The sequence below is a fragment of the Gymnoscopelus braueri genome (assembly GCF_963280865.1).
Source record: "Gymnoscopelus braueri genome assembly, chromosome: 12".
Taxonomy (NCBI): domain Eukaryota; kingdom Metazoa; phylum Chordata; class Actinopteri; order Myctophiformes; family Myctophidae; genus Gymnoscopelus; species Gymnoscopelus braueri.
In genome coordinates, this window is record NC_137614.1 from 45,914,549 (window position 1) to 46,058,727 (window position 144,179).

General features: G+C 42.2%; 5 protein-coding genes and 1 pseudogene across 6 annotated transcripts in view; 5 read left to right on the forward strand and 1 right to left on the reverse strand.

Annotated features, from left to right (window-relative positions):
- Positions 1–5,829: 5,829 nt before the first annotated feature.
- On the reverse strand, positions 5,830–56,074 carry LOC308097645 (transmembrane prolyl 4-hydroxylase-like). Its single transcript, XM_080445570.1, has 10 exons — positions 55,876–56,074; positions 53,765–54,235; positions 53,013–53,094; positions 36,362–36,564; positions 17,705–17,795; positions 16,776–16,938; positions 14,270–14,455; positions 12,456–12,546; positions 11,537–11,660; positions 5,830–7,898 (listed from the first exon to the last, which is right to left on the reverse strand). The coding sequence occupies exons 2-10, from the start codon at positions 54,203–54,205 to the stop codon at positions 7,681–7,683; spliced, it is 1,599 nt and encodes a 532-aa protein (XP_080301696.1). The 5' UTR covers positions 54,206–54,235; positions 55,876–56,074; the 3' UTR covers positions 5,830–7,680.
- Positions 22,366–24,877, forward strand: LOC308097649 (E3 ubiquitin-protein ligase TRIM39-like). Its single transcript, XM_080445573.1, has one exon. The coding sequence runs from the start codon at positions 22,574–22,576 to the stop codon at positions 23,984–23,986; it is 1,413 nt and encodes a 470-aa protein (XP_080301699.1). The 5' UTR covers positions 22,366–22,573; the 3' UTR covers positions 23,987–24,877.
- LOC308097392 (E3 ubiquitin-protein ligase TRIM35-like) lies at positions 28,859–30,302 on the forward strand (the record flags this gene model as incomplete). Its single annotated transcript, XM_080445148.1, has 1 exon — positions 28,859–30,302. One exon carries the CDS (start codon positions 28,859–28,861, stop codon positions 29,744–29,746), a length of 888 nt encoding a protein of 295 aa, XP_080301274.1. The 3' UTR covers positions 29,747–30,302.
- Positions 43,076–46,011, forward strand: LOC308097393 (secreted frizzled-related protein 5; the record flags this gene model as incomplete). Its single annotated transcript, XM_080445149.1, has 4 exons — positions 43,076–43,308; positions 44,312–44,487; positions 44,834–44,920; positions 45,689–46,011. Exons 1-4 carry the CDS (start codon positions 43,130–43,132, stop codon positions 46,009–46,011), a joined length of 765 nt encoding a protein of 254 aa, XP_080301275.1. The 5' UTR covers positions 43,076–43,129.
- A 5,786-nt stretch (positions 56,075–61,860) lies between the features above and the next one.
- LOC308096611 (cyclin-dependent kinase 17-like) lies at positions 61,861–101,872 on the forward strand (the record flags this gene model as incomplete). The annotated part of the gene is made up of 5 exons (XM_080444026.1): positions 61,861–62,247; positions 87,427–87,591; positions 95,842–96,027; positions 98,806–98,991; positions 101,856–101,872. The coding sequence occupies exons 2-5, from the start codon at positions 87,462–87,464 to the stop codon at positions 101,870–101,872; spliced, it is 519 nt and encodes a 172-aa protein (XP_080300152.1). The 5' UTR covers positions 61,861–62,247; positions 87,427–87,461.
- A 14,237-nt stretch (positions 101,873–116,109) lies between these two features.
- Positions 116,110–144,179, forward strand: part of LOC308097646 (cyclin-dependent kinase 16-like) — a 53,435-nt pseudogene continuing 25,365 nt past the window's right edge. Inside the window, exons 1-3 of the transcript XR_013935134.1 lie at positions 116,110–117,200; positions 128,517–128,650; positions 141,152–141,277. The product of XR_013935134.1 is annotated as a cyclin-dependent kinase 16-like (transcript). The remainder of the gene's footprint in view (positions 117,201–128,516; positions 128,651–141,151; positions 141,278–144,179) is intronic.

Here is a 144,179-nt window from a genome sequence, read left to right on the forward strand (position 1 = left end):
ATAAAAATCTTTTGAAAATAGCAGTTCTACATGCTCACAATCGATGCATTGTTAGATTGTAGATCGGTTATTTTCAAATGTCTGAAATGTTTATAGGGCTGAAGTGGGTAATGTATGTTATGTAATAATAATCCAAAACTACAAAGTAACTAGTAACTAAAGTTTTCAAATAATTGTAGTGTAGTAAAAAGTACAATATTTGTCTCTGAGATGTAGTGGAGTTGAAGTAAAGGTGCTGAAAATTGGAAATACTCTAGTAAAGTAAAAAATAGCTCAAAAGTGTACTTATAAGTCGGGTACTTGAGTAAATGTACTTAGTTACTTTCCACCACTAGTCAGGAGGTTTAGTTTCTCAATGAGAAAAAGGAAACATGAAATAGAAAATAAGGAAGTATAGAGAGCGGTTTCACAACAGTTTGAGTCAGACATTCACAAACTGACAAACATGAATTCATACAAAAGTAATAAATAAATAACTCTGTTTTTAGGGTAAACACACACACACACACACACACACACACACACACACACACACACACACACACACACACACACACACACACACACACACACACACACACACACTGTGGCATGATGGGGGGGGGGGTCATCTTGCACTCACCTTGACTTTCCTCCACCTCTGGAGACATTCTTGTGAGATAATGTAGCTTATTATAGGTTAAAATTATCTGTCTGTTTGGCAAATATTGAGATCTGTGTTGGTATTATGATGTCTAGCCAACAAGGTATTCTATTATAGGTCTCAGAGAGGTCAGAGGTGAATCTCCAATGCAGTTCCCCAGTAATAAGGACTTGTCCTGTTTCCCCCCGTTGGGTTTTTACTGGTTTGGTTTTGGTCGGATTCTTGATATTTTTCTAAAAAAAATATTAGTTTTGGTTTCACGTCGTTCGAACGTCGTTGGTGTTGTTGTGGGATATGGAAAACCCCCCCTCAGATCAGAGATGGAACGTCTAACAGATCAGATATTATTAACATCGACAGTCACAGACAGTCTAGAGACGTGGCTGAGAGCAGCGGGACGGGGGGATTCAGAAGCAGTCGACGAAGCACTTGAAGGTAAGCCTGAAGAATCTCATGGATGAAGAGTAAATGAAGAAGATGATAAAAAGCCGAGGAGGATGAGGAGGGTCGATGAGGAAGGTCTCGATCTTTTTTTTTTCCTTGATCGATAACCGTTTAGATTCAGAAGTCCAAAAAGAGAAGCTATATATATAAAGGGTTGGTTGGTATAGTCGTCAGTGTTCGAGGCTATACAGTTGCGCCTGTTAGGTCCTCTGAGCGGGCAGACGGAGAATGTGAGCCGCTTTTGGCTCTACTGGCTCTCTGACGGTTGGATGCTGGTTGGATGCCAGCCCCCTGCCCCCCCTCCTCCTCCTCCTCCTTCTCCTGCTTCTCCTCCTTTCGTTGGTCAAACGCAACCCAGCGACGCTATTGGCTGATCTGTGGCACAGCATCAGCAGCACACGCACGCGCGCGCGCGCGCGCGCGCACACACACACACACACACACACACACACACACACACACACACACACACACACACACACACACACACACACACGCAGTGTAGCAATGAATGATGACAAGAATGGGGTGAGGCTGGCACGTAGCAGGCGCTGAGCTGGATGCAGGCGTTTGTATTTTAATTTTAATGAATTGCATGAATGTATTTCACCCATTCAGACAAACACCGACTGCAGTGCAGAGGAAACCATGCAAGGCACCAACCTGCTCATCAAGAGCACGTTAGGGGTTAAAGCTTGATATTGTAATGTTTAGACTGGTGCTAGGTTCTTGGTTAGCCCTGAAACATGACTGTCATACCATGACAGTCATGGTGCCGAGTCCCCCTGGTCTAAAGTTGTGTTCGATTTTTTCACATTGCCATCTCTCACATAAACATAAACGTTCAGATTTCAAATATAAAGTGCTTACCACCGAGCCACGGATGTTACAAGGCGATGCGGACCGCGATGAGTACCCGTATCTCCCGTATTGTTCAATAAAAAGCATTTTAATCCCATCGCCGGCCATTTTCTTTTTTTGTTTTTTTTTGTTTTGTAATGTATCAGAGTGCAATACACCTCCCAACCATTAGTGTCGCATGGTTGAAAGTATCGGAGACAATTTTGAGAAAATGGCCGGCGATGGGATTAAAATGCTTTTTATTGAACAATACGGGAGATACGGGTACTCGTCGCGGTCCGCATCGCCTTGTAATATCCGTGGCTCGGTGGTAAGCACTTTATATTTGAAATCTGAACGTTTATGTTTATGTGAGAGATGGCAATGTGAAAAAATCGAACACAACTTTAGACCAGGGGGACTCGGCACCATGACGCTTGTATACAAGCGTCATGTGAACCATGGCTAGGTTCTTGGTTTACCTTTGACATGATTTTAGATTGAGATCCTGAGGCACTGTCTCTATGCATTTGGTGTATTACCTTGTGTTTACCTTGCTTACTGTGAATCGCTCTGGATTAAGAGCGTCTGCTAAATGCCTACATTTTATATCTTGCTCAAGGACACTTTGACATGCAGCTGGGATGGAGGAGGTGGGGATCAAACCCCGGAACTTACAAGATTGCAAGATAGCCGCTCTACCCCCTTAACAACTGACATCCTATATATGTCGCAGCGCGATACATTGTGAGTTTGTAGAGCTGCTATTTTCTGAAAAGATTGAGTGTAGAAAGGAATTGCTAGAAGAACGGGAGTTATGGCTATTTAAAGCCCAGCCAATAGGAACACAGAGGGGGGGGGGGGGGGCGGTTCATAAGCAATTACAGCCTGTCCCTATTGGCCGTCTAAGAGCACCTACCATGTTTGGGAAGTTTAGCATGCTGGAAACTGGAATTATGGCTGTTTAATGCCCAGCCAATAGGAACACAGAGGGGCGGGGCTTATGCAATTACAGCCTGTCCCTATTGGCAGTCGAAGAGCACCTACACAGAGGTGGGGGGGCTTAAAGGTTTCATGACGTTCAGTTTTACCACACATTAAAAGTCTTTGTCATGGTCCTTCAAACGTGTATAAAAAGTTTTTACAAAAAATTCCACTCCATTGATCCATGGCAGGTGTTTTTCTTTCACATTTCTAAAGCCTTTTCAACTGCAATGAAAAAATAAATCTTTGCCTGCGGGTGTCGTTGTTGAGGGATTTTGCCTGTCAATCATCGCCTCTGCTCCGCCCCCCCCAAAGGAAAGGATAGGGGAGGGGAGGGGCGAGGAGGAGAGTGGGCGGGATTAATGGGCTGTGACTTCACTGCCGAGGGGCCAAGTTCAGATTACTTTTCAGCCTAATTATTCAGAAAACCCCAGACCACAGAAAATCCACTGAATGTTCAAAGTTCAGATTTTTTGGGTGTAATTGAGGTCATAAAACCCCCCCAAAAACATACAAAATAAAAAAAGTGAAAATGAACGTCATAGAACCTTTAAGCAATTGCAGCTTGTGCCTATTGGTCGTTGAAGAGCACTAACCAAGTTTGGGAAGTTAAAGAGGTGGTGCCATGGTTTTGCACTTTTTCTGTTTTTCATGTGTCTATGAGGTTGATAGAACTTCATTAAGCCCCCCGGTGGTGTTTTTATGGTGTTTTATGTCTTCTCTGACTATTTGGAGTTTCTTCCTGGAGGCTGAAACCTTGAGGGTCAAAAGTGCCAATAGAGAAACAGGGGCATTGTGACATCACAATGCCATACCCTCCCCCTCATTATCATAACACAACAGGTGTGGGCATGAGGAGGAGGAGGGACTAGGACAGGTGGGTGGTGCTAAGGTGGTGGAGGAGGTGCTAAGGTGAGAACCAGGTATACTTAATGAACTGGAGGCGTGTCCACATAAAAACAACATTTTACACTTACTGTACACTTTTTTTTTTTTTGAAAAAAATCCTTACATAATAATAATACCTTATGATCAGGTTTTAAGGTTGAAAAATATCATGGCACTCCATCTTTAAGCATGCTGGGAACTGGAGTTATGGCTGTTAAAAACCCAGCCAATAGGAACACGGAGGGGGCGGCGCAATGGTGCGCCTGTGGCACCCACGTGGTCCCTGGTGTGGCTTTTGTGACGGCAGACCCCTGACCACTGTTGGTGCCAAATTTGGTGCGGATCGGAGCAACGGTGCGCCTCGCAGGTCTGCATGTTACGTTTGTGATGTCCACCCGCCCGCGCACCCGCCCGCCCTCTAGGCAATTTTAATATAGGATGCTTTAGACCCACCTTTTCACTGTAGAAGACTCCTAGGTTCACGTGTTGTTTTCTGTTTTGTGGGTTGTGTGTGTGTGTGTGTGTGTGTGTGTGTGTGTGTGTGTTTAGTTTCTACTCCCTCCTGTTGTGACTGACAGACAATGTGACTGAGTTCTTGATGTCCTAGTCCAGTCTTCTTTGTCTTGTCCTATGTTTTTCTTTTCTCTTTCTTCGGTCTGCGCCCCGGGCCACGGCGGGCCAGTGTAATAACTGGATGGGGGGGGCACTACAAATCCCCTAACCTATGAACCTGTGCACCTTTAAGGAACCAAGTGGAACCTGTGGCCCTAATGCATACCAAACCAGGGGTCCTTCAAATTAAAACAATGTTTGAGAAACATTGCCCTGGTCAATTAAGTAGGTTTATAATGACCAGGCCAGTGCCATGGGCAAGAGCAGTGTGTGTGTGTGTGTGTGTGTGTGTGTGTGTGTGTGTGTGTGTGTGTGTGTGTGTGTGTGTGTGTGTGTGTGTGTGTGTGTGTGTGTGTGTGTGTGAGAGACACGGAGAAAGAACTTTATAAATTACACACACAAAGTCCAGTTTTTTGAGTGTGGACTGTTTAATGTACCACAATGGAAACAAGCCTCTTTGTGTCATCCATTTGGTGTTTTTAAATCTTTGTACTGCCTGTATCTTAAAGAATCATCAATAAAGTATTTAATCAATCAAGCAACAGGACCTTGCTGTGTGGCACCTCTGCTAACTAACCACACTGACGGAGCCACTGTACCGTACCGTAACATCCATGTGCTGTTTATTATGTGATGATATACAGTATTATACACAACTTCAACTTCTAGTGTACTAGTCACATCAAAAGTTAAGGGATCTAAAAGAGAGAGGGTGAAATGATTTTCTGTGACAAGCTTCCACAAACTGGAACAGGAATAGTTACTTACTTACTTAATCCTCTTCGTCCCTAGTGGGGACTGATAGAGTTATTTTATCTCTTATCTGAATTATCATAATGTGTCTAGGGTCCTTAACCTGGTTAAAATGTCCTATTAATAATGCCATATGGGCCTGTACTTTGTCATGGTAAAAGTACTCTGTACTCACAGTCTCTGTGTCTGCAAGCCAAGGTCAAACGCATGCAGGCTTTCTCTGCGGCAATCTTTTGTTTTAAGAACACTGTATCTAGAATGCTCTTCTCTACAGCTGTCTCTTTTTTTCCCCCTTTTCTTTCTTCTGCTAGTAAGTAATCTCCATAGAAGAAGACTTTGTTATTGTATGCTGTGTTAATTGGGATAAACGAATATCTAGCCTTGGATTTATCTGCGAAAGATGACTTTGTTTAATATGATTATCTTATCTGTCCCAAAAGGTTATAATTAAAAAATACATGGTAAAGTTGAATGTGTTTTAGTTTGCATTGATCGCCACCTTGTGGACAATGTCTCCGTTTCGGCCCAGAGCTACAGCATAGTCAAACACAATATTCAATGTTGTACGTTTCCATTCATTAAAGAAATACCGAAATAAAACTTCTCATAACAGCAAGACGGATGATAAAACAATCTTTAATATATTTCTCATACCATAGAATACATAAACAAATATAATAAAATATGATAACAGATTGAGTGCAACATCAAGCAATAATAAATATGATATTCCATTAACTTAACTTATCAAATAGTTTTAATAAATAACACCCAAATAAATAAGACACAAAATATATATATATATACTGAGAGCAAATAACAGCACACCTTGAAACATGAATTACACCTGAAGGAATGGCTTCTCAAGCTTCAAGTTGTCAATCCACACCTACTTCGCGTAGTCAGGCCTTGGATAGTCTTGGATTTGCTTTAGCTCTGTCAAATCCACATTTCATGGAAGAGAAAACTCATAACATAACATAACTGAAAAACAAAAACAAACACAGAGGTAGACTACTCACACAGAAATATCCCATAGGAAGACATTCACAAATCATCACTGTGATATGGCTCATAATAGAAGGCTATTGTTCTGCCCAATAAAATATGTAGTAAGTATCGACTAAATACTATCAAAAGAGTGCTCTGTGGACAGATTGCATTCACCATTATCAGTACAAATTATTCAATATACACCGTCATATCTATACCTTGTTATTTAGAGATTTTAACCACATGAACCCTATCCTACGGTGAACATTCAAAAATAGCAGATCTATGTGCTAGATGTGCTATTTTCAGTATTTGGTATTTGGTGTACGGGGGAAAAGGAGGGGGGACTAGTATAGAACCCTGGGGGACTCCAGTCAATGAAGTACATAGGGTTTAAGTGGTTAAAGAAATTGTGCAGGGAAATTGGGATCTCCCCACCATCGCTTTCTGTTCAAGTCACAGCTACAGCCTACGTAGAAGAATGATTAAAATATTATTGGTCACAGTCAGAAATCCCTTCAGGGACAGGCAGATTATGACAAAGATTGAGTTGATGGAACAAGAGAAAAACAAAACCTCTAGGGTGGTGTTTTTAGTGCCTATGTGCAAAATCTTGGTATTCCCATCAATACACGGTCTCTGTAAACACCAGTTGGTTGTTTCAGAAACGCCCCACTGTAGCAGGATGATTAGTTTTACTTCCGTTTTAACATCAGATTTCCCTATAGCCTGGAATCCAGACTGACTCGCTACAGTCATTTTTTCACTTGGCTTCTCAGTCTGGGGACTCTTCCTACAGTATGTGAAAGGGGGTGGTTTCGGACGCAAGAGAGCCTAGGATTCTGATTGGTCTGTCGGCGGGGCAGGAAAAGAGCCTTCCCAAAGATGGTGGATATAGAAAGATAGGCCATCCCAATTGTAGCCACTAGAGGCGAAATGGTATAGACACACAAATGGCATACAGAGTGCCGTCTGACGGCAGACCTCACGAATGTCCTATGTTTACTGGTGCTAGATTCCGCGGGGGTGTGGTCCTGGGACAGCGAAAGGTCGATAACAAATTAGATTCTGAAAAAAGCCATTTTAGTGTCAAAACGTTTGGAAGATTGTGTGGCTTGTGGCGATTGGGTCCAATATTTAGTTCAGTGGACCGTGAGGTATAGAGACCCATTCAGAAGCTGTGCTCACGCTCACTTCTCCCATTGGAATGAATAGACTACCACCTAGACGGCCACCTACGTCACACAGATGCGGGCAGTAAACCCGAGACGGCACGTCTTTCTTTTTTTTCTTGGGCCCTCCAATGTAAAAATTCAAGTCACTTCCCTTCCTACTGTGATTTGTTAAGCGCTATCCAATCCGCAATGACATTCCAAACGTACCGTAACAGAAATCAGACTCAAATGGAATCCTCCCAGACTGAGAAGTGAAAAAAAAATAAAAAATGAATGTAGCGAATCAGTCTGTATTCTGGGCTAAAAGATTTACCACCGTTATCAAAATGTGTGCAGGCCCGTAGGTGGCTATAGGTCTTGGTGGAGGTCGCTGTGTGACATAGGGTGGTACTGCTGCTCTTCCATGCCAGGCTTAGCCTCCTGCCTGTGGGTCACAAGTCTCTGGTAGCGGGCCTGCCGCTGCTGGTCCGGGTCCACGTTCACCCAGCTGTTGGCCTCCCACTTCACCCCGCCGGCGACCGGGCAGCCTCCGTGGAGAGAGTACTCATCCAGCTCACCCATCCAGCCTGGGCACCCCACAGGAGAAAGGGGAGAAGACCAAGTCAGAAACACAAAATGATAAAAGAAATATGCAACATGTACACCAGTAGTTCTCAAATTGTTTTTGTGCCAATGACCCCCAACATTATATATATATTTGGCCGCTGAACCCCATCTGAAAATGTTCTGTGCCAGGGACTCCCAGAAGAGACGATTTATGTTAAAAGCATTCAAAATTATTCAAAATGTTCTTCCTCCCAGGAAGAGTCTTCCTCCCATTCTGTATGGAAGTGGTTTCGGGTTCTTTGCCTCGCATATATATATATAACTTCTGACGTTTGCGCAGGGGTCATCACCATGCCAGCTTGTGATGGACATTTCCATCAATATTTTATTTTTGCCACAGACATGCAAAACAAGTGATCAATAATATTACCAGAAACACATAGGCCTAGCCCTAAATGTTTACAGTAATAATGGACTCTTAATGTGCCATAGTGTCTACTCTATTCCACTGCACTACACATTTTAAAACTATTTTGGGGGGGAAAGCCGATCTACAAGCTCACAACACATCACAGCATGTTGTGAGCTTGTAGATCAGCAATTCTCTTTTATTTTTAGCCTACAATGGCATGCCCAAAATTGGGATGTCAGGGTTAAAGTGGTTAAGCTAGCCTATACTTTAGAAAACCTGGAGACTGGGAAGTTATCCACTGTATACTGGCAGGTGGCAGTCCTGAGACAAGCATTCAATGGGGCATGGTATATTCCATGCTTGGGATTTCAATAATTGGGTCTCATCAGTACAGACAGTGCTTCCATCTTACATTGCAGAAGCAAAAGAGCCACTTGGCTGCCAAGGTGAGTGGGTGCGTATTATACTTCATATGGTTATACAGTATATAGACAGGTGGCTTTTCCGAGGACAGTGTTACTTGAGGACAGGAGGAGACAGGAAGTTCCAGCTAAACTAGTTTTTTGTTTGTAAACGCTTCAACAGTTGTGGTTTCCATTAAGGTGAAAAGGTACGGTAGGCCTAGTCTATGTTGATGAGAAAGTATGTCGATCGATGAGTATGTCGATAAGTATGTACATGATGAGTGATTCATGAAGGGCATGACAGGATTTGAAGGAATGCAGTGTCACAATAGTTTGATGCAAAGGTGCCTAAGTTTGATCAGAGGTGAGAAGGAGGTCTGATGGTGAGGCTGTGGATCAAGGGGTTCCATGGATTATGCTTGTTGAGTGTTTTTATAATTTAGTTGTTATTGTTATTATTGGACACTTTGAAGTTCTGCCCTCCTTTGCCTTGGTGCTCCTTCTCAACAGATGACATGCCATGTTTTTGCTCTTTTCCACTGTGGTCATACCGTTGACTCACATACCGTACGTGGTACGTACAGGTATTGCGTACAAACGCATGTTCTAAGATTAGATTACCACTTTGAGAACCAATGATGTACACAAACAAAGAAGATAAAATACAACTAAAACCATCTTAACAGTACAGCATTAATACTAAACTGCCCACAAAAAGTTTGGAAAGTTAAGGTTGTTCGATAATTTCTCGCCTTTAATAATACCAATTGGCATTGTGTTTTATATATATTATATATTATATATTATAATAATTATATATATTTTTATCGCAGATTAGTCATCTTTACAATTAGGTATGGAGGAGGTAAGGATCGGGCATTCATGGAATGAGCAACACAGCAAAATGTGTGGGTATTCCAATTCTTTTGGCCAAAATCCCCTGCAATATTGTTCTGTTGGCATTGGCATTCACTCTCGTTTTGAGCTTCAAGTGCTGGCAGGTGTGTGCCAGTCACAGGTGTGTGCCAGACTAGTCACAGGTGTGTGCCAGACTAGTCACAGGTGTGTGCCAGTCACAGGTGTGTGCCTGGCACCTGAGCATGGGTCCTGGAACTTTATTGAGTTTTGTGTATGCTCCAAGCAGCAACACTGGTGGAAAGATGCCACGTTTGCCCTTCAGGATAAGGCCCGTGCAATAGGGCAACTGGAAGCTGGTGTTCCAGCATACAGAGTGACAGCATCCTTTGGTGTCAGCCCTGGTACCATTTCCAAACTTGGGACCGAGTTCCGTGAGACTGGTGAAGTCAAAGACAGACCGCCAAGTGGCCGTTACAGGAATTCGGGGGTGGAGAGGACGGAATGGCCTGCCGTGGGTCCAGACCTCAACCCGGTTGAACACTTGGTGGGATCAGCTTGGGGCGTGCTGTACGTGCTAGACTAGTGACCAACAGAAACACGTTGGCTGACTTGAGACCAATTCTGGTTGAGGAATGGGATGCCATCCCAAAGCAAAATGTGGCTAGGTTGGTGCCAGGCTGTTGTGGCTGTGTATGGATCTTCCACATGCTACTGAGGTCCCCGACACTGAGTGTAAAAATGGCCAATATGTGTTGTTTTTTTCCTTATTACTGTGGGCAGTAGTGGAAAGTAACTAAGTACATTTACTTAAGTACGATTTTGAGGTATTTGTACTTTACTTGGTTATTTCCCATTTCCAATACTTTTACTTCTACTCCACTACATCTCAGAGGCAAATATTGTACTTTTACTCCACTACATTTATTTGAAAACTTTATTTACTAGTTACTTTTCAGATATAAATCATGATATACTGAAACATTTAACCACTTTAACCCTATTTTATACATAGGCTATTTGAAAATAGCAGATCTACAAGCTCACAACGCGTCGCGACGCGTTGTGAGCTTGTAGATCTGCTATTTTCAAATATTTAGTACTTTTACTTTTGGTACTTTAAGTACATTTTGATGCCAATACTTTTGTACTTTTACTCAAGTAAATTTTTTATTCTGGACTTTTACTTGCAACAGAGTATTTTTATATTGCAGTATTGGTACTTTTACTTAAGTAAAGAATTTGAGTACTTTTTCCACCACTGACTGTGGGAGACTGCAATCAAAAAGTTTGAGAACGACTAATTTATGCTGTGTTCACACAGGCAGATACAAAGATAACAAAAATACACCGCATATTTGTCACTCTGTCGCTTTGTATCTGTGTTGCTCAACGCGGTCGTTGACGTCATCAAGCGCTGCGTCATCGGAGCTACAGTTTGTTAGTTTTGTATCTTTGCATCTGGAAGTTGAACCCAGCTCAACTTGAATTTGTATTTTTGTATCTTTTGTAGCAGCTCTACAAACGTCGGAGGTTGCTTTGCATCTTCATGTCGCTGGCTTCCATTGAAAATGAATGGTATCTTTGTATCTGCCCGTGTGAACGCAGCATGAGAAGGCATTTGTAGAATCGGGCCTCCTCAGGTCTTTAATGTGTTCCTTAAAGGAGGAGGTTCACCCAAAAAAATGACTTATTTTCTATCAATTGTACACCCTATGAAGCCTTGAATCCATGGATTCTTTTTTGTTTTTGTCGCATTCCTAAGCTAATAATTTGATTCCCGTCTCCTACCGGCTAATGTATCCGGTAGGAGACACAAAGTAGATTATTTGTGTCTCCTACCGGAAATACACACGGTCATCAAATTATTGTCTTAGGAATGACACAAAAACAAATCCATGAAATCAAGGCTTCATGGGGTGTGTAATTGATAGAAAATAAGTCATGTTTTGGGTGAACTCCTCCTTTAAGGCCTCCTCACGCTCACCTCTGCCATCAGACAGGTGGTTGTACCACAGCAGGGCCGTCCCTACGGTGGGCTTCACCCGCAGGTTCCCTCTGTCACATGTCTGCCGTGTGTCCGTCAGGTCCACACCATCCTGGACAAGTGCCTGGCGCGCGCGCACACACACACACACACACACACACACACACACACACACACACACACACACACACACACACACACACACACACACACACACACACACACACACACACACACACACACACACACACACACACAAATCAAAAAGACTGTCTAATCTTTTGTTATGAGACCTGATATTCCGTTTGGTATCAGATTCCTTGTCAAGGCTCAACAGTGTCTGCATGTTATCAGCAGCATTCAGGCACAAGGTCGTTTCACATCATTTCGTAGCAGTAACAGTAGCGAGACGTTTATTAGGCCTGGCTAGCAGTGGTGTAAAGTAACTAAGTATATGTACTCAAGTACTGTACAATTGTGAGGTATTTTTTACTTTACTAGAGTATTTCCAATTGTCTATACTTTTACTTCTACTCCACTACATCTCAGAGGCAAATATTGTACTTTTACTCCACTACAATTATTTGAAAACTTTGGCTACTAGTTACTTAGCAGATATAAATTATTACATTATAAAACATACATGAACCACTTTAGCCGTATTTTATACCTAGGCTATTTGAAAATAACCGATCTACTACAAGCTAACAACGCGTCATTTTGATACCAATACTTTTGTACTTTTACTCAAGTAATTTTTTTATTCCAGACTTTTACAGTACTTGTATCAGAGTACTTCTACATTGCAGTATTGATACTTTTAGTTAAGTAAAACATTTTCCACCACTGCTGGATGGTTAGCTGGTTCATAAGCAGCAGAGAGAGAGAGAGAGAGAGAGAGCACAGCACACACACCCACCTCTTCCTCAAAGGTACGGTTGTCGGCCACAGGAAAGGTGGAGTGTCCGCCGTCCTCCACAGAGTTTAGGTAGAACAACACGGTGATGTATCTGGGATGAGGAGTAAAAAACAGATAAGCTGGGTAAATGGATTAAGGCAAAATAAAATCTCACAACTGAAAATGTTTCTATGACCAAGTCTAAATGTGCGATTTGTGAAACATCATGAAAGGAACCTTTGCTTTTATATGAAATATCCAAGACTATTAGGATTTTATGGAAGATGCTTCTGAATATATTGATAGTTTGACCACTTTAAATGCTCTTACTGACTTGTCTATGTCCTAACACTTTTTTTATTTTTATTTTTTTAACGGAAAATATTGTCTTTTAACACATTCCATGCCAGAGTTTAATCTCATAATGTACTCACCAGTGCCAGCGTTTTATTGTTGTTTTTTTGTTTTTTTCATGTCGCCACAGACCTCGCTAAATAAGTTAAAAGTGCGCGTTCATTTGGTTCTAAACACACAGCGGATCTGTGAGAAACGGCCAGCGAAAATAGTTTCCAAATCCGTGCCGCCATCTTGAAGATACAGCCGATCAACGGTAAACAGTGATCAGCGAGGAGAAAAACAACAACCGAGAAAATCGAGTTTTAAACAGGATCCCAGACAGGAAGCGGATACGATCGAAAAAACCGGAACCCGAATAATTCTGTTTCCGACCGGAAACCGGAAACGGAAATGGATCAAAAAAATTCGGAAAGTGCACCTGGGGCGATTACAATGGGAATCGGCGGTTCGCGTAGATCTACGCGACTGGCACGCTGCGGCTTTAAATAGGTTCGCGTAGATCTACGCGATTGGCATTCAATGTGTTAATATTCACAATCTAATCTTAAAAAATCTGTTTGAATACTTTTGGTGACTCATAAAGTGTCGGCATGACATGCTCATTAATATGTGCAGGAGATTTGTGGTATTGTACGTGATACCTGTACCACGTACGTCGTACAGTATGTGAGTCAAGTCAACGGTATGACAACAGTGGAAAAGAGCAAAAACATGGCATCTGTTCAGAAGGAGCTATTTGCTACCAAGGCAAAGAAGGGCAGAACTGGACAAGTAAAGCTAATTTTCGTCAGTTGAGAGAAAGTGTTTCAAAGTGTCCAATAATAACAATAACAACTCAATTATAATAACACTCAACAAGCATAATCCATGGAAACCCTTGATCCACAGCCTCACCATCAGACCTCCTCCTCACCTCTGATCAAAGTTAGGCACCTTTGCATCAAACTATAGTGACACTGCATTCCTTTAAATCCTGCCATGCCCGTCATGAATCACTCATCATGTACATACCCTTTTCTATCGTTCCATCTGCATACTTTCTCAACATTTTTGAGTATGTTCACCGCATGGAAACCACAACTATACTGAAGCTACGTTGACAAACTATAAAACTAGTTTAGCTGGTAGAACTTCCTGTCACCTCCTGTCCTCAAGTAACACTGTCCTCATCTACGCGTAGATGTAGATCAGCTATATTCACTATTTACTATATTAAAATAAGGCGAGGCATAAGGCGAGTTTAGGCATAAAGATAGGGCCCAAAGACTCAAGCACCAGTACTTTGGATTGTTTAAATTACATCACACACACGCATGGAGATCACAGCGCACACCGATCACAAATATCACACACACAGACACACACACACACACACACACACACACACACAGAGAACATGGCACGAGGAGAGATTACAGACATTACAGCTGTAAAGCAGCACAGTCGTAAGACAAACATACAATTATAGCATCAGTTACCTGCATGAAATCTCTGTGAGCGCGGACGTGTTTCCTGCCAGTCGGGTGTGAGCGCAGGTGGTCTCCGAGTGGGTGGGGCTGCTGTGGTGGTGGGCGTTGCTGAAGCCCCCGTCCTCGTAGCGGATGACCTGGAGCGGCTCGCTCAGCTCCACCAGAGCGGACGGCAGACGGGTCACACGGGTCACTCTGAGAAACGGATGAACAACCCGGAAAAAGAGAAGCGGAAATAAACGATCATGAGTGTGTTGTTTTCATAAGAGCATGATAAAGGGCGACTTTGCCAATGACACATTCTACATAGGCTGCCAGTTTTCCCAGAGCCTTAGAGCAGTGGTTCTCAAACTGTGGGGTTATTTTGGGGGGTCCCCAGGTGATTAGCTTAATATGCAACATTGTTTTCTCACTCAACAGTAAACAAACCAACTTACAGTATAAGTGTATTATTACAGGGTATTTGCATTTGCATTTCTAAAGTGACAATTTAAGAACTTTTAAGACCATTTTAACATTTTTTTATTTTATTTTATTTATATTATATTTTAATGTTTTTATTGCGTCAGTAATCAACAAACTATACATAAAAATGGTCAAACATTGGCCAAATTGTCAAATATTACCTAAGATCGCTGATCTACAAGCTCACAACACCTCGCTATTTTCACAATATTTATCTGTGGGAACCGAGTCCAACAAAATGCAATGCCTCAACTCCTACAATTCCTAGTGCTTGTCAGGGTGGGGGGTCCCCAGTTCAAATATGATTATTTTGGGGGGTCCACAGTTCAAATATGATTATTTTGGGGGGTCCACAGTTCCAATATGATTATTTTGGGGGAGTCGCAGCCTGAAAAGGTTGAGAACCACTGCCTTAGAGCAGTGTTTCTCAAATGGGAGTACATGCACCCCTTAGTGGTACATGGAGGTACTACAAGCAAGGGGTACCTGAGACAAGGTGGAAATGGGAAGAATTTATTTTAAAACATGGACAATTTGTGTGTACCTGATCTGATCTGTAAAATGTTAAAACTAAATTAAATCAACATTTTAATAGCACTGTTATTGAATAGAAAGCAATACTTATTTCCACATCTGAACTGGACTTAATCAAATCTTATGGCAACAGTTAAAAAATAAATCTGCTCAGGGGTAATAATTGCAACTATTTCACTCCACTTGGTTTCCTCTACAGAAACAGGTCCTGTTTTTCTTTTTCTAGCAGAAAAACTGTTATTCAATCTGTCATAATGTCTGTGTTTGACTATGGTGATGTGCTGTACATGCATGCTTCAATCTCTACACTTAAGCCTCTTGAAGCAGTCTACCACAGTGCCCTACGTTTTATCACTGGTGATGACTATCACACCCATCACTGTATTTTATATGATAAAGTGGGTTGGTCATCTCTCGCAGTACGTAGAGAGCAACATTGTATTCTTTTTATTTATAAGGCCTTGTGTGGCAAGCTTCCTCTATACCTATCTTCGCTCTTAGAAAGGTTACTGGACATCCAACACGTTCACAAAAACACATTAGATATACCAGTCCATGTAAGAGCAGTGAACAAGGAAAGACTGCCTTGACTGCCTTCATGTATTATGCTCAACACAAATGGAACAAACTTCAGGACTCTCTGAAACTGGAGCGATTTGTCTCAATAGAGACATTTAGGGTACTTCTCGTGGACACATTTCATAGTAACTGCACCTGTTTCATGTAACACTGTTTGTTTGCTTCTGTGATGATTGTAATATGATTCAAATGTTTGTTATTGTTTTTCATTATGTATGTATTTTATATGTGTTATATGCTGTTATCAGGGCGTCCCTGAAAAAGAGAGCTTGCTCTCAGTGGGCGTCCCTGAATACATAAAGGAAAAAGAAAGAAAGACTTCCCTAAAATCTTTAAAAGGTTTTCAGAAGTCAGGGAAAGGTTGTTTTAAAGCCAAAAACGAGTGCATGGATTGATTGATTGAATACTTTATCAGTCAGAAATTAAAACAGCATGTGGTACCGTCAGACATTAACACATTGACTGCCAGAATTATTGCATATTTTTTTAGCCAGTGCCAGAGTTTTTCATTGGAAAAAAAAAAGTACTCAGGAGCCGAAATACAGCATTTTTAAGTTTTAAGTTAACAAGGAGGTGGATAGGAGTCTAGATCTTCAACTAATCATATCTCCTTGGTCTTTGGGTGAAATTGGAAAAAAAAAACTTTTTTTTTTTCGTTTTTTTTTCACTTCACGTAGATCTACGCGATTGGCACGTGGCGGCTTGAAAGCGGTTCGCGTAGATCTACGTGATTGGCAGTCAATGTGTTAAGGCTAAAAGGATAACACAAAAAACTAAAAAAGTCCTGGGGACTTGTTTCCATTGTGGTCCTATGACATGACATGACATCGAACACACAGGAAAGTTCAATGTCAGATTTTCACGTGTCCAGGATGGGGTTAAAACAACAACATTAAAGTGTCCATTTAAGGTGACGTGTGTGTGTGATGCTAGTTACCGGTTCCTGAGAGTGTGTAGCACGTGGTGAGATCCGGGGCCTTGGTACAACAACGTGTGTTTGCTTTTTCGTTTGACCTGACCCAGTTGCGTCCCGCCGCGTTGCTGCCCGGCATGCTGGGATACGTCGTATATGTGTCGAAACTCCTCCAAGGTCAGCATACCTGTCAGGAGAGGAGACATTATGATACGAACGCACAGGGACCGAGCGACCGTTTGATAACGGCGGGAAAACGTTTCTCTCAATCAGAGAGCAGCTGGAATACAAACCAAGAGAGGTGCGGATATGCTACAAGTGGAATTAAATCACTTATTAACATAGTGGTAGGGCTGTCACCATTATGACATTTTACTTGACGATTAATTGCCGCTCCTATAATTGCGATTAACGATTTAATTTGCGTTTCTGCCGTTGAACATTGGAACAAAATGTTCATTTCTGTTTGGCTTTTAGACTTCTTAAACAAAAGGTGCACTGTGCAGATATGACAAATACCTAACATAATTTAATTACTTTAATAAGCCGGTGTACAAGCTCAAAAGTGTCACAGCTTGTAGATCTTCTATTCCCACTATTGAAAATGTTTGAAAAAACACTTTTCAACATGGAAATGATTGTGACTATTATGCAAAAGAAATGAGCTATTATCTCAAATAACTAACAGGCCTACATAGTGGTCTGCTAGTTACAACTTATATTATCGACCAATATCTAAAACAGATTCAGTTTAATATTCAACCCCCTTCCCGTTCCTCCCTCTATGTACCAGTAACTGTTATTCCCCCCTCCCTTCCTCCTGTCCATCCTCTACAAGCTCACAACACGTCGCATTGGCTATTTTTGCTATTTCTGCACGACAAATTTATACTTGGGGGGACATTTAGCCCTAATACAAGTACACACACACACACACACACACCTCTACGTACCTGCTGGACGTGCATCCAAGCTAGTGAGTATCTGCCTCAGGTTGTCTGGGCTCAGCCAAGTCCCGTCTCGAGAGCGTGAGTGACTGATGATCTGGTGGACACACAACAGCAGCAGCAGTGGTAGAAAAAGTATCAATACTGCAATGAAGAAATACTCTGTTACAAGTAAAAGTCCGGTAATTAAATTTTACTTGAGCAAAAGTACAAAAGTATTGGCATGAAAATATACTTAAAGTACCAAAAGTAAAAGTACTCATTATGCAGCATGTCCCATTTCACAATTTCATCATGTGTGTAGAATGTATTACAAAATCTATTTTGAAAATAGCAGATCTACAAGCACACAACACGTCGCATGTGAGCTTGTAGATCGGTTATTTTCAAATAGCCAAAGTTGAAATAGGGCTGACAAACAGTGCCTAATATGGTGTGTGTGTGCGTGCGTGCGTGTGTTAGTGCACATGTGTGCGTGCGTGTGTCCAAATAGCCATACTAAAACTCCTAAATATCGTGCTCAGCTCTGGGATCTTCCCCAGCACATGGAATCAAGGGCTGATAACGCCACTCCACAAGACAAATATGACCCAAATAACTACCGCGGGATCTGTGTAAACAGCAACCTCGGAAAGATCCTCTGCATGATCCTCAACCACAGAATTCTAAACTTCCTCACAGAAAGCAATGTCCTGAGCAAATCACAAATTGGCTTTCTACCAAAATATCGTACAACAGACCACATTTACACTCTAAACACCCTAAATGACAACCGATTAAACAAAAACAAAAGCAAATTATTCTCCTGCTTTGTCGACTTCAAAAAAGCATTCGATTCAATTTGGCATGAGGGTCTGATGTACAAACTGTTGGAGAGTGGCATTGGGGGGAAAACCTATGACATCATAAAATCAATGTACACTAACAACAAATGCGCAGTTAAAATAGGCGAAAAGCACACAGACTTTTTCCCCCAAAGCCAAGGAGTTAGACAGGGATGCAGCCTGAGTCCAACACTCTTCAACATATATATCAACGAATTAGCAAAAACGTTAGAACAGTCCACAGCTCCAGGCATCCTCTTGGCAAACACAGAAATCAAATGCTTACTTTTTGCAGATGCTGCTGCTGCTGCTGTCTCCAACCAAGGAAGGACTACAGCAGCAACTTGATCTCCTACACAAATTCTCCCAGACATGGGCCCTGACAGTGAACCTAACTAAGACTAAAATCATGATATTTCAAAAAAGATCCAGCCGCCAAAACCATCAATTTTTCCTAAATACAATCCCACTAGAACAAACAAAAAACTATACCTACCTTGGCCTAAACATCAGCAGCACAGGGAACTACAACCAAGCTGTAAAGGACCTGAGAGACAAGGCAAGAAGGGCATTCTATGCTATCAAAAGAAACATCAAAATAGACATCCCAATTAAAACCTGGCTTAAAATACTGGACTCTGTGATAGAACCAATTTCCCTCTATGGTTGTGAGATCTGGGGACCATTAGCAAACCATGACCTTGAAAAATGGGATAAACACCAAACCGAGACCCTACACACAGAATTCTGCAAATCCATTCTCCGTACCCAGCGAAAAACACCAAATAATGCATGCAGGGCAGAATTAGGACGATACCCACTCATTATCAAAATAAAAAAGAGAGCACTTAAGTTCTACAACCACCTAAAAGAAAGCGACCTAGATGCACTCCATAACAAGGCACTCACACACAGCGAAACTCTAGAGAGATGCCCCCTCAGCCAGCTGGCCCTGGAACTCCGGGCACAAACACAAACAGAGCCACGAGATAGAAAACCCATTGGACTAAACCAAATTATAAAACAGCAAAAGGAAAACTACCTGACACACTGGAAAGAAGCAACACAAAAGCAGAGTAAACTAGAATGCTAACTGGCCCTAAACAGAGAATACGCATTGGCAGAATACCTGAGCACCGTGACTGACCCAAAACAAAGAAAAATCTTAACTAGGTACAGACTCAGTGAGCACAGTCTTGCGATCGAGAAAGGTCGTCACAGGCAGACCTGTATCCCGAGAGAAGACAGACTATGCACCCACTGCACACAAAATGAAGTGGAAACCGAGCTACACTTCCTAACCGTCTGTCCATTGTACCAAGACATCAGAGACACATACTTCCCACAGATTACAACCACACACAGAGATTTTGAAAACATGACCAATGACAAAAAACTCCCATATCTGCTGGGCGAAGTACAACAATGTGCAAACACAGCAGCAAGATTCGTGAGTTGCTGTGATAGGAGAAGGATATCAAACGGAACACAACCACCCTAAAGACTAATCATTGTGTATATTCCGGCACTATACCTGCACCCAGTGATCTTGGTACATAGAAATTGATCTATTGAAGATTCTGACTTTCAAATGTACATATTTTTTGTTTTGATTGTATTGCTGTATTGTTGTATTGTGCTTCCTGCTTTGGCAATGTAAACGTATGTTTTCTCATGCCAATAAAGCCCTTTGAATTTAATTGAATTGAAAATTGTGTGTCTTGCTTCCTCTTGGCTCCCATACAGTGTAATAAACTCCCCATTGCAGTCAGAACTGCAGACTCACTCCCAATGTTCCACTGTGTAGTCTGAAGACCCAACTCTTCAGACTACACCTCACCCCCTACAGTAGCACTTCACTCTCTCTGTACCCCTTCTTGTCACCTTTGTTCTATAGATACAGTAGTAGCCTACTATGCAGATATGTTTTGGTCACTTGTTCTAATGTTTTCGTTTCTTAGATTATTATATTTTTCCTTCATCACAAATATTAAGTTCCTCGGACGTTTTTGCACTACCGAGGCAAGCTATATACCATTTTAAAGCTACAGGTCTTGTGATTAAAATGATACAAACTATTCCAATATCATCAAAACTGACGGTACAATCAACGCCAAAGTCCGACATACACAAACAAACAAACATTCACAAAGCTGCAGCGACTTATTGAATTCTACTCCACCAATATGACATATTTTCCACAAAAATTATGTTCTTACTTTGGGGATTAAGTGATATATAAAGTCCAAACCACTTTTTTCCATCAATAACCCCACAGAAACCCTCATAGGGCATAGCAGTGGCGGCCATTTTGTGGTTCCACTCAAAAAAATCCATTCATTTCCTAAAATAATTATGTCAATTATTTAAAGTCTTGCTTCATACTGTGGCCACATTGTGTTTTCCAGCTCATATATGATAACAGCAGTGTTATAAAGGCATATATTTATAGAAAATAGGCGAGAATTAAAGACCTTCTTTTTCAGTAAGTTCAAACTTATATATATAACTCAATGTCAGTTGCACATAGAGTTGATTATTATTATTATTATTATTATTATTATTTATTTATTTTATTCCAAATGGTTCAAGAACAACAATCAGTTTACTTTCGGTATGCTGTGTATAGGCATTTTTTGCATATTAAACAGGATTCTTAAAGGGTAAGACCACTTTAGTAGAGGTTTGGGTTGTGTAGTTACCTTGCCATGATGTAACTCCAAAGGTGGGCAACAAATCAAAAATAATTGCTCCATTGATTAGAAATTGATAATTCAAAATATGCTCCTCATTGACTTACATTGTACGGTAAAACAGCTTTCAAAGTCACTCTTTTAGCACATAAATTAACCCAAACATAGCTGATTCAGACAATATAGAACATCACCAAACCCAGTACTGTTTGTTTTTTTAATAAAAATGTCAACTTCCTGTTGATTTTACTATTTGAAGATCTGGATCCGGATCCGCCGATCCAGTCCGGGTTTTCTACTTATTAAAAATGGCAAAATCAACAGGAAGTTGACATTTTTATTTTAAAAAAAAACAGTACTGGGTTTGGTGATGTTCTATATTGTCTGAATCAACTTTGTTTACGTTCGTTTTTGTGCTAAAAGAGTGACTTTGAGAGCAGTTTTACCGTACAATGTAAGTCAATGAGGAGCATATTTTGAATTATCAATTTCTAATCAATGGAGCAATTCTTTTTTTTTTCTTGCCCACCTTTGGAGTTACATCATGGCAAGGTAACTACACAACCCAAACCTCTACCAAAGTGGTCTTGCCCTTTAACAGGTAAAAAAATAAGAAATGCTACTAAAAAAAATGGCTTTTGCTGGAGACCTCCTGGAACCCCTCCGAGGACACTTGGGGGTCCCCAGACCCCACTTTGAGAACCAATGGCCTACAGTACCAACTGACGACACTTGCTGAGCATTTGTGTGTGCGTACGTGTGTGCCCACAGCACGCTACAGTTTGGATGAGTAGCCTCTAGATTTATTTATTTAGGTTTTCTCATAAAAGTGATATTTTACATAACCTGCACATGGTTGTCACTGTCAGTGTGCGCTGTGCGCTTCAGTTGGAAGTTGTGCAGCCTCCGTTTCCTGTGTGTGTGTGTGTGTGTGTGTGTGTGTGTGTGTGTGTGTGTGTGTGTGTGTGTGTGTGTGTGTGTGTGTGTGTGTGTGTGTGTGTGTGTGTGTGTGTGTCATAGCTCCACCTACCAGACTCATCTGAGAGAAACCAGGAAACAGAGAGGTTGTTATTCTGCCACTCCACAAGCAAAGAGACGGACTATATGATTTACCTTCAGATCAAAGACAACTTCCAGTGAGTTAGGACAAACTGTCGTTCTACAGCTACAGGAGGGAATACTGACCCAGACCACTTGTACCTGCTGCTGACTCTGTCAGCTGAATGGACTTTAACAAGAACCAGGATTCACAGTGAAAGTAACCTTCAGGGAACATTCTAGAAGAGGGAGTGTTACCACCACTGACTGGCTGATTTCCTGGTTTGAACAGTGTGTTTGTAGCTTCACTCAGAGACCAAATGGCTTCCAAGTTGTCTCGTCCTGAAGAGGATTATTCCTGTCCTGTGTGTTGTGACATCTTTAAAGATCCTGTTATCCTGTCCTGTAGCCACAGCTTCTGTAAAGACTGTCTGCAGAGATGGTGGAGAGAGAAGAAAATAAAAGAATGTCCAGTATGTAAGGAGAGACATTCAGTGGATCCACCCAGAAACCTGGCTCTGAAGAACGTGTGTGAGGCCTTTATACAGGAGAGACATCAGAGAGCTTCAACAGGGTCTGAGGTTCTCTGCAGTCTGCATGCTGAGAAACTCAAACTGTTCTGTCTAGAATGTCAACAGCCAGTGTGTGTTGTTTGTCGAGATGCTAAAAAACACACCGACCACAGATGCAAACCCATCGATGAAGCTGTTCTGGATCACAAGGAGGAAGTCCAGAAATCACTGAAGCCTTTACAGGAGAAACTGAAGGTCTTTAATAAAGTTAAAACAAACTATGACAACACAGCAGCACACATTCAGTTCCAGACTCAGAACACAGAGATGCAGATTAAGGAACAGTTTAAGAAGATGCGTCAGTTTCTACAAGAGAATGAGGATGCTAGGATTGCTGTACTGTGGGAGGAAGAGCAGCAGAAGAGTCAGATGATGAAGGAGAAGACTGAGGGTCTAAACAGAGACATATCAACTCTTTCAAAAACAATCGGAGCCATAGAGGAGGAGCTGAGAGCTGAACACATCTCATTCCTGCAGAACTACAAGTTCACAATGCAAAGAGTGCAAAGAGTTCAGTTCACACTGCAGGACCCACAGCCGGTCTCAGGAGCACTGATAGACGTGACCAAACACCTGAGCAACCTGACCTTCAGAGTCTGGGACAAGATGAAGGACATTATCTCCTACACTCCTGTCATTCTGGACCCCAACACTGCCGATCCATCATACATCTTTTCTGATGATCTGACCAGTGTGAGAGATGGAAAGAAACAGCAGCTTCCTGACAACCCAGAGAGGTTTGACCACTATGGCTATGTCCTAGGTTCTGAGGGCTTTAACTCAGGGACTCACAGCTGGGATGTTGAGGTTGGAGACAATACATTATGGGAAGTAGGTGTGTTAGCAGAGTCCTATCAGAGGAAGGGAGACAAAGGGGGTCAATTCTGGAGAATAGAGTTAGATGAAGGTAAATACAGAGCTTGCTACTCACCAGGGTCAGACACTAATCTCTCAGTGAAGCAGAAACCTCAGAGGATCAGAGTCCAGCTGGACTGGAACAGAGGAAAGTTGTCCTTCTCTGATCCTGATACTAACACACACCTACACACCTTCAAACACACTTTCACTGACACACTCTTTCCATACATTTACACTGGTCATGGTGGTTCTCTGAAGATGTTACCAGGGAAGGTCAGTGTAACTCTGGAACAATGTAGTTAGACATGATGATGAGGATTATATTGATATATTGATTGATTGCTTGATTGATTGATTACTTTATTAATCAAAACAATTTAACAGCACAGAGGTACAGTAGAACATTTAGGCTTAAAGGATCACAGAAAAAAGTCCTGAGGACGTGTTTCCATTGTGGTCCTAAAGTAATACCTGTCAATGTTAGAATCAGAACACTCTGATCTGTGATGACATCATCATCATCTACACAGTAAAATACAAGTGTTAATTTAACTCTGAAGAGTGTAAAATGTTTCCAAATGGACCCTATGATCCACAACATGATATCATTATCATCTACAAAATCCAAGTATTAATTTAACTTTTAAGAGTGCACAAAATAGAACCAAATGGACCTGTAATAGTAATGATGTTGGGGAGTCAGGGTTCTTTACTATAAGATATTAGACTAATAATATGATTATTTTACTGTTGTATTTCTACACAGTTTACTCGTAAAACATAGAATCACCACATTGGGTACATCTCTAAAGGTTTTACTGAGCAATTGAATTAATTACTTTTTTTGTAGGTAATTATTATATTATTTAGTGTGTTGTATTGTGCTGTTTTCTAGTAACCAACCATGGAGATGTTCTTTAACATTAGATTACATATTAGTTAACATTTGTTGCATTGATCTCTGTGTGTTTTTCTGAGCCCTGTAACATGAATGATCCTCTGATTGACTATCTTGTCCCTACTAATAGGACACAGGCTTGTGTTTTTACTTTTCATGGCAGACTGAGGATGTTTTTTGTAACCAAAACATGTATCTGTTTTGTAACCCAAAACATGTATCTGTTCCCACTTTAAACCGTTTTTGGTAACACCTTTTATTTTTGTCTCACTATGGATCATTAAATAATAAAGATTTTGCATCTGCCAAACCTCTGTGGACATTCACTCTGTTATGTTGGTGTGTGAGTGTTCCTTTAGTCTTCTTAGTGTGTTGAGTGACAGGAAGCTGAGGGTAGAAAGACATACAACACATGACTCTGACTCAGTGGTGTAAAGTAACTAAGTACATTTACTCAAGTACTGTACTTAAGTAAAATTTTGAGGTACTTTTACTTTACTGGAGTATTTCCAATTGTCTATAATTTTACTTCTACTCCACTACATCTCAGAGGCAAATATTGTACTTTTACTCCACTACAATTATTTGAAAACTTTAGTTACTAGTTACTTTGCAGATATAAATTATTACATTATAAAACATACAGTAACCACTTTAGCAATATTTTATATTATTTATACCTAGGCTGTTTGAAAATAGCCGATCTACAAGCTCACAACGCGTCGCATCGTGACGCGTTGTGAGCTTGTAGATCGGCTATTTTCAAACATTTTTGTACTTTTACTTTTGGTACTTTAAGTACATACTTTTGTACTTTTACTCAAGTAAATTTTCAATTCCAGACTTTTACTTGTAGCAGAGTATTTCTACAATGCAGTATTGATACTTTTACTTAAGTAACAAATGTGAGTACTTTTTCCACCACTGCTCTGACTGGAATCAAACCACAGACATTGTAACCACATGGTCGTCTCTGTGACTATTTACCTACTAGTGACTATTCACCAATCAGTGTGCCACATTCATTATCTTCTGACATTCTTCTGAGATAAAATAATTCTGCAATATGATAAGGAATGGGGATCGTTCATTTGTAGCAATTTTGATCCCTTAATCGATCCTGGTTATCTGTCCAATTCCTTGTCAATCCCACTATCGATCCTTTTCTATTGTTGGTAGTTGTTGGCAAATTGATGCTAATCTGGGGGCATTTTCATTCAAAAAAGTGTTGTCAATGTGCTGTGTTTCACTCAGCTAATGTGAGACTGATTGCAGAGCTGTTCAAGTAGTAGTGGGAATGTAATCTCTCAAGAACAGATTCTGCTCTCCGCTTGAATCTGTCGGGGGGGTTCGTCATATCGCGTACGCACTGGCCTACAAGTGGCCGCGCTTTACCCAATCAAATGTAGTGGGCGGGATTTACCTGTCTGCCGATCCTTCCCCACTAGAAACAAACCGAAACTCATTTAACAATAGCGTCCTCGGAGCAGACAAAACCACGGAAAGATATTCATATTTTAACTTGCTCTTTCATCATAGAAACAAGTGGGCTTATAACCAAAACGATCCATGTTCTCTGGGAGAAGTGGTGTTAGTGTTCTGTGTAGAAATATTGTTAGTGGGAATGAAAACATAGTCGCACCACCGGAAGTGAAAGGCTGAAGGCAGACCAAAACGCGAACAGCCTTTTTGCATGTAGTTGGGAAGCCTCGCCCCGAAGGTGCGAGGCTTCATTAGAAGAGTTAGGACGTCACATTCTAATACAGCCCGAATACCTGATCTCAGCACCGGCCTCGGTGGCGCACCTTGCTAATCACTAGACTCTAAAACCATTACCACTGGGAGTCTGGGTTCGACTCCTGCTTGGGACAATACTTTTTCAAACAACCGCGGACTACTTTTTTTCGCAGATAAAGTATAGTTTTGGACCATGACGGAGGCGCGCCGACTCAGCAGACCTTGAGGCCGAGGAGTCGCGCCCGAGCGCCTCCAGACGCGAGTGCCTGCGACGACCGGCCGATGGTCTGCTAGTCGACTAAGCGTCGTCCGAGTTATGTACCGATAGGCACAGAATCGTAAATGATGTTGTGGGGACTGCGTTTGCCCCAACTGCCAGTCAGTGCACTAACATAGCTCGCGGGGGCGCAAAAGGCAGTAAAAAACAGCACAGGGCGCTGTTTTTCCTTTTTTATTTGGCGATGGGTTCCCAGATTGGTGGGAATGAGATCTGATGCATTTTCGGAAGAAACAGCAGCTACTGTGTTAACCCATTAAAACTGGGAACGCATCTGTGTGTCATTTTTTGATTTTTTTGCCTATTCAAAAATAGCAGATATACAAGCTCATAGCGCGGCACCGAGTGCCACGCTATGAGCTTGTAGATCTGCTATTTTTAAAAAATCTTGAAAATGTGTGCAAATCTTTGAATACATATGTTTTAAAGCGAACATTTTTAACTCCAACCTGTGCTTCTGGGGGTCCCTGGAACAACATATTTTGAGATGGGGGTTCGCGGCCAAATACATACAGTATCATTTTGGAGGTCCTTGACATGGAGAAGTTGGAGCATCACTGATACAGCAACATAATTTGTTTTTAATTGTTAGGATTTAGAAGACATTTGCAGAATATACATTCAAAGATTTGCACAAATGTTCATGATTTAATACAAAAATAGCAGATCTACAGGCTCATAGCACGGCACTCGGTGCCGCGCTGTGAACTTGTATATCAGCTATTTTTTAATAGCCAAAGAAATCTAAAGTGACACAGATACTTTCCTGGATTGAATGGGTTAAAACCAAACCTGTTTCTAATATGGTGTGTGTGTGTGTGTGTGTGTTTGTTCTATAGATACAGTAGTAGCCTACTATGCAGATATGTTTTGGTCACTTATTCTAATGTTTTCGTTACATAGATTTATTTTTCTTTCATCACAAATATTAAGTTCCTCGGACGTTTTTGTATTTTCCAGTAAACAAACACGTGTACATAAGTGTGTGTGTCACCTACCGAGGCAAGCAATAAACCATTTTAACGGTACAGGTCTTGTGATTAAAATGATGCAAACTATTCCAAGATAGCATCAAAACTGACGCTACAATCAACGCCGAAGTTAGTTCAAGTAAGTTCAAACTTGTATAACTCAATGTCAGTTGCACATAGAGTTGATTCTTTTTGCTGGTGAAAAACTTCAAAGTGTTTCCTTCAAAATGAAACCATGCCTATATGCATTTATTCCAAATGGTTCAAGAACAAGAATGAGTTTACTTTGGGTATGCTGTGTAAAGGCATTTTTTTTCAAATGATCCAGGATTGTTAACAGGTAAAAAAATAAAAATCACACCCAGTGTGAAGTGGGCGGTGTGGTCATCACAGTGATGGAAGCTCACTTAAAAAAAAAGTCTTTTTTTAAAAGTGCATAGTCCTATTTATAGGCTATTAATTTCATCATCATTCTCGCTAGCCAATCACAGTGCTGAATAGAGTCAGCCAATAGAGTCAGCCAATCACAGTACAGCTAGGGGTGTACTAATGCTAGGGGTGTACTAATTATGAGCCAATCACAGTACAGCGAAGGGTGTACTAATGAGGTGTCCCAACCCCACTTATAGGGGCTAAACTATTTTTGCTGGAGCCCCCTGGAACCCCCCCAAGGACACTTCGGGGTCCCCAGACCCCACTTTGAGAACCAATGGCCTACAGTACCAACTGACGACACTTGCTGAACATTTTTGTGTGCGTACGTGTGTGCCCACAGCACGCTACAGTTTGGATGAGTAGCCTCTAGAAATATTTTGGTTTTCCTATAAAACTGATATTTTACAGCCTGCATATGGTTGTCACTGTCAGTGTGTGCAGTGCGCTCTGCGCTTCAGTTGTATTTTCAGTTGAATTTTCATGTCAAATAAAGATTTTTAGAGGCACAAACAACCGGAGTGTGTGTGTGTGTGTGTGTGTGAGTGAGTGAGTGAGTGAGTGAGTGAGTGAGTGAGTGAGTGAGTGAGTGAGTGAGAGAGAGAGTGTGTCATAGCTCCACCTACCAGACTCATCTGAGAGAAACCAGGAAACAGAGAGGTTGTTATTCTGCCACTCCACACGCAAAGAGACGGACAATATGATTTACCTTCAGATCAAACACAACTTCAAGTGAGGGAGGACAAACTGTCTTTCTACAGCTATAGGAGAGAATACTGACCCAGACCACTTGACCCTGTCAGCTGAATGGACTTTAACAAGAACCAGAACACATTCATTTCCAGACTCAGAACACAGAGATGCAGATTAAGACACAGTTTAAGAAGATACGTCAGTTTCTACAAGAGGAAGAGGATGCTAGGATTGCTGTACTGAGGGAGGAAGAGCAACAGAAGAGTCAGATGATGAAGGAGAAGACTGAGGGTCTAAACAGAGACATATCAACCCTTTCAAACAAAATCAGAGCCATAGAGGAGGAGCTGAGAGCTGAACACGTCTCATTCCTGCAGAACTACAAGACCACAATGCAAAGAGTCCAGTTCACACTGCAGGACCCACAGCCGGTCTCAGAAGCACTGATAGACGTGACCAAACACCTGAGCAACCTGACCTTCAGAGTCTGGGACAAGATGAAGGACATTGTCTCCTACACTCCTGTCATTCTGGACCCCAACACTGCCCATTCAATATACATCCTGTCTGATGATCTGACCAGTGTGAGACGTGGAGAGGAACAGCAGCTTCCTGACAACCCAGAGAGGTTTGACTACTATGGTTATATCCTGGGTTCTGAGGGCTTTAACTCAGGGACTCACAGCTGGGATGTTGAGGTTAGAGACAATACACATTGGGTAGTAGGTGTGTTACGAGAGTTTTATCCGAGGAAGGGAGACAAAGGGGGTCAATTCTTGAGAATAATGTTAGATGAAGGTAAATACACAGCATTCTCTTCACTAGCGTCACTCACTGATCTCTCAGTGAAGCAGAAACCTCAGAGGATCAGAGTCCAGCTGGACTGGAATGAAGGAAAACTGTCCTTCTCTGATCCTGATACTAACACACACCTACACACCTTCACACACACTTTCACTGACACACTCTTTCCATACATGTACACTGGTCAGATTGGTGGTTCTCTGAAGATGTTACCAGGGAAGGTCAGTGTAACACTGGAACAATGTAGTTAGACATGATGATGAGGATTATATTGATATATTGATTGATTGATTGATTCTTTATTAATCAAAACAATTTAACAGCACAGAGGTACAGTAGAACATTCAGGCTAAAAGGATCACACAGAAAAGTCCTGAGGACTTGTTTCCATTGTGGTCCTAAAGTAATTCCTGTCAATGTTAGAATCAGAGTGTTTCTGATCTGTGATGACATCATCATCATCTACACAGTAAAATACAAGTGTTAATTTAACTCTGAAGAGTGTAAAATGTTACCAAATGGACCCTATGATCCACAACATGATATCATTATCATCTACAAAATCCCAGTATGAATTTAACTTTGAAAAGTGTACATAATGGAACCAAATGGACCTGTAATTGTAATGATGTTGGGGAGTCAGGGTACTTTAGTATAAGATATTAGATCATATGATTATTTTACTGTTGTATTTCTACAGTTTACTCATAAAATATAGAATCACCATGTTGGGTACATCTCAAAAGGTTTTACTGAGGAACTGAATTAGGTAATTATTAGATTATTTAGTGTGTTGTATTGTGCTGTTTTCTAGTAACCAACCATGGTGATATTCTTTAACATTAGATTTAAGCAATATTACACGAGACTGTGTGCTTTACCGTCATTATTGGCACGCCAGTGATGCGGTCAGGAACGAGGCGAAGCCGAGTTCCGCGAGCATCACTGAAGTGCCAATAATGTAAGGTAAAGCACACCCTCGAGTGTAATATTGCGATTATACAACAGTTACCAACAAAACACATCCAAATGTATTCATATTGTGGGGCAATTAATAATAAAAATGTTTCGCTATTATCCGTTTCCCTGTAAAGAGAAGAGTTTTTGACTGAGAGACATTAAATAGTCCCCGTAGCAGCGCTTTGAGTTTGAGGCACCGTCTCATCAACACAGCTGAGCTATCAATGCTTGCGCAGTGGAATGAATTCCAGTAGGCTATATGCTCCGTCGTACGACCGTGTCACGTGGACAAAATAACTGATCTACAAGCTGACAACGCGTCGCGATGGCGACGCGTTGTGAACTTGTAGATCGGCTATTTTCGCCGTGCGATACCTTCGTACGATAAAGTATAACATACACTGGACTGTTAACGAAATGGGAGTAATTTTACTTTAACACAGGAGGATATTTATAACCTTCTAACCATTGATCAACCGTAAGTCCACCAAATAAGTCAAAATTAACAACATAGTCCATTTTGCATAGCTGTTTGTTCTCCGGTGGCGGTGGTGGGTCAGGCTACTGTCTGTTTGTTTTCCTACCGTGGGACAGCGTGACTTCACAGCACAGCTGTGCCATATATGGTCTAATCAGGTGCGGACTGCAGTGCGGAGTGATTTATTAATGTGATTAGGCCCGTGCTATGATGCTGGTTTGAAGCACGGCTAGATAGCTATTTCAGCCAATCAGATTGCTTGGTCGGAACTACCTGTTGTATAATGTATATTAGTTAACATTTGTTGCATTGATCTCTGTGTGTGTTCTGAGCCCTGTAACATGAATGATCCTCTGATTGACTATCTTGTCCCTGCTAATAGGACACAGGCTTGTGTTTTTACTTTTCATGGTAGACTGAGGATGTTTTTGTAATCATAACATGTATCTGTTCCCACTTTAAACCCTTTTTGGTAAAACTTTTTATTATTGTTTCACTATGGATCATTAAAGAATAATAATTTAGCATCTGCCAAACCTCTGTGGACATTCACTCTGTTATGTTGGTGTGTGAGTAGAGATGGTCCGATCAATCGGCCATGGATCGGATAGGCCCGATATCAATGAAAATTATTTGATCGGTCATTCCGATAAATAGGTCAATTAACCGATCCGATCATGACTTATATATGTCAAGAGTTTGATATCACTCCGGATCCGAAGGTGGCGGTGAAACGCTGGCTGAATAACAGCCGCGTTAAAAGAAGGAAGAAGTGTTTGTTATGATCTCGCTGCACTGCTCTGTTGCACGCACGCAGGTTTGAAAATGTCCGGTGTGGAACTTCTTTACAGTGTGTGAGACCGATGTGACACACGCTATGAAAAAAACATCAACGCTGAAATCTGTTGCGCACAGAAAAAAACATTCACTCTGTGTGTGTGTGTGTGTGTGTGTGTGTCAGTGCTGCCTGCAGCCTCTGTGTGTGCGTGTGTGTGTGTGTGTGTGTGTGTGTGTGCGCGCGCGCCCGCTCGTTGTGCCTCGTTAAAAACAATAATCCAGCAAACAGCCCAAATAAAGTAGTCCATTGAAGTAGATAGGGACAACACTTATTGTCGAGTTAAGCACAACATTTCAGATCTCTTTAGAGAGTTTAAGACTATCAATTCCAGCAGAGTTTGGTGTTAGCAGCTAGCACATAGCAATGACATATGGTACTTTTTTGCCTTGAATATTCATGAAAGGCAGAGTGACATGGTTTGTTTTTTTTGCCTTGAAAACAATTAAAGGCATACAATGTTGCTATACTCAGTATGCCAAAATGGTATGGCTTTCATTCAGACAGTATGGCATACTCCTGGGTCCTGGCACCCACTAACTACATTGAAAACCTAACATCACTGTTACGGCTTAGATCAGGAGTTATTTTGTTGCATTGGAATTGCTGAGGTTTTAGACATATTTTAGTTTGTTCAAGACAGTATATTTAAATGTAATATTTTGTGGATTTAGTTTACTCGTTTTGAACCAATGCTGCACTCATTTGACTTGTGATTTAAAAAAGCCTTGTAAAAAAATAGAAATGTACTTTTACTTTTACTTGTACTTAAGTATTTTTAAAAGCATGTACTCTTGAATACTTAAGTACATTTAAAAGCAAGTACTTTTTTACTCTTACTTGAGTAACATTTTGACTGAGCTACTTTTAGTTGTAGTGGAGTAAATGTAACCAGGAGTACTCTGTACACTTACTCAAGTACTGGGGTCGAGTACTCTGTCCATCTCTGGGCCTGGACGACCAGCCAATACATGCATGAGTGAATGAATTAATAAATAAAAAAGTTAAAGTTGTACAATGCAGAATCACAAATAACGATTTTTAGCAACCTCTGCTGGTCACTACCGTCACTGCATACAATTTCCGTAGTCCTCGATTACCCAGAATTCCATTCGTTTTCACCGGAAGCCGGAAGCGTTTCAAAAAGCGATCTTTTAATTGTTTTATACTATCTACGGATCGTTTCTCTTAGCCAGTGGAGCATTAGTTACCATGAGCTGTGCTTTCTTTTTCGATCTTCCAATCCTACATTCTCTTAAAATCAGCGTGAGGTTCCTTTTTGTTATTAGCGCGATAGTTCCTGGCCAAACAGGAAACATGACGTCGGCCAGGACGTCGGCCACGACGTCATGACGTTGGCCAGGAACGTCATTTTCCCGGGAAAGTCCCCCCAGTCCACATTCAATAGAAAATATATAAATAAAAGGCTTCCGGGGGTGAAATTCATGGAGTGGGTGTTGTGAAACTTTTGCCACTCACAAAAGATATACAATTTAACTTTAGTTTTGTTGAAAACGTTACCTAGTATGCCTTTAAATAAAATACAAAAAGTTAAAAAATATAAAAAATAATATTGCGCCACATGATCGGATCGGTATTGGATGATCAGATTTGAAAATGATCGGATCGGTGATCGGTTTCAAAAAACCTGATCGGACCATCTCTATGTGTGAGTGTTCCTTTAGTCTTCTTAAAGGTGAATCTCCACCAAACAGACTACTTCAGACTACTTCAGACTGCAACAGACTGGTATTCGGTTGGCAAAAGTTGGCATTTAAGTCCGTCAGCCGACTGGCCATTCATGTGCTAATTCATTTATAACTTTCAGGCCAATCTGGGAAATAAAAAGGAAAAACAGCGCCCTCTGCTGTTTTTGACTATTAGCCTGCCAGCGTTGCCAGGTCTGCTTATTATAAGCGACTTTGGGCTTGTTTCCCTGCAAAGTCACTTGTACATAGGGATGTTCCCAGCGTTTTTTCTTCACTGACGTGCAGTGGTGTAAAGTAACTAGTACATTTACTCAAGTACTGTACTTAAGTACAATTTTGAGGTACTTTTACTTTACTGGAGTATTTCCAATTGTCTATACTTTTACTCCACAACAATTATTTGAAATGTTTAGTTACTAGTTACTTTGCAGATATAAATCATTATGAAACATACATTAACCACTTTAGCCCTATTTTATACCTATAAGCTATTTGAAAATAGCAGATCTACAAGCTCACAACGTGTTGCGATGCACACGTTCTGAGCTTGTAGATCTGCTATTTTCAAACATTTTAGTACTTTTACTTTTGGTACTTTAAGTACATTTTTATACCAATACTTTAGTACTTTTACTCAAGTAAATGTTGAATTCTTTTACTCAAGTAAATAGATTCACAGAATGTATTTTACCCACAAGTTATTTTCATTCAAATGAAATGTGATTGAACTTGCACTAATAATGACTTTAGTTGATTTTTCACTCTTTAAAATATAGTATTTCTTAATTATTAATAATTACAGCTTGTAGATTGGCTATTTTCACGATTTTAAATTGTTTTTAAATAATAATAAAAAAGGAACATACAAGATTTCCACCCGACAGCCATAATATATAGCCAATATATGGTTCTGTATCAGTATATGAGTCCGTTTTTGCAGATTTCATTCTAATTGGCTACTATGCCTGCATATGAATTTCATGGGCCTGGGTAAGTCAGCCTGGCTTGGCGGAGATATGCCCTGTTGCGCACACTCCACACAGCAGCAGCAGGTGAAAGCAATTCACTTAAACGAGGGTTGTGTTGCGCACCAAAGCACAGAGGAAAAACTGTGAAATCAGTTGCTGGGCGCAGCTGGGGCACCACGGCCACAGTGGCCGTGAAGGCATGTCATTATTCGAGGGGCACACGGCCAATGAGAGGGGCAAAGACGGCCATGGCCACCGTGAAATTCCTGCCCTGATTGCATTGATACTTTTACTCAAGTAAAACATTTGAGTACTTTTTCCACCACTGCTGACGTGTACACAACATTTTTGAAAACGGTTATTCGAATAATCAAAATTAAATACATTAATTAATTTATTGAAATTAGCACCCAGAAAATAGCCAAAACTGAGCACATTTCGATCTATAACCCCAAATCTAATTTGAAAAAAATATATTAAGAGTATATGAAAGCCAATTAAAATGTTTATACTATTGGAATCTTACACACCTGCTCCCAATAAATTACATCACCACAGCGCAAAAGTAGGTCAAATCAATCAATCTCTCTCTCTGGGAGCGACAACGAGAAACAGTGAATGTAGGTTTTCATAGACATGGTCGCTTGTTTCTCTCACATAATCTGGCAACACTGACAGCCCTTTGTTGTCACTTCGTCTCTGCAACATAGCTACTCCAGTCGGGCCCCGGTCGGCCAAAGGACTGAACATGTTCGGTCGGCTCTGGGTCGGCCGAAAAAGTCCCGACGGACCCCTAACCGACTGGACGACTATATACGACGCTTCCCGACGCCAAGTCGGCCCAAAGTCGGTCTGGTCTGGAGCCACCTTTACACCTCCTCTCACCAGACTGCTGCCTCACACAATTTTCAAATGCTTCCGTCATACAGTCTGGAGCATTGGTTCTCAAAGTGGGGTCCGGGGACCCCCAGGGGTACTTGGGGGGGTTCCAGGGGGTCTTCAGCAAAATGTGTTAATATAGCGTCACAATAATTTTAACCTTTTATACATTGGCTATTCAAAAATAGCAGATATACAAGCTCATAGCGCGGCACCGAGTGCATTTGTGCAAACCTTGGGATATATATATATTTTTAAGACAACATTTTTAACTCAAATATTTGCCTCTGGGGGTCCCTGGAACAAAATATTTGAGATGGGGGTCCGCGGCCAAATTCATATCATTTTGGGGGTCCTTGACATGAAAAAGTTTGAGAACCACTGCTTTGAAGAGCACAACGGAAGCTCTGAAAATGATCAGAGGACAAAGCGGATGTGACGCCTCCTCCCTGCTTCCGTTTCGTCTTTACAGTCGCGCGAATTTGTCCCAATATAAATAAAAATAATAATAATATAGCTTGCTGCTTATCAGAAATGGACATTCTGGGGCGACGACCTTTGCTGTGTGTCACACACCCCCCCCCCTCCCATCTCTCTCCCCATTTCCTGTCAGCCTACTGTCCTGTCAAATAAGGCATAAAAGCCCCAAAAAATATCTTTAACCCATTAAGACCTGAGGCGATTCTTAAAAAGGTTTTCTAAATCCTAACAGTAAAAAAAAAAAAAAAAAAAAAAAGATTTTTCAAAAATAGCAGATCTACAAGCTCCTAGCGCGGCACTCGGTGCCGCGCTATGAGCTTGTAGATCTGCTATTTTTTAATAGCCAAAGAAATCTAAAGTGACACAGATGCGTTCCAGGTCTTAATGGGTTTTTAAAAAAAAGAAATGGACATTCTAAAATAAAATGCAAAGATATTTTTTTTTTATATTCTTCGTTCTCCGCTTTCGGGATACGTAGTTCCATACTCTATGTGGCATTCGGAGATTGTGGAAAAGTTGTCTGGCCAAGCGAAGACTACGCAAAAGTGCAAAGTCACCTCCTGCCTCTGCAGCAGTCCGTCCTGGTCGAGGTCCAGCAGGCTGAAGATCTCCTCCGTGCTGAGGGACAGGCCAGGCTGGCTGGGCTCCTCCTCTGGCGTCCCACTGGGGGGCGCTGTGGTCTGGCTCTCCGTCAGACCCTTCAGCTGAGCCAACTGCACCACCACACGACACTCCTCCTCCGACAGGAAGCCGGGGATCTCTGACAGGAAGAGGAAATAAGACACAAGGGGGGAGCCGTTTAGATACTTCCCCCCTACTGCAGCACTTGGAACATGCTGTTGAACTGGTGTTATTACTTGTCAATGACCTTAACTTAGGGTGACCCAAACCGGGACCCTTAATCACTTAATCAAAAATAGCCGATCTACAAGCTCACAACAAGTCGAAAAGTGACGCACTGTGAGCCTGCAGATCGGCTATTTTTGCTACATTTCACAATTTATTTTACTTTTTTTTTCCTCCTGGTGTTTTCATCAGCATGGGGAGACAATTATTTAAACACTTAACAAACCCAGCGACTGCACCTTTCAACAGAACAAAATATGATAAACACTAAAAAAAACAAGTGTTATAATTTTAACTGGTAAAAAAAAAAGAAAATGGGACATGTTTTTGAGATATTTGTCGGACCCCAAGCTTGAACCCAGGACACTCCCGGCCAAACCAGGATGTCTGGTCAGGTCACTGTATCTTAACTCAAGGGTTGGGTGCACAAACTTTTTAGGCCCTGACCCCCTAAAATAATCTTATTTGAACTGGGGACCCCCCACCCTGACAAGCACATTGAATTGTAGGCATTACATTTGTCCACAGATAAATTGTGAAAATAGCTGATCTACAAGCTCACAACGCCTCGCTAGGTGAGGCGTTGTGTGCTTGTAGATCGTCTATTTTCACAATTTGTGCCTCTTTCTTAATATTTCACAATTGGGCCAATATTTGACTATACTATATTTTAATAGTATAGTAGTTTGTTGGTTACTTTTGAAGTAATGGTCTTATTTATATATTCATTTTATTAAAAGGTCTTAAAAGTCCTTAAATTGTCACTTTAGAAATGTGCAGATACCCTGTATACACTTACACTGTATGTTGGTTTGTTTACTGTTGAGCGAGAAAACAATGTTGCACCCTCAAAATCATTTGGGGACCCCCGACCCCCAGGTCCCGACCCCCAGTTTGTGAACCATTATCTTAACTCCACCTGAATTGTGTACTTGTGTTGTTTTATTTGATATACCCTGATTTTATACCGCCATTGTTAGTTGAGCTGTGAAGTGCAGTGAAACCGTATTGTAATGAGGTATGTGGGTATAATGTTGTCAGTCAGAAACCTTATATCTCCATATTTCATCCTTTTATGTTTTTTTCTCTCCCATAAATGAATGTCCTATTTTGTACTTTTTCCGCACCTTGTCCTTTACTTTACGCACTGTCACACTTTGTCGTTTGACAGTGCAAATAGCCGAATCTACAAGCTCACAACTATACCTATAATGCCATGCCTAAAAATAGGGAGTCCAGGTGGAAATTTGTTAAGTCTGTCTGTGGGTTTTATAAATATTTAACTAATGAAAAGTATTAACAAGAGCTTGAGACTAAATAATAACTACATTGGCTCCATTGGAACACAGGTTATTTTTTCCATTTCCTGAAAACTAATGGTTTAAAGTTGTACAATGCAGAATCACAAATAACGATTTTTAGCAACCTCTGCTGGTCACTACCGTCACTGCATACAATTTCCCTAGTCCTCGATTACCCAGAATTCCATTCGTTTTCACCGGAAGCCGGAAGCGTTTCAAAAAGCGATCTTTTAATTGTTTTATACTATCTACGGATCGTTTCTCTTAGCCAGTGGAGCATTAGTTACCATGAGCTGTGCTTTCTTTTTCTGTTCTTTTTCGATCTTCCAATCCTACATTATCTTAAAATCAGCGTGAGGTTCCTTTTTGTTAATAGCGCGGTAGTTCCTGGCCAAACAGGAAACCGTTGCGGTAGTTCCTGAGGACGTCGGCCACGACGTCATGACGTTGGCCAGGAACGTCATTTTCCCGGGAAAGTCCCCCCCGTACACGTTCAATAGAAAATATATAAATAAAAGGCTTCCGGGGGTGAAATTCACGGAGTGGGTGTTGTGAAACTTTTGCCACTCGCAAAAGATATACAATTTAACTTTAGTTTTGTTGAAAACGTTACCTAGTATTACTTTAAAGGTAGGGTAAGTGATATTTTTTGGTTAAAACAAAAAGTATTTTGTTAAAAGGTTAAAATACTATATTCTGATAGTAATCATTGCTATAAAGTGTTTTTTCAGTAACAGGAGTCTCCCCGTCTCTCCAGCTCTTTAATAAACAGAAAATACATTTTTCGGTAGGTGTCAAAATCTCAGCCAATCAGGAGAAAGTACCCATTTTTAAGCTTAATTTGTATAATGTTCCAGTTCCAATTTTGTCTGCTCATTTCTTAGTGTCATCACTTCCAATTTCACTTGTTTAATCTGTATCCTGATTGAGTTCTCTGTCCTGGTTGGATAAAATTGGAAATGAAACTGAAACTGAAACGAAAATGCATTTTCTGTTTAATAAAGAGGTGGAGAGACAAGGAGACTCCTAATACTGAACAAACACTCTATAGCAATGAGTACTATCAGAATATAGTGCTATTTAACACTTATTTTAACCAAAGCAAATCACTTACCCTACCTTTAAGACATATCGTCTCTGTCAGTTGGAAACTTCATTTTGTCCAAAAACTGGATTCAAATATACACTTTTTGTGAGTTGTAGTATGATCAAGGAGGGCATTAATTTACCAAAAAAACACAAAAAGTTAAAATATGGAGATGGTTTCTGGTTTCCACCCCCAAAACCAACTAAATCACATTACCACACCCAACTATTCATCACTTTTGTTAGGTGTTAATGTACTGAGACTTAAGGTGATTACTTTCTTCCAGGACACAAATCAAGCAACACCGGGCCAAAGGAATTACCACGCATTCTAAGGTCCGTATTAGCATAACAATAGCTGCCCATTAGTCTATCCTCATTTACAGCCAGGATCAACAAATTAATGACCTTAATGAGATTAGATAGTATTGATCAACAGCATGGAATGTGTGGTTCAGATGTTTTGAATTCTTACAATGATTTATCTTCTGCTACAATCACATTCACATGAAAATTACTTGACAAAATAATAACCCATAGCACCAAGTTAACCACATGAACCCTGGCTTCCCTACTCTGGAGGTGAAAATAGCAATAGATTTACAAGCTTGCAAAGCATTGTGAGCTGTAATGAGCGAAAAAATTAAGCAGACCTAGTATAGAGCCCTGGGGGCCTCTGGTCAACTAAGTATATAAGTGGTTAACAATTACACTACAGTAACAATGACACACAGCCTCGCGATAGGGGGACACGTCGAGAGAGACAAAACTCTTCAGTAAATGAAGATGTATTTCGCAGTAACAGAGAGTTGCACTTTAGTACACATGTAATGACTCATTTAATGTGTGTACTCAGGCATTTCCATACTTGAACTCTGGAGCAGTTCCAAGACAGACACTGACACACACCATTAAGTGCGTACACAGCCATGCCCAAAGATCCCCATTGGGTGAGTGATTGGCCTGTAAGTGGATTAGAGACTCCAGCCTTCCAGTTAACAACAGTGCTGTGTTTTGATCCCTCACACTACTAAATGGATTAGACCTTTTAGACAACTTGCAAGACCTTTCAGTATGGAGCCAACATACTGACAGGTCATACATTGTGTTTCCTGCATCGACTAGTGGACCTCTGACACAGACCTACTGCACATATAAACAGCTGCTACCTTTAAAGGGATAGTTCACCCCAAAAATGAATTAATGGATTTTTTTTTGTCGCATTCCTAAGCCAATAATTTGATGACTGGCAGCGGTTCCGGTAGGAGACACAAAGAGTCTCCTTTGTATCTCCTACCAGAACCGCTGGTTGGCGACAAAAACAAACAAATATCCATGAATTCAAGTCTCCATGGGTTGACTAATCAATAGAAAAAAAGTCATTTTGGGGGTGAACTATCCCTTTAAACACATTTGAAATCTGAGGCTTTTTGTATACCATTTTAAATTGGAAATTGGCTAATTGTCCCAAAAGTGACTGCAAAATATTGAAAGATTTCTGCTATTTGTTTCAAAAAGCTTGAATACCCCCTCCAACTGTACATACTTTCCCCATGTATTTCTTAAATTGTTCTTATTATGTTTTGACACTTGCTTTGGCAATGTAAACCATGCATGTTTTCTCATGCCAATAAAGCTCCTTTGAATTGAATTGAACAGATCCAGAAAGACTAGAACTATGTATTCTTCTGGATAGTGGATACAGAAAACGTTTTATTAATGCAGGCAAGTATTAATCAATCTGAGGGTGTGTGCACCTCTGGCGCATGTCAAAGATAGAACATATGTGCACGTCTTAATTGTGCGAGCAGGTGTGTATGCACAGGAGTCACAAGTGATTGTGGATATGGGTGTAATGAGGCCCACTCATATCCCCCCGGGGGGCTATTTGTGGTGTTAATTAGCCAGAGCATTGAATGTCTCACAGAGGGGGTGGGGTGGGGAGGGGGGGGCGGGGGGTCGTCAGTGGTCGCTCGCTAATGAGCAGTATCAGTCAGTGATTGCTATTCTTCGTTCTCATTTACACCCATTCAAATGCGTACCGGCGATTCCAACCAGTAAATAAACAAAAGAGTTTTGCAACAGTCATATAAACAACAGTGGTTCCCAAACCTATTCAGCTCGAGACCCAAAAGATAAATTTTTGTTGGTGTCTCCCCGGGACCCAAACAAAAACAGTGAAAATAGCCTATCTACATTAGCTCCAAACTGAATCTTTAGAAATAATTAGTGTAGGAAACAAACACAAAAAGGGAATATTTGCTCACAGCCCATAAAAATGGGTCCATGAATCCCGACCCATAGTTTCAGAACCACTATATGGTGATCCTATATATATATAGATTACCCCTTTTGGTAAAAAAAAATCTGTTCTAATTCCACAAGTGTACCTCTGTTCTCCATCTCAGTTTCATGTTAAAAATGACATTAGTCATACGAGTGAAGGCCCTCTCTCCCTCCTCTCGCCTCTTTCCTCTCTCAGTAAAAGCCTTAAGGCAGGTCGTCTGCCTGTACAGTATGTAGGAGCCTTGTTTGTTCTCAGTGTCTGTTACACATCACTCTGTTAATCCCTATTGTCTGGTTTAGGCCTCATTACTCTGGACGGCACTGTTTGAATGAATGAAGGGGGATTGCGCCTTCGAGAGAGAGAGACAGGATGTGACCCGCTTATCTGGATCAGGAATCAGGCCATGGCTACACACTCCAGGAGAACGCACACACACACTCGGCGTGTGTCCCATGTGCACGTTCACACAGGCACTGTGTAGATCTGACTGTCTTGTTGACACACACACACACACAGAGACATAAGGGTCTGTCACCGGCACCCGAGTCACTTTCATTGACTTTCACTCACACATGGGGGGCTATCTTCCCTTATTTACCAGCTGTCCCACTTTCCAGAGACGCAGGATTATCAAGGGAGATCATCTTCATCAGAAGAAAACAATGACAAGCGTCTTTTATCTCTTTACACTTTTGAGGTATCGTCTGTCTCTCATCAGCCATGATTAATCACAAGGAAACCCCAGTAGGAGACTCAATGGAGACTCGTTGACTCTGCCGGTCATCAAATTATTGGCTCAGGAATGCGAAAACAAACAAAACAAATCTCCATGAATTCAAGGCTTCATGGGGTGTGTTATTGATAGAAAATTAGTATTTTGTTGGGGTGAACTACTCCTTTAAGACATTTATCAGGCAGGCTGAATAAAAGAAGATGAGAAGGGGAAGAATGATACTCTTTTTTTTTTTTTTACAGAAGAATGATTGTGCCACAGGCAACTCTCAAAATGACCTCAAGCTGTAGAGATGGTACAACAACAACAGTCACTAATATCAACATCACACCTAATACCTTGAGCTCCATCACAGTCACATAACTCAATTTAGCCTCCTAATTAATAAGAGTTGCCCCCCCCCCACCGAGAGCCAGCACTTTCCTTTGTATCCCGCCTCCTTTCTTCTATTGTTCCCCTTGCCTGCCTTGCCCCATGCATATGCAAATGTCATCACCGGCCACTATAAATACACCTATAAATACTCATCCCATCCCCTTTGGCACAGTCACACACACCCAGACCTTCATTCCCACACACACACACACACACACACACACCAGGACCTTCTCCTCCTCTCTTTACTAGCTTCAGTCCCAGGATGGCTTTGGTTCTTAGTCCTGGTTTTATCTGCAGAAACTCCTACCATTGGGTGCGTGTCCTACTGCTCCTGCTGCTGCTCGCCGGGCCCGGCAGCTCGTCTTCGGAGCTCCGTGCCGGCAGAAGGGCACGGGCACGGGCCAGGGGGGGGGCAGGAGAGGGCAGGAGAGGAAGAGTCGGCGCCGAAAGTAGGGTAAGAACCGGGGAAGGTCGAGACGGGGACAAGGCGGCGAGGATCGGAGCAGCGGACACGGAGGCACTGAGACCTGAAGATATCGGTGCATCTTCTAGACCAAAGACTGAACAAGACGACGGAGTGACAACGGGACATTACAGTGCCGAACCCGTGGTGGTCTCGACGGGCGGCGGAGGAGAAGGTGGGCGCCGCTGGGAGCCCCGCAGCCCCTCTCGCTGCGTGCCCGTGCCGCCGCGCATGGCTCTGTGCCAGGGCATCGGCTACGACGAGATGAGGATGCCCAACCTGCTGGGACACGAGTCTCCGGCGGAGGCCGTGCAGCAGAGCGCCAGCTGGCTGCCCCTGCTCTCCAGGGAGTGTCACCCCGACGCCCGCATCTTCCTCTGCTCTCTGTTTGCGCCCATCTGTCTGGACAGGTCAGTCTTTATTCTGTGATCAATCCACTTAAAAGCCCATATGGTTTATATGCTACTGCATTTTCTGTTTTCAGTTATTGTGGGGAAAGCTTTTGCTGAAAATAGCGAGCTTGTATATCGGCTATTTTCAATGCGCAAAATCATTCCTTGACATGCTGGCTGAAATCAGTCATGGTGACTTTAATCCATGAATTTTCAGTGTGATGTTTAGAATAGCCTGGGGTGTGTTTCTGAGTCTTGACTGGGTCCAGGGCTGCATTTTAGAACTGACTGTTGTAGAACATTGGACAAAACATCAAAGGAACCGTGCCAACAGAAATGTTTTTTTTCTGCTCCTGAAACTGAATTTTACATGAACCCTATCTTTGGGGCTCATACATCTAGGACAGGCTGTTTTTAAGAGTCATGTCATTCTTTTTCTGGGAACAAGAAAAAAGAAAAAGACAAAAAAAACAGGGACAAACAAGGGGGCATTAATATGAGAACATCTGCAGGTGAGAAGTAGTGGGGAGGTTAAAGCCCAGATGAAACCTATGCAAATCTGGTCTAAAGACTCAGCAAACTTCCCGGTTTCATGTAATCAACCACCGGGCCCTCAAAAAAAGCACTACCGTCTCCTTTCCTTTCACTTTACAAATTAAAAAAACACTTTAGTTGAGAAAAGAATACATAAATAGCCAAACGTTATCTGACCAGGTCTAGTTTCTTTCCCACCACCACAACAACAGTATTGATTTGTACCTTGTGATCTAATCCAGTGGTTCTCAACCTTTTCATGCCATGACAGCCCAAAATAATCATATTTGAACTGGACTGACAAGCACTTGGAATGTAGGAGTTGAGGCATTACATTTAGTTTGACTCAGTTCCACAGATAAAAATTGAGAAAATAGACAATCTACAAGCTCACAACGCCTCGCGTTGCCTCTTTCTTATATTGTTTGACAATTTGACCAATGTTTGACCATTCCATCATCCTTTCCCCCCCGCCCTGCACCATCAGGTTGGTAGCACCCTGCAGGAGTTTGTGTGAAACCGTGCGAGACAGCTGTGCGCCGATCATGGGTTGCTATGGCTACCCCTGGCCCGACATCCTGCGCTGTGACCAGTTTCCTGCGGACGACCAGCTGTGCATCTCGTCCATCACCAACACCAGCGTGAGCCCAGGACCACGAAGAGGTGAGAGATTCTACAAATGCCTTCTGAATCAGTGGTTCTCAAACCTTTCTGTATATATATATATATATATTTTTTTTTTCAATTTGACCCAAAGACCAAGGAGATTTATTTTTCGAAGATCTAGACTCCTATCCACTTCCTTGTTAACTTAAAACTTAAAAATTCTGTATCTCGGCTCCTGAGTACTTTTTTTTTTTCAATGAAAAACTCTGGCACTGGCTAAAAAAATATGAAAATACCTCTGGGCAGTTAATGGGTTAAGAGCGTCTGCTAAATGCCTAAATTGTAAATTGTAAACTGGCGTCCTGACTGACCTAATGAGTTTGTTTGTTTGTTTGTGTTTCAGTGCCTCAAGCGAGCTGCATGGACTGTGAGCTGGAGGAGGCCTCCTCTTCTAAAGACACACTGGACACGTTCTGCAGGAGTGACTTTGGTGAGCAGTGTGGCATTATACACTTCCACATCGTCTCTGTCGGGTGGAGACCTCATAACGTCCAAAATAGTTACTTTCAGTGGTGGAAAAAGTACTTAAATTCTTTACTTAAGTAAAAGTACCAATACTGCAATATAAAAATACTCTGTTACAAGTAAAAGTCAAGAATTCAAAAATTACTTGAGTAAAAGTACAAAAGTATTGGCATCAAAATGTACTTAAAGTACCAAAAGTAAAAGTACTAAATATTTGAAAATAGCAGATCTACAAGCTCGCGACGCGTTGTGAGCTTGTAGATCGGCTATTTTCAAATAGCCTAGTTATAAAATAGGTCTAAAGTGGTTAAATTATGTTTCATAATATAATGATTTATATCTGAAAAGCAACTAGTAACTAAAGTTTTCAAATAATTGTAGTGGAGTAAAAGTATAATATTTGCCTCTGAGATGTAGCGGAGTAGAAGTGAAAGTATTGGAAATTGGAAATACTCAAGTAAAGTACAAATACCTCAAAATTGTACTTAAGTACAGTACTTAAGTAAATGTACTTAGTTACTTTCCACCACTGGTTTACTTTTCAGGATTCAAATTCAAAAGCAGCAAAAGTCGCACATCTCTATAAGAACACGTTTGAATCCATAATAACTTTGTGCTCTCGCTACGTCTGTCCCCCCTCTAGTGGTGTAGTAACGTCTGTCCCCCCCTCTAGTGGTCTAGTAACGAACACGTTAATAACTTTCTGTTCTCGCTACGTCTGTCCCCCCTCTAGTGGTGAAACTGCGTCTGACGAAGATCAAGTTCAGTCCCGCGAGCGTGGCCCAGTTCAGCCTGGCGTCCAAGCTGGAGGTCCTGAAGCACGGCCCCCTGCTGGGCGGAGAGATCCGCTCCCGCATCGAGCTCTGGCTGGAGAGAGACGCCACCTGCGTGAGGAACATGACGCGCCGCCAGCCCCGCGGCGGCACCTTCCTGGTGACGGGCACGGTGCAGGGGGAGCGCCTGGTGGTCAACAAGGCGTACGCCTGGCAGAGGCTCGACAAGAACCTGGTGGCGGCGGCTCGCAAGTGGAAGCGCCATCGGTGCGCCGCGAACTAGGGCTTAACCCTTTGATACCTGGAACGCTTCTGTGTCACTTTAGATGCCTTTGGCTATTCAAAAATAGCAGATATACAAGCTCATAGCGCGGCACCGAGTGCCGCGCTACGAGCTTGTAGATCTGCTATTTTTGAAAAATCGTGAAAAAATATATTTTATATTTTTTTCAAAAAACTGTTAGGATTTAGATTTTTTTAAAGAATCGCCTCAGGTCTTAATGGGTTAAATGGGTAGAGCTGGGGCTTATGGGTAATGAAGGTTAGCCAATGGAACTGCACTATCTGTACCGAGTGGACCTCTGACACAGACCTACTGTACATATAAAACAGAGCTGCTACCTTTAAACACATTTTAAATCTGAAGCTTTTTTGTATACCATTTTAAATAGTTTTGGGGAAAATGCTGCTAATTATCCCAAAAGTGACTGCAAAAGATTGCTGCTATTTGTTTCAAAAAGCTTTATACCCTGTATATATAACATGTATATAACGTCACAATGTGACACAGCTCCGTTTAACACAATGCTGTACCCTCTCCAACTGTACATACTTTCCCCATTTTATTCTTATATTGTTTTTATTATGTTTTGACACTTGCTTTGGCAATGTTATGTTTTCTCATGCCAATTAAAGCTCCTTTGAATTGAATTGAATAACGTCTGGAGGAACAGTGCGAAGCTGTGCTTTGAATAGAGTGTTAAAACAGTTACAGGATGGCTAAACATACTCGTACGGTACATGTACATACAAGTACAATGAATCTAAAGTGTTAATATTGGACTTTACTGTGTAATAGTTATATCCCAAATATGTCCTAATCCTCAATGTTTGAGTGAGAAGGTTATTTAAGATCTTTTCCAAATTATAGGGATAACTTGTAAATCAAAAAAAGGATGCTTGTCCTGAACGTCGCTTTCCCTAATAAAGACTATTTTTACACATTTCAGACTTGGATTATTCCCCTTTTGAGCTTATAAATGTATACATTGAACATTTGAGTCATATATAAATGATCCACCATGCAGGACTTATTTTTAAATGCAATATTAACACACTCTCTGTTTACATTTTATTAAAAATAAGTGCTATTTGGCAGATCATAAATATGCTGGAAATTGCCGGTGGGATTCACAATCAATCACATCTACAAATGTCTTCTAAATCTCAACAGTATTCTGAAAAACGTAGGTTTCTAGATCAGTGGCGCTTGAACGTTTTCATGTCATGGACCCCCAAAATTAAATGTATTTGACCGCCGACCCCCATCTCAAAATATTTGGTTCCAGGATCCCCAGAAGCAAAGATTTGAGTAAAAAAAATATACTGACATGATAATGAGTTTGATCATGATACTGACCTGTTACTGACCATGATACTGACCATGATACTGATATGATACTGACATGATACATACAATGATACTGACAACGATACTGACACTTTTCTCAACAATTTGAGATGTTATTACATTATGAACGTTTATTACATTATGAGCGGCTACGTAAGGTTCTTAACGTAACACATTATTACATTATGCAAAAATCAGTTATTAAGTTATGCGCTCATGATTTTATTACATTGTGAGCTAATTATTACGTTATGAGCTTTTATTACATTTAGTTTATTAGTCCATGGGCCAGACCAGAAGTCAGGGACACGAAAGGTGGCAAAATCTCTTTGGCACCATTTTGTTTGTAGGGTCCATATAAGTACTTTGAAACATGATAGCCTTTTCAAATGAGTAGCTTTAATACTTTTTTAGGATATTATTTTTTTTGCCATTATCTCCCCACATTATCTGCACAGTAGTCCTGTACCTGCCCTATAGACCCGTTCGCAATTTGGTGGTAGGAGAATTTCTCACTTGAACAATGGGTACCTAGACATGAAAAATCACAGAGGTGCTCGTCCGCCATAGTGCCACGAATGGCGCAATGGCCAAATCAAATATGGCTGCCATCGGCTATGATGAAAATCCAACTTCTTTGTTTCTGAGTGTATATACACGTGCAATACCTCCATTTTGACTAATTGTGGGGTGGGGAATTCATTTCTGATATTGTTATGACCACTTTGGGTGATGTTGACCTTGAAAGGTCCTTGGCCATAACTTGGCCATTGTTAGGACTAAAAACAGGTGCAAGAAGACTAATTCAACTAATTCTGACATTTATAATTCCTTTCTGATATTGTTTTGACCATTAAGGAGCATCTTGTCATTGAAATATCAAAGTCAATGTCATTTTTCAATAACTCAGTTACTCAATAATTGTGTTCTTCACAATCACTTTCATTGTATTTTTTTTTCAATACTGATTTGTTTTATTTATAACAAAAGACATACACATGAGACATAACAATTATAAATATCCCCTTTAACTTTTATTTTAATTTGGAAATGAGCAAATAAGAGTGTTATAGACCTACAAAATGAAATACAAATAAAATCATAACACAAAATCAAACTAGAAAAAGTGCTCCTCGGAGCACAAGTCTCCGCCAGGTCAGGTAGGTTATTATGGCCTCGTGGTAGCGCTATAACAGGCCAATGTGAAAAGGAGGGCATTTCTTCCTTGGCAAAGTGGGAATCTATGCGGAAAAGGTAATGGAAATCGCATGCTGCGTTCAGGATTTGAGACATTTTGTTCAAAACGAACCAATCCTGCAAACTTTGGCAGGTGTGTGTTTATGACGAAGAGCACCCACCCATGTGTGTGTGTTGTGCCTTGGGATATTTAGCTATGCACACTTCTCTGGGGCATGACATGATATGTTTACTGGGTTGTATGTACAGTATGTCTAAAAAGAACAGGAGCACTCAAAAAATGTGGAGGAGAGGATAAAAAGTTAATATGCAGATTATTATATAAAGCGCGAGAACTGAACCCGATCACTCCCTGATGAAGACCATGACACTTGTGTGACGGCATAAAGTCCACCTACCACACAGATGGACTTTTGGTCAAATTGACCTTTTTTTCCTGCGTTATCATTGGCCACTGTCTCCCCTCGGGGCTCCACACGTCCTAACACCTTCTTCCCCACGCAGCGGGGATACCATAGTCTTATAAATATTATTTCAATCCCACTCACATATCACAGGTATACTACGCTTCATTTGACTTAGAGACAGAAAACTAAATCTGATATATAACTAACGTATTAACTTTTCAAAAAACTAAAAATACGAACATATACCACACACTGTAGGCCTACAGTAGTAGTCACTACAACACTCACTTCTACTGTACAGTATGTCACAGGAGCAATCCATATGAATTCAACAGTCAAAGCATTATTCCTTTTCACATTGGCAAAGTAATCACCAAAAATCATTATTCAATATACCAACAGTCACACAAAAGTTCTACATCCAGTCCAGTGCTTTTCTATTCCGTACATACAACATACCATTAGGGCTGTGAATCGTCTGCTATCTCACGATTCGATTCAATTCCGATTCTTGGGGTCACGATTCCGATTTTTATAGATTTTTTCAAAACAAACGATTCTCGATTCAAAACGATTCTCGATTCAAAACGATTCTTGATTCAAAACATAGGATTTCAGGATCTACTCCAATCTGCTGGCATGAGAACAGAGTACATTTATGTAGCTTTTGTAATTGTAAAGGTTTTATCAACTGATAATAATGTAAACACACAAAGGTAAATCCAAGATTTTTTTTTTGAAAATCCATTATTTTTTAAATGAGTCGATTCTGAATCGTCCAACAGTAGAATCGCGATTCATATTCGAATTGATTTTTTCCAACACCCCTACATACCATCATGTCAACAAAATGTTTCCCTCAATAAAACAGTCACAACAGGACTCCTAAAATAATGCTATACTATGGTATTATGAAAACATGGCATCTGTCTACCTAACATGCTATCTAAATTACATTTTAGCCTTTGCATAATCCTGCAAGGTCGTCAAGGCTAGGGCAAGTGCTACAGGCTTTTTAGACAAGTATACGTACAACCCATACAGTAAACAGATCCCGTCATGCCCCAGAGAAGTGTACATAGTTAATATCACAAGGTACAACACACACCTGAGGTCATAGTGTACATAGTTAATATCACAAGGTACAGTACAACACACACCTGAGGTCATAGGTGCCGATGCTGTGGGTGCTCCCTGTCATAAACACACACCTGAGGTGGTGCACTGGGCGCTTCGCGTGACACCACGGTGTTCCGCCAGTTTTCTGAACAAACATATGTTGCTACCAGTGGCGTAAAGTAACTACCGGTACGTACATTTACTCAAGTACTGTACTTAAATACACTTGAGGATTTTTTACTTTACTGGAGTATTTCCAATTTGCAATTTTTTGAAAACTTTAGTTACTAGTTACTTTGTAGATTTTGATTATTATTACAAAACAGTAACCACTTCAACCCTATATATACACATTTCGGCCATTTGAAAATAGCCGATCTAAAAGCTCGATCTACAAGCCGATCTACAAGCTCACAATGCGTCGCTTCATGACGCATTGTGAGCTTGTAGATCGGCATTCCTGTACAGTAGGCTACCCTTTGATTGTTTGTTATTCTGAAGGAAATGTGTTCAAACGCAACAGATTATTGAGAAACCATTACGCACGCTGCATGCGCTCAATGCTCAAATGGTAATAGGTAATTCATGTATTTGTGCAAGATGACCCAGCTGTAAAATGTGTAATATTACTAATTATGTTCAATCCAAAATATCATGCTGTAAGTGTTTGCATTTACTACACACACTGCTATATATATATATATTGTATATATATATAAGAATTGTTTTACAAAACTCAGCCTCCTGGTGGCGCTCTAAAAGGCACATTTGAAAAATGCAGGGCAAAGGTGTTTCCTTGGCCTGAGGTGTTGTGAGATTGTAGACATGCCATTTGCTGAATGTTCGCCCCAGAATAGGCATGCTAGGGTTCATGTGGTTAAATAAGTGCATGAAAGAGATTGAATAATGTTTTTTTTCCCTCTGTATGACATGTTCTATAAAAGTTAGAGAATTTTTTCATTCTTTGGAACTATGGTTGGTGTCATTGAAGGCTGATAACTGGGACTAAGCTACTATTTGGGAAGGGCTACCATGTTGAAATATTATCTAGATATATAGACCTTTTCAAAATACCAAACTAGAGTTTGCCACCTTGAGTGTCCCTGATTAGTGAAAATTCTGGCCTGGGCCCATGGACTATATATGTTACAGTACGATTGGAAAACCAGGACGATTGAAGAAAGCGCACTTGTTTTTACCACTCAACCAGCAATTCTGTAGAAAAAGCACTAGAGGGAGCCACAAGCCAGGCTTTCCAAATAAAGTGCACACACATATATGGCCGCAACACACACACACACACACACACACACACACACACACACACACACACACACACACACACACACACACACACACACACACACACACACACACACACACACACACACACACACACACACACACACACACACACACACGAAAAGAACGGCGCTGATTCGACTCATCAGAGCATCGGCCGGTCAGCGCGGGCACTCGCGCCTCCTCGGCCTCAAGCTCTGCTGAGTCGGCGCGCCTCCGTCATGGACAATAACTATTATCACGTGACACGTGCGTGTGAACCATGGTATAGGTGTGAACGCGTGTTCAGCGTACCCCTAGCGTAGCTTCCTGGTTGCTACGTGGGGGGGGTCGGGGGAACAACAACAGACAGGTCCGCGTCGCATCAAAGCCCCGCCTCGCCCCGAAGCCCCGTGCCTAAAAACGAGCGCTCTGTCTTCAATCGTCCTGGTTCTCCAATCGTACTGTGACATATGTACTACGGGACAGTGTTGCCATGTCCGCTTACTATAAGCCACTTTGAGCTTGTTTTTCTGTAAAGTTGCTTGTAGATATTGGTAGTTGCAGGTTGTGTGGCTTGTTTCTAAAGTGTAGTTGCTTATTTGGGCTAATTATTATTTAAACCAGTGGTTCTCAAATATTTTCAAGTCATGGACCCCCAAATGAATATGTATTTGTCCCTAACCTCCCATCTGAAAATGTTTTGTGGCAGATTTGTGTTGTTATAATGTTTCAAACATCTTCCAAAAATCCCACATTTCATTTCAAGATTTTCAAATAGCCGATCATTTAAAGCGCTCATGTGGCCTAGTCGCTTCTTTTGGGCTTGTTTTCATAGACCTGGTTGCTTATTTCTCTCACAAAATCTGGCAACACTTCTATGGGAGACGCTAAGCATGTGTAGGCTAGCTGTCCTGTTACTGAGAAAAAAACGCAATAAAAGTCACTAAATCTGAGTCCACAAACTGCACAAAAACAATCGTTGTCTACAAAACTTGTTTCGCCCCCTACAGCACTGTGCTATATTATTTATGTGTGTGTTTAAGGAACGGCTGGGTCCATTTGGTTCTGTACACTGCCAGAGCAAACAAACACGGTGGAGTGAGCCTTGCTTTGCTTTCACCCATTCAACACCCGCAGAGTAAAGAAAGAAAAAAAGAAAGAAAGGAAAGAGGGACCAGAGGGAAACTTTTTTCTCACTACTGCCCAGAGGTCTCCAAGGGTACTTCTTGCTAACGTACGGTGAATGCACGTCGGGTTGAGTTCAGTCCGCAGGCGGACGGATGGTAAATTCAAGGAAAATTCAACGGACAAAACGTGACAAATCTGTCTCCCCCTCCAGTCCCTATGTCAGCCCATGATTCTTACGGACAGTACAGCTAAATGACACACTAATCTGTCAGCACCACTGCCTTAAACATGTAATGTTGTCGTTAGTAGGAATAAACACAGAAGTACCCGGGAGGAAGTGGACTAAGAAAGGGGAGGGGCCAAACCAAGTTCCTGGAAAAAGGAGGAGGTGCCTCCAGAGGCAAAAAACATATTTTTCCTCTTTTTTTACCAATTGGGTTCCCAGATTGATCGCACACACACACACACACACCACACACCACACACACACACACAGAGTGTGAAGCAGGGTGTTCTTACCAAAGAGCAGAGGTTTTAGACTGAGGGTCTTCATCTCGTGAGTTCTACCAGGTATGAGGGACAGCCGTTGGATGTGGCCCACCTACGAATGCATGTATGAAATACAGAAAGAGTCAGGAGAATATCTCATAGTGGTCAGTGAGTGGCACGAGGTCATCGCGACCTCGTCGACATTAATTGTCTGCCTTTGAAAATAGCATGTCTTGATCAAAAATACATAGTTAAAAAAAATAATGTACACAGGAGCCGAGATACAGGATTTTTAAGTAATAAGTTAACCAAGAGGTGAATGGAGCAGCACATCTTTTGATTACGATATCTTGGGTTCTGTGTGATTTTTTTTTTTTTTAATTACGTTTTTTAAGTCAGTCGCAGATTACGTTTTTTTTTACGTCAGTGGCAGTGAATGAGTTAAAAAGGGTGAACTTGACGAATGTATTCAGGAATCAGGAATTTAAGAGGATGTTACGAGGGTCCATGGCCTTGTGTATACCAAAACTGAGGGTCCTTGAAATAAAATAAAAAGTTTGCAAATCACTGCTCTAAATCATACATATAGGCACTAAGGCTAAATAGAAACATATTGTTAACGCTTTGACCGCCAATGACAACATTTCTCGTCATATTTTGCTAAGGCGCAGCCTGCCAATGACGAGAATGACAAGATTTTGTGTTTTCAGTGGTTTTCCACAAGATGGCGCTGTTTCGCTAACCTGGGAGTCACCATTAGACTCCCTGAGAAGCAGTCTCACCCGTATTCCTTCGATGCGAGGTAGACTGAAGCTTTGGCGGTAGTCGTCATCCATATCCAGATCTCTAGGGGTTTGGGGGGCCGAGGAGTGGGGGGTCCCCACTCCGAGAGGACCCCCGTGGTCGTCGTCGCTGGCGGGCGAAGGCGGGTCCCCGACGACGTCGTCGCCGCCCAGCATCATGTCCCCCGGGCCGTTGTTGTAGTGCACGTAGAGCAGCAGGGCGATGACGTTCAGGATGTACACGTGGAAGAAGACCATGACCACCACGAAGTACGCCCGGGAGCACACGTTGGTCTTCTGGATGGAGAGGCGCCCGTCGGGGCGTAGCAGGTTGGACCGGTACGGGGGGATGTAGGGGCACGACGGAGGGTCTCCGTCCATGCCGCAGGATTCGTCCTCCTCGCCTGGGACGTCCTGAGTCTCTCCCATCATTGCCTCCATCGCTTATAGAACGACTGCACCTTATAGTGGCTGCACAATAAAATAGTTTCGTTTTTAGTTTATTTGAATTGCACATAGGACCACTGGACCAATGGAAGCGAGCATTATTGTATAACTGTAAACCTGTACTTTTTGCAAACTGTTAATAAAGTATTCAATCAATCAATCAATGTTGGTTAAAAACATTCAAGTATAAAACACAATAACGTCCAGGGCTTATTTCCATTGTGGTCACCTTACAACAAACAAACAAACAAAAAAGTGATACTCCACGTTGAGTGGCAGTCATCTAATAAATAAAAACAATTTACATAGCAAAACATCATCACACTATAACTTTGTATAAAATAAGAGATTTAACCACTTGAACCCCAGTATAGAGGTTTTAAGTGGTTAAAAAAAACCTTGATTGACATAAGAACCCTTTCCATTAGCCCTAGGATGGCTGTGATATTACATGATACATTTCATGCATACATAAAGTGTATGGATGAAATGCATGCAATATCACAGCCCTTCTAGATATTAAAATAGCCTGACATTATAGTTAATACATATAACATTGATTGAATATTTTATTAGACAGAAATGCAAACAACACAGTACAGTCATACACTTGTTTCTAATGAGGTCTTGAAACTTCAATAATACAATTAAAAATAATAATAATAATAATAATAATAATAATAATATAAAATAAAAATAAATAAACAAGCAGCAAAGCTAACTGTTTTTAATGCAGACAATGCCCATCAGTAGAATGTTCCTGATCTTTGCACATCATGACGTGAATGAAGTCAATGAACCAACTAAAACGTCTGTTTCACTGTGCTTCCTGTATCTCACAGAAAATAACATTCATACACTTTTAAAACCATTAAAGAAGTAGAGAAAATAGCAGATCTACAAGCTCAACACGTGTCGCATTGCGACGTGTGGTGAGCTTGTAGATCTGCTATTTTCACTAGATTGGTCCCGGGGGGGGGGGAGAGTACATCAAATGGGTCTCTCAAGCTAAAAGGTTTGGGAACCACTGCTGTATCTTGTAATGTATGGTTGATGACATGTTAACAAGCTGAAGCTAACCTCACTCCCCACGACAGCTCCGAGAAGAGGTCCCGCTGCACAGGGTCCCGGCAGTGGTAGAGTCCGCCCAAACGCAGTGAAAATCACCCTTTTTGCAACATCGTATCCAAAAAGTAAAGGTAGCCTCAGACACCTACAGCCGTTTGACATTTCGCCGGAAAGTAAAATTTAACCGACGGGGTTGAGAACCCCGTTTAAATCGCTTATTTAGTCAGCCAGTGCCATGTTTTTCCCCTTCAACCCGGAAGAACACCCCCGACGGCAGGTGCCGGTACTGCTCCCATGTACTATGGCACAGGCTGACTAAATAAGCGATTTAAACGTTTTTTTTTCCAACCTCGTCGGTTAAATTTAACTTTCCGGTCAAATGGCAAACGTCCCTAGGCGTTTCGGACCACCTTTACTTTTTGGATACGATTTTGCAAATAAGGTGATCTTCACTGCATTTGGACGGACTCTAGCTCTGCCGGGACAAGAGACAGCGGGACCTCCTCGTCTAGTAGCTACCGTGGAGGAGAGGGAGGTTCCAAACGGGGGCTAGCAAAGCTACCAGAGAGCCTGTTATAAACAACAACGCCACTAACCTCTAACAGATCTCCAGTAGACAACAGCCCCGTCGTCCCTGATGCTTCTGTGGAGCCAAACGGGCCGATCCGGGTGAAAGGGGAGATGTGTCGCAGCCTGTCGTTGTCTTTGGTAGAGAAATATGTCATCGTTCTTATGCTCAGAGATCGCTTTAAGCCGCTAGCTGGGCTAGTGCTAGCTGAAGCTGATGATGTGATGATGGTGCTGGGTGCCCCTGACAACCTGCCTAACAACAAGAAGAGGCACACAGACAGACGCCAACGAGAGCCGAGGAGTTTGACCTTTCCACGTCTGAAGTATGTCATTACCGCTCCCTAGTGGATGAAAAGAGAAAGGGAAAAAATATATAGTGTACATATATATATATATATAGTATACATACTGTACTGTATGTATGTGAGTATGTATATATATATATTATTATTTATTTATTTTTAATTTAGAGTAGCCAATAATGTTTTACTTATGTAAAAGTATCAATACTGCAATGTAGAAGTACTCCGTTACAAGTAAAAGTCCGGAATTCAAAATTTAAAAGTGTAAAAGTACAAAAGTATTGGTATCAAAATGTACTTAAAGTACCAAAAGTACAAAAATGTTTGAAAATAGCAGATCTACAAGCTCACAACGCGTCACGATGTGAGCTTGTAGATCGGCTATTTTCAAATAGCCTATGTACAAAATAGGGCTCAAGTGGTTAATGTATGTTTTATAATATAATAATTTATATCTGAAAAGTAACTAGTAACTAAAGTTTTCAAATAATTGTAGTGGAGTAAAAAGTACAATATTTGCCTCTCTGAGATGTAGTGGAGTAGAAGTAAAAGTGTTGGAAATTGGAAATACTCAAGTAAAGTACAGATACCTCAAAATTGTACTTAAGTACAGTACTTGAGTACATGTACTTAGTTACTTTACACCACTGTTTAAGACGTTATGCCAAGTGATTCCTCCCCACACACACTTCCGTGTCGTCACTGCTGTTGTATCCTACTGACTCACCTGCCAGTGAGGGGCCCCCACCAGGAGGACATAGGGCCCTTTTCCCACTCCTCTGGCTCCTGCCCAACATTCCCCGCTGACAGGTGCCCTCCCAGCCCGTGGGATTGCATGATGCAATGACAAATATCACCCTCCCTGCCCGGCTTCCCTCCCCCAAAACACTGAAACACGGGCCAATTGTGTGCGCATGGACGCCCGACAAAGCCTGATGCACCACGGTTACAAACACACGCACACACACACGCACACGCATGCACACGCTCACGCACACACACACACACACACACGCACGCACACGCGCACGCACACGCACAGCACACACACACACACCCATTACACCCACATTTAGAACAAACATGGGAAAATTCTCATTCTACTACTCTTCCACCAAAATGTGGAATAATACCCTGACACCATCCATTAAAAGATGTGTAACACTGGTCTCTTTCAAAATTGGCCTGAAAAAAAAACATGGAAAGGAGGTGTAATTCACTGCCGCCGTTTTTTTTCCTTTGTACATATAGTGTTTGTATTTGTTGATGACATGTGTTACTTTTTGATGCTATGTTGATTAATTGAATTCATAGGACCACAAAAATGTCAACCAAACAACACGCTATTTGTGGAGGATTGATCGTCTAGTCAGTAAGAATACTCTGAAGATTCTTGCAGGGGCCCTCATTCAAGGTCATTATGATTATGCATGCACTTCATGGTATCACAACACCTCCAAGGCCTTAAAAACAAGGCTCCAAACATCCCAAAACAAACTTGTAAGGCTACTTCTTGGCCTCAATCACAAAACCCATCTAACCCCTGCTCATTTTGCTAGGATTGGATGGCTTAGGGTTGAGGACAGAGTACAGCAACTTGCTATGGGCCTGGTCTTCAAGATACACCACAACATTGGGATCCCCCTGTATTTGTCAAAATACTTCCAAAATGTTAATGAAGTCCATGATCATAACACCAGAGGCAGCTCCACAAATCATGTTCAACCCAGATTTGGCTCAACTAAGGGAATGAACTCGTTCTCATGCTATTCATCAAAAATGTGGAATGCCCTACCAAAAGGAGTAAAGGAGTGTAAAACCCTACTCACTTTCAAAACTGCCCTAAAGATACACCTTCAGGAGGCTGCAATTCGAAAATGGCCCCTGTCTAAGTCTTAACCTACCCCCCCCCCCTCTTTCAGCTTCTTCTTTTGTATATATATTTTTTCTCTCTTCATACCAGTAACCTGAAAGCAGATTGTATGACATTCTGTATAGTAGTGTGTATATCTGTCTGCCTCTTATATGTCATCATGATTTGTGTGCATGGGGTTCTCATCTTAAACAAGCTGCGTGCTTAATGAGAGTTCCAGTTTAGTAGACCTTGTATTGTGAATTTGTACTTCCATGTACTGTGATTCTCATGTCTTACTAAATAAAAGTACATCAATCAATCAAACAATGGAAACAAGTCCCAGGACTTTGTTGTTGTGTTATCCTTTTAGCCTTAATGTACTGTACCACGTGCTGTTTACATTTCTGACTAATTAAGTATTCAATCAATCAATCAGTCCGAGGTTTTATTGCGCTGACAACACGCCAATCAGCATGTGCAGTTGTGTCACTGTGAGATAGCCCCCCCCCTCTCACTCTCCACCCCCCTCTCTCTTTGGGTCCACTTATCCCTTCAGAGGGAAAGGTCACTGACTGTGAATCAACACAAAGTTATTCTGAGCCATCACCTTTATCCTGTGATGAAACATTTCCATCCTGATGGGAGTGGCCTCCTCTTCCAGGATAACAATGCCCCCCCCCCCCCCCCATCCACAGGTCACGAAGGGTCACTGAATGGTTTGAAAGATGATGTGAATCATATTCATATCGTCTCTATTCGGGTGGCAACCTCATCATATGTCCAAAACTGTTACTTTTCAGCATTCAAATTCAAAAATAGCAAATAGCAGTGAAATTGAGGCACTGACCTTTACTTTTGTACTTTCTTTAAGTTGATGAGTAAGTTAGGACCATCCATCCTTGGATGTTGAGTCTTTTTAAGTACATGTTGTTTGGGGTTTAGCGCCACAGAATTCCAACTCCTCCTTTGTAACATTATTTAGGCATGTTTTCCCCTTTAATTTATCACTCATCTGTATATATACAAACACAATTCTCTTGTGCAACTGTTTTCAACTGAGAGACACCGATCCAAGGTGTAGTTGACAAGTTTATTAGGTGAATGTGTATGAAATCACTGAGCAGTCTGAGCATACATTTGAATGTGATTCCATTTAAAGCTGCGCTCCTGAAACCACTCAAGATGCAGAACAAGTTAAAGGCTAAAAAAAAAAAGCTCTATATTCTGATAGTAGCCTACTCATTGCTATAGAGTTGTTCAGTAACAGGGGTTTCCCCATCTATCCAGCTAGTCAGTAGGCTAAACTGAAAATACATTTATCAGCTTAACTTTTACAGTATCTGCTGCTTTTCAAGTTTCACTGTTTCGGTGCTTCCAATTTCACTTGTTTATCCTGTACCCTGTGTGAGTTATCTCTCCTGATTGGATTAAATTGAAAGCAAGCTTTTGCAGCTTGACTAGTGCCCAACAGAAATGCTAACAGTTACAATACCCTACTACTACCACACGATGGCGATGAAGACCAGCAGGCAGACTGCATTGAGCAAACAGCCTGTTTTCTTTGTAGAGTCACAGAGCAGCACTGATGCTGTAATTTAATTGTATGTCTGCACTGTGCAGACTCTGCTGCTTAGTGCTGTAATGTCTGTAATCACTCTGCGCCATGTTCTCCATGCATGCATGCATGCCTGTGTCCGTGCGTGGTGCACGTGTGCGTGTATGTGTGTGTGCATGCGTGCCAGACAGACAGACAGACTGTGCACCCACTGCACACATGATGATGAAGTGGAAACTTTCCACTTCCCCCATAGAACAGATCAGAGGAGACTAGGGGGTCCTCAGAGTTACTACAGGGGGGCTGCCAAATCTTTGTGTAATAGCGTAGGATATTTTTTGTACCTTAACTACTTGAACCCTAGCATCCCTATATTCTGAGGAGAACTTTAGACAAAAATAGCAGATCTACAAGCTCACAACGCCTCGCGCGTTGTGAGCTTGTAGATTGGCTATTTTCAGCGAAGAGGTTTGGTGTATCGGGAAAAAGTCCGGACCAAGTACAGCGTGAAAGGTCAAGTTTACTAAGTATTGAGGTTTTAAGTGGTTAAAAGTCTGAAAATACACATTAACATGAATCCAACATACACTGATGATAGTGCTGTCAAACAAGTCTATGAAGCTATCTATGAAATCTATGAAAAAGTTTAATCTGCAACACAATTTCATACAATATGTAGTGGGGGGTCCTTGCTTCATCTCTTTCTCGGCTAAGGGGTCCTTGGACTGAAAAACGTTGAAGACCCCTGGAATAGATTACAAACGAAAGAGATTTTGAAAACAGTTATATGTTGGCTGTTTTTTTTATGTTTTCAGAGGACCACGGTCACGGTGTAAATAAGCCTTAGGTCTTTGTTGTGTTTTTTTATCCTTGGTGATATTGTGTGTGTGTGTTGTTGATCATGGAAGTGCTGATATGCCCTTTCTGTTTATCACCAAAGAAATTCATATACATTACACACTTACATTTCTTATTTATTTTGGTTGTTTTGTTCACACTTGCTTTGGCAATGTAAACGTACGCTTCCCATACCATTAAAAAAAACCTTTGAATTTAATTGAATTGAGAGAGAGACCATTCCAAAACACACACACACACACACACACACACACACACACACACACACTTTGTGAAATACTCTGCGGTCCAACCCAAATTAGACCATTTGATAAAAAGGTTATATTATAAATATTGATATGAATATTGCAGTGTTATTCCTAGGATTATTACAGCCCTGTCACACATACATTCAAACCCTTATTGTCTTGTGCCACAAAAACAGGCAGTGATTGGTGAAGCTGAATGAGCCCTACTAGACATAACACTTCAATGGATCCAGACCAGTACAGTCTCCCCAGATGGAGCTTTTGTTATGCAGCTCCTCTGAAGTCTGAAGGTGCACTAATGCAGTGGTTCTCAACCTGAACAATTCCTAGTCCTTGTCAGGGTGGGGGTCCCCAGTTCAGGGGGTCGCGGGCCGCGGCCTGAAAAGGTATTAATGCAACTACCAAATATAACCCTGTCCTTAAAAGACAGCAATGTACACACATCCATATACTTCACACAGGGCTATATAACGCTATAAGTGATATCAGGGTATTAAATTCCACTAATTTTCCCAGCATAAATAATTCACCTGGAATTCTCTGGGGTGCATATTTAGAGAGAACTGAGGTTGAATAATTAAGCCAATTTCCCCTGTGACATTATTGCCCCCCCCCCTTCTCTCTCTCTCTCTCACACACACACACACACACACACACACACACACACACACACACACACACACACACACACACACACACACACACACACACACACACACACACACACACACACACACACACACACAATGGGGGGCTTCAATGACATGAGAGACATAGCATTGCCAAAGAAAATGTGAAATAAAAGCAAAAGAAAAATCTCTCTCTATCTCTCTGTCTGCCAGACACACACGCACACGCACACGCACGCACGCACGCACGCACGCTCACACACACACACACACACACACACACACACACACACACACACACACACACACACACACACACACACACACACACACACACACACATTCTCTCAACTCAATGGGGGGCTTCAATGATGACATGAGAAACATAGCATTGCCAAAGGAAAGCAAATGTGAGATAAAAGCAAAAACAAAATCTTTCTCTCTGACTGACTCTGACACACACACACACACACACACACACACCCCTTGCGGCGTTCTGCGGGATCACATCACGCCACAGCACAGCGTACAGTTGTGCTGCTTCCACTTTGGGATCCACGGCGATATGGCTGCTGGTCGGACGGGACGAGACGGGACGGTGTTGTCATTGTCAGCGTGCGGTGCGATCACACACACATACACACAGACAGGCAGACACGCACACACGCAAACACACACACACCATCATCAAACCAATGCAGTGAATTAACGAGTCAACAATGAGGAGCCAGGGGATTGCGACACTCTCTCTCTACAGGGGATAGGACTGCTTTAATAGGCCATCTACTGTGATTTACAGCCAAATACTCTAGTTGGACCAACTTGTCGCAGTGTGGAGGATACCGACCCCTCACCCCGACGAGCTGGATTATCATTCTCATTATTAATATCATCATATACACTATAGGAGAGGAACGATCACGGTCTCCTAACATCAGAGCTATTTACCAGGTCAGTGCTTGTGTTTCCACTTTTGACTTTATCTGTGATTCGATCTTGACATTGATATGAGGGGCAGAAACGGTGCCTATAATGTAAGGTTGTTGTTATTATTATTATAGCCAGTGAAACCTGACATTTTGCAGTCTTTATATGCTATGGATCTGTGTTGTTGTTGTAGCCTGGGATCAAGACTATCACAGCTATGTATTTGATCGAGTCTGACTTTTCTACTTTCGTATCTACGATTGATTTAAAAAATGTCTAAATCTATCAAATACTATCTATGATAGTCTTGACCCAAGGCTATATTGTTGTTGGTTTTCTTGGGGGGGGAAAGCAAAAAGATTACGTGTTTTTCCACACAATCAATGCAGCGGTTCATTTATGTCGCATAGATTTTCTAAACTCCCAAAATGTTAGACTAAATAATCCAACAGCAGGCTGATGTCTGTCTGTGTCTGTCTGTGGGGTTTAGCCGGTGCGTCCCCATTAACCCGCAGAAATCGATAGTAAAAATCGATCGTAATGTACACTAGTGGGTCGAAATGGGAATGTGATCCATATGCTATTAGATAGTTTCTCTCCAGTCCTAGCCTTGGATTACACGACCGTCATGGATGAACTTCAACCTGGTGTTGGCACTTTCTCCCTTTTTGGCCCGTACATCTCCTTAAACGTTCTGATTTCAAATATAAAGTGCTTACCCCATGGCCACGGATGATACAATTATATACGGGCCCTCAGAAGTACCCGTATCTTCCGTATTGTTCAATTAAAAGCATTTTAATCCGATTGGTGGCCATTTTATCATAGAGTTATAGTGTATCAGAGTGCAATACACCTCCCAACCGATAGGGTCGCGAAGTAGAAAGCACAAGGTGAAAATACGAAGAAAATGGCCACCGATCAGATTAAAATGCGTTTTATTGAACAATACGGAAGATACTGGTACTCATGAGGGCCCGTACATAATTGTAACATCCGTGGCCATGGGGTAAGCACCTTATATTTGAAGTATGAACGTTTATGGAGATGTACGGGCCAAAAAGGTAGAAAGTGCAAACACCAGGTTGAAGTTCATCCATGACTGTCACGAGATAACGGTCATGTAATCAGGGCTACTCTCAGTCCCACACTGGGTGCTCTGGAACTTTTCTCTCTTGCCCTGCACGACTCCCCCCTCCCGGGATACAGGCACTAGGAAAACACGGGGAGAGGAACTGACCAAAAAAAAACAAGGGCCTTCTTTTGCAATAATAATAATCTGTCAAGTCGTTGTATGTTGTTGCATTTCCGTGACATTTATCATACAGCCATGCCACTTAATGTGCTCTTCACCCTGCCGTGTAATAGAGCCTAGAATATGGATTATTATTGTCACCGTAGCCCAACAGTTCTGAAATGGGACAGTTCCAGTTCTTGTGTTGCAGTGTTGTCGATATAGCCGATAGCAAGGCTGCACTGTAGGCAACTTACACCAGCTCGTAGTCATTATCAACTCGTTAAACTTCAACGTTTCATGGTGGGAGAATCGCTGAGCATATACATTATTTATCACTCTGTCAATGAATGGGTTCGTTGGAAATACTGCGCATGGACGCATTCTGCCCTCGTCACGTTCTGTAGTAGCCTACTGTTGGTGCTATTGAAGGAGGAAAAAAACACCATCATCAACAGCAAATTGTTTTATTATGGAAAATTATGATACTCAGTCACATAGCTATAATGTGTCTTCCTTTTGTGAAGGGTCTTAAAGTGGACATTTTGCAGACCACTGCTGGGGTTATTTATACATTAATGTATTGTCTATTGTGATTATATTGTGTTGTATATTACTTATTGCTCCATATTAACCAACATATTTCACCAATTAATGGGATATATGCAGTATGCTGCATCTGGTAGTGCAGCTGTTGCCAGAGAGAGAGAGAGAGAGAGGGAGATGGAGAGAGAGAGAGAGCCTGTTACAGAGAATCTTCCATCACTGTGTCTTATGTATTTTGAATATGACCCAGTTACTGTATGATCTGGGTCCAGGGCTGAATAATGAATTTAATGGGGATTTTCTCTGCACTGTCTGTGACCCCCGTGGGCCCACCCTGTGGGGGACCTCTCCTCCTGAGCCACAGCTACAGCGATCTGGGAACCCATCTCTGTCTTGAGAGATTACATCTATAGTATTATCAGAAACAACAGTCCCTTATGCATATGGTTGGGATCCGCAATCGGATCCAACCATTGAGGAACCGGAATCGGTTCCATCTCATTTGGAACCGTTTCTGGAACTGGTTTTATCACGCTGTCAGAGCTGGTATGTGGACTTCACATCTGCTATATACATTCATTACAATACCGGTGGTTCTAAAACTTTCATCATTAACTCTGAGAGTGTACGAAGGTTCCGTTTGTACACTCTCAGAGTTACAGACCTGTAAGGGTCCATTTGGAACCCCCTTTGGTTGGTTCTCAAACATTTTCATGTCAAGGACCCCCAAATTTAAATGAATATGGACCGCAGACCTCCACCATTTGAAAAGATTTTGTGCCCCATAAAAGATTGGTGACTTAACATTTTACAAAAGTAATTCAAATTTTTCACAATTATTCATAATAGTTTTAAAAAAATAGCAGACGTACAATCTTTAGATATGCTGCTGTTTTTTGTTTTTATAGCGAAACTATACAATAAGGTCAAAGTAGATTTTGATGCTACAGTATATTAGCTTATTTTACTGGGGACCCCCTGGAACCCTCTCAGGGACCCCTGGGTGGTCCCCGGACCCTACTTTGAGAACCACTGCCCGTATAGACAAAAAACAGAGTCTCATTTCCCAGATCTTCAACACTGCCATCTCTTCTTCAGTCTTTTCTTAATATATTTGCATTCTGTTTGTCATGTTTTCAGTTGTATTGCCATAAATGGCATCTTCTCCTTTCCTTCATTCTGCCCCCCCCTCTCTCTCTCACCATCATGTGATTCCATTTGTTCACTCAGATGTAAATTAACACTGAGGGTCTCTTACTGTAATGTTCTGTAAGGAAAGATATATTGGATTGGAGGAGCCAGGCTAATAAGGCAAATGGACTTCTTTTTGCGGTTATATCGTGTGTGTGTGTGTGTGTGTGTGTTTGTGTGCGTGCGTGTCTGTGTGTTCTGTAGTTGGGCAGATTTGTGCATTACTCATGCATCTTCGGGCTGCTGCGCCCAAGGGTCTTGAGTGTCCAATGGCCATTCAATTCTGTTATATTGTATATTATATTATAAGTATAATGGCTGTCGCCACAGTACTACTATCTCCACAACAGTGTTTGATCGAGGTTGAGTTGTGTCAAACTGCTTTAGCAGTAGCAAACCAAACAGTCAGCCTAAGGCTGCCCTGATGACTCTTAACATAGTGGGTTCAAGTTATTCAAAAGGTGGACCCAAACCACCATTAACTATAAAATATATATAAATATCTTCAGGATACAAATAGGGATGGCAAATCATACACACACTGGGGAAACAAGCATGGCAAGCGAGCAGGGGAGACCACTACAACAGGTACTGTTGACATCCTCTGGTGTTTGATGCCTTTTGGTAGGAAATCCCAACCAATCATGGGAAGGACTGATGATTGGCGTCCAGCACTCAGCAGATAAGCAGCACCTGGAATTTAACCACACACACTCACAGACCCACTCACTGACACACTCTACGGTCACACAATGACACTCCACTTCCACAGACGCACTAGAGTGACAATGGGTTCCTTGAGGGTGGCAGTGGCTCAAGGGTAGAATGAACTGGAAAACCGCAAGGTTCCCAGTTCGATCCCGGGCTGGGGCGCTCCCCTAGAGTTAGTGTCGAAGTGTCCTTGATCAAGACGCTGAACCCCTAATTGCTCCCGATGAGCAGGTTGGTGCCTTGCATGGTTTCCTCCGTCATCGGTGTATGAATGTGTGTGTGAATGGGTTAATGGCACAATCAATGTAAAGCGCTTTGGATAAAAGCGCTATATAAATGCACCATTTACCATTTGAGGGTGTTCGGAATGGACCCTTACAGGTATGTAACTCTTCTGAGAGTGTACAAATGGAACCAAATGGACCCGTAAAGGTCCATTTGGTTCCATTTGTACACTCTCAGAAGAGTTATGGGCGTCCTTGAAATTAAAACGTGTGAGAACCCCTGATGTAGGCTAAGTGCTACTTGTGCGCTGCAACTGTCCATGTTAGACATGAGATTAAGGGTGCGTTCGGAAATATAGCAGTGAGCTCACTGGCCAATACAAACTAATAGGCGAGTGCGCTCCCGGTGCGCATTTCCGAACGCACCCTAAGATTAAGGCTGTCCTCGGCTAAAGATGTTCCTAATCGACTAATTGTCATGGAATTTGTCGACGAACTGATTAGTTGGCTCAATCATTCTGTAAGATTGTGTTGGCTGCATATATACAGTCATACAGAGATTAGCTTTTTTTTTAGGTTGCTGAGGTTGAGAACTGAACGTTCTGATTTCACAATGAGCACTGAGGTGGTCATTATTGAGAAATATACGAAATTGAATCACCTGAAGGGGTTTATTTCTCAATAATGACTGTTCATAATCATTATCCAACTTATTACATGACTACTTAGTACTTACCAAAGAAAATCAACGATTTCACACAGAGTATAACGACAAAAAATATTTCATTGATTTAAAAATTATTTCATTGCTTCAGCCAAAGAAAATGGTCCTCACGCTAGGAAGGAAGTTCAGGAACACACCCAAAAAAAGAGTCGCTTGCGCACTTTGTTGTGCAAACGTCAAAGAGGTTTGTGCGTGACTGTTCTTGTCAAACCTGGCCACAGCGGGACATCTGGTCAATGCTTTTCAATGAGAACTGTCGCGGAAAAACATATATTTTTTTCGCCCGGAGCGAGAAAAAACATCTTCACGTGAGTATGTCCGTGCACGGCCAGTGCGAACGGCTGTATTCATTAACATGGAACGGAAGAAAATCAAGGTCTGTGCGCTTATGCTTCAAGCGTTAGATTCTATACTTGTGTATAGCGAATGAGCTGACGTAATTAAAGCAACAACATGTACCAGAGTTCTTTCTGGCCTGGACCACTGGCGTAGCGGTCCAGGCACCTAGTAGCCTGTCAGCGCGTCGCGGGTTCTAGTCCCGAACGGCCTTTGGGGCATGTCACTCCCTATCTCTCTATCTTATCAATAGACACAAAAGCCCCCCCAAAAAATAATTCTTTCTGCAGACTGATTTGATCCAGGTCCTCTGTCACCTGATTAGAGCTGGGCGATATGACGTCAAATCAATATCACCATTAGAAGAAACAACAGATGATCCGGGCTCTCAGGAGTAAAAAATAGGAAAAGCCTTTATTTATTAAAGGTAACTGCCAAGTGCCGACGTGTTTTGACCTCGTAAGGTCTTCATCGTGATTTTTTGCCCTGAAGGCTTTTCCTCCTTTTTACTCCTGAGTGCCCGGATCATCTGTTGTTTTTTCTCATGTTTGATCCCGTTTGATCCGTGAGCACCTTTTAACTATCGTTACCTTTTTATATCTCCTCTCCATGTGAGCACCTGGTTGTTCAGTTTTTTCTGACAATATCATAATTATTTCAAACTTTTGCCTCGATTACGGTTAATGAACGATCATGTATAGTGAAGATAGCACATCTACAAGCTCACAACGCGTCGGCTATTTTGCGATTGCTGTATATGTCATTGAACAATGAAAGTATCCACACGTTTCCTAGAGCACTGTGGGCATCACTTCCTGTCGATTTGATCCCTGACAGGGTGCATCCACACATGTACGTAAAGTTGTCGTACGGAAGTCGGAAGTCTCATCCACTCCCATGTTATAGGAAAAAACGGACCGGAACTTCCGTTTTTTAACTTAACATGGGAGTGGATGGGACTTCCGACTTCCGTACGACAACTTGACGTACATGTGTGGATGCACCCATACCTGATCAAATCGACAGGAAGTGATGCCCACAATGCCCTAGGAAACTTGTGGATAAGAGTGGTTAATCAATCAGACTAATCGATTATATAAAACATTTTCCGGTTTGTTGATATGTAAGAAAATCTTCCACGGTAGCCGATGTACTGTACAGTATGTGTTTAGGGTTAAAGTGGTTAAAAGGATTTTGATGCTGTATTAACTAATTTTGCTGGGTACCGCGTGGAACCCCCTTCAAGGACCCCTGAGGGTCCCTGGACCACACTTTGAGAACCACTGGGCTGGACAACAGGCACAGTAGATCTTTTCCAGGCTTTATCTCCTGGTGAGGTATTGTATTTGATTGATTGTTGAATACTTGTATTAGTAAAAAGAAAATAACAGCATGTGGTACAGTCAGACAGTAACACAAAAAAGTCCTGGGGACTTGTTTCCATTGTGGTCCTATGTATTCAATTAATCAACATAGCATAAAAATAACACAATGTGATACATGTCATCAACAAATTCAAAACACTATATGTACAAAGGAGAAAAAGGAAAAACGGCAGCAGTGAAGGACAGCTCCTTTCTATGGGAAATTGCAGATTCCCCTTGTGGTCTCCTGATAGCACATAAACAAATTATTTACCTATTTTAACACATCCACCGCCAAGGGCTAATCTCATAATGTACTCACCAGTGCCAAGGTTTTATTGTTGTTTTTTGTTTTTTTCAGGTCGCCATAGGCCCCGTTAAAATCCTTTAGATTGCCCGATCCACTGTTTGTAAACAACGGGCACATGTCCTGGTGTCTACTCGTCGAGACCGCGTGTCAAACGGAGCCGCCATGTTTGAGTTCTGATCGTTTATGTTAACATGGGAAATGCGAGGATGAAAAACTACATGTCCTGTACAGGTTTTACAGGGCTTTTTGTGTACGACTTATAATGGAGGCAGACGGGAAACAAAAAACGTGATCGCACTTCCGGTCGATTTCGGGTGGTGTTACACTGAAAATGGTCCCCCTGGAAAATTGAAAAAAAAAAAAAATCGAAAAAAAGGAAAAAGCACCACAGCCCGTAGGCTACGGGATCGGCGCTTAACCGTTGGATTTAACGGCCCGTAGAACTACGGGCCCGGCGGTCAATGTGTTAATGGATGGTGTCACATTTTGGTGGCAGAGTTGTAGAATGAGAAATTTCCCATGTTTGTTCTATATTTGGGTATAGTACCAGATGGCTGTCACTCACTTTGGAGAAGCAGATAGTCAGGTATGAGGGTATTGAGGGTATTGTGTATGTATGCAGCTGGTCCTTGTCTCCAAGACAAATTTCTCCAAGGGAGACAAAATAAAGTAGCCTTGAACCTTGAACTCTGTGAGATGGAGAAAATCAACTTGAGAGTCCGGGTGTGAACCAGGTGAACCAAGAGATAGGAGGAAAGACGGTATGACAATAAAAGGTCACAGGTGGGCCTGTGACAACTTGTCTGAGCCACTATGCTGATGAAAATGTATGTGTGTGTACACACTGTAAAAACCTGAGTGTTAATGTAACTCTTGAGAGGGTACAAATGGGTTAGGGTCCATTTGGTGCCATTTTATACTCTCAGCTGGAGAGACGGGGTGACCCCCTGTTGTTACCGAACAAACAGTCCTTAGCAAGTATTACTATCAGAATATAAGCGCTATTTAATGCTTATTTTAACAACAAAACATGACTTACACTGAGGATTGTATGACACACACACAGCTAGCTGCAGTTTGTGTATGCAATGTGGTGCTGTTGCATAATGAGCCTCTTGTGTCCATTCATTTGGTTTCTGCCTGAAAGGAGGAGGTATAGTTGGCAGAGGAATCCCAGGCAGAGGTGGCCTGGAAAGGAATGGCGTGCCGTTGGCGCCGCAGTGCCGCCTGGTAACTCATGCACTGTAAGTTAACCAGTGGGCTGAGCAGGTCTCTCTCTGTCTCTCTCTGTTTCTCTCTCTCTCTATGTCTCTGTCTGTCTCTCTCTCTATGTCTCTGTCTGTCTCTGTCTCTCTCTGTCTGTCTGTCTGTCTGTCTGTCTGTGTCTCTCTCTGTCTCTCTCTGTCTCTGTCTCTCTCTGTCTCTGTCTCTATCTCTGTCTCTGTCTCTCTCTGTCTCTCTGTCTCTCTCTGTCTCTCTCTCTCTGTCTCTCTCTGTCTCTGTCTCTCTCTGTCTCTGTCTCTGTCTCTGTCTCTGTCTCTGTCTCTGTCTCTGTCTCTGTCTCTGTCTCTCTCTCTGTCTCTGTCTCTCTCTCTGTCTCTGTCTCTGTCTCTGTCTCTCTCTCTGTCTCTGTCTCTGTCTCTGTCTCTGTCTCTGTCTCTGTCTCTGTCTCTCTCTCTGTGTCTGTCTCTGTCTCTGTGTCTGTCTCTGTCTCTGTCTCTGTCTCTGTCTCTGTCTCTGTCTCTGTCTCTGTCTCTGTCTCAGTCTCTGTCTCTCTCTGTGTCTCTCTCTCTCTCTCTGTGTGTCTTAGTTCTTGCTCATCACCTCAGAGAGGAGAGACGTGCTGCAGTTCCTGGCCTGGGCCCGTAACCTAGCAACCCAAACGGTGTGTGTCTTGAATAAATCACAGCGTCTTTCTCCTCCGCCCTCCTCGGACACACCACACACACACACACACACACACACACACACACACACACACACACACACACACACACACACACACACACACACACACACACACACACACACACACACACACACGTGTCTAAACCGAGCACGCAACTACACACACTCACAGGGAGAGAATGCCTGCTGACTCACTACTTTTTCCTGCCTTTTTTCTTTTTTTTTACGGCGTGGCTCTGCGAGAGGCTAGCTGTAAGAGGGTCAGTCTGTGTGTCTGTCTGTCTGTGTGTCCGGAGCTAATACTGGACCAATTATCACCATTCTTGCGATCATTCTTGTGATGTGTGCACTCTGCCAGTAGGTCACAGAATATCCGGTTCCTGCGGTTCCTCCAGTTCCGTATCCCAACCTAGTCGGAAATCGTCCGACCGAACGGTCTCACACACAGAGAGAGACTGAGACAGAGAGAGACAGAGAGAGACAGAGACAGACAGAGACAGACAGAGACAGACAGAGAGAGACAGAGAGAGACAGAGAGAGAGACAGAGAGAGAGACAGAGAGAGAGACAGAGAGAGAGACAGAGAGAGAGACAGAGAGACAGAGAGAGAGACAGAGAGAGACAGAGACAGACAGAGACAGACAGAGACAGACAGAGAGAGAGACAGAGAGAGAGACAGAGAGAGAGACAGAGAGAGAGACAGAGAGAGAGACAGAGAGAGAGACAGAGAGAGAGACAGAGAGAGAGACAGAGAGAGACAGAGACAGACAGAGAGAGAGACAGAGAGAGACAGAGACAGAGAGAGACAGAGAGAGACAGAGACAGAGAGAGACAGAGACAGAGAGAGAGAGAGACAGAGAGAGAGAGAGACAGAGAGAGAGAGACAGAGAGAGAGACAGAGAGAGACAGAGACAGAGAGAGACAGAGAGAGACAGAGACAGAGAGAGACAGAGACAGAGAGAGAGAGAGACAGAGAGAGAGACAGAGAGAGAGACAGAGAGAGACAGAGAGAGACAGAGACAGAGAGAGAGAGAGACAGAGAGAGAGAGAGACAGAGACAGACAGAGAGAGAGACAGAGAGAGACAGAGACAGAGAGAGACAGAGAGAGACAGAGACAGAGAGAGACAGAGACAGAGACAGAGAGAGAGAGAGACAGAGAGAGAGACAGAGAGAGAGACAGAGAGAGACAGAGAGAGACAGAGACAGAGAGAGACAGAGAGAGACAGAGACGTGAGGTGTGTCAGATGAGACAGTGCCGAATGGCAATTTGGATGGACGCTGCTCCTATGTTTTTAAATTCTGTCATGCTTGTTATACCTTGTTCTGTCACTTTAAACCTGTGTTTACAGTAGCATGTCGTTGGATATACAGTACAGTAGGCCTGGTGATGAACGGTGCTCTGTCTGCTTTCAAACAAATCAAACTCTTCGCGTATTTATTTACACACACTGCCTATAAATCTTATGGCGAGTGAAGCCTGATTTACTGTATACTTTGTCACGGGAAGGAGTATAAATTAAACTGGTCTCTTTCTATAGGAGTTGTGTGAGTTGTTCTGAGAGTGAGTTGAGGCTAAACAATTTACACTTTTACAATTTAGGCACTTAGCAGATGCCCTCATCCAGTGCCACTTCCAATAAGCAAGGTAATCACATACATAGAATGCAAAGGGACAGTGTAGTAGTGCCTCAGGAAACCAGGATCACAGATAAACCAAGAACCTAGCATCAGTCTAAACCAGTCTAATCCTGACAGTGGGTCGGGACCCATTTTGCGGCCCTGGACACATTTTTATGGGTAAATATACAATTTTTCCCTTTCCTAAATAAAAAAAAAATGTATTTTTACAAAAGTAATTCAAAACTAGAAAAAGTGCTCCTCGGAGCACAGGTCTCCGCCAGGTCAGGTTGCAAAAATCTGCCCCCTGGTGGTGTAAAACAGGCGTGTGTGAACTTTCACGGGAATCGGACGCTGCGTTCATGATTTGAGGCATTTTGTTAAAAGCGAACCACTCCTGCAAACTTTAGATGGCAATCTTAGCCAATCAGGATGGAGTATGAAGAATCGGACAGATCCGTCGTGATCACATGACTATAGAGATAATGTGTACCAATTTGCGTGTTGTTTTGACAAAATCTGTAGGAGTAATATAAAAAATCACACCCTGTGTGAAGTGGGCGGTGTCTTGCTAGCTAATCACAATACTGAATGGAGTCGATCAATCATGTACAAAGGATAAATACATTTATTGAAACACTCTTTATGATGGACAAAACCATAACTTGAAAAAAACCAAATTTTGGTTTTTTTCAAGTTATGGTTGCTTATATAGGGCTATGCACATGTGTCATGTGACACTGGCCAATCACAGTCCTGAATAGGCTGTGATTGGCCAATCACAGCGCAGGATAATTCTACTAATTTCCTGGGCCCAGATCACAGCGCAGGAAAATGTACATTTTTCCAAATCTCACTTATAGGGGCGGTTTCACCGCCCAAAAATCTGCCTTCTGGTGGCACTACAACAGGCCAATGTGAAAAGGGTGGCATTTCTTCCTCAGTCTAGTGGGAATGTGCGTGCTAAGTTTCATGCTATCGGACGCTGCGTTCATGATTTGAGGCATTTTGTTGAAAATGAGCCACTCCTGCTACTGGCGCTATAAAAGGCTGATGTGAAACATGTAGGGTAGAGGTTCTGCTCTGGCATTCAGGGAGTGTGTGTGTGCACAGTTTCACATCGATCGGGCCAACAGTGCCGGGGATTTGCTGTTCACGGACAGACGGACAATAATAATCTGCACATTAAAACTATAGGCTAGCAGGTAAACAATGAACCTAGCGTCTGTTAGTAGGGGGTACTAAGCACAAAAAATGGCCAAATCGTTACGCGGCGGATAAAAGCATGAAATTTGATACAGATGTCCCTTGGGTCATCCTAAAACATCCTAGAAGGGGTGCCCAAAAAAATCTTAAACAGGAAGTGACTTATGGACAAAATTCAAAATGGCCACCTAAACTGTTGACCGTTGACTCAAAAGACACCAAAAGAATCTCCAAAAAGCATAAAATTTGGCACATATGTCCCTTGGGTCATCCTAAGACATCCTAGAAGGGGTGCCCAAAGGAATCTGAAACAGGAAGTGAGTTATTGACTAAATTGAAAATGGCCGCCTAGTGTTGTCGATTGACTCAAAAGACAACTAAAGAATCTCATAAAAGCATACAATTTGGCACACATGTCTTTTTGGTCATCCTAAGACATCCTAGAAGGGGTGCCCAAAGAAATCTTAAGCAGGAACTGAGTTATTGACAAAATTGAAAATGGCCGCCTACAGTGTTATCTATTGACTCAAAAGACAACTAAAAAATCTCATAGAAGCATACAATTTGGCATACATGTCCCTTGGGTCATCCCAAGACATCCCAGAAGGGGTGCCCAAAAAAATCTTAAACAGGAAGTGAGTCATTGACAAAATTGAAAATGACCGCCTACAGTGTTGTCGATTGACTCAAAAGACAACTAAAGAATCTCATAATGGCATACATGTCCCTTGGGTCATCCTAAGACATCCTAGAAGGGGTGCCTGAAATTATCTGAAAGAGGAAGTGAGTTATTGACTAAATTGAAAATGGCTGTGTACAGTCTTGACAGATGATGCAAAAGACACTCATAAAAAATAATCTCATAAAAGCATGAAATTTGGTACAAATGTCCCTTGGGTGATCTGAATGCATCCTAAGGGGTGCCAAAAAAAGTTTGAATAGTCTCTCAATGGAAAACACTCCTCCCACACGGGCTGCACTGCTACAATATTCAAATCGAGCAGCCAATCTAGCATTTGGTCCAGAAGCCTGAAAGCTATGCAATCTCTACCATCTCCTGACAAATAAATTAAAGTCGCTGATTCGTGGACACCTTTATGGACACTCTTGACAGAGGCTGCTTAAGTTTGTAGAGAACTCAAGTGTGGCTGCAAAGCTGAGCCCTTCTGTTCGAGAAAGTGTAGATGCCGGGATGCTGGGTTACCTTGCAGAGCATTATGCCAATGTGCTGGTAATTGCGAAATGGCACACATGAATACATGTAGTTACTAAACACTAATCACAAAAAAACAGTAATGATCAAGAAGAAAATACATGAGAAGATAGAGTGTAAAACAAGCAAGAAGATGTAGAGTGCAAAATAAATAAGATGCAGAGAGTAAAATAAGAATATGCAGAGTAAGATAAGATGCAGAGTAAAATAAATGAGAATATGCAGAGAGTTAGATAAATAAAGAAGATTCAAAGAGTACAATAAAAAAATTATGCAGAAAGTAAAATAAATAAGTGATGTAGAAATAAACAGAAGGTAGACTACAAAATACGACAAGTTATGCACTGCATAACCTGTCGTATTGAGTCTGCATAATATGCAGACTGCCATGGTCAACTGTTTAAACAGCCATTTAGAATTTCTTCAACATGGTCCCTTCCTAAAAAGTTTAATAAACAAGCAAACAAATAAATAACCCCTTCTAGGATATATTAAGAAGCACTCAATGTACGTACCAAATTATACACTTTTATGACGTCCCCTTATGTTTTCTTTTGTGTCAACTGCTTTTAGGCGGTCACTTCCTGTTTAAAACCTTTTTGGGCACCCCTTGTAGGATGCGTTCAGATCACCCAAGGGACATTTGTACCACATTTCATGCTTTTATGAGATTCTGTAGGTATCTTGCATCATCTTTCAACACTGTAGGCGGCCATTTTCAATTTAGTCAATAACTCACTTCCTGTTTCAGATTATTTTTGGCACCCCTTCTAGGATGTGTTAGGATGACCCAAGGGACATATGTGCCAAATTGTATACTTTTTGGAGATTCTATAGGCTTTTTGAGTCAATCGCCAACACTGTAGGCGGCCATTTTCAATTTAGTCAATAACTCACTTCCTGTTGAAGACTTTTTTGGGCACCCCTTCTAGGATGTCTTAGGATGACCCAAGGGACATGTGTGACACATTTTATACTTTTTGGAGATTCTTTAGTTGTCTTTTGAGTCAATCGACAACACTAGGCGGCCATTTTCAATTTGGTCAATAACTCACTTCCTGTTTCAGATTTTTTTGGGCTCCCCTTCTAGGATGTCTTAGGATGACCCAAAGGACATGTGTGCCACATTTTATGGTTTTTGGAGATTATTTTGGTGTCTTTTGAGTCAACGGTCAACAGTTTAGGTGGCCATTTTGGATTTTGTCCATAACTCACTTCCTGTTTAAGATTTTTTTGGGCACCCCTTCTAGGATGTTTTAGGATGACCCAAGGGACATCTGTATCAAATTTCATGCTTTTATCCGCCGCGTAACGATTTTTCACTTAGTACCCCCTACTATGTTTGTATAACATGCTATCTATCTAAATAAAAGGAAAAAAAGCCTACGTAACAAAAACATGAGAAAGAATGACCGAGGTATGTCTACAACTCTACATGGTATCCATTATATTTTGGTCAGTCGCTAGCATCAATTGGCGCAGAAGGTGGCAAGAAGTGGTACAGGCAGAGTGAAGTGCTAGGGGGGGGTGAGGTGGAGTCTGGAGAGGCAAGTCTTCAGACTACACGGCGGAAAATTGGGAGTGAGTCTGCAGTTGTGACTGCAATGGGGGAGTTTGTTCCACAGTTTGGGAGCCAGGAGGGAGAAGAGTCTGGGACGCGTGGAGTGCTGTCCCGGGTGTTTTAGTGAAGGTTCGGACAGCTTTCCTGTGTTAGCTGATATGAGTGAGTCAGAGGGGTTGTAGGGTTGGTTCATGCCTTGAAGGTATGGCAGTGCCATGCCTTTTGGTTGCCTTGTGGGTCAGTGTTTTGTACTCGGTGCAGGCAGAAATGCAGGGAGTGGAAAAGGGGAGGAGATGTGAACATTTTGGCTGGTTGGATACCATGGCGTGCTGCGGCATTCTGGATGGTGCTGGTTTGTGTGCTGCTGTCTCTCCATCGCATTGGGAGGAAAATCTTTTTTCTAGGTTATTTTTATTGCTGTGTATTGAGCTTGTAGATCTGCTATTTTTGAAAAATCATGAACATTTGTGCGAATCTTTGAATATATACATATTTTTTAAAGCGATTTTTTTTACTAAAATCTTTGCTGCTTGGGGTCCCTGGAACTAAATATTTTGAGATGGGGGTCCGCGGCCAAATATATATTATTTTGGGGGTCCTTGACATGAAAAAGGTTGAGCTCCACTGATATAGCAACATTTTTTAACAAAACTGTTAGGATTTAAGACATTTTTAGAATCAGCCTCAGGTCTGAATGGGCGTTAACAGTGTATTAAAAATAATAATATGCAATTTGAGATGATACTCTGATGTGTGGCGAGAATCACGTTGCATCGCTTCTCATGGTAATTCAACAGAGATAAGACGCAGAGTGTGAAATTAGACAATATTGTGTGTGTGTGTGTTTGTGCGTGTGCGTGTGCGTGTGTTTGCAATGTCTATAGAGGCTATTGGCTATGGGTGTGAGTGAGTACGTATGTGTTGATGGCCATTTTAGCTGGTGTTTATCTGGTTAATCACTTAAATCCCTGTTTCCCAAACAGTGGGTCAGGAGTCAGGACCCATCTTTGGGTCGCGGACACATTTTTATGGGTCGCAAGTAAATATGCCCCTGTTTCGTTTCCTATGTAAAAATTAATAAATATACATATTTAAAAAGTTTAAACAAAAAAAATCACAACTTTTCATCAATTAGAAACGATTTCAACATTTTTCAAAAGTGTTTAATAAATAAAATCCAAAAAGGGAAAAAAGCATGAATAAATGTAAAACAACGTTTGTTTTTACAATGTAGATTTGCTATTTTCACTAGTTTTGGTCCCGGACCAACGTCTAATTTCTCTTTTGGGTGTTGAGCTAAAACGTTGGGGAACCACCTTCTATTCTTAGTAAAACAGACCCGAGTTACAACTACAACTTTGGACTGATTTTCCCCCCATCTACACCAAATCTCTTCTCCAAAAACAGCAGACCTACAAGCTCACACAACGCATTGTGTTGCAAGTGCAACGAGTTGTGAGCTTGTTAATCTGCTATTTCTGGCCTGGCGAGTCTCCCCCGCCACCCCCCCCTCCCCCAGAATAGGCATGCTGGGGTTCAAGTGGTAATTAATAACTTGCACACATTTCTGCACAAATTCCTGAGTGACTCCTCCTGCCTCGGGCTGTCTGTCTGTTCACGACATTGAAATGTCACTTGACGATTAATTGCCTCACAAATGGTTGCGATTAACAATTTAATTGTGTTTTTCCATTGAACCTTGGAACAAACACGTAAATGAAAATTACATTTATGTTTGACTTCTAGGCTTTGTAAACAAAACATTCACATGGCAAGAAGAAACGAGTTGACATTTAATAACTTTATACTTTGCCCCCAAACAATTGTAATAGCGTAAATAGCCGATCTAAAAGCTTACAGCGCGCCACGGCACGTTGTGTAAGCTTGTAGATCGGATATTTTCCCGCTATTTTCTTTTTAGATATTTGAAAATATATGGACATTTTTCAACATGGAGACTATTATGATTTGAATAATTGCGATTTGGCAATTATGTCATAATTGTGACAGCAGGGCCTACTCCCTCCCGCCAGGTCACACAACAACAAACGGAATGCAATTTCCATGTTTGAGAAGGCTCCTTTAGCCCTGACAAGTCTGGGAAAACATGCAAATGAGGGGGGGAGGGAGATTCGTTCCCCCGCTGATTTGATCCATGGCCTGAAATGAAAGAGAGATGATACCCGCCTCGATCTGCTTCTCTCCTCCGGGGCTGAGATGTCCCGCTTCACGCACGCACGCGCGCACGCACACAGCTGGAGGAGTCGAGCTGTCCCGTTCGTTCTTTTTCTGATGCCGCTTGCAGAAGAAAATGAATGACAGATAAAGCAATCTTGAATCTATGGAATGAAGTGTAAATCGGGCCTAAGGTGCAAAACCTGCTTCAAATTATAAGCTAAGCAAATGGCAGTTGATATATGGCGTCACAATCATTTTAACCACTTTAGCGTATTTCATACTTTGGCTATTCAAAAATAGCAGAAGTTTTCCATTTGAAAAATCATGAAAATGTGTGCACATCTTAATATATTAATATTTGCTTCCGGAGGCTATATCAGAGGTGATATTTACTATGAATACTTTGCGTCCGTGAAAATAGCTCCATATGCTTGCTGTCCACCACATATTATGCAGATGATGATGGCTATGAATTCCTTCAGATGGGCATTCGTTCCTCCGACCAGGAACTGAACGACGGACACAGAGAGAGTGAAAGGATGAATGAGGATGAATGGCTTTTGTTGTTGAAGCCTGCAAGGTTGGAACACACAAAGAGAAGGGCAGCGGGCACTGTGTGTGTGTGTGTGCGTGCGCATTACTATGCTTGTGAGGACCAAATGTCCCCACAATTATAGTAGAATTTGAGAAGTAGACGTTGTGAGGACCATTGTCCTGGTCCTCACAAGAAAAAAAGGTTCTTTTATGGTTGAAAATAGATTTTTAGAGATACTTTTACAATTAGAAAAAGATTCAGTTTGGTTTTCAGGATTAGACATTTAGAGCTCAGGTTTAGGTGTAGAGTTGGAGTTTTCCCTATGTTATTCTTAGTTGTGCGGCGATGTCACACACCGGAAAATAAGCCGATCTACAAGCTTGTAGATCTGCCATTTTTCGGCTTTAGGCTTACGGTTAAAAGTGGCATTCATAAAGTGTGGCATTCGTAAAATCCTCACAAGTATGGTAATACAAACCTGTGTGTGTGTGTGTGTGTGTATTGTTTGGGTCACTCAGCTCTGCTGGCCTAGAGGTACAGAAGTGACTCTATACGGCAGAGTATTTCTGTCCTCGTTCCATTTCCTTCCTGCTCCTTCTATCAAAGCCTTTAGGGCTCAGGAGATCACACACACACACACACACGCACACACACACACACACACACACACACACACACACACACTGTTGTCGTGCACCGGAAATAGCAGATCTACAAGCTCACAACGCGTCACGGTGTGACGCGTTGTGAGCTTGTAGATCGGCTTTTTCCAGTGTACGACACCACTGGTGCGCGACAAAAAAATCCAACCTTATCCCCTAAACCTAATAACTTCTAAATGCCTAAAGTCTAGTCGCTCACGTGGCACTGAGTGGTTAAAGCGCCTGCCCGAGCACCACCGCGGAGGTCGTGGGTTCGAATCCACCACGGTGCATCCGCCTTTTGACAAGCATCTACACCAACACAATTGGAGGAGTGGGACGAAGGCTCTATCTATGTCCTCCTGGTGGGGGCTCCTCACTGGGTAGGTGAGTCAGTAGGAGACGACAGCAGTGACAACACACAGCAATGTGTGTGGGTAGGAATCAATTGGTAAAAAGGGGTAAAAAGACTAAAATAAATGCCTAACTCCAACCTGAGGGGACATTTGGCCCTCATAATTACAGAAAACAGTCAAAAACACTCGGGATGGGTATTGGCAAGAATCTCACGATATGATACGTATCACGATACTTGGGTCACGAATCACCATACGATATATTGCGATACGATACATATTGCCATATATTACGATATTATAGCGATATATTGCGATATCAAGATATATTGCGATACGATACATATTGCAATATATTGCGATACGATACATATTGCCATATATACATATATCACAACTACATATTGTATATATATACACTACATATTGAGTAGCTGCAGATCAGTGACAGGTTTTTTGATGTTTTTATCATAAAGCCTGTATCTGCAAAAGCAAAAAAAATCGCGATATGACGGCCTGGAGTATCGATACAGTATCGCGAAATAAAATATCGCGATATATCGCAAAATCGATAATATTGCCCATCCCTAAAAAACACACACACTCGCACGCACGCACACACACACGCACGCACGCACGCACACACAGGAGTTTTGAGTTTGTCTTTTATAAATATCCTTGGAGGTTGGGCTAATGTGTAAATCCCTTAGCTGACATTGTTGCTCACACTGCAAATGCACCGGGTCAGTGGAAATCGATAGATTTAGGAGGAGCAAATACTCCCTGACTGTGCTTCCCCCCCCCCCAGCTTTGTAGTAAAGCACTGCATGCTTGTCCCTCAAGGAAACGGTCATGTATAGAAACCTGCATTCCCCTTAAGGCAGCTACACACACTGTACGACTTTTAAAGTGGCCTGGGGGTCATCAGATCGTTAAGTATTTCACATTAAGCTGTGTTCACACTGGCAGCCCCCAAGAAATGAGATTTATGGCCCGTTGGCCAGATTGGAATCAGACTTGTTTCAGCAGCGAAAACAAAACAAAAAACACCTGGAAACTTGATTTTTGCTAAACGGATATAGTTGTTTAAATGATAATCACATCGTATCTGTGACAGCTAAATGAAATCTGTGTGGAGTATTGCAACATCAGCCTTTCTCCATGTTTTTGTTCTCTCTCTCTCTCTCTCTCTCGTTCTCTCTCTCTCTCTCGCTCTCTCTCTCTCTCTCTCTCTCACTCTGTAGTGACCTCTTGTCCTTGTGGTGGTTGATTGAGAGTAACCCTTGTACACTGACTGGCTTTGAGCAGCAAAACAAAAAAAAAATCAATTCAATTTGATTAAAGTGTCAAATCATAACAAGTTGTCTCAAGACACTTTACATGTACAGCAGAGAGCCGACATTGTCCCACCCTGAGCAAGCAATTTTTGCGACGTAAAACTCCCCCTGGAAGAAACGTCAGGCAGACACAGGCTCTAGGGTGGGAGGCCATTTGCCTCGACCGTATCGGGGGGGGGGGAAAGAGAAGAGAGAGGGAGAGACAGACAGACAGAGGAGAGACAGAGAGGGAGATACAAGTAGTAGCACTAGCAATAATAATAATGATAGTAAATATCAGTGCTGTAAAGTAACTAAGTATATTTACTCAAGTACTGTACTTCAGTACAATTTTGAGTTACTTTTACTTTACTGGACAGGAGTTACTTTACTGGACAGGAGTATTTCCAATTGTCTATACTTTCACTTCTACTCCACTACATCTCAGAGGCAAATATTGTACTTTTACTCCACTACAATTATTTGAAAAGTTACTAGTTACTTTGCAGATACAAATTATTACATTATAAAACATACATTAAACACTTTATCCCTATTTTATACCTAGGCTATTTGAAAATAGCTGATCTACAAGCTCACAACGCGTCGCATCACGACACATTGTGAGTTTGTAGATCTGCTATTTTCAGACATTTTGGTACTTTTACCTTTGGTACTTTAAGTACATTTTGATACCAATATAATATAATATAATAGTGTAAGTGTAAAATGATAAAAAGGAAATGAAGAATTTCCAAAAGTTAAAGTTGAAAAAAAAAAGAGGTTTATTCCATATCCATTAGTTCCAGGCTTGAAAACATAATATAAGCAGACTTTATTATAACTCAGACTGGAAGGCAGCAACAACAACAAACATACGTCAAAAGCTGTGAGCCTCCAATCAACTACACCTGGCCCTCCCTTAGCCAGGTTCTTATGCTCTCCTCTCCTCTCCTCCATGTCTGTAGAGGGTGACAAAGCACCCTGACAAGGACATTAGACACGGCACGTACATGTAATAATAATAATGAATTGCATTTTTTATAGCGCTTTTCTAAGTACTCGCTTACTCAAAGCGCTTTACAATGGTTCATTCATTCATACATCATTCACACACACACACACACACACACACACACACACACACACACACACACACACACACACATTCACACACCGATGGCGGAGGAAACCGTGAAGGCACCAACCTGCTCATCGGGAGCAATTAGGGGTTCAGTGTCTTGCTCAAGGACACTTCGACACTAACTGGTGGAAGAAGTACTCACATTTAGTACTTAAGTAAAAGTACCAATACCACAATGTAGAAATACTCTGTTACAAATAAAAGTCCGGTATTCAAAATGTACTTGAGTAAAAGTACAAAAGTATTCGCATTAAAATATACTTAAGCACTGAAAGTAAAAGTACTCATTTTACAGAATGTCCCATTTCACAAGTTTCCAAATGTATAAAAATGCTTTGAAAATAGCTACAAGCTCACAACACGTCGCAAAGCGACGCGCTGTGAGTAGATTGGCTATTTTCAAATAGCCTACACGCATAGGGCTGATTAATGCATGTTTTGTAACAATAATCAAAATCTACAAAGTAATCAGTAACTAGAGTTTTCAAATAATTGTAGTGGAGTAAAACTAAAAAGTACAATATTTGCCTCTAAGATGTAGTGGAGTAGAGGTAAAAGTATTGAAAATTGGAAACACTTCATAAAGTAAACATTCCTCAGTACAGTACTTGAGTAAATGTCCCTCTCTCTCTATTCAGTTCAATTCAAATATGCTTTATTTGGTATGGCAAGCATCCTCATACTGCCAAAGCATTAGTAACATAATGATACAAAGATAACGCGTGTCATAACAAACAACAAAATAAAACAAACAGACATTATGTTAATGAACCGTGTGTAGATAGATACCCTTTGTCCGTCATTGTTTTTGGCAGGCTGCTACATATTTCGCTGCCAACCTTATTGGAACATTGTGGGCTTTCTAAGCTAATAAGTAGAGGATTGCCTGTGGGCAGTCAAAATATGTATCTGTATTTTTGTGAATTTAGGGTGGCATACTTTCTTATGTCCTTGTATTTGTCACATGAACTGGAACTCGCTACCCCCGACGATAAAGAGCATCAGCAGTCATCTCCTTTTTTTTTAAAGAAAAAGTTTAAAGTATGGCTTTTAGAAAATGTGGCAGAATAGGATGGTCACTTATATTTATCATGGACTCCCTTTTCATTCATGCCGTTAATTAGTAAAGTTCTAGAGTGCTTTATTTATTGTTGTGCTGCCTGTCATTTGTTTGTAATGTATTGTTTGTCACCACAATGGAAATAAGTCTCACGACTTTGTTGTGTCTATAAATCCTTGACGTGTCTCTGATAAACATGTAGCACGTGCTTTTCTTTTATGATGTCTAATAAATCAAATCAAATCAAACATGGGGTCAAGAAGTGGAGCTCTGTCTCCTCTCTCTCTCTCTCTCTCTCTCTCTCTCTCTCTCTCTCTGTTTGTTTGCATTTGGGGAGCCACATGCTACGTGAGCAAACAACTGTCAAGAGTATAGGCATGTAATGATTCACTCAACTCACGATACGATTCGAATCACGATACTAGGTTCACGATACGATTTTGTCACATTTTTTTTAACACAAATTTATTTTATATCTCTTACTCAAATCCAGTAATTTCTTCTCTTTTATTATTTTTTTTTACAATACTGTGTTTTCTCTTATCCTCTTTTCAGTACAGTAGCAAATGACTGAAAACTTTTTTTTAAATCAATTCTCTTAGAAAAATCCTGTATTTTCTTCTTTTTTTTCTCTGCTGTTTGCATCACAATATTGTTATTTATTTAATCGATTTAAATTATCACCAGTTTGAATCGATTTGAATCGATTTACGATAAAGTTACATGCCTAGTCAAGAGACCCCCCAAAAAAAACGGTAGTAAAATAAAGCGGCTGCACTGCAGTGGTTTCCAAAGCACTGTGTGAAGACAGATGATGCGTATTGGACATCAATGGTGGAACAAGGCTGATTATGGCTGAGAATGAGGAGGAAGAAGGCGTTTACGCTGCATTGGTCTCTATAATGATGAGGACGGTGGTTGGAGCCCTCGACCGAGCCTTCACTTCCATCCAGCCCTTTTTAGTCATAGTCATAATCAATGAGCTAAAACGTGGCAGAGCAACCAGTATGGTTGTCTAACCACTTGAACCCCAGCCAGCATCCGTCCGTCCATATCCTGTGGGGAACATTAGCCAAAAATAGCCGATCCGCATGCTCACAATGCGTGCATGCATTCGAGCATGTAAATCAGCAATTTTTGGCAAAGAGATTTGGTATAGACCAGTGGTTCTCAACCAGTGGTCCGGGGACCACCAGTGGTCCTTGAGGAGGTTCCAGGTGGTCCCCAGCTAAATGATGGAGAGTTGGTAACCAAATGGACCCTTATTAGATCTTTGACTCTTGAGAGTGTAAAATGTTACGCTCTGAAGAGTTAAATTATTGTTAAACATCTGCATTACTTAATTAAAGAATTGTGATTTTGATCAACGTTTGCCTGTTATCTCTCCATATGGTACCAACATCAATACAGAATGGAATTGTGGACAAAATCTTATCCAACGACAACTAAATATTCTACGTTTTGGGTCTGAGAGTCTAAAGGTCATCAAATGGTGGTTCCGTAATATTTTGATGGGGGTCCGCGGCCAAATACATATCATTTTGGGGGTCCTGGACATGAAAAAGATTAAGCACCACTGATATAGAAACATACGTTTTTCAGAAAACTGTTGAGATTTAGGAGACATGTAGAATCGGCTTCAGGTCTCATGGCCAAATAAATCTTAAAATGACTGAGTTGCGTTCCCGGTCTTAATAGATTGAGTGGTTAAGTGCAGAACGTTATCTGTTGTCTAATGGATACTCCATAGTAGTGAGTCCAGTATGTACTGTATGTCTACAACTCCAGTATGTACCTTGTCCTCGTTTCTTTAGATAATTTTTATTGACTTTCTTCAGATAGGACAATGGATGGAGATGGAGAACAAAGCTAAAGGGGGCAAAGGGTAAAAGCGGAGCGGTTCATGACTGACATGCATGCAAACGCCCATCAGCGCCTGGGAATCCAACCATGGGTTGTCGCTCTCGCTATACTCCCTTGCCCTACTTGATCATACTGCAGTGTCACACAAAAAAGTAGGATATCCGCAAGCTCAAAACGTGTTGCGAAGTGACTTATTTTGAGCTTGTAGTACTTTTGCTGTTTTTTTATTTGAATCCTGAAAATTAACAGTTTTTTGGACATGAAGTTTCAGAAGTTTTAGATAAATAGATAAATAAACAAACACATACATTAAAAAAATTATTATTTTATCAAAATCGATTAAAAAGGTATATATATATAATCGATTAGTTTGATTAGCTGTTGCAACCCTACACTAGCCCAGCGCAGCGTTGCCATGTTTGCTTAGTATAAGCGACTTTGGTCTTGTTTTACTGTAAAGTCGCTTGTAAATATTGGTAGTTGTGGGTTGCTTATTTGGTCGTTCTCAAACACGTTCATGTCAAGGACCCCCACAAATGTATATGTACCGGTATTTGGCTGCGTACCGCCCATCTGAAAATATTTTGTGCCAGAGAACCTCATACAAGATTTGTGTATTTAAAATGTTTCAAAAAATATTCCAAATGTTTTATATTGCTTTCAAGATTTCTTTGAAAGTAGCTATGTGTCTGTGTGTGCTCATGTGACCTAGCCGCTTCTTTTGGCTGCTTGTTTCTCTTGCAAAATCTGGCAACACCAATATGGGAACCCATTCGGTAAAAAGGACTTTTTTTTTGTTTGTATTAAGAACTAGCTAGGTAAAAAACTGTTAAAACGACAGACGCGCCGTTTGAAGCGGACATGAGCCACGAGAGGCACCACCTAGCGAGCGGTCAGGCGAGCGAGTCGCCGCGACCCGTGAGGGGTCCCTGGACCACACTTTGAGACCCACTGGTGTCGCAGAGTGCTTCCAGTGAGCCAACATGCACAATATCACTGCAACCTGACTCTGTTTGACCAGAATGGAACAGAGATTACTCAGCCCATGGAGACTTGAATTCATGGTTCGGTTTTGTCGCATTCATAAGCCAATAATTTGATGACCGGCAGCGGTTCCGGTAGGAGACACAAAGAGTCTCCTTTGTGTCTCCTATTAGAACCACTGCCTACCGGTCCGCTGGATTATGGAGATGGGAGGTTTCTGCTAGCCTGGTAAACCCTCCCTCCGGAAATCTCATTTCCATTTGATTTCAGGAGTGAGTCTGGCCTGATCGCCCATTCTGCAATATTGGCTGTGTACACCAAATGGACGAGCCTATCAGCGTCGTCGCACATCGTTCTGTGATTGACAGCGACAGTTGGCCAATCAGGTGGCGAGTTCGAGTGAGCCCGAATGGCACCGAGTGCAGCCTGAATGCAGCCGACAAAACACGAACGGCAGCCATCTTTTCTGTCCGCTATTTTCTCCGCTGTTTTTTTACTTCAAAAAGCTCTCAAACTTCTATTTTGAGGCACGGAATTTACTTATAAGATATCGTTTGGATAGAATTTAGTTGTTTAACTTCATATATGTGGTCAATTAATCATGACAGAGCCTATTTAAAAATAAAAATTCCGAGAACCGGCAGGGGCGGGCAGTGACACGCATGTATCCGAATAAGGCAACCTATTTTGGGCATGGCCGTCTCAAAAGTCCTGTTGCGTCACATTAGTCTGGTGAACTGCTGATTGGCTGAAGGGGAAAAACGATCATTGGCTGAAGGGGTTGTCAGTCAACGGTATTACTCCCGCCCAACTCCAGCCCACAGCCAATATTGCAGAATGGGCGATCAGGCCAGACTCACTCCTGAAATCAAATGGAAATGAGATTTCCGGAGGGAGGGTTTACCAGGCTAGGTTTCTGCCCAACTACGACAAAATATGCTTTGAAATAATAATAATGATGACATTGGTTGCCCCCCACAGGCCCGTGGGCCCCTGGTGGTCCCGGTGAGAAGAAGATGGACAGGATGAAGCTGATCAAGAGGAGACTATCCATGTCTCTACGCAGCGCTCGGCCCGTCGACGACTCCCTGTCCGAACTGGCCGAACAGATGACCCTGGACGAGCCGGCTGCCGCCAGGGACAACGGTGAGACACACGCACACGCTCACACACACACACACACACACACACACACACACACACACACACACACACGCACACACAATTTAGGCATTTAACAGATGCTCTTAATCTAGAGCGATTTACAGTAAGCAAGGTAAACACGAGGTAATACATGAAATGCATAGAAATAGCCATCTAGGATCATAGGTAACACACACACACACACACACACACACACACACACACACACACACTAGAGAGCTTGACAATACACAATGCACAAGCCATCCTAACCCTCATCATAGCTATCTCATCATCATCATCATCTTCATCATCATCACCCTCCTCATTTCACTTTGCATGGGACTGATGATGACGCGTTTGTAATTGTTGCTGTCAGGCAGAAACCCCATGTGTTTATATTTCAATTAATGCCTTATATGTACTTCATACAAGAGTGTTGATCTACAAGCTCATTGTGAGCTTGTAGGTCGGCTATTTTCACCATATTTAACAAAGGAAAGGATTTTGGACATACAAGGTTTCCACCTAACGGCAACAATATTAGAATGGGCTGGGAAGAACATGACAGGAGCAATGTGCTGTTTCCTATAGCACAGATATTCACATGGTGGTTAGAGAGCCCCCCCCCCAAAACAAAAAAGTTATTGTTATATGATTATTCACAAGAGACATTTTAAGGACTTTTATGTGCCACCTGCTGGTCGTCTTGAAGTATTGCAGCTCTGCTTGTGGAGAATGTAGAGGGCTCACCTGAGAGAAGGTGTGTGTGTGTGTGTGTGTGTGTGTGTGTGTGTGTGTGTGTGTGTGTGTGTGTGTGTGTGTGTGTGTGTGTGTGTGTGTGTGTGTGTGTGTGTGTGTGTGTGTGTGTGTGTGTGTGTGTGTGTGTGTGTGTGTGTGTGTGTGTGTGTGTGTGTGTGTGTGTGTGTGTGCGTGCGCGCGCGTGTGCAGTGGTGGACAAAGTACTTAACCCCAGTACTTGAGTCAAAGTGTAGATACTCCTGGTCAAATATTACTCAACTGCAAGTGAAAGTTGCTCTTTCAAATTTGAACTTGAGTTAACCCATTGAGACCTGAGGCCAATTCTAAAAACGTCTTCTAAAATGCTGACTTAAGTTTTCTGAAAAACTTCAAATATTTATTCAAAAATTACCAAAAATGTATGTTGCTATATACTGGACATAGCAACAGGAACCTTCAAAAGGGATTCCCGTCCTGAAAGGTATAGTTACAAAAAGGGGTTCCCGCCCAAAATGGGTTAAAGTGCTGGAGTACTTGTTTTTTTATTTTATAGTATTCACAAGTTCATGCTTTTAAAAAATACTTGTGAGTTGTGAGCTTGTAGATATGCTATTTTCACTATATTTCAAATAGGTGTTTAACCCATTAAGACCTGGAACTGTGTCATTTTTTGATTTGAGCTAAAAAGCATTATTTTACACTTTGGGCTATTCAAAAATAGCAGATATACAAGCTCATAGGACGAGCTTGTAGATCTGCTATTTTTGAAAAATCTTGAAAATGTGTCCAAATCTTTGAATATATATATTTTTAAAGCGAACATTTTTAACTCAAATCTTTGCTTCTGGGGGTCCCTGGAACAAAATATTTTGATCGGGGTCGGCGGCCAAATACATATAATTTTGAGGGTCCTTGACATGAAAAAGATTGAGCACCACTGATATAGAAACATACGTTTTTCAGAAAACTGTTGAGATTTAGGAGACATGTAGAATCGGCTTCAGGTCTCAATGGGTTAATTCATAATACTTTTTTACCCTTCCTAGAGATGTAGTGGAGTCAAAAGTACAAGCCCTATCGCCCCGTACCTGGGGGGCGATAGGGCTTTTACTTTTGCTGCCCCCAACTCTGTGGAATGCATGCACCCCCCAATACTATCAGAGAAGCCCCCCCACCCTCCAAACCTTCAAAACAACTCTTAAAACCCACCTCTTCAACATGGCTTTCCCCTAGCCTGTCATGGCCAGACTATGCCTCTGGTGATAAACCAACCCCGCCCCGTATTTGCATACTGGGCCCTGATTGGTCCCTCACAACTGAGCGGTGCCAGACCAAATCCGCCAAGGCTAGGGTTAGCTCCAGGCTAGCTTTCGCCAGCTAACTGCACCCTCCCCTGTTTTACCCAAGCCCCCAGAGTTGCTGAGAAACATTGAAGCTGCCACCCCAGTGGCTAAAGCTGGAACTGCAGGCGGGGAGAAATACATGCACGCGCAAAACATACTGAGAGATATTTATATTTATACATATAAATATGTAAACATATTATACATACATACATATGCATTTACATATAAATATGCATCTCGAGTGTATTTAATGAATATCTCGCGTTCAATCCTTGACACACAGGCTGCCGTAGAACGCAAAAAGGACACTAGTGCGCATGCTCATAACTCTATGGGGGGTCAAAATCGAACCAATAATTCTACTTCCGGCAGGTTTCCGGGTGCTTCAAAACGCCACTGAGCACATTCATTGAAATGATAGCTGGGGGCGGGGCAATCCGCCCTCTAGTTATATTATACCTCTATGGTTTTACCGCTCCACTGTTTGTTTTTATTGGTTTTACTGCATAGTCTAAAGGTCCTTACACACCGGGGCGAATTCTTCATACGAATAAATACGTTTTTTTTAAAAAACCTTATAAAGTCAATGCAAGCGTCCACATCAGTTTCGCGAAGCGAAAAAGCGTCTTTTAATTATTCGGAACGAGTCCGAATTTTGCGTATATTCGCATATTCGCCGGTGTGTAAGGACCTTTAGCCTTTTTTGGTGTCAATACTTTTGTACTTTTATTTAAGTAACCGTTTGAACACAGGCCTTTTACTTCTAACAGAGTATTTTAATATTGTGATATTGGTACTTTTATTTAAGTAAAACATGTGAGTACTTTTTCCACCACTGCTGTCCACCACTGTGTGTGTGCGTGCGTGCGCGCAGTATGATCTGTATGAGTGCGTGCGTGCGTGCGTGTGTCCTATCCCGGCACCAGCCAAAAAGGAGGTCAGATCACAGAGTGATGGGAGTTACCTCTCCCCCATCAGCTGCCTCAGAAAGAAAGAAAGAAAAACGGAGAGAGAAAAGTCCTTGTGTTCAAATATAGCTGTGCTTCCGTTTGTATGTGTGTGTGTGTGTGTATTTCTCAAGCTGCAGCAGGCCGGCAGCCAGGCCGCGTTGCAGTTTGGGTGCAGAGAGCGTTCTAAGTGCTCGCTCCCTGACTCCACACTGTATTATATCGTTGTTATCGGGGCAGAAAACCTCTTATCTCCATATTCTAACTATTTGTGTACTTCTTGATCATACTACAGCGTCACACAAAATGTATCAAAAGTAGCAGATCCACAAGCGACACGTTTTTTCGAGCTTGTAGATCTGCTACTTTTGAATTTGAATCCCGAAAAGTAACAGTTTTGAACATCTTGAGGTTTCCACCCCCGATACAGAAACGATATCTAATTCATACTCCGTTGTCGCCAGTGTCTCTCAAGCTTTTTGAATATGTATGTATTTGGCTCGCTGACCCCCATCTGAAAATATTCTGTGCCAAGGGATCACAGCGTACAAGATTTGTCTTGTTAAAATGAAGCATCTTTAGAACAAAGGTTCAAAAGTTATCGTCTCCTGTCGGGTGGAAACCTCATAATATTAAAAACTGTCCAAAACAGTTACTTTTCAGGATTAAAATTCAAAAATAGAAAAGGCAGATCTACAAGCTCAAAATGCGTTGCTTTTGCACCACGCTCGTTGATCTGCTACTTTGGATGCTTTTGTGTGATCCTGTAGTATGATCAAGTAGGGCGTTGGTTTACGAAAAAGAAAAAACAGCAAAAAGTTAGAATATGGAGATAAGGGGTTTCTGACCCGACAGCAACGTTATGTAGGGACTGGGAAGGGGTTAGCTTAACCCATTAAGACCGGGAACGCATTTGTGTCATTTATTTTATTTCTTTGGCTATTCAAAAATAGCAGCTCTGCACATTAAAAATATATATATATCGTGAAAATGTGTGCAAATCTTTAGTTTGAATATATATATATATTTTAGTTACAAATGTTATATATAACATATATATAAAAAAATATATATATTCAAAGATTTGCACCAATTTTCACGATTTTTCAAAAACAGCAGATCTACGAGCTTGTATATCTGCTATTTTTGAATAGCCAAAAGAAATCGAAAAAATGCGTCGCCCCGGGTCTTAATGGGTTAAGTGAAGTGATGTAGGAACTGAGGGACTGAAAGATATTAAACTTTAACCACCTCTCTCTACGTCAAGCCTCCCTCTCGTTTTCTGTCTTCCTTTTCTCTCTCTCTCTTTTCTCTCTCTCGCTGTGTGCAGTGGTGTAAAGTAACTAAGTACATTTACTAAAGTATTGTTCTTGAGTACAATTTTGAGGTATTTGTACTTTACTTGAGTATTTCCAATTTCCAATACTTTTACTTCTACTCCATTACATCTCTGAGGCAAATATTGTGCTTTTACTCCACTACATTTATTTGAAAACTTGAGTTACTAGTTACTTTTCAGATATAAATGATTAGATTATAAAACACACATTAACCACTTTAGCCCTATTTTATACCTAGGCTATTTGAAAATAGCCGATCTACAAGCTCACAACGCGTCGCATCGCGACGCGTTGTGAGCTTGTAGATCTGCTATTTTCAAATATTTAGTACTTTTACTTTTGGTACTTTAAGTACATTTTGATGCCAATACTTTTGTACTTTTATTCAATTAAATTTTGAATTCTGGACTTTTACTTGTAGTATTTTTATAGTGCAGTATTGGTGCTTTTACTTAAGTAAAGAATTTGAGTACTTTTTCCACCACTGGCTGTGTGTGTGTCTATCTCTCTCTCTCTCTCTCTCTCTCTCTCTCTCTCTCTCTCTCTCTCTCTCTCTCTCTCTCTCTCTCTCTCTCTCTCTCTCTCTCTCTCTCTCTCTCATATCTCATATCTCATATCTCATGGTGACGGTGCCAGAACAGCTCAGCCAGCAGCAGAGATAGAGAGATAGGGTGAAAACGCTCCTCACATTGTGTCGGTGGGGGGGGGTGCGCTAATTAGAAATGATGTGGAAGTGAGCAGCTGCGCGCTGACCTTGGATCAGCTGCTCTTTCCATGTGATTATTGGGGGGAGAAACCGCAGGAGTCGTCTAAGGATTTGTGAGCTTGAGTCAGAGAGAAAATAATCCCCCCCCCTCCCTTCCGAGTGATCTTGCTGTGATTTACAGTAGAGGAAAATTGGGGATTATTTGGAATTTAGGAGGTGTGAAACATGCTCACTACGCGTGTGTGTGTGTGTGTGTGTGTGTGTGTGTGTGTGTGTGTGTGTGTGTGTGTGTGTGTGTGTGTGTGTGTGTGTGTGTGTGTGTGTGTGTGTGTGTGTGTGTGTGTGTGTGTGTGTGTGTGTGTGTGTGTGTGTGTGCGCGCGTCGCTTGAGCAGTACGTGGTGGAAACACTAAGTACATGCACTCAAGTGCTGTACAATTTTGAGGAGTATTTCCAATTTTCACTGCTTTTACTTCTACTCCACTACATCTCAGGGGCAAAACTTTTTTGTTTTGTTTTACTTCTCTACAATATTTTAAAACTTTAGTTACTAGTAACTTTGCAGATTTTATCCTCTTCAGCCTTATATATACTTCGGCTATTTTCAAAAAATGTCTATACATTTATGAAAACTTGTGAAATGGGACATTCTGCACAATGAGTACTTTTACTTTTGGCACTTTGATGGCAATACATTTGTACTTCTACTCAAGTAAACTTTGCTACTTTGCTTACTTTTACTTAAGTAAAACATCTGAGTACTTCTTCTATCACTGCGTATAATGGTGTCGACTTGTAAGTTAGTGTGCACTGTAGTTAGTTTGACCAAAGAAGTAAGCAAGCAGCGTAGCGTTAGCCCATTGGCTGAGACGTCTGTCACTCATCTCTCTTATAACGCCACTGGTCACAGACAACCATCATTCTTAACGCATAACTACTACATGTTCCATGTTCCAGCCACTTTAAGCTTCTGTTTAGGAGCTAATTGGCTCACAGTCTGTTCCCGGTGCTTGCATGCTGTTCGTGTTGACAAATTATGCAAACCACACACCACGCTGTGATTTTTACATTAACCCAATTACACCTTTAGACCAATTCTACAAATGCCTTCTAAATCAGTAGTTCTCAAACACTACCACTTTACACTTTTTCAAAAATGTTCAAAAATGGCAAATGTACAGCCTCGCAGTGCGGGACACAACCTTAACTCTTAATGACCTACCTTAACCCTTAATGGGTTAAGGTAGCTCTCCACCGCACCGATGTCGGCTGCGGTAAGTGTTGGAAAGCGGCTGTTGCCGAAAATCTGCTGTTGAATCCGCGTCGGGCCGCAAGTTGTAGGGAAGTGTAGAAAGCCGACTCAAACGGCTTTTGACCGTCGGATAGCAGCGGGCTTGTTGTTGAAAATGACATCAAGCCATATAGGCTATGTTTAGCACCATAGTAGCCGCCTGTCGGTGTCGGCTCTCAGGTGCATTCAGCAACTTTTTTCCCACACCTTCCAACCGACTGATCTCCCGACTTCATTCGACTGCCAGTGTGTAGTAATCTGCAGCGGTCTGTTTGGTGGAGAGCTACTGTTACTTTGACAACAAGGCACTCGTGCCGACAGCGAGGCTTTGTGGCAAGAATTATAAGACGAGCGAGTTTGTTTGCCAAACACCCCATGGCCTCGCGTGCCGACAACAGGGATGGTTTAAAAGACTCGCAAGGGGTACCTCCCTGGGCCGATGATCTTTGAGGGCCTCCCCATGCTACCCGGAATGGGCAGTCGGGTGGGCATGCAATGCAAACACAGTACTCGGGTTGTAAGGCATTTGTAGGTCAAGAAAGCACCTGTAGAGAGTAGAGACTTGTTTATAGTCTAATAAAAGGGCCGGAGGGCCGGGGGCTCTGTTATGACCTATACTGTAGGAGGGGCCTTGTACTGTATAGGCTGAGAGGCCCTACATATTTGAGTGTTAACCTATATATTGTCTCTGTCGGGATGGAAACCTCATATAATAGTACTTCACAATGGCATGCTCGGGGCTAGCTAACGTTAGCGGGTTGGCTAGCTAGCTAGCTACATGATATAAAGTGACTGGCTGCAAGCGGACACATGTCACTTCCACCCAGCCTAAAGGGCATTGCCAATGAACATGGTCAGGTGTGGTTATTAGAGGATCATTTGTCCGTGTGAACAGCATCCATGCGTTCCCGTTCCTTCCCATACCTGCACGTCCTGTTTCAGCTACTTTTTCATATGCATGCCATGCACGGCCTGCTGCTCCTTCACAAATCATTTGTTCATTAATTTGCTTTGCATGTTCTTTCTTTCTGTTCAGCCTCACAGCAACTGCACTCATCTCCTAAATCTAGCACTCATTATGCACCGTTATGGCAGAGTTATACCTCTTAATGTGTTGTGTGGCCGCGTCGCTCGCTTAAATTAACGGATTTTCTACCAAAAAAAACGTGATGTTTTTGGTGGGAAATGGGTTATTCTTGGCGGGCGACGTGAGAGTCACGCGTCAGCGCCTAAATTGGGCTTAGCTGTTTCTCCTCTATACTCACAAGCTTCTACTGCCAACATAATGTGTCCTCTCCCTGTTCCATTACTAATGTTACTCATATATACTACTGCTACTGTGTGTTTCCTTGATGTGTTTGGTGTCTTTGTGACCTTTTGTGACCTTTGTCTCGTGTCCCCTTCTTCTTCTTCTTGTCACTTTCTCCGCTCCTTCTTTCTCCTGCTTCCAATTTCCCGTCCTATCTTTGTTTCTGTCGCTGGTCCCTCTCTCATCTCCCTGCTCTCCTCCTTCTCCTCTTGCTTTTTCACCTTCTTAACCTTCTTGCTGTTCCCCTCTCTCTTTCTTTGACCCTTTTTATTTCTTTATTTATTATAATTATTATAATAATAATAATAATTATTATTATTATTATTATTTTTAAATCTTAATTTCTAATTTTAAAAACTTTCTTGACCCTTTTTATTCTCCTCTGCTGTCACGTTTAACCCCTTCTCTCTCCCCCCTTCCCCCTTCTTTCGCTAAATATTCGACCCTCCCTCCCCTCCGCTCCCCCCCTGCCCCATCCGTCTGTCTGTCTGTCTGTCCGTCCGCCCGTCTGTCTGTTTATCTGTCTGTCCGTCCGCCCCTGGGTGCCATGGTGTGGTGTGGTGCGTGGCTCCAGAGCCCATGGTGGTGTGTGCAGCCTCCACGGCGCATCCCCCCGCCTCCCACAGCGCCCCCTCCTTCCTGCGTCAGTACGCCGGCCACCTGGGCCGCACCGCCGCCCTGCGCAGAGAGGGCAACGGCGGGGGCGGGGGCCTGGACCGAGACAGACCCTACCTCAACCTGCACAGGACCGGATCCCTCGGTACACCGCGCACAACACGCATGTGCACGCACACACCAAACGCACGCACGCACGCACGCGCGCATACACACACACACGCACACACACACACACACACACACACACGCACACGCACACGCACACACACACACAGTGGTGGAACTCACACACACACACACACACACACACACACACACACACACCACACACAGTGGAACACTTACACACACACACACACACACACACACACACACACACACACACACACACACACACACACACACACACACACACACACACACACACACACACACACACACACACACAGTGGTGGAATAAGTACTCAAATGTTTTACTTAAAGAAGTAGTTTCTATCAATTACACACCCCATGAAGCATTGAATTCATGGAGATCTTTTTGTGTTTGTCGCATTCCTAAGTTATTAAATGATGTAAGCTATTTGTCATAATCTGCCCTTTTGTTTACGAAGTCTAAAGGGCAAACAGAGATGTCATTTTTATTCATAATGTTCCGATGACAGAAACACAATTAAATTGTTGATTAAATTAAAAATTAAATCGCAATTATTTGACCGACAGTGAATTGTCAATTAAAATAAACATGGGCACACACACTTTGTATCAGTGCTTTATGTCAGTATTTGGGGCCTCTTTAGATTCTAGTTCAATTATCAAGATGTCCTTTGTCACTTGTTAACTAAGTATGTCATTTAGATAGTATAATATATAATATTACTAATATGTTACTAATATGTTACTTAAGACAGCTGCTAGGTTTGATGTTTACCTGCTATCCTATAGTTACTTTATAGCACTCAGTGGTGTACAGTAACGTAAGTACATTTACTCAAGTACTGTACTTAAGTGCAATTTTGAGGTACTTTTACTTTTACTTGAGTGCTTCCAATTGCCTATTCTTTTACTTCTACTCCACTACATCTCAGAGGCAAATATTATACTTTTACTCCACTACAATTATTTGAAAACGTTAGTTGCTAGTTTCTTTGCAGATATAAATATATTACATTATAAAACATACATTAACAACTTTAGCCCTATATTTTATACATATGCTATTTGAAAATAGCCGATCTACAAGCTCACAACGCGTCCTATCGCGACGCGTTGTGAGCTTGTAGATCTGCTATTTTCAAACATTTTAGGACTTTTGCTTTTGGTACTTTAAGTACATTTTGATACCAATTTACTTTTACTATTTAGCGCTTTCCTAAGTACTCAAAGTCGCTTGACTGTAGAAGCACATCAAACCGAGCACACACCCTTTTCTCAATCTTTCCACCAAACTCAGCATCCCTGTTGCCATTATATTAACACTCCCCATAATAGTTTATGTGCCTGTTGTGCCGTACCTACGTATAAAATATTCAGTGCTAAGAGCTCTATTGTTATCTCACAGTGCATGCATGCATGCGTAAGGAACAACAGAGGGGTTCAGCGGGTGCATCTTCACCCAGAGCAGCAGACAGGCCCTGCAAGGAGCACTGCCGGTGTTGCCAGATGTTGCGAGAGAAATAAGCAGCCAGGTCTGTGAAAACGAGGCCCAAAAGAAGCGACTATAGGCCGCCTGCACTTTAAACGTATATACTGTACATTGGCTATTTGAAAATAGCCGATCTACATGCTCGCAACGCGTCGCATCCGCGACGCGTTGTGGGTTTGTAGATCTGCTTTTTTCAAAAAGATCTTGAAAAGGAAAAAGTTTAAATATTTGGAATGTATTTGAAAAGATAAATTCTGATGGGGGTTTGCGGAGGAATACATTATTTTGGACGTCCTTGACATGCAAATGTTTGAGGACTGGTTTAAACAATAATAATAAAAAAAATTGGAAGCAAGCCCAAATAACGTGCGGGCGTCGCAGCGCGACGCGTTTTGAGCTTGTAGATCTGCATGTTCTTTCTTTCTGTTCAGCCTCACAGCAACTGCACTCATCTCCTAAATCTAGCACTCATTATGCACCGTTATGGCAGAGTTATACCTCTTAATGTGTTGTGTGGCCGCGTCGCTCGCTTAAATTAACGGATTTTCTACCAAAAAAAACGTGATGTTTTTGGTGGGAAATGGGTTATTCTTGGCGGGCGACGTGAGAGTCACGCGTCAGCGCCTAAATTGGGCTTAGCTGTTTCTCCTCTATACTCACAAGCTTCTACTGCCAACATAATGTGTCCTCTCCCTGTTCCATTACTAATGTTACTCATATATACTACTGCTACTGTGTGTTTCCTTGATGTGTTTGGTGTCTTTGTGACCTTTTGTGACCTTTGTCTCGTGTCCCCTTCTTCTTCTTCTTGTCACTTTCTCCGCTCCTTCTTTCTCCTGCTTCCAATTTCCCGTCCTATCTTTGTTTCTGTCGCTGGTCCCTCTCTCATCTCCCTGCTCTCCTCCTTCTCCTCTTGCTTTTTCACCTTCTTAACCTTCTTGCTGTTCCCCTCTCTCTTTCTTTGACCCTTTTTATTTCTTTATTTATTATAATTATTATAATAATAATAATAATTATTATTATTATTATTATTTTTAAATCTTAATTTCTAATTTTAAAAACTTTCTTGACCCTTTTTATTCTCCTCTGCTGTCACGTTTAACCCCTTCTCTCTCCCCCCTTCCCCCTTCTTTCGCTAAATATTCGACCCTCCCTCCCCTCCGCTCCCCCCCTGCCCCATCCGTCTGTCTGTCTGTCTGTCCGTCCGCCCGTCTGTCTGTTTATCTGTCTGTCCGTCCGCCCCTGGGTGCCATGGTGTGGTGTGGTGCGTGGCTCCAGAGCCCATGGTGGTGTGTGCAGCCTCCACGGCGCATCCCCCCGCCTCCCACAGCGCCCCCTCCTTCCTGCGTCAGTACGCCGGCCACCTGGGCCGCACCGCCGCCCTGCGCAGAGAGGGCAACGGCGGGGGCGGGGGCCTGGACCGAGACAGACCCTACCTCAACCTGCACAGGACCGGATCCCTCGGTACACCGCGCACAACACGCATGTGCACGCACACACCAAACGCACGCACGCACGCACGCGCGCATACACACACACACGCACACACACACACACACACACACACACGCACACGCACACGCACACACACACACAGTGGTGGAACTCACACACACACACACACACACACACACACACACACACACCACACACAGTGGAACACTTACACACACACACACACACACACACACACACACACACACACACACACACACACACACACACACACACACACACACACACACACACACACACACACACACACACACAGTGGTGGAATAAGTACTCAAATGTTTTACTTAAAGAAGTAGTTTCTATCAATTACACACCCCATGAAGCATTGAATTCATGGAGATCTTTTTGTGTTTGTCGCATTCCTAAGTTATTAAATGATGTAAGCTATTTGTCATAATCTGCCCTTTTGTTTACGAAGTCTAAAGGGCAAACAGAGATGTCATTTTTATTCATAATGTTCCGATGACAGAAACACAATTAAATTGTTGATTAAATTAAAAATTAAATCGCAATTATTTGACCGACAGTGAATTGTCAATTAAAATAAACATGGGCACACACACTTTGTATCAGTGCTTTATGTCAGTATTTGGGGCCTCTTTAGATTCTAGTTCAATTATCAAGATGTCCTTTGTCACTTGTTAACTAAGTATGTCATTTAGATAGTATAATATATAATATTACTAATATGTTACTAATATGTTACTTAAGACAGCTGCTAGGTTTGATGTTTACCTGCTATCCTATAGTTACTTTATAGCACTCAGTGGTGTACAGTAACGTAAGTACATTTACTCAAGTACTGTACTTAAGTGCAATTTTGAGGTACTTTTACTTTTACTTGAGTGCTTCCAATTGCCTATTCTTTTACTTCTACTCCACTACATCTCAGAGGCAAATATTATACTTTTACTCCACTACAATTATTTGAAAACGTTAGTTGCTAGTTTCTTTGCAGATATAAATATATTACATTATAAAACATACATTAACAACTTTAGCCCTATATTTTATACATATGCTATTTGAAAATAGCCGATCTACAAGCTCACAACGCGTCCTATCGCGACGCGTTGTGAGCTTGTAGATCTGCTATTTTCAAACATTTTAGGACTTTTGCTTTTGGTACTTTAAGTACATTTTGATACCAATTTACTTTTACTATTTAGCGCTTTCCTAAGTACTCAAAGTCGCTTGACTGTAGAAGCACATCAAACCGAGCACACACCCTTTTCTCAATCTTTCCACCAAACTCAGCATCCCTGTTGCCATTATATTAACACTCCCCATAATAGTTTATGTGCCTGTTGTGCCGTACCTACGTATAAAATATTCAGTGCTAAGAGCTCTATTGTTATCTCACAGTGCATGCATGCATGCGTAAGGAACAACAGAGGGGTTCAGCGGGTGCATCTTCACCCAGAGCAGCAGACAGGCCCTGCAAGGAGCACTGCCGGTGTTGCCAGATGTTGCGAGAGAAATAAGCAGCCAGGTCTGTGAAAACGAGGCCCAAAAGAAGCGACTATAGGCCGCCTGCACTTTAAACGTATATACTGTACATTGGCTATTTGAAAATAGCCGATCTACATGCTCGCAACGCGTCGCATCCGCGACGCGTTGTGGGTTTGTAGATCTGCTTTTTTCAAAAAGATCTTGAAAAGGAAAAAGTTTAAATATTTGGAATGTATTTGAAAAGATAAATTCTGATGGGGGTTTGCGGAGGAATACATTATTTTGGACGTCCTTGACATGCAAATGTTTGAGGACTGGTTTAAACAATAATAATAAAAAAAATTGGAAGCAAGCCCAAATAACGTGCGGGCGTCGCAGCGCGACGCGTTTTGAGCTTGTAGATCTGCTATTTTTGCTATTATTTTTTTATTGGAATTCAGATTTTATGTTTTACTATTTTTGAATTGGAATCCTGAAAAGTACCATTTTTATTTAATTTCAAATGCATTTAGTTATACGTATGTTAACTTTATGAACTTAACACATCAGGTGCCAGCATTTTTTCATAACAACTTACGTTGGGTGCCAGCATTCTCCCCATTGACTGCGCTTTGCTGTTTAAAGCTCTAGACTCCACGAGGAGCAAATCCATGTAAAAAAAAACATCCATTCATGTTGCGCGATGACCCTGGCTACAGCCTGGAACGATAACATTTCACTCGCGAGTTACAATGGGGGGGGATCGCGCATCGCGCATGACCGGTTTTCCCCACCGGAAACAGATTCGGAGATATAGGTGTTTTAAAGAAGGAAATAGACAGGAAGTGGATGGCAGCCATGTTTTTTTTTTCCGGTGATCTATCTGGCCTATCCTTCTCAAGATCACAATGGGTACTCCCAGAGCTGCTCTAGCCCCGCCCGTGTGGAGAAAAACGAAAAAAACAAAAAGACATATTTCACGGTCTGGACCGTGTTCGGCACCGGACCGCTACTCTGCGCAAACACGGTTCAGACCGTGTTTGGCACCCGATGTGTTAAATACAAATACATTGGACATAAAAAAGACAATATAATTTTAATACTAGTCATTAAGCTACTATAGACTGACGTAAAGCGGGTCATGTTTGCATGTTTGGAGTAACAGCTGAAATCAATAATATATCAGTATTCCGATATTAACCTGCGGGCCGCATTAAGTGAAGGTGCCACATGCGCCCCCGGGCTGCCAGTGTCCCATGTGTGAATTAGGGCTTTAAAAACAAGCAGTAAAATGTCTAAATCAATTCTAAAACACACAGGTAACCAGTGAATGGGGGCGCAAGGACTGGTGTAATGTGCTCATTTCTCTTTGTGTGAGTCAGGAGCCAGTGGCAGCTGACGTTTTGTATCGGTTGCAGTTCGATTTACAAGTTACAAGCAACTTCACTGAAAAAACAAGCCCAAAGTCGCTTATAATAACTAGACATGGCAACACTGAGTGGTGCTGCTACTGCCACCTGTGGGTGGAGAACTTAAACCATAGGGCTGACGTCATGCACTGATGTCACAGTGCTTGCCACAGGGGGGGGGGGGGGGGGGGGGTGTGTGTGTGTGTGTGTGTGTGTGTGTGTGTGTGTGTGTGTGTGTGTGTGTGTGTGTGTGTGTGTGTGTGTGTGTGTGTGTGTGTGTGTGTGTGTGCGTACCACATGCGTATCGTTTTCACTGTTGCTATACTTAAAGGAGGAGTTCACCCAAAAAATTACTTATTTTCTATCAATTGCACACCCTATGAAGCCTTGAATCCATGGATTCTTTTTAGTTTTTGTCGCATTCCTAAGCTAATAATTTGATTCCCGTCTCCTTCCGGCTAATGTATCCGGTAGGAGACACAAAGTAGATTATTTGTGTCTCCTTCCGGAAATACACACGGTCATCAAATTATTGTCTTAGGAATGCCACAAAAATAAAAATAAATCCATGAAATCAAGGCTTCATGGGGTGTGTAATTGATAGAAAATAAGTCATTTTTTGGGTGAACTCCTCCTTTAAAATATAAAAATATGTGTGAACCCATAGTCATAGTGTGTATATTGTATAGCTATTGACTTATTTGGTATAAATATTGCGGTATGACATTTTGTCCATATTCATTGTGCAGGCCCAGCATGCACTGGCACGTGAGACACCCCCCCCCCCCCTCCTCCAGTGGCACCTAGACCATTGGTTCTTAAAGTGGGGTCTGGGGACCCCCAGGGGTCCTTGAGGGGGTACCAGGGGGTCCCCAGCAAAGTGTGTTGATAAAGCGACACAACCATTTGAACCCCTTGCCTTTATCCATATTTTATACTTTAACTATTCAAAAATAGCAGATCTACAAGCTCATAGCGCGGCACCGAGTGCCGCTCTATGAGCTTGTAGATCTGCTATTTTTGAAAACATCTTAAAAATGTGTGCAAATCTTTTAAATCTTTTCTTTTTTTAAAGGCGAACATTTTTAACACAAATCTTTGCTTCTGGGGGTCCCTGGCACAACATATTTTCAGGTGGGGGTCCGCGGCCACTTACATATCAATTTAGGGGTCCTTGGCACGAAAAAGTTTGGGAACCACTGACCTAGACTACCCTGTCTGTGTGTGTGTGTGTGTGTGTGAGAGTGAGTGGAGGGGGGGTCTTTCCTGTCTATTTCCCGAATATCAACTTCTATGCTTTTGAAAGGATGCAGCCAGCCTGTAATGATCTCAATCACTTAACACACACACACACACACACACACACACACACACACACACACACACACACACACACACACACACACACACACACACACACACACACACACACACACACACACACACACACACACACACACACACACACACTTTCCTTTGGTCCAGCCGCAGTGTGTAATGGAACGTGCGGCGGTGCATGGAGGGATAATATAGATCAGTAATCTCATTCTGTGCTGCCAGAAAGGCTTATATCAGCAACAGCAGTAAATGCATGTACATTAACAGTATATACCGTACCGTACAGTGAACTATGGAGGGACGGGGTGAGGAGGAATGCAGCAGAGGAGTGAAGGATGGAGAGATGCGGTGGGGGGAAAGTATAACCAAATACTGTGCTACTTGAGTACAATTTGGAGGTACTTTTACTTTACTTTATACTCCTACTCCACTTCAGAGTCCACTACAATTATTTGACAGCTTTAGTTACTGTGTAGTTGCATTGCAGATTTAGTCAGTGGTGGAAAAAGTACTCAAATGTTCTACTTATAAGTAAAAGTATCAATACTGCAATGTAGAAGTACTCTGTTACAAGTAAAAGTCTGGTGTTCAACATTTACTTGAGTAAAAGTACAAAAGTATTGGTATCAAAATGTACTTAAACTACCAAAAGTAAAAGTACTGAAATGTTTGAAAATAGACGATCTACAAGCTCGCAACGCGGCGCGTTGCGAGCTTGTAGATCGGCTATTTTCATATAGCCTAGGTATAATATAGGACTAAAGTGGTTAATGTATGTTTTATGTAATAATTTATCTGCAAAGTAACTAGTAACTAAAGTTTTCAAATAATTGTAGTGGAGTAAAAGTAACATATTTGCCTCTGAGATGTAGTGGAGTAGAAGTAAAAGTATTGGAAATTGGAAATACTCAAGTACAGTACAAATAAAAAACAATTGTGCTTAAGTTAAGTAACTTGAGTACATGTACTTAGTTACTTTCCACCACTGGATTTAGATAACTATTACAAAACATGTGTCAACGCCACAACGCGTTGTGAGCTTCTAGATCTGCTATTTTTGAAATATTTGCACAAAGAAAACTATTTTCTGGCCATATACTTTTATACTTTTACTTATAGTGACACTGAATACAGGCCTTTTACTTGTAACAGAATATTTCTATATTCTGGGATTACTACTTTTGCATATAAGGATCCCTGGCTAATAAGCCAAATATAGCTTAATATCTATCCTCTATGACTAAAATGTAAAATTAAAAACATGATGAGGTCATTTGTCCATGTGTGGTCCAGCCTTAGGGAATTTATGGAATGCATGTGCAAATAAAACAAAATATAGATTTGATGCTCATATTAACCTTAAGGAAGTATTAAGTTGTTTTTCATTTTCACATGCATTCCATAAATTCCATAGGGCTAGACCACACATGGACAAATGACATCATCAACTTGCGACGGGGCATTGTCCTGCTTGAGTAAAAGATGAACTATTTCTAAAATAAATAAAATATTTAAGTTGTTTTAGTTATAGAGGGCAATTATAATGTATTAATTAAGGCATACAACAAGGCTTATTAGCCAGGGATCCTTTTAACCCATTAAGACCCGAGGCTGATTAAAACATTTTTTTTCTAAATCCTAACGCTTAAAAAAATATATATATATATTCAAAGATTTTCAAAATTTTTCAAAATTAGCAGATCTACAAGCTCATAGCACGGCACCCGGTGCCGCGCTATGAGCTTGTAGATCTGCTAAATCTTAAAAACGACCCAGAAAATCTGATGATAAATGCAGCAGAGGAGTGGTCATGTAAAGTACAGTAAAGGATGGAGGGATGGGGTGGAGGAGTGGTCATGTAAAGTACAGTAAAGGATGGAGGGATGGGGTGGAGGAGTGGTCATGTAAAGTACAGTAAAGGATGGGGGGATGGGGTGGAGGAGTGGTCATGTAAAGTACAGTAAAGGATGGGGGGATGGGGTGGAGGAGTGGTCATGTAAAGTACAGTACAGTAAAGGATGGAGGGATGGGGTGAAGGAGTGCACCCTCCTCCTCCGAGCGATTATGACCATGAAGACCTGAGGCCGATTTTACAAATGCCGTCTAAATCAGTAGTTCTCACACTTTCAAAAATGTTCACAAATAGCAGATGTACAAGCGCTGCAAGCTTGTACATCTGCTATTTTTGAATAGCCAACGCAAAAAAAACACTAAAATGACACGGGTGCTTTTCCCCCCGTTTTAATGGGTTTAACAGAGGAGCGATAGCATGGAAGCAGATAGCATAATAATGTGTTAGCATGGCTAATGTTGCTCCCAGTGGGAGCAACACAACATTAGCCTTTTTGTTTTTGCATTCCCCCAGACACCGGGGTTCATTGAACTAACACATCACACAGCACTATAAATCCTCAGTGTTCATACTTTATAACCGAATTGGTTCCGTTGGGGCGCTCTCTCCCGGAGTTAAACGTACACTATGGATTTGACTGTGTGTAGATGTGATAATGCGGAGACGCTCTTAAACCACCAGGCAGGCACAGAGCTTTACCTCTGATAAGAAGTCTTGTTACCGGCAGCAGCTTAACCCTTTCAGACCCGGGAATGTGTCATTTTGAAGATTTTTTTGGGCTATTCAAAAATAGCAGATATACAAGCTCATAGCGCGGCACCGAGTGCCGCGCTATGAGCTTGTAGATCTGCTATTTTTTAAAAATCGTGAAAATTTGAGCAAATCTTTGAATATATATATATATTTTTCAAAGCGAACATTTGTAAATCTTTGCTTCTGGGGGGATTCTACAAATGTCTTCTAAATCCTAACAGTTAAAAAAAAAAAAAACATATGCTGCTATAATCAGTGGTTCTCAAACTTTTTCATGTCCAGGACCCCCAAAATTATATGAATTTTGGCCGCGGACCCCCTTCTCAAAAATATTTTGTTCCAGGGACCCCCCAGAAGTTGTAACAGAGTTAAAAATGTTCGCTATGGAAAAATAGATATTCAAAGATTTTCACACATTTTCACGATTTTTCTAAAAAAATAGCAGATATACAAGCTCGTAGCGCGGCACTCGGTGCCGCGCTATGAGCTTGTATATCTGCTTGTATATCTGCTATATCTGCTATATTATAAAATGACACAGATGCGTGTCTCGGTCTGAAAGGGTTAATACAGCCCACACCCACCAGCCAGTCTGGGCCGGCTGGGAATGTGTGGCCCTCAGTAAAGCTGTAACGCAAGACTGGGAATGAGAGTCTAGGGCTTATAGTGGTGCCAACTAGACAGCTTTAGCAGACTGGGGAATGGAGTCTATGGGGGCTTATAGCGGTACCAACTAGAGCTTTAGCAAAGGGGACTTCTTGTGACTTCTCTAGCCCACAGGGAGGGGGTGGGGTGTGGTGGGGTGGGGTGGGGTGGTGTGTGGGGGTCCTGAAATCCTGTCTGTCTCGTGTGAGTTTTAGCAGAGCCTAAAAAGGGACTTTGCGCTGCAGAAAAGGCACTGGAAAACGTTGTTGCTGTTCTATTATTAAAACAATGATGAGGCGCTGTTTGAAGTGTTGGGGAGGCGTCAGGCGGGTGCGAGTGCGTCGTGCATGCTGTAGGTGTGCGTATGTGTGAGTGCGTGGTGTGTGTGTGTGTGTGTGTGTGTGTGTGTGTGTGTGTGTGTGTGTGTGTGTGTGTGTGTGTGTGTGTGTGTGTGTGTGTGTCGCTGACTCACTGTACGGCCGCTCGCTCGGCAGTCGGACCACGTTGTCCCACTAATGGAGCGACACGATGATGCAATCCCTCGTTCCTGCTGCACTAAAAGAGATTAGCTCCTCTCATTCTCTTTCTCTCTCTCTCTCTCTCCCCTCCCTTTTACTCGCTCAATCTCTCTCACGCACACACACACACACACACACACACACACACACACACACACACACACACACCCCCACACACACACACACACACACACACACACACACACTTAACTCACTTTCTCTCTGTCCCTCTCTCTCTCGCTCTCTTTCTTTAAGAGTTTCTAATTAAATACACTTTTCATCTATGTAAGTGGGTCTGTCTTGGGGAGAGGGAGAGGGGGGGGGGGGGTTAGGTGGGTGGGGGGGCATGTCAGAGGTGTGTGGCTGATAGCTCAAGCGACGGAGCTTTAACATCAATGTCATCCATCTTTTGGAAGGCCGGGCCAACGCCCCACCACTCGCATCACTCTACTTACAGTATGGAGAGACTAGCATCTATCAGCCTGTCCCCTCTCTCTCTCTCTCTCTCTCTCTCTCTCTCTCTCTCTCTCTCTCTCTCTCTCTCTCTCTCTCTCTCTCTCTCTCTCTCTCTCTCTCTCTCTCTCTCTCTCTCTTGTTGTCTCTGTCTCTCTCTTGTTGTCTCTCTCTCTCTCGTTGTCTCTCAGTAAACAGAGAGACAACCTTTTAAGTTTAGACAAACTTAAATATACAAAGAAATTATTGACATATTTAATAATTTTTTGTAAAAAAAAGAAGAAATAGCTGATCTACAAGCTTACATTCGTGACGCGTTGTATGCTTGTAGATCTGCTATTTCTGCTTTTTTTATATATTTGAAAATGTATAAAATAAAAAACATTTTTCAACATAATAATGATGATTATGCGATAATTGTGACAGGCCTACTGGGTGATATGACTTCAAATCAATATCAGGGGTTATTTCTAAATTTTGCCTCGATTACGAATAATGCACTATTTGTGCACGCCACACATTTGTAGTAACGTATAACACAGGGTTATGTGGTTAATCGGCCTAATTGATTTAGTCGATTATACATTTCAAAAAACGAATCGATTTCCCGGCCGAGTCATACCAATGACTATGTAAACGCGATCTAATGCCTCCCTGCTTGGCACTCGGTATCAAAGGTTGGATTGGGGGATAATAAGTCCCTGAATGCTATCAATGCACTGAATGGGACATTATCACGTCTTATCAGACCATTGAATGGGCGAAGTAGGCGACATACTGACCTATCCGGAGGCAGAGCAGTCCCCACAACACTATTTACGATTCTGTACCTATCGGTACATAACTCCGACGGCGCTGAGTAGGCTCAAGCGAACGTCGCAACGTTCGGCACGGCAACTCGCGCGCTTTAGCTAGCTCGGTGGTGCCTCTCGTGGCTCCAGTTCGCTTGAGACTGCGCGCCTCGGGGCACTGTGGCACAGTCGGTAGTGCTGTCGCCTCACAGCTAGAAGGTCCTGGGTTCGATTCCCGCAGGGGACGCTGTGGGCGCTGGGGGTGTGTTCTCTCCTCCGCGTCATCAGTGCCCATACCCTAGGTGGGGTTGGCGAAAGGGCCTTTCTGTGTGGAGTTTGCATGTTCTCCCCGTGTCTCCTAGGGTAGTTAATACCCTCACAAAAACATGCAGTAATCCTGGTCACTATACTGCCTCCCCCTGGCCAGCCGGGGCGCCTGATGGAGGGGAAGGGAACTGGTTGGAATAACGTGTTCCTTCCACGCGCTACGTCCAACCAGGGAAACTCTCCCCTGTCAGGTGACAAGAAGGTCAGTTGGCTCTCATGCATTGAAGGAGGCATGAGCTCGGCCCTGGCCTCCCTAGGATGGCAGAGGGAAGGTAGTGCCCAGGATTACATAGATAATTGGCACTGGGTGTAAAAAATAGGGTTACAAAATCGTGGGATAAAAATTTAGGGAAAAAAAAAAAAAAAGAGACTGCGCGCCTCTGTCCTGGTCCGAAACCGAAACGTAACTTTATATAAGTCGTCTCCGTCGGTAGGTCACTATGTCCTGATAACACCCAATGAATGGTCTGATAAATGGCGGGTAGGTCAGTATGTCGCCTACTTCGCCCATTCAATGGTCTGATGAAAACGTGATAATGTCCCATTCAACGCATTGATAGCGTCCGAATCAGGTGCAGGGTTGCCAGATCTGCTTATTATAATTTCCCCGCAAGATTTTATTTGAAAATAGCCGATCTACAAGCTCACAACGCGTCGCATCGCGACGCGTTGTGAGCTTGTAGATCGGCTATTTTCAAATAGCTGATGAATATGTTAAAGTGCTCGTGTGGCCCACAGTCGCTTCTTTTGGGCTGGTTTTCCTAGACCTGGTTGCTTGTTTCTCTCACAGAATCTGGCAACACTGATCAGGTGGTGACATACTAGTGTCATGTCCAGGGGGTGGACTTGTACATCATGGCTGGGGGACGTACTTGTACATCAAGCTGTCTCATGCTACAGAAACAGGAGATAGGCTCCTTCTCTATGGGCCACATGGCTCGGGAAGGCTTACATGAGCAAGATTAAGTTGGTTATTGGTTCTAAATTCGGTTTTCGATCTATTTTCGGTTAATTATTCTACTAGCATCACACTATTATAGCCTGTCCCCTTGCTTTCATCTCTCTCTCTCTCTCTCTCTCTCTGGCTCTCTCTCTCTCTCTCTCTCGCTCTGTCTTTTTCTCTCTCTGGCTCTCTCCCTCTCTCTCTCTCTCTCTCTCTCTCTCTCTCTCTCTCTCTCTCTCTCTCTCTGTGTGTCTCTTTCTGTCTGTCTTCGTCTCTTGACGTGTGTACTTACAGTATGGAGGATTAATGCTGTGTGCTGTCTGTCTTACTGTAAAAGCAGGTTGTGGTGAGAGTAGACAGCTGTCTCTGCTACTGGTGGACACCCCTCTCTCTCTCTGCCTCTGTCTGCCATCGTTTTGAACATATCAATTATAGAAACATTAAGCTATATCTGCATACATTCTGAAAGAGTTTTAATTGCGGTGTGAAGATGGGATGTTTGGAACTTTCATTACCCGTCATGAAGCAAAAACTATATATATAATATATATATATATATAGTGTGTGTGTGTGTGTGTGTGTGTGTGTGTGTGTGTGTGTGTGTGTGTGTGTGTGTGTGTGTGTGTGTGTGTGTGTGTGTGTGTGTGTGTGTGTGTGTAAATGTATAGGCAGATATAGATATATGAATATAGTGATATAGATATGCATGCGTACACACTCAGGTCTAGTAGCTCGGGGCCTCTGGTCCCAGTAATTATTGAGTAATGAGATTCCTCAGATGCAGATAAAAGGTTTAGAAGTAATTACTGGAGCCTAGGCTCTGTGTGTGTGTGTGTGTGTGTGTGTGTGTGTGTGTGCGTGCGTTCCTCAGGGATCTTATTTAACCGTTGCTCCTTTTCTGTCACAGTGTTATGCTCACAACACTGCGACGCACTGCGAGCTTATAGATCAGCTTTCTTTCAGCTTTTTTTCACACAAAAAAAATTAGTGCAAATGTGTGTGTAAACTGAGTGCCATGCATTTTCAAGGAGGAGGAGGGGGGGGAGGCAGTAGCAGAGACATACAGAAAATCAATAGTAAATACAGTCATACAATTTCAACGTGCTAGAGGAGTAATACATCAAAGAACATCATGGTGTATTTGTGAAAGGAACCTGTTACAGTGTTACAACTCAACTAATAGATGGCTTAGGTCCAGCTGCTATTTCAGACAGCTCTTTATGGAGGACTTGTTAAGGTAACAATGGAGATAATCCACATGAGGTTTGCAGGTAACCCAATCAAGGTATACCTAATCCACTAAATCCGGGCCGCCTGGCTATATGTAGCAGGTGTACCTGTTTATCGTCAGGCTTGCTCTTCCCTCCTGAACTTCAGTTATATACATACATATCGTCTCTGTCGGGCAGTTTTGTCCAAAATTGTTGCTGTTCAGGATTCAAAATCAAAAGTAGCAGATCTACAAGCTCAAAACGCGTCGCTTCGCTTCGCGTTTCGAGCTTGTGGATCTGCTACTTTTGATTATTTCGTGTGGCGCTGTAGTGTGATCAATAGGGCGTTCATTTACGAAACAACACGCAAATTTGGAATATGGAGTATGGAATATGGAGGTTTCTGCCCGACAACAACGATATACCATATATACCAACCTATTGAACACTTAAGACCTGTAGCAAAACAGACCTAAGTTGACTCTGTACTTGGACCGCTTTCTTCCCTCTACACCTCACTTCGCCAAAAATAACCCATCTATACAAGGCTATTTTTTACAAATGTACAACCCCAGGATATGGATGCTGGGGTTCAAGTGGTTCAAGAGACATCTTGACTATACATTTAACATAATGATGTCTTGAAAAAAGAATAAACTCTGTGCAAGAAGCGCTTGATTTATTGCACAAGGCTCTATTACACTGAGATTCAGCATTAAAATGCAGTAGCTTGAATGGAGGTTGGGGAACAAGCGGTTTGATTTACACCCTGCCTGGCACACAGAGTCTTCTTCCTGATGGCAGGGGTTCCTCTTGAGAGAAGAGCGGGGATGTGGAGAGTCCACAAAATGACTTTTGTTGCTGGCAGTGGTGGACAAAAGTACTCGACTCCAGTACTTGAGTCAAAGTATGGATACTCCTGGTTAGGGCTTTCACGATTAGACATTTAAGTTGACGATTAATTCACTCAAATAATTGCGATTGGCGATGTAATTGTGTGTTTGGCCATTGAACGTTGGAACATATTAAGGATAGGATAATTCCTTTTAACAGGACGTTCATGAAAGTCCTTGCGGGCTTGTTTCCAATGAGGGCCTGTGAGCAATTAGGGGTTAAGAGTCTTGCTCAGGGACAAATTTCATTTCATCGACACATATGCTGGCGTGGCCTGGAATCGTACCTGGGGCAACCAGGGCCTCTGGCTCCCTAGGCTCACTAACCACTCAGCTATGGCCGCCCCTATATGAAGCCTTTTAAGCTTCCTGATCAAAACTTGCACAGGGCAGATATGACAAATAACTGAAATATACAAAGAAAGCATTGACATATTTTTGTAACCGGATTGACATCCGGTTACATGTTTTTAAGACATTGCGCAAGAGTTGCGCCCGTAGAGATAACATTACTGATTCCCCTACTGGTCAAATGTTGAATTGCATCTTCTAATGCAAAATATTATGGAACCGGATGAGGACAGAGGCGAATTAAATACTTTCTTCAACTCGTTGGATAGCTTTTATTGTGCGCTAGAACTTAAAACATCTGAGAGCATGGCAGAAAACCTTTACTTTTTGGATACGATGTGCAGAAAGGGGTAAGAAACATGTAAAGTGGAAAATGTGCGACAATGTCCTGCTCAAACGGCACCGAGAAACGAGGAACCTCATCTCGGAGCTATACAGGCGGAGGGAGAGGTTCCGTAGGGGCTAACTTAAGTACAGCACTCAAGTAAATGTACTTAGTTACTTACCACCACTGGTTGCTTTTTACATAACTGCCTGCTCGTTCCAGTGTCTCCTCAACAGCAGTGCTTTACTGTTTGTAGCCAGTTACACACGCGCACACGCACACCCCTCTCTGGAGCTGTTGGCCTGTAGCCTACCCACCAGTCTGTCCTTGTTACTGTAGAACATTAAAAAGTAAAGAAACTGAGAAACTGGGTCGAGAGGAGGAGGAGAGGCAGAGGGACTTGGATTTAAGCAAATAGAATTTACAATTCATGCATTTAGCAGACGCTCTCATCCAGAGCGACTTTAACAAGTGGCGAGATCGGAATAAGCAGAGTAAGCATGAGCTCTAGTCGGTAAACAACAAGGTAAATGGTCGACGTTAAAGGGATAGTTCACCCTCAAAATGACTTTTTTTTTCTATTGATAGAAAATAAGTCATTTTTTGGGGGTGAACTACCGTATCCCTTTAAGTTGAGTGCAGAGAGAACAAAGTACCGCCTCAAAGAAACTAAGATACCAGGCTACACAATGAACCTAGCATCTGTCTACAACAACATGCTATCTACAGTGAGTAACATTTGTGGTGAAGAAAAAACTAAAACGTGAGCACGACTAACCATGTATACGTACGTATCTGCATAGTAAACTAGCATCCATCGAACAAAGGTGACCATTAGGGATACGAGGAGAGAGAAGTGCTATAGGGTTGAGGTAGAGGTGGGTCTACTAGTGTTGATTTTGACACCAAATTTTTATTTAGTTTTTCAATAGAATTCCATTTAGTTTTAGGCATATTTTAGTCACCTGAAATGTTTTTTAATCGACTAAATCTACAGTTGATCTAGTCGACTAAAATGTATTTTGGCGGTGCTTTGATGGCGTCGTAATGGCTGATTTTACACTTGGTTGCATGCTGAAAATAGCCGATCTACAAGCTCACAAGCGTTGTGTGCTTGTAGATCTGCTATTTTCAGAGCGCAACACCCGAGCGCAACCAAACATAAAATGACTTGTCTTTTAGTTCTACTGGATCTCTTCTCCACTAGTCCCTCACCAACATTTTAGTCTAGTTTTTATTTGTTGACAAAATTGTCAATTTATTTAGTCTTAGTTTTAGTCACCATAGCTTAGTGTTTATTTAGTTTTTATTTAGTTTTCTACAGTGAAAAAAGGTAGTCGACGAACATTCTTCGTCATAGTTTTAGTCGACGAAATCAACAGACTACGGCGGAACATTCTGAGTGAGTCTGCAGTTCTTCTGACTTTTATTCCACAGTTTGAGAGCCAGGAGGGAGAAGAAGACTGTATAATAAGTCGATACGATATGTTATGATCAGTGCATGATGTGTGGGCAGTCACGACTACTAGGCAGGAGAGAATACATCTAGCAGCTTCTGAATAAACCAAAGACAGAGAGGTATAGGAACTAGGAAGGTAGTAATGAAGGGTGGAGGGAGGGAGGGAGGGAGGGAGGGAGGGATGAGAGGAGAAGGAGAGGAGAGCTGTCGTCCTTGAATTGACACACAATCAAAGGCTTTTAACCCATTGATACCTGGAACGCATCTGTGTCACTTTAGATGTCTTTGGCTATTCAAAAATAGCAGATATACAAGCTCATAGCGCGGCACCGAGTGCCGCGCTATGAACTTGTAGATCTGCTATTTTTGAAAAATCTTGAAAAAAAATGTTTTAGATTTTTTTCAAAAAACTGTTAGGATTTAGATTTTGTTTAAGAATCGCCTCAGGTTTTAAAGGGTTAAACAGCCTGAAACATCCAAGGCTGCAGCACGCTGCCAATGTCAGCATGTACCTAACTACATATCTACTGTACTGTATGCACTCTAAATGCCCATTATCCATATGCCTTTAATGAGGTGCGTGTGAGTGTGTGTGTGTGTGTGTGTGTGTGCGTGTGAGTGTGTGTGTGCGATGTGCGTGACGTGTGCCTGTGTGAGATACTGTATTATGCATTCTCTGCCACTAAGCTGAGAATGTCATATTACTTTACTTACAAAGTTTATATAAATATCATGTATCTGCTTTTGCATTCGCTATCTGTATGTGTGTGTATATGTATGTATATTTTGTTCTATATAACGTGCATATATCGTTGTTGTCGGCCATATCTTAACTTTTTGTGTTATTTCGTAAATTAGCGCCCTAGGCCTAGTTCATACTACAGCGTCACACTCACACAAAAGTAGCAGATCGCGTTTCGAGCTTGTAGATCGGCTACTTTTGCTATTTTTGAATTTGAATCCTGAAAAGTAACGGTCTTGGACATTTCTTTCCACCCGACAGAGACTGTATACTTATGGTTTGTGTTTTTATGCACATAAAAGTTTTATATCTGCGGTGAAACTTGACATGCAGGGTGACGCCATCAGGTTTAATCTCACTGCAGTGTCTGTGCAAACTAAAGGCTGTTTAAATAGGCCTGTGTGTGTGAATAACACCCTCTCTAAGACTGGAGCCCGTACACTGCATAATGTGTGTGTATGTATGCTATGCTGTGCAGGTGTGTCAAAAACACCAGCGCGTGTGCAACATAATGCTGTAGTGGTTCTGTGTGTGTTTGTGTGTGTGTGTGTGTGTGTGTGTGTGTGTGTGTGTGTGTGTGTGTGTGTGTGTGTGTGTGTGTGTGTGTGTGTGTGTGTGTGTGTGTGTGTGTGTGTGTGTGCGAGTCTGTGTGCGTGCTGTGCATGAATAATGGCCTGTGTTCTTGGTCTCAAGGGAAGGACAGACGGAGGGAGGGAGGGAGAGAGAGTGGGAGAAATAATGGAGGAGAGAGACAGAGAATGAGAGAGAGAGAGATAAAGAGAGAGAATGAGACAGAGAGAATGAGAGCGACAGAAAGAATGAGAGAGAGACAGAGAGAAGGACAGAGAGACAGAGAGAAGGAGAGAGGATAGAAGGAGAGAGACAGATAGAAGGAGAGAGACAGAGAGAATGAGAGCGACAGAAAGAATGAGAGAGAGAGACAGAGAGAAGGAGAGAGAGAGACAGAGAGAAGGACAGAGAGAGAGAGAAGGAGAGAGACAGATAGAAGGAGAGAGATACAGGGAGAATGAGGGACAGATAGAGAGAGAAAGAAATAGAACTGAAGCTACAGCCGGGATACCGGAGGTTGGCGTCAGTCAAGAGCCGCGGGTTTCAGTCCCCCCCCCCCACCCCACCCCGCGGATGGGGATGGAGAATGAGGCCGACTGAGGGGAGGGATGGAGGGAGTAGGTGAATCGCTCCATGAGATGGAGCGATAGAGACAGAGAGAGATGGAGAGAGTGAGAGAGAGAGAGAAGCAGATCGGACCGAAAATGTCGTCATCGTTTTTTGAATAGAAGGAGAGGACGTGTGTGACTACGTCACCCTCTCTGCTTCATCCAAAGCACCCAGACGGAGAGAGAGAGAGAGGAGATAGAGATAGAGAGATAGAGAGAGCGAGAGAGAGGGGGGGGGGGGGGTGTTGTCACATGAGAAGGAGCATGCGGGGCGATAGAAAGGTGGAGGGACTGACGAACGAGCAACGCTCAGTGAGACGAAGATGCATTGGAGAGAGAGAATGAGAGGGGAGGGAGAGGGTATGAACACGGTGAGATGCTGAATAACAGAGCAGAGGAGACGAGAGAAGGACGAAGGAGGACGGTCTGACCGAGAGAGAGAGACCAACGTCAAGAGAATGAACAGACCACGGGCTTGAAAGGAAAGAGAGAGAAAGACAGACAAGAGAGACAGGTTGAGAGAGGGAGAGATCCCAGCTGAAGAGGTCAGATACCTGGAAAAAAAGTGTTGTTTTTGCTTCCAAGAAGACTACATCTCTGTCATGTCCATGCGCCTCGTATCTAGACAAAGGAGGTAGACTCAACAACACCTGTCATTCGGTCGGCGTGCGTACTGTGCGTACGTAGTACACATCATGTACACTGTGCATGCGCGAGCGTGTGTTCCTCTGTCTCTGCAGCAGGAGTGTCCAACCTGCACTGTGAGTGACCTTCCTTAGTCAGCAGGCAGAGTGTGACTGCGGAGAGAGAGCGAGAGAGAGAGAGAGGCAGAGGGAGAGAGAAAGGGAGTGTCTTCAGGAAAATGAAGAAGGGAGAGTTGAAAGTAGAGTAGCAGCCGAGGGAGTTTGTTGCACCCGTTGATGAGTGGGCCTGTGCCTGTGCATTCTAGCTGTTTCCCCTCGATCCCGTGTTCAGATCTCTGCTCTCTGGCTATTCCTGACTACGCACGCGCGCATCCACACACACACACACACACACACACACACACACACACACAGAAAGGAGGCTGGCTTCAGCCCGCAAGTGGTGAGCCCTGGTCGGGTATACAACTCTAGACCGACAGCCAGGCTGAGGCTCCACCCAGAACCTGTTGAACCGTCAACTGGAGACTGAAACTGTCCCAACAACTCCCATCTGAATAGAGTTGGGGCTTGTTTTTTGAGGAAGATATTTTCATCGTTTAGTCACAGTAGTCACGTAGTTGCGGATTTTTAAAAGCGCTCAAGTTCTTCCCGGGGACGATGGATAATAATACGGCGGGCAACTCGCGGGGGCGTCCTCCCCCCGCACGGCCCCCCGCCCCCCCGACCAGGGCGGCGGGAGGAGACTCCGCTAGGACGGCGGGGGAGGTCAGCAGGGCGGGGACGGGCGAGGGGCTGAGGGTGGGGGAGAGAGACCCCCAACACCCCCCGCAGAGGCTCTCGCCCTTCCGTATGCTCCGAATGCTGGACACCTGCCGGCCCCCCGGCAACCGCATCGGTGAGTCTTCCCCACCAAACCCATCCCACCCCCCCGTCCAGTCCTCACCCGTTCTCTCAACTCAAGTTACGACCGTGTTGTTTAGGATAATGCTCTGGATTGCCCTTCCTTTAGGAGTACGTCTTGCCGTATAGTGTGTTTGCATTTATATTTAACCCATTTAAGACCTGAGGCCGATTCTACGAATGCCTTCTAAACCAGTAGTTCTTTCAAGATTTTTGAAAAAAAAATCAAAAATAGCAGATGTACAAGCTCGCAGCGTGGCACGAAGTGACGCGCTGCGAGCTTGTAGATCTGCTGTTTTTGAATAGCCAACGCTAAAATCTAAAATGACACGGATGCTTCCCCGGTTTTAATAGGTTAAATGTGACATTTTTAGATGAGACTATAAGTAGCCCTGCAGGTTTTGAGATTGTTATTACTTATTAGTTGTGCAGTTTTTTTCTGAGCACTCTCTTATATGCTATATGCCAGGGTTTGTGTGTGTGTGTGATCTCACGGCGTAGAATAATATAACAAAGAAGATCAAACGTAACGAGGTTTTATCAGACACAAACACTACAACCGACACAAAATGTATGCTAAGTAGCTCTCTGGCAGAAACTGATCTTACAAATCTTATATTAAATGAATTGATCTCAGTACAGTGTTTCAGTACAGTACACTCTTTGATAATTCATAATCCTTTTGTGGGGGGTTTGGGGGGGTTCGCTATCCCTGAGGCTGCTCATCAGGGTCCCCAGAGTTCTCTCTGGAAAATAAATATTTTTTAATTTGACCTTGGCATAGTGACAATGTTTGGTAGCAATGCATTTGATATGATTATTATTCTCACTGTTCGTTCCAATGTCATACATCATTCTGTATACTATTCTGTTCTACAAACAAATTACAATTTAGAGACATTTAGCAGACACTCTTATCCACAGTGACTTACAAAGTATAAGATGGGAGTAAACGGCATGAACTCTCTGCACTGAACTATCTGGCTCCCCCCTATACCTTTTCGACCTCCTCAAACGGCATATCCCCGCTCCCTCAGGTCTGCTGACGCCAACCACCTTGAGGTCCCCAAGACCAAAGTACCATACCTGGGGCGACAGGGTTTTTTGCTTTTGCTGCCCCCAAGCCTGTGGAAGCCTCTCCAATACTATCAGAAAAGTCCCCCACCCTCCAAACCTTCAAAACCGCTCTCCAAAACCCACTCACCATTCCACTGTTTTTATTGATTTCATTCCTTGGTCTTAGCCTTTTCTTAGTGTTTTTTTCCTATTAAAGTAGATTTTCTTTTGCCCCCCCCCCCATGTAAAGCGTCTTTGGGGAGAGGGGGTAATTAAAAGAGCGCTATATACATTTTAGATGATATTTTATTAACATAATTCTAATGATCAAGTAAATAGCGTTGCCTATAAAACAAAGTAACTAAGATACCAGGTGAACATCAAACTTAGCATCTGTCTAAACAACATGCTGTGGACAAGCAAACAGTGTGTCTTGTCGGTCTAGCATAAATAATAAGTGAACCAAGTAACCATACAGCATATAGCATAACTAGCATCTATCACATTAGAACAACAAAGTGATACAAGGAGCTAAATGTTTTCAGGTGGGGGGGGGTCTCTCTGTTCAGATGCTCCGAGGTGTTTATTTAGAGAACATGACTGGTATTATATAAAGGTACTAGGGATTTGTGAGACACATACTAATATTTTAAATCTGCGCCTTTTTCCCACAGCCTGGACTGGCTTTACATGCCAGTGGGAAATGGATTTGTTTGGTACAAAGACGTCTGAGAACTCCTAGGCTAGCCATGCTAGAAAGGCAACATTTTCAATTCAACCCAAAACTGAAGGGACAATAAGAGACTTTTTCCCTTCAGAATCTGTGAGATCGTTCAACTTAACCACTTAAACCCTATTATAAAAAGGTCTGCCCCTTTTTTTCCATCCATCTTCGACCGCTTCTCCGGAATCGGGTCTCAGGGTCAACAGTTCCAGCAGAGAGCTCCAGACTTTTCTTTTCCCCCAAGCAACATTAGCAACTTCCACCTGGGGGATCCCGAGGCGTTCCAAGGCCAGCATGGAGATATAATCCCCCCATCTGGTCCTTGGTCTGCCAGGGGGGTCTCCTCCCAGTTGGACGTGCAGCAAGGACCTCCCATAGGGAGGCGCTCAGGAGGCATCCATGCTAGATGCCCCGAACCACCTAAGCTGGCTCCTCTCCAAGTGAAGGAGCAGTGGTTCTACTCCCAGTCTCTCGCGGATGACTGAACTTCTCACCCTAGCTCGGCCACACTTCATGTTTTCCCTGAACACCAAATCTCTTAGCCAAAAATAGCCGATCTACAAGCTCACTACACGTCATGTTTGCCCCAGAATAGGATGCTCGGGTTCATGTGATTAACCACCACCCCCCCCGTGAAAAAGTTTAATCTGCAACACAATTGCATGCAATGTAGTGGGGGGGTCCCTGCTTCATCTCTCCTCAGCTAGGGGGTCCTTGGGCTGCAAAACGTAGGAGTACATAGCCGTATCGTGTGTCTAAATGACTCATCCAGTAGAGCCTATGAAATGAGAATGTTGTAGATAATCAGGATGACCCTATAGCTACTCAAAGCTCCTCCAGACATGCTAGCAGGGCGTCGGTCAGCAGCACAGCAGCACCTTATAGCTAACTAACTAGGCCATCCTGGCTCCACACTGCGAGGCAGCGGCTGCTTATGACATTTACTGTCTGATATTAGTCTGCACTGGAACTGGAGCTGAGAGAGACAGCAGGGAGGCAGAGAGCACTTTGTGTTTGCGTTAGTGTGCGTGCGTGCGTGTGTGTGTGTGTGTGTTTCATTGAGGTTAACATAGCAGGTGTGTGGCTGGAAGGCGAGTGTGTACGCACACGTGTGCCGCTCAGACCCTCTGCCTTCATAATATCGCTGTTGTCGATAATATAGTGGGAGTGGAATTTTACCATCTCGTGCCAGGATGGAATGTTGATGATACCAACAGGACCAACAGACCTACAACTCTTCCCCCCCGACCGGGTGTCACCAGGCCAGGCCTATGACATCATAGCAATGCTGGTTACTCATGCTCTGATGCTCTCCGTGTGTGTGGTTGTGTGAGTGTGTGTGTGTGTGTGTGTGTGTGCGGGGGGGGGGTTGTGCGTTAGTTCTGCGTAAGTTGTGTGTGTGTGTGAGTGAGTGCATGCCCAATGTACGTAGATCTCCCGGATCGGTTTCTGTCAGCCAGGTGTACGTTACGCCGGCTGGGTGTAATGTTTCAACATCAGGGTTGTGGGGGTTGATTCCTGATATGACTACTGAGTACTGACTGAGCCACTCCGTTTTCCTACCACTATACCAAACAAAAAAAAACTTGTATGGTTCAAAGGAAAAACCTTGTATGTCAAAAAAAAAACTGTTACTTTTCAGCAAAGAATGAAATGTTTCAATGGATCCAAATGTGGTTATTTATTCACGAGCTCTTGTCAATACTTTTCTTTGGTTCAATATTTATAAAAGCCACAGAGACACACTAAAAAGACTACAAGCTCTTTTTTGCTACTTTTGTGCGACACTATTGCACGAAGAAGTAGGGCTTTAATAGAACAAATCGTCTCTGTCGGGTGGAGACCTCATATGTCCAAAACTGTTACTATTCAGGATTCAAATTCAAAAGCATCAAAAGTAGCAGATCCACAAGCTCGTTTTGAGCTTGTGGATCTGCTACTTTTGATCAAGTAGGGCGTTAATTTATGACAAAACACAAAAAGTTGAAATATGGAGATATGAGGTTTCTGCCCGACAGTGACCAATAGTATCCATGCTCCTCTGTGGTGTCTGGGCCTTTGGCTTGAGGCTTTGGGTTATTTCCATATCCCAGCCGATGTGGTTTAAAAGTCTGAGAAGTCGCTCAATAATGATTCATACAGATGGACTGTGTTCATCCTTAAGTAATGACCGTATGGTCTTTATGTCAACAGATGCAGGAGCGAGGCTAATAAAAGCAACTGGCGTGTCTGCACACACACACACACATGCATGGGGCTAGCTCATAGCGATGAGGCGGCAAGGCTAGAGTTCTGTGTGCAGTTAACCCAGGTTTTCTGAAAGACTTACGTTGTTATGTCGGTGCTTCTCAAACTTTTTCATGTCAAGGACCTCCGAAATGATATGTAATTGGCCACGGACTCCCATCTCAAAATATTTTGTTCCAGGGACCCCCAGAAGCAAAGATTTTAGTTAAAAATGTTTGCTTTAAATATATATATATTCAAAGATTTGCAAAAATGTTAAGGATTTTTCAGAAATAGCAGATCTACAAGCTCGAGTGCCGCGCTATGAGTTTGTATATCTGCTATTTTTGAATAGCCAAAGTATAAAATAATGGTTTAAGTGGTTATACATGGGTTAATGGTCTTTATTTTAATGTATAATTTGTGTAATTCAATTAATGAAAATAGAATAGAATGTAAGAGTTTACGTCATGTTAATGGACACAGTAAAAATTCATTCAGTGTTAATTCAGAACTGGAATCAACTTTATTGTCACAAGGTTTACAGGTGTAAAGAACAGGGTGTGATATTAGTTTTTGTGCAAGTTTTTGTTATTTTCAGAAAGAGAACAAAAAAAAGAAAAGGGGGAGGGGGGGGCAAGGAGAAAAAGAAAGGAAATCAAACACTAGAGAAAAATCTGGGAGAGGCAAAACAATCGTAAAAGTATTATATACACATAGCATAATGTAGATATCTTAAATGTATTTTGCCTTAATTTAACTCCAAAGAGTTTACAAATGGAACCAAATGACATTGGACCCGTAACACTAGTCCATTTTGGTTCCAGCGGGAACACTGAGGATTGTGATTGGCTGAATGCAAGAACGAGACAACAAGGCCACCGCCCCCGGGGTGGGGTCACATTCAAATACAGCCCGAATTCCCCATAGACCATATTCACACGGCGGCCATATTGCCATTAAAGGAGGAGTTCACCCAAAAAATGACTTATTTTCTATCAATTACACACCCCATGAAGCCTTGATTTCATGGATTTATTTTTGTTTTTGTGGCATTCCTAAGACAATAATTTGATTATAATAAATTTGTCCCCATTGATTCCGGTAGGAGACACAAATGCATTTGTGTCTCCTACCGGAATCAATGGGGCTAAATTTATTATAATCAAATAATAAAGGAAGGAATGCGACAAAAACAAAAATAAATCCATGAATTCAAGGCTCCATGGGGTGAGTAATCAATAGAAAAAAAGTCATTTTGGGGGTGAACTACTCCTTTAAGTCAATGAAATGCCACCCCAGTTGCCACCCCAGTTGCCACAGCAACGCAATGTTAAATTCCAAAATGGCCACCGTGTGAATATGGACTATTCCAGCACCCGCCTTGGTGGCGTGCCTCGCTAATCATTAGACTTTTAGCCCCACAATTTTTCCGACAATTGCTCACAATTCCTTTCGCCGATAAAGTATAGTTTTTGTCTGCGACGGAGGCGCGCCGTCTGAGCCACGAGAGGCACCGCTGAGTGAGCTAAGGCGTGCGAGTCGCCGTGCCGAACAAATGAAATCCGCTTCAGCCGACTCAGTGCCGTTCGAGTTATGTTCCGATAGCGGTGGTGTAAAGTAACTAAGTACATTTACTCAAGTACTGTACTTAAGTACACTTTTCAGATTTTTTACTTTACTGGAGTGTTTCCTATTTTCAATACTTTTACTTCTACTCCACTACATCTCAGAAGCAAATGTTGTACTTTTACTCCAATACAATTATTTATTATCATTTGATCACTTTAGTGCTAGATTTTGATAAGCATCACAAAACATACATTAACCACAGTCCTATATTTTGGCCATTTGAAAATATGGCCAAACCCTAACCCATATTTTCAAAAGATTTTAATACATTTTATACATTTGAAAACTTGTGAAATGGGACATCCTGCATAATGAGTACTTTTACTTTACTTTATATTTTGATACCAATAAATGTGTACTTTTACTCAAGTAAATTTTTTATTCAGGACTTTTACTTGTAACTGAGTATTTCTACATTGCAGTAATGATACTTTTACTTAAGTAAAACATTTGAGTACTTTTTCTACTACTGAGCGTTCGGCACAAGTGCCAATCAAAGTAACTAGGCTACTGTCCAATCACAGGGCGTCTTTCTCGGGACATGTCAGAATCTAGTTGTATAACAATATAACGCTGAGGATTGTACTGTGTAATGTTAGCTTGCATGCTAGGTAGCCACGCACGCATAAATGTCCTCTCTGCTCTCACCTTTTCGTAGCCGTGAGGCACAGCACTCAGACCAGCTTAACATTCTTCTGATCTTAACCTTGATTATGTGAAGGACGACGCACACGAATGACCTTGGAAGGGCCTTGGGGCGTCGCTGTGCTCCCCTTTGTAGCTGACGGACACACCACAGTGTGCTCATGAGAAATAGCCTCCATCTTGCTATCCCACTATAGAGCACCGAAGTCTGACGTAATTTACACATCCTAGGTTTGTCTACCTGGTTTGCGGTTTCCCCCCCCCATTCTGAATCCCCATAGACGTATTTAATATCGCGTATAAATAAGAACTGTGTTCCAAAAATAAACAAATGATCCCGGCGGTTTGACTTTTATGGATATGAAGCATCAACTGATGGTGAGAAAACGCTAATGTTACTTCCGCCGAATTAGTTAAATTTTCGCCAGAAACAGACTGTATCAAATATAAGTGACTGACTATAATAAACCAGGGGTTCCCAAAGTTGGGGTCGCGACCCCACTTGGGGTCGCGGGAGACTGACGGTGGGGTCGCGAAATTATTTTGGGTCATACATTTTTTTTTTTTTTTTTTTTTTAATTCAACAATGGATGAAATACAACCTAAAATGATTACAAATAGCACATTTTACCATTTCAATACATTTCAAATGCGCACCGAACTTGCAAGTTTATGGGCATAAATTACCTCCAGGTTTAGGTGGGGTCGCGAGTCAATGGCCGCCTTATTTTGGGGTCGCGGGCTGAAAAGTTTGGGAACCCATGTTATAAACGATACAGAACCTCCTCCATGACAATATCGCCGAGACAGTTTGTTCATTTTTGGACCAAAATTCTTATATGAGACGATTCTATGATGACCCAATGTTATTCTCCATAGAGAAATTACTTTACGAACCAGGGGATGAACGAGTGACGTCAGGACTTCTGTAGGCTCTATGCACAGCAGCCATATTGGAAAGAAATTGGGCGGCTGCCACGCTTCCTTCACAGGTGTTACCGATGATACTAATGAAGGCTCCGTTCCATTCTTGTCAAACAGAGTCAGGGTGCTGATATTGTGCATGTTGGCTCACTGGAAACACTCTGCCACACCAGTGGGTCTCAAAGTGTGGTCCCAGGACCCTCATGGTTCCTTGAGGGGGTTTCAAATGGCCCCCTTATGGGTGTGTAACTCTGAGAGTGTACAAATGGACGAGTCCATTTGGTTCCTTTTGTACACTCTCAGAGTTATGGGGGTCCACTGTGCTACACTAAATGGAACAGAGCCTTAATTAGTATCGTTAGTAAAACCTGTGAAGGAAGTGAGGAAGACGCCCAATTTCTTTCCAATATGGCTGCTGTGAATATAGCCTATTCCACGGGGCACGACTCGAGGTGTCCCAGTCACTCATGGGGCTTATTTCTCTTTCCAGTACATTACCCCGCCAACACGCACACACTGAGGACATGAACATTTCAGAACGGCAATTGTATTAACTCATTCCCTGCCTAGAACGACTAAAACGACTTTTGTCCTTTAACCCCCTCTGCCAAGAACGACTAAAACGACTTTTAATTTTTTCAAAAAAAAATAAATATATATATATATATATATATATATATATTTTTTTTTTTAACCCAAAGACCAAGGAGATATGATTTGTTGAAGATCTAGACTCCCATCCACTTCCTTGTTAACTTTTTGTATCTCGGCTCCTGAGTACTTTTTTTTTTCAATGAAAAATCTCTGGCAGTGGGCAAACGCAAAAAAAATAAAGTTCTGGCAGTGAATGAGTTAATGTAATTTATGTTTATGTGGCCATTTTAACCACAACCCTAATATAATCATAAAATAATCAGGCGTAACTCCAACATCAACCCTTAAACCTAACCTCTAAAATGTCAAACCCCTAACCCAAAACCGCGACTTGAATCTTCTCCTATAATTGTAACTCATTATTATTATTAACCATAAAACGACAATTTCTCTGGTGAATACCATCAGGAAAATTGTCCGCACAATATCTGTTTCTCATATTCTACTCTACCAGACATTTTGGCCCTAACAAGTATCGTAATACACACACACACACACACACACACACACACACACACACACACACACACACACACACACACACACACACACACACACGTTCTGTCTACAGTGGAAACACAGTGGGAGGTGGAAATGTGTTATTGGTGTTAACAGAGGACACCCGCTATACACAAACACCCTTATTCACCTTACTCACCCTATTCACCTTATTCACCTTATGTTCCTCACACATCCAATGCTAGAATACCCCCCAACACACACACACACACACACACACACACACACACACACACACACACACACACACACACACTCCCAGTTAATGAGCAACTCTCTATTCTGGAGCTATCCCAAGACACCATGCCAATGAAGAAACCTAAGAAGATACCCCAACCCATCCACCCCCACCCCCCAGCACACACACACACACACACACACACACACACACACACACACACACACACACACACACACACACACACACACAGAGAGACATGGAGTGGAGCATGCACTCTTGTCTCATTAATCAGATGGATTTGTGGGGGGGATGGGGTGAAGGGAGGAGGGGAGGGGCGGGGGGGTTGAGGACGGGAGAGCTTACATTGCATGTGGGGTAATATCGATTCCTGACCTCCTCGTGTTACGGCTGGCATTTCACACACACACACACACACACACACACACACACACCCCCACACACACACACACACACACACACACACACACACACACACACACACACACACACACACACACACACACACACACACACACACACACACACACACACACACACACACACACACACACACACACACACACACACATTCAATTCAATTCAATTCAAAGGGCTTTATTGGCATGAGAAAACATACGTTTACATTGCCAAAGCAGAAAGCACACACACACACACACACACACACACGCCTCGCGCCAACAAACCCCCCCCCTGCCAGGCTGGTGGTATGATCCATGGTCTGGGGGCCGGGACCCCGGGACCCTACCACAACGTGCACAGTAGGGGTGAATGAAACCTAAGAAAGGCCAAAGGTTGTGTCCCCTCTATGACAGACACAGACACTGGGTTTATAGATGTTGGATGAGAGAGAGAGAGAGAGAGAGACACTCCATGAGGAAGCTATTCCCAACCTCTGCCAAAAATAATTGCCAAAACACTACAATGTTAGTTATGGTTGCTCTCAGGCAGAAACCTCCTATCTCATTATTCTAACTTCTTGTGTTTTTTGGTAAATTAACGCCCTGCTTGATCATACTACAGCATCACACAAAAGCAACAAAAAGTAGCAGATCTACAAGCTACAGATCTACAAGCCCGCCCTTGGTGAGCAGGGCGGGGCATCATGGAGGGCACACCTGGGCCTCCAGGAGTGTTAGAAGTTCATGGTTAATGATCATTCTCTATCTAGAGACTCAGTCTGCTGTTACAGTAGCTCTCCATGCTCCTTTGTTAGATCTAGGTGTTGTCTTATAGCGTTCCATCCACACACCCTGTGTGTCGCATCGCGACACGTTGTGAGCTTGGAGATCTGCTATTTTCAAACATTCTAGTACTTTTACTTTTGGTACTAGTACATTTTGATAACAATACTTCTGTACTTTTACTCAAGTACATTTTTAATTCAGGACTTTTACTTGTAACAGAGTACTTCAACATTGAAGTATTGATACTTTTACTTAAAGGCATACTAGGTAACGTTTTCAACAAAACTAAAGTTAAATTGTATATCTTTTGTGAGTGGCAAAAGTTTCACAACACCCACTCCATGAATTTCACCCCCGGAAGCCTTTTATTTATATATTTTATATTGAACGTGGACTGGGGGGACTTTCCCGGGGAAATGACGTCATCTGGCCGGAAAACGGAGGTGGAAATGCACTGGTTTCCTGTTTGGCCAGGAACTACCGCAACGGTTTCCTGTTTGGCCAGGAACTATCGCGCTAATAACAAAAATGAACCTCACGCTGATTTTAAGAGAATGTAGGATTAGAAGATCGAAAAAGGACAGAAAAAGAAAGCACAGCTCATGGTAACTAATGCTCCACTGGCTAAGAGAAACGATCCGTAGATAGTATAAAACAATTAAAAGATCGCTTTTTGAAACGCTTCCGGCTTCCGGTGAAAACGAATGGAATTCTGGGTAATCGAGGACTTCGGAAATTGTATGCAGTGACGGTAGTGACCAGCAGAGGTTGCTAAAAATCGTTAGTTGTGAATTTGCATTGTACAACTTTAAGTAAAACATTTGAGTATTTTTTCCACCACTGCATACAGTACAATACTGATTTACTGACTCCACATCCCGATAAGGGTCTTTAGCACATAATGTTTAGGGCAGGCAAGGCAGCGCCCTTGTTGCCGGAAGGTTTGGCGGTTCGATTCCCCGGACCGGCAGGAAAATCTGGGTGGGGAAGTGAATGGTCACCACTCCCCCAACACCGCTGAAATGCCCTTGAGCAAGGCACTGAACCCCCAACTGCTCCAGTGGAGCTGCTTAGTGGCTAACAGTATAAGACTGTGGTTGTACTAGTCAGCTCCCAGGTTTTAATGTGTGTGTCTGTCTGTGTTTCTATGTAAAGGGCGTTGCTGAAAATGAGCTTTTGTGCTCAGCTTCTACCCTGGGTAAATTAAATATATATATAATAATGTTCTGGTATTTCATTCATTCATGCTTCAGTTTGGTTCTGTTAGCTTTGACTATTTAATAAACATTTGCTAATCCATTTTACACCTAGGATCTCCCTCTCCTTTTATTTTGTCTTGGCCCAGAGCCAGTCATGACACCAGCGCTGTGTAAAAACGCGACACTGACGTTGCTAAAAAAAAAACACACTAAAATGGAACTACTGTGTCTTTCAAAGGGAAGCAGAAAAAGTCCTCTCATTATTCAGCTACAGTTTTGCTCCTTTGCCTACACAACACACTAGAAGACAGCCTCTGACAACCCTATTTCTATGTGTGTGTTCTAGGTATAGTCCATGAGAACGTGAAGATGGGGTCGGACGGCGAGAGCGACCAGGCGTCTGGGACGTCCTCCGATGAGGTCCAGAGTCCAGTCCGCGTCCGCATGCGGAACAACCACCACCGACGCATCTCCAATGAGGTACACACACACACACACACACACACACACACACACACACACACACACACACACACACACACACACACACACACACACACACACACACACCACTAGCACATCTCCGACAAGGTACGCTATGCACACAGCCGCTGCTGTACCAGAGCATACTTGTCAATTCTCAGACCTGGGTTTTTTTGGCTCAGGGTGAAGCAGGTTATGTACTTATAAATATATGAATGAATGTATGTACTGTATGTACAGTATGCATATATTCAGGTAATTTATGTATGTACTGTTCAAGTGTAGAGGCTAAAAAGTGTAGAGGCTTTAAATTATGTAGCCTTATCTACAGTATATGTTGATGTCTATGTGGCATGTTTTGTGTGTGTGTGTGTGTGTGTGTGTGTGTGTGTGTGTGTGTGTGTGTGTGTGTGTGTGTGTGTGTGTGTGTGTGTGTGTGTGTGTGTGTGTGTGTGTGTGTGTGTGTGTGTGTGTGTGTGTGTGTGTGTGTGTGTGTGTGTGTGTGTGTGTGTGTGTGTGTGCGCGTGCGTGGAAGCCATAGAGTGATTACCACAGCAGTATTATGGGAAATGCCTCTGGACTCACAGTCTGCTGTCTCTAAACTCACAGTCTGCTGTCTCTCGCGACTAATAGCCGAGAATAACAGACCTACAAGTTCTCAACGTCGGACGCTGTTGTGAGCTTGTAGGTCTGTTATTCTCGCCGCAAGACCAAGTATGAATCGCGCTGAACTGCGCTTCTGAACGCTAATTAGTCTAATTTCAATCGGTGGTTCTCAAACATTTTCTTGTCAAGGACCCCAAAATGAAGATGTATTTGGCCGTGGTGGACCCCATGTGAAAACAGTTTGGGCCACAGAGGACCCCCCATACAAGATTTGTGTTGTTAAAATTAATATTGTAGATCGTCTATTTTCAAATAGTCGATGTATACAGGGTTTAATGTGGTTAGAACTATTTTGATGCTATATTATTAAGTCATTTTGCTGTGGACCCCTGGAACCCCCTGAAGGACCCCTGGGGGTCCCCGGACCTTTCTTTAAGAACCACCGATTTAGACCATGTTTACCACAGAGAGAACGAGAGTGAGCGAGAGAGAGAGAGACACACACACACAGTAGAAAGAGATGGAGAGAGACACTCGGAGAGAGACAGAGAGAGGAGAGGGAGAGAAAGAAACAGAAAGATGGAGAGACAGAGAGAATGGGGGATGGGTGGATGAGGAGGAGGAGGGAGAGATGGAGACAGATGTTGAGTTGAGAGAGCGGAACGGAGGGAAAAAGACGGAGAGGACAGTAATTACTGAGCTTGAAATAATTATTAGTATTACAAAGGGAAGGAAGGAATGCGACGGAATTAGGCTTGGAAGAGATGATAAGAACGCCACAGAAGGAGGGAGGGAGGGAGGGAGGGACACAGCGGAGGAGAAACTGGCAGGACTGGATGGTTGGTTGGTGGGGGCTGTGAAGCCTAATTTATGCGCTGTCGCGCGACGGTGTTGCACTTCAAAAATAGCACATTGTGAGCTTGTGAGTCTGCTATTTTTCTTGCTTTTGCAATTTTTTTTCCATAAATCAGTGCTATTGAACACAAAAAAATATTGAACCTATGAAAAGTATTAAAAAGTCCACTTTTTGTTTAGTTTTGTCATTTCATGAAAAATGAACGTTTTGGAGTTAGCTGGTTTCTGCCGGACAGCAGAGATATACAAGCTACAAGCTTTTAGATCTTCCATTTTATTTTAATATATATATTCAAAGATTTGCACACATTTTCACGAAAAATAGCAGATATACAAGCTCATAGCGCGGCACTCGGTGCCACGCTATGAGCTTGTATATCTGCTATTTTTCGGCAGAGGTGATATTAACTATGAATCAACAATGAGTTTTCTCAGTGGACAGTAGACCCAAAGTGGACAGTAGACCCAAAATCTAGTATAAACATCAAAAACCGAATTTCAAATCAATGGAAGACAAAGTAGCCTACTCATGAAGGCTCTTTGCCGAAACGCGTAAGCGTTCGTTTATTTGTGTGACCCAATAAAAACCTGGAAATGTGAGTACTTTGTCCTCCATTGATTTGAAATTTGGGATGTGCTACCTTTTTGGGGATTTTTTCAATTCCTGTTTTTGAATAACTATGAATACTTTGAAAAAAATAGAAACATGTGAAAGTGCAGTCCAGTGTCCACATAATATTTGTTTGTTCATGGTGCATGTTCTCCCCGTGTCCCCTAGGCTATAGCTACCCTCACAAAAAACATGCAGTAATCCTGGTCTGTATACTGCCTCCCCCTGGTCAGCCGGGGCGCCTGATGGAAGGGAAAGGAACTGGTTGGAATAACGTGTTCCTTCCACGCGCTACGTCCTACCGGGGAAACTCCCCCCTGTCGGGCGATAAGAAGGCCTGTTAGCTCTCATGCATCGAAGGAGGCATGAGCTCGGCTCTGGGCTCTCCCCAGGATGGCAGAGGGAGTGTAGTGCCCAGGATTACTTAGACAATTGGCACTGGGTGTTAAAAAAATGGGGTTGCAAATTCGTGGGATCAAAATTAAGTAAAATAATAAATAAATTGTTTGTTCATACAGATCCCCATTAGCTGACGCCTAGACGACAGCTAGTCTTCCTGGGGTGACAGGGTCCAAGACATTAATATACATTAACAGCAATCTCAGTGTATCACACACAAAATAAAAGTCAAGTATCACATGAAAAAGATCTATTTAGAAAAAGAAACCAACAGGAACAGATTTCAAAAGCAGCACGATCAATCTGGTATGTAAGCTAAGAAGGTATGTGTTGAGTGTACAGTACATAAAGTCTACGTTTCCTTTTGAAACAAGCCTTTCCTTTGATGTTACGAATATCGCCTGGAAGACAATTCCATAGTACAACTGACCTATAAAATAACAGCCCTCTTCATTGAGTTGGAATGATAATAAAGATGGGTTGGAATTCCTTGAGCTTGTAGGTCTGCTATTTTCGACACGACGGAGCATAAATGAGGCTCAAAAACAACGGTTTCCTCCTCCTAGCCATTCCTCCTCTTCTGTTCCCTCCTTTCCTCCCCCCCCCCCCCCCCCATCATCTGGCTTCCTCCCCTCCAGGAATCTGTCCATCTTTCCTACCCTTCTCTACATGTTCCTGTTTTCCTCCCCTCCTCCTCCTCGCTCTGTCAGGAGGGCATTCTACCACAGTGCCAGCCTCCATCTCTCTCTCTCTCTCTCTCTCTCTCTCTCTCTCTCTCTCTCTCTCTCTCTCTCTCTCTGTGTGTCACTCCCCGCTGTCAGTGTGTGTACAACAGTCACATGTGCCAGAGCCAGGTCAGAGAGATGCATCGTGGGTAGTGTGTGTGCATGTGTGTGTGTGAGCGTGTTCAAAAAGATACATTTCAGGAGGACAATGAGGGACCTACTAGAGCTGTTCTGCATTGTGAGTATATGGGGGACATTGTGTATATATGCTGTGTGTGTGTGTGTGTGTGTGAGTTTGAGTGTGCGTGTTTTGTCTCTGCCATTGTGAATGAGAGGATGTGTGTTTCTTCATCATGTGCATGTTGTCACTTGGTGCCCTGTTTGTTTAACCCATTCGATCCCGGAACGCATCCGTGTCAGATTTAGATTAGATTTCTTTGGGCTATTCAAAAATAGCAGATATACAAGCTCATAGTGAGCTCATACCGAGTGCCGCGCTATGAGCTTGTAGATCTGCTATTTGTTTTGAGAAATCGTGGAAATTTGTGCAAATCTCTGAATATATATATGTTTTTTAAAGCGAACATTTTTAACTCAAGTCTTTGCTTCCCCATCTCAAAACATATTTTGAGATGGGGGTCCGTGGCCAAATGCATATAATTTTGTGGGCCCTTGACATGAGAGGTATGAGAACCACTGATATTATAGCAACATACGTTTTTCTGAAAACTGGTAGGATTTAGACATTTGTAGAATCCCCATAAGCAAAGATTTGAGTTAAAAAATTTCGCTTCAAATCTACATTACTACGAATTTTCACGATTTAGAAAGAAAACAATAGCAGATCTCCAAGCTCGTAGCGCGGCACTCGATCTCGATCTGCTATTTTTGAATAGCCCAAAGTATAAAATAATGGTTATAGCAGCAGCAAAAATCTAAAATGACACAGTATGCGTTTCCCGGATTGAATGTGTTAACACATCCACCGCCAAGGGCTAATCTCATAATGTACTCACCAGTGCCAAGGTGTTTTTGTTGTTTTTTTGTTTTTTTCATGTCGCCATAGATCTTGTTAAAATCCTTAAGATTGAGCGCTACACGGTCTGTTTACATCCGCGAGATCTCCCAGTGAAAACCACGTGTCAAACGGGGCATCCATGTTTGAGTTAGAGCGGATTACGTTAAACAGTGAAATGCGAGGAGAAAAAACTACAGGAAGAGAATTGAGTTTCAGTTTCGTCTGTAGAATGGGAGCGGGCGTGATCGTCAAAACCGGATCCCAAATAATTCTATTTCCTGTCATCAAACCGGAAACGGAAGTGGATCAAAAAAATTCCGAAAGTGCACCCGGACCGCGCATGCGCGAAAAGACCGCAGCCCGTAGGGCTACGGTCTCGGCGCTTAACAGTTGGATTTAACGGCCCGTAGGACTACGGTCTTGGCGGTTAATGTGTTAAGAGAAGCATGGTTTACACACATGTGCATACATGTGTGTGACAGTCCATTCATCAGTCACTGGCATTTTCAGTCGTATATGATGTTCCATTGGGAATGGGTCTTTTTCAATTCTTTATGCTTGATTTAAACGTTGTTGCGAGCCAGTGTCACGCGCCCGAAAATGACCAGATCTACAAGCTCACAACTTTTAGTCTTTTTCATGGGGGGGCGGGTGGGGGGGTTATGCATTGTTATACATTGCGCCGCCATGAAGTTGCGGCGGTGGCTCAGTGGGCCGGTCAGGGGGGAAACGGAAGGTTCCCAATTTGATCCCGGGCTCCCCCACAGCGTTACAGTGCCGAAGTGTCCTTGAGCAAGACAGTAAATCTCCCCCTAACCGCTCCAGATGAGCAGGTTGCTGCTTTGCATGGTTTCCTCCTCCTCCTCCTCCTCCTCCTCCTCCTCCTCCTCCTCCTCCGACCGTCAGTGTGAAAATGTGTGTGTGCGAACGGGTGAATATAATGCACATTGTAAAAGTGGAAACTAGTGTTGATTTCGTCGACTAAAACTATGGCGAAAAATGTTCGTCGACTACTTTTTCACTGACAAAAACTAGATGAAAATATCTAATAAAAACTAAGCTACGATGACTAAAACTAAGACTAAATATAATGACAATTTCGTCAGCAAATAAAATGTTATTGAGGGTTTAGTGGAGAAGAGATCCAGTAGAATTAAGACAAGTTATTTTATGTTTGGTTGCGCTCGGGTGTTACGCTCTGAAAATAGCAGATCTACAAGCGAGCTTGTAGATCGGCTATTTTCAGCATGCAACCCAAGTGTAAAATCAGCCATTACGACACCATCAAGGCACCGCCGGAATACATTTTTGTCGACTAAATCAACTGTAGATTTAGTTGACTATAATCTTATGATATTTAGTTGACTAAAACTAGACAAAAACTAAAACATTTCAGATGACTAAAATATGACTAAAACTAAATGGAATCAAAAGACTATGACTAAAACTAAATCAGAATTTGCTGTCAAAATCAACACTGGTCAAACCTCATACATTATGTCCAAAACTTTCACTTTTCAGGATTCATATTCAGAAGTAGCAGATCTACAAGCTTTTCGAGCTTGTAGATCTGCTACTTTTTATGCTTTTGTGGGACGCTGTAGTATGATCAAGTAGGGCAATGATATATGAAAAAACACCAAAAGTTAGAATATGGAGATAATAGGTTCCTGCCCCGACGGCAACGATTTCTGAAGTGTCGAAAGCTGAAATCTACAAGCTCACAACACGTCTTGTCCGAGAGCTTATGTAGATCGTGCGATTTAACCTTGCGACGCCGGCACACAACAACGCATAAATCAAGGCTTTTACACTTGGCACTGTACTGTACTTGTATATTGATTGTTTGTGCTTTGCCTGCATCTACAGTACACACATACATCCGTGTAGTGATTAATAATGTACAAGCAGGTTCTTTTTCCCACAGCTATATGCGTCTGTGTGGGTGCGGTGTTGGTTTGTGTGTGTTTTTGCCAACCGCAGACACAAAAACACAATTTCAATTCAATTCAAAGGAGCTTTATTGGCATGAGAAAACATTACATTGTTACAGTGTCAAAATATAATAAGACAATTTAAGAAAAATAAATTGGGAAAGTATGTAGGCTACAGTTGGAGGGAGTACAGCGTTGTGTTAAACAGAGCTATGTCACATTGCAATGTTATATGCACGTTGGTAAGGGTATAAAGCTACTAAACAAATAGTAGAAATCTTTCAAGATTTTGCAGTCACTTTTGGGATAATTAGCAGCATTTTTCCCAAAACTATTTAAAACGGTAGACAAAAAAGCCTCAGATTTAAAATGTGTTTAACCCATTAAAACCGGGAACGCATCTGTGTAACCACTTTAACCATTATTTTATACTTTGGCTATTCAGAAACAGCAGATATACATTTTCAAAAATCGTGAAGATTGTTTTTTAAAGCAAACATCTTTAACTCAAATCTTTGCTTCTGGGGATTCTACAGATGTCTCTTAAATCCTAACAGTTTTTCTTTTCTTTCTTATGTTACTACTTTCATGTCAAGGACCCCCAAAATGATATGTATTTGGCCGCGGACCCCCCTCTCAAAATATTTTGTTCCAGGGACCCCCCCCAGAAGCAAAGATTTGAGTTAAAAGTGTATATATAGTGTATATTCAAAGATTTGCACACATTTTCACGTTTTCTTTTTCAAAAATAGCAGATCTAGAAGCTCATAGAGCGGCACTCAGTGCCGAGCTATGAGCTTGTATATCTGCTATTTTTGAATAGCCAAAGAAATAAAAAAATGTACGCACAGATGCGTTCCTGATCTAGATGGGTTAAAGGTAGCAGCTCTGTTAATATGTGCAGTAGGTCTGTGTCAGAGGTCCACTCGGGACAGATAGTGCAGGAAACACGATGGTTAGTAGTCCTTAGGGTGGCTGTATTCCATTGGCTAACCCTCTCTAATTATCACAACAATTCACAATTCTTGCTGCTGCATTCTGCAGCACAATTGGATCGCTAAATCGCGACTATTTGTGCAACAATTTGATGTCATGATGGAGACAGGCAGCCCCTATAAGTGTGTGTCAACACCCTCAAGGCATTGGCTCATATGAGATGCTGATGACAGACTGTTATGTTAGCCTATGAGTTCCCCACATAAAACCATTAGAGGCATGAAATCCTGTAGCCTTTCATCTTCACATAAACACCCCCAGAAGCGCACATACAGTACATAACATACCGTACATATTTATATAGGATATATCAGGGTCACATCCTGTGGGGATCTTGGGACCGAGCCAGCCCCAGTTGTTGGCTGCCATGGAAACTACTGTGTGATTGGCATCTCGCCGCCTGTAGTCACTATACTATAATCCCAAGGTGTACAATGAGAGGATCAGGATGCATTGTGGGATATGTAGTATGTGTACGCGCTGCTTGCTTGCTGCGCAGTGCTCACAGTCTGTCACGATTCCATCTTTATCAACACTGTGTGAAGACACTGTAATCAAGCCTAATCGGCAGTGAATTCAGGGGCAGCCTTACTACAGCTGCATGACTGACAGTTTGTGCGCTGATCCTCTAATTAAGTTGATTTTTTAATCATTCTTTTATCTGTGATACCAGCAGTGGTGGGAAAAGTACTCAAATGTTTTACTTAAGTAAAAGTATCAATACTGCAATGTAGAAATACTCTGTTACAAGTAAAAGACAGGAGTTCAATTTTTTTTTTGTAAAAGTACAAAAGTATTGGTATCAAAATGTACTTAAAGTACCAAAAGTAGAAAGTACTCATTACGCAAAATGTCCCATTTCAAGTTTTCAAATGTATACAAATCTTTTGAAAATAGCAGATCTACAAGCTTACGATTTGTAGATCGGCTATTTTCAAATGGCCGAAATGTATATAGGGTTGAAGTGGTTAATGTACTGCTTTGTAATAATAATAAAGTAACTAGTAACTAAAGTTTTCAAATAATTGTAGTGGAGTAGAAGTACAATATTTGTTACCAGAGATGTAGTGGAGTAGAAGTATTGGAAATTGGAAATACTCAAGTAAAGTACAAATACCTCAAAATTGTACTTAAGGACAGTACTCAAGTAAATGTACTTAGTTACTTTACACAACTGGATACCAGATTGTGTGTGTAATGTGTATATTGCAGGAAAATCCCCTGTGGTGGTAGTGTAACACTCGTTCATTATATATTGGTGGCTCTCGATTCGTCTTCAGTCAGTGGAAGCCCTTCTACAGTCCCAGACATGACATCAGATTCGATTAGAGTCTTGGCTGTCTCGTCGCGAACTCTGCGAGAGCCAAGTTTATGTCCTCCGACTGAACTCTCTAACAAAAATCATAACCGATGTGTTGGGAAGGAATAAAGTACTGTTTATTTCTAGAGCACATTTAAACACGGCTTAAGCTGAGCAAAGTGCTGTTACAAAAGGATATTGTATGACAAGTATATTTGAAAAGTTATCGAGCCCCAGAGGTCCTTCATTTCAAGCCAGCTGTAATGCACGTTTTACTGGCCACCCGGGAAAGACAAGCTACTGAGAGACTCATCTAAAACTCTGCAGCTCGACTGTTAAACAGAACCAAGAGGAGAGAGCACTAATAGTCCAGCTGTATCATTTAGAGATGATTAGGGCGCCGATAGCCGAGTGGTTATAAGGCACGTACCACATAGGCTCTGATGCCTGACAGCGAGTCCCGGGGAGTGGTGGGGTACTCACATTTTGTACTTAAATAAAAGTATCAATACTGCAATGTAGAAATAGTCTGTTACAAATAAAAGTCTGGAATGAAAAATTTACTTGAGTAAAAGTACAAAAGTAAGTAACTAGTAACTAAAGTTTTCAAATAATTGTAGTGGAGTAAAAGTATAATATTTGCCTCTGAGATGTATTGGAGTAGAAGTAAAAGTATAGACAATTGGAAATACTAAAGTAAAAATGCCTCAAAATTGTAAAGTACAGTACTTGAGTAAATGTACTTAGTTACTTTACATCACTGGTCCCGGGTTCGATTCTCAAGCCAGACGGACCGTTGCTGCGTGTCACTCCCCGACTCTCTCTCTCCCTGTTTCCTATCTCTCTTCACTGTGGACTATCAGTAAAGGCAGAAAAAGGCCCCCAAAATATATATAAGAAAAAAAGTACAGTACAGTACTGTACATTGCTACAGATAAATCTACAGTACATTGCTAACTCCCTTGTCAGCTACATGCTCTCAAAAACACTGTACGCTGCTGCTCTAATCTGCTCTGGCGGTGATGTCACAGTGCTTCGTTCTGTAGCTTCACGAACGGTCATTAAAAACCACACACCTTGCCTGTGCGAGGGTGTAATGTATTGTTGCTTCGCGCCTCCATGCCTGCCTGTATTGTCCCCCTCACTGCTTCCTATACCTGCCCCGTGCCGTGCGCCTGGTGTCAGATAATAAACAACAGTTTACTGGCAGCATGAATGGCTGGCAGTAGCACTCGTTTTGCCTCGTTTAGCATGCGTTTTGCCTCGTCTAAGAAGGCATTCAACTATTACTTCTTCCACCATTGTTGTTGAGTCAACGCACTGGATAACCCTGCTTCTTTAGTAGGGTCAGTCGGTGCGCGCACTCAGTGCACCTAGGGCGCAGCGCACTTAATTGTCAAACGACCAGTGGTGTAACGTAACTAAGTACATTTACTTAAGTACAATTTTGAGGTATTTGTACTTTACATGAGTATTTTCAATTTTCTGTACTTTTACTTCTACTCCACTACCTCTCAGAGGCAAATATTATACTTTTACTCCACACAAATTATTTGAAAACTTTAGTATCTAGTTACTTTGTAGATTTAGATTATTATTACAAAACATACATTAACCACTTCAGCCCTATATACATTTCAGCCATTTGAAAATAGCCGATCTACAAGCTCACAATCGGCTATTTTCAAAAGATTTTTATACATTTGAAAACTAAAATGGGACATTCTGCATAATGAGTGATTTTACTTCTAGTACTTTAAGTACATTTTGATGCCAATACTTTTGTGCTTTTACTCGAGTACATTTTGAATTCCGGACTTTTATTGCAGAATTGATACTTTTACTTAAAGAGGTGGTGCCATGGTTTTGCACTTTTTCAGTTTTTCATGTGTCTATGAGGTTGATAGAACTTCATTAAGCCCCCTGGTGGTGTTTTTATGGTGTTTTATGTCTTCTCTGACTATTTTGAGTTTCTACCTGGAGGCTGAAACCTTGAGGGTCAAACGTGCCAATAGAAAAACAGCCCTTTAGTGACATAGTAAAATTGTACCCTCCCCCTCATTATCATAACACAGCAGGTGTGGGCATGAGGAGGAGGAGGGACTAGGACAGGTGGGTGGTGCTAAGGTGGTGGAGGAGGTGCTAAGGTGAGAACCAGGTATACTTAATGAACTGGAGGCGTGTCCACATAAAAACATAATTTTAACAATTTCTGTACACTTTTTCGAAAAAAATCTTCCTCCTAGTATAACCATAATACCTGATGATTATGTTTTAGGGGGGGGGGGGAATCACTGAAAATCACGGCACCCCGTCTTTAAGTTAAAAAATGTAGTACTTTTTCCACCTCTGCAAACGACAATGCACCAACTGTGCTGAATTTCCGAACGCACCCATAGAACGCACCCACCCTTCAATAGCTGGAGGTTCCTACTCCCTAATAACAGCAGAAAGGACTGAAGATTGGTGACGCAGCCTTTATTTATCAGGTCCCAAGGCTATTAAACACGTAGCTTTAGTTCCAAAAGGAAGCTTAAGACCCATCTTTTATACTTCAGTCGTTAACTACTGTAGCATTGCACTTGGATCTCGGCTGAGCTTTAGTACTGCACTCTAGTTCTATGTACGTTATTCTTTAAATGTTTTATTGTCTCAAGTGGGTTTAAAATTTTTATTCTCTTTGTAATGTTTTACTGGTTGTTCAGTTTTTTTATGTTCTTTTATCCTTTTTTTAAAGCACTTTGAGCTGCAATTCCTACATGAAAGGTGCTATAAAAATAAAGTGTATTATTATTATTATTTTATTATTTTTATTATTATTATTATTACCCTTATTAAAAGGCCGGTAGTGGCCAGTAGCAGTGGAGCACCAAACTGCACCTTGTCTTTGTAGTCGTGACCGTGGGACGTCACATCCAAGAGAGATTTGTGAGATCTGAAGAGGCCTATAGGAGGGGCTGAGTGAGTGCCAGTGATGGCCTGGCCATTAAAGAGCCTTGAAAGCAATCAGCAGGATCTTAACCCATTGATACCTGGAACGCATCTGTGTCACTTTAGATTTCTTTAGGCTATTCAAAAATAGCAGATATACAAGCTCATAGCGCGGCACCGAGTGCCGCGCTATGAACTTGTAGATCTGCTATTTTTGAAAAATCGAGGAAAAAAAAAATTGGGTTTTTTTTTCAATTTTTTTTTTGGATTTAGAAGACATTTCTAGAATCTTCTCAGGTCTTAATGGGTTAAATTGAATTCTAAAATGGACAGGGAGCCAATGGAGAGAGGCAAAGGACCGGAGAGGGTGATGCGCTTGCACTTTTTTAGCAGCGGTCAACATCCTCGCAGCTGCATTTAGGAAGCATCTGCAGGCGAGATAATGAAGCCTGGCGGGTCTGGGGAAGGGGAACTGCAGCAGTCCAGACCAGATGTAATGAAGGCGTGAATAACTTTCTTTTTTTTTTGCCATATCGTGGAGAAGACGGAATGGACTTGAGTTTGGAAACGGTTTGTGGCTTTGTCAAGACGGCTCAGACGGCTCAGACTCAAGTAATGTGCTATGACATCAGCTATTTTAATTTTTTTTTTATCTTGAAAGTATTGGAAAATGTTGCATACATTTGAATTTTTAACACAGATCTTCTCTTCTGGGGGTCACTAGCACAATTTCTTTTCAGTTTGGAAACGGTTTGTGGTTTTGTCAAGATGGCTCAGATTCAATCAAGTAATGTGCTATGACATCTGCAATTTTTTTATGTATTTCTTTTTTTATCTTGAAAGTATTGGAATATTTTTGCATAAATACATTTTTTTTAACACAAATCTTTTCCTCTGGGGGTCCCTAGCTCAACATTTTTTTCAGATGGGGTTTGCGGCCATATATATGATTTTGGGGGTCTTTGGCACGAAAAAGTTTGAAAACTACTGTGTTATGGTATATTACTGCATGGATAAGGATGGTAATTTTGAGCAACCGATTTTTATATTGAAATACTCTCTCTCTCTCTCTTTCTCTCTGTCTCTCACTCTTCCCCACCCACCCTCTCTCTCTTTTCTCTCAGGACATAAATAAGCGTCTGTCTCTCCCAGCTGATATTCGGCTACCGGAGGGCTACCTGGAGAAGTTTGCCATGAACAGCCCGCCCTTTGACAAGCCCATGAGCCGCAGGCTACGACGCGCCTCATTGGTCAGTATCGTGTGTGTGTGTGTGTGTGTGTGTGTGAGTGTGTGTTTCAGAATTGTGAGGACCCTTTTCCTGGTCCTCACAACAGAACAATTGTTGTTGTTATGGTAAAAAAAAAAAGATTTGGGGAGTTAGTTTTGCATTTAGGAAAAGATTCAGGTTGGCATTAGGGTAATGGATAAGGGATTAACCCATTAAGACCTGGAACGCATCTGTGTCACTTTAGATTTCTTTGGCTATTCAAAAATAGCAGATATACAAGCTCATAGCGCGGCACCGAGTGCCGCGCTATGAGCTTGTAGATCTGCTATTTTCGAAAAATCTTGAAAAAAAATGTTTCAGATTTTTTTCAAAAAACTGTTCGGATTTAGAAAAATGTTTTAAGAATCCCCTCAGGTCTTAATGGGTTAAGAGGTTAGCTTTAGGGTTTGGGGTAGAGTTTTCCCTGTTAATAGTTGTGTGGCGATGTCACACACCGAAGAATTGCCGTTCTACAAGCTGACAAAGCTGTAGATCTGCAATTCTTCGGCTATTTTAGGACGTTTTCAATAACGTCCTAAAATGTTGACATCCCCCTCACACATGCGAGCATAGTAATACAAACGTGCGTGTGTGTGTGTGTGTGTGTGTGCGTGTGTTTAGTGGGCGTGCACGCTTGTGTGTGAGCTATAGCTCCCAACTAGCTTTCGCCAACTGCTTCTAGCGACGCGTCGGTCTCTGCACATAATTGTCTTTGGCGGGTAAGTTTTGGATGTGCGCTGCTCTTTGTTGCGTCGCTTTGTTGCTGCGATGAAAGCGCTTACGATCCTCCCAACGCCATTGTGCATCACTGAGATGGTTGACTAAGGCTATTATACGTATTGTGTGTGCGAGAGACAGTCAGCGTGCGCGCGCACACACACAAACAAGTGTGTGTGTGTGTGTGTGTGTGTGTGTGTGTGCACACAACTGAGCACATACACACACGTAATACCAAACGCCAACCAACACGCACAGAGTTATGATATAGTGCTGACAATGGCTCAGTGGGGGGCTGGGGGGGTCTGTCTGTATTATGTATTCAGGCCAAGAGCATTGTGGGTATGACTATGGGGGTGGGAGAGAGAGAGATGGGGGGGAGGGTGTTGTTGCATGGAGAGAGCGAGAGAGAGAGAGAGAGAGAGAGGGGGCGAAGGGATATCTGAATATTCAGCGTTTTCCTTTTATTATCCCCATCTACTCTCTTTTGTATCGTTCTTCAAGTAGTCCTACTTCTTCCCACTCAGCGTTTTATTTTTGGGTTTTTCCGTGGTGGTGGTGGTGTTGCGACTGCTGTTGCTGTCGCTCTTTCCTGTGCCCCCGATATGGAGTGCGTCGTTTCGTTCCACATGGAGTGCGTTTTCCACGCAGTACTCTTAGAGTGAAAGGAAGAAGAGGCTCTTTCCGTCAAACCTGTCTCTCACAGCTGCGGTTCAGCTTGTTATATTTACATTTGATTGAGGCGTAAAGGGCTCTCCTCGTACTAAGAATAGAGGGTTTAAGTGGTTAACAGAACCTCTTCAACCCAAGTTCAAGTTCAAGTTTATTATGTCCCAAACTGGGCAATTTATGTTACAGCATCTAATAATAATAAAAACTCCAAAACGCACATACACAAGACATAGACATAGACATAGACATGATCACAAGGTCCAGATAATAATATCTGTCTTTAACCCTCTATTCTTAGAGAGAGAGAGTACAATTCTTTATACAATTCTCAGGTAACTGGACCTGAGCTACAACTCGTCGCTGTTGGGCAGAAACCTCTTATCTTCATATTTAAACTTTTTTTTCGTAAATTAACCCATTAACACATTGAATGCCAATCGCGTAGATCTACGCGAACCTATTTAAAGCCGCAGCGTGCCAATCGCGTAGATCTACGCGAACCGCCGATTCCCATTGAAATTGCCCCAGGTGCACTTTCCGATTTTTTTTTATCCATTTCCGTTTCCGGTTTCCGGTCGGAAACAGAATTATTCGGGTTCAGTTTTTTTCGATCGTATCCGCTTCCTGTCTGGGATCCTGTTTAAAACTCGATTTTCTCGGTTGTTGTTTTTCTCCTCGCTGATCACTGTTTAGCGTTGATCCGCTGTATCTTCAAGATGGCGGCTCCGATTTGGAAACTGTTTTCGCTGGCCGTTTCTCACAGATCCGCTGTGTGTTTAGAACCAAATGAACGCGCACTTTTAACTTATTTAGCGAGGTCTGTGGCGACATAAAAAAAACAACAATAAAACGCTGGCACTGGTGAGTACGTTATGATATTAAACTCTGGCATGGAATGTGTTAAGACCTGAGGCAATCTTTAAAATGTTTTTTTATTTTTTGAAAAAAAATCTAAAAATGTTTTTTCAAGATTTTTCAAAAATAGCAGATCTACAAGCTCATAGCGCGGCACTCGGTGCTATTTTTGAATAGCTAAAGAAATCTAAAGTGACACAGATGCGTTCCAGGTCTTAATGGGTTAACGCCCTACTCTCCTTACATACTACAGCGTCACGCTAAAGTAGCAGAACCGCGACGCGTGTTTGAGCTTGTAGATCTGCTACTTTTGCTATTTTTGAATTTGAATCCTGAAAAGTGTCAGCTTTGGACATGTGAGGTTTCCACCTGAGAGACGACATAATGAGCTAACCACTTAAACTACAAGCACTTTGATCTACAAGCTCATAACACGTTGCAGCTCATAACACGTTTTTATTTGGCTAATGTTCCCCCCAGAATAGGGATGTTGGAGTTCAAGTGGTTAAGCTTAACTGCGCACTGCGAACCCCAGCATTCCTATTCTGGGGGGAACATTAGCCAACAAATAGCAGATCTACAAGCTCACAATGCGTCGCAGATTGATTGGAGATTTGGTGTAGAGAACTCAGGTCCTAAG

Bases quoted from the DNA above. Each gene is read 5' to 3' on its own strand.
- LOC308097645 (XM_080445570.1), bottom strand. From the start codon at position 54,205: ATGGAGGCAATGATGGGAGAGACTCAGGACGTCCCAGGCGAGGAGGAC. The intron at 17,796-36,361 runs GTGACTTTGCAC...TGTGTCCACCAG, and splicing joins GACTGCTGCAGAGGCAGGAG to ATCATCAGTCACTCACGCTC. The intron at 16,939-17,704 runs GTACGTAGAGGT...CTCTCCTGACAG, and splicing joins CTTGGATGCACGTCCAGCAG to GTATGCTGACCTTGGAGGAG.
- LOC308097649 (XM_080445573.1), top strand. From the start codon at position 22,574: ATGGCTTCCAAGTTGTCTCGTCCTGAAGAGGATTATTCCTGTCCTGTG.